This window comes from Rana temporaria, chromosome 4, assembly GCF_905171775.1.
Source record: "Rana temporaria chromosome 4, aRanTem1.1, whole genome shotgun sequence".
Taxonomy (NCBI): domain Eukaryota; kingdom Metazoa; phylum Chordata; class Amphibia; order Anura; family Ranidae; genus Rana; species Rana temporaria.
The window spans coordinates 121,858,081-122,002,259 of NC_053492.1; the positions used below are offsets into that span (position 1 = coordinate 121,858,081).

General features: G+C 43.0%; 1 protein-coding gene across 1 annotated transcript; it reads right to left on the bottom strand.

Annotated features, from left to right (window-relative positions):
- Positions 1-2,116: 2,116 nt before the first annotated feature.
- GPC1 (glypican 1) lies at positions 2,117-120,080 on the bottom strand. The gene is made up of 9 exons (XM_040348993.1): positions 119,183-120,080; positions 36,634-36,792; positions 25,053-25,447; positions 13,801-13,966; positions 12,021-12,151; positions 11,425-11,544; positions 10,556-10,689; positions 9,092-9,267; positions 2,117-5,547 (listed from the first exon to the last, which is right to left on the bottom strand). The coding sequence occupies exons 1-9, from the start codon at positions 119,346-119,348 to the stop codon at positions 5,333-5,335; spliced, it is 1,662 nt and encodes a 553-aa protein (XP_040204927.1). The 5' UTR covers positions 119,349-120,080; the 3' UTR covers positions 2,117-5,332.
- Positions 120,081-144,179: the final 24,099 nt, after the last annotated feature.

Consider the following 144,179-nt stretch of genomic DNA (forward strand, 5'->3'; position numbering starts at 1 on the left):
TGACAAAAATTATTGCAATGGCTGCCATTTTATTCTCTAGGGTGTTAGAAAAAAAAATATATAATGTTTGGGGGTTTTAAGTAATTTTCTAGCAAAAAAAAATGTTTTAGTCTCGTAAACACTGAATCTGAAAAACAAGCCCGGTGGTAAAGAGGTTAAGACGGAAAGATGATCATGTTATCCACACCTCTCATTGTTTACAAGTCATTCCTAAAGTGTGGGCTCTGCAGTATTCATATGAGTGTTGTAACCAGTGAAGTCAAGGGGCCCCAGCAGATATTAAAAACTTTCAAGCTTTGTAAAATGTTTATGATTTTTATTGTCATACCTGTAAACCATTTTGCGCCCCCCTGAAATCTTGCTTAAATATTGTTTTTAGGATGTGAAAACCATTGAGGTGCTCACTCCCAGCAATACAGGGGAAAACAACAAAGGTTTTCATGTTCTAGCAAGATGGCAGGACGTGGGGCTTCCTAACTGGGAGTTTTTTGGCCAGGCTTCAGGAGAGGGTAAGGGTTGATTTACTAAAACTGGAGCACATAGAATCTGGTGCAGCTGTGCATAGTAACCATCCAGCTTTTTGATTTAACCACTTACAATTATACCCATATAACATTTTTATAATTTTTTTGAGACATATTGGTGATATTTAGGCACCACTGGGGTTTTTTATTTTTTGCTAAACAAATGAAAAATACCCCTAATTGCAAATAAGTAATGTTTCTCCTTCGGTGATGTGCGCTGATGAGGCTGGACTGAAAGCCTGCACTTGATAGGCGACTACTGAGAGGTAGCATTGATAGGGCTGCACTGATCATCAGGACACTCTGATGATCAGTGCCCTGATTATCAGTGTAAATGTGCCCTGTCAGAATTGCCGCTTACCGGCTCGCCTCTCCTCGCGCTGCAACAGCATATTTGGAAAAGAATGTCGTAACCAGCAATTGGTTTACATGTGATCAGCTGTGATTGGATACAGCTGATCACATGGTAAAGGGCCGCTGTGATCGGCCCTTTACCCCCTACCCTTGGTGAATCCCTGTTGTGACAGCGGGCCGGGGATCTTCTCCCTGCACCTGTTGCCACAATTTTGAAAAAACACAGCCATGCGTTGCTCCACCCACATTCTTTTACAGAGTTCTGTTAATAGGAGAACTACAACCATTCTCCGCCATTGTGGCTGACAGCTTGCTGTTCTCAGTGAACTATCAGGGCGCTGATGAGCGCTCTTGGTAGTTTGTTGATCCTTCCTGTCATTCAGTAGCTACCTGCCCGTACAAGGTCAGAAGGAGCCTCAGATTGCAGATGCTGTCATGTAATGCTTTGCAGGCTCCTAATGATAAATAAATAAATGCATATTTTTTTACCTGCAAAAAGATGTGCATTTTTTTTTAAAGGTGGACTTATCCTTTAAGTAAACAGGTTGAAGTTAGAAGCTGATTGGTCACTATGCACAGCTGCACCACATTCTCTGGCGTATTCTAGACCCCCCCCCCTTCCATGTATTCGGGAAAGTAAAGTTGTAGGTATACCTTTTTGCTTTTGGGGGTTCAAGATGTTGACTCATTTTGTCAGGCATTATATATACGCATTCACTGTGAAACAATTGTTTTATCCAAGCTGTACAACATGTGCCTATTTGGGGTGCATAGTGGGAAACTGGGATAGGAAAATGATGTGTAAAACTAGTTGACAAATGATATATTATGTTGCAGGTACCATAGTTTATAAGGAATCCTGCATCACCTACTAAAGCACTTATTCTATGTGCCCAAAAATATTTAATTCTTATAACTACATGTCGTACACATTGCGATATTTCTGCAAAATGTCACCTATAGGGATTTCATTGTTCTGCAGAGCATGTCACATTCCACAAGGGCATGCCTTATGAATAATTGTTAATCTGTCACATTAGCAAAAATGTTGCAAGCTGCGCTATTTTAATGACGCACGGCTGGCAGTTTTTTTTTTGGGCCCCCTTTGTTTTGTCTGGCGTCCCACTAGAAGTGTCGGTACAATAGTTGGCCAGCAAATTCCAGTAGAATGTGTCAGAATTTCGGACTGCAAGCTGTATTTCCCAAAGAAAGGTCAATGACAAACGTGAAGACAGGTATACTACCTATTTTGTAAAGCATAAAAATGCCTGTTTATTAAGATTATATTACATTTTTATTTCGATAGTTTGAATCAGTGATATGTTTGGTTAAATTAGAAACAAATCACAAAATCATTTTTATGTCAACAAGCAAATTTACACGTTGGTCCTAGACCAGAGAAATCCCTACATTTCTCCAAATCTGTTAATACAAAATTGTCCAAATTAACCCAGTTTAGCAACAGAAGGCAGCAAATATTGGTAACCCCCATGTCACCAGATAACAAAAAGTGTGCATATCGTTCGCTGCTTATGTCTTGTACCCAGCAAAGTCAATTTTCCAAATGTACTGCAAGCGGAACTATGGGCAAAATTAAGCAGTCACCCCTGTTTTACCACTTGTTAATTCTGTAAATTGTTGTTCCACTTCCTGACATGGGTGACAGGATGGTCTTAGATGGACATTGTAGTTTTCAGTGGACTTAAAAAAACATACAAGACAAAAAAAAAAAAAACTCTAGATAAAACTTTGTAAGCAGTTACAGCAACAGTTGTCATGTAAAATCAAGCACTGTGACATCATCCAAGCCCTTCCCCCTTTGCGTTCATCACAGGGCACATGGCTTCCTCAGGGGGATTCTACTTTTGAAAAAAAAGGTTTAAACCATAAATATAAAAGCTGTTGTAAACATCCCTGCCAGTGTAATATGATTTCACCCAACACTGTAACTGCCTCTGGACAACGTGGCCTGTTACAGAAAGTAGAAAAATATTGAATCTTTTGGCAAGGTCAACAGGCAATTAAACTATGTTTGGGCTCTTTCAGACAGCCACTGCGGGGAACTAAAAAATGGCTGACCGAGCTGCAGCTTTACTGCCCCCCTGCTGCTCACCCAGTACGGCCAGGCAGGGCTGTACACATGCCATGGCGATTTCCTTTGCAGCCGTGGCTTTTTTTAACTTGACTTGCAGCACTTGATAAACTCACCCATTGAGTTCATTGGGGCTGTGCTGTGACCATGTGCAATGCATGCAATTGCAGCATTACAGGGTTAAATCAGGCGGTGAGGAAACCATACAACGCCTCTTCACTACCTGTCAAATGCCCTCTTAAAAGCGACCCACACATGGATCGCTCTTCAGAAGGCCCCATGAATGTGAAAGACCCCAAAAAACTGTTGTGATAATGCTATTGACAAAGTATATGTATTTATTTATTTTTTGCCCATAGTTCTACTTGAACCATAAAATGAATACAGGTTTGTACAGTCACTCTATGAATTTGTTAATATTGTAAGTAAGTAAAGCTGGGTGATTTCTCAGTAGTAGTAGCAAAATAAGTTTACATTGCCTCCCCTGAGTTGCCCTTGTCAATCTCTTGTCAGTCCTGTCTCTAACAATGATACAAACTAACACAGCAAGAGAAGGAGTGGAGTGTTCTGCAGATCATTGGCTGCAGCAGAGGAAGGGGAGGAGTCTGCAGATTATTGGCTGCAGCGGAGGGAGAGAAAAAGTCTGCAGATCATTTACTGTAGCAAAGGGAGGGGATTAGGCTGTACATCATTGGCTACAGCGGAGGGAGGGGAAGAGGTTGTAGATCATTGGCTACAGCGGAGGGAGGGGAGAAGTCTGCAGATCATTGGTTGCAGCAGGAGGAGGGGAGAAGTCTGCAGATCATTGGTTGCAGCAGGAGGAGGGGAGAAGTCTGCAGATCATTGGTTGCAGCAGGAGGAGTGGAGAACTCTGCAGATCATTGGCTGCAATGGAAGAAATAAGTCTGTAGACTGTTGGCTGCAGCAGAGGGAGGGCATGAGTCTGAAGATGATTGGCTGCAGCAGAGCGAGGTGAGAAGCCTACAGATCGTTGGCTTTAGCATAGGAAAGGGAAGGAGTCTGAAGATCATTGGCTGCATTAGGAGGAGAAAAGGAGTCTGCAGATTACTGGCTACAGCAGAGAGAGGGGAGAAGTGTGAAAATCATTGGCTGCAGCGGAAGAAGTCTGCAGATCATTGGCTGCAGCAGAGGGAGAAGAGGAGTCTGAGGATTATTGGCTACAGCGGAGAGAGAAGTGAAGTGTGCAAATCATTGGCTGCAGGATAGAAAAAATCTGAAGATCATTGGCTGCAGTGTAGGAATCTCTATATCATTGGCTGAAGCAGAGGGAGGGGTCTTCAGGTTACTTGCTGCAGTGGAGGGAGTGGAGAAGTCTGCAGATCATTGGCTGCAGTGGAAGGAGGGGATAATTCTGCAGATCACTGGCTGCAGCAGAGGGATGGGAGAATTTTGCAGATCACTGGCTGCAGCAGAGGGATGGGATAATTCTGCAGATCACTGGCTGCAGCAGAGGGATGGGATAATTCTGCAGATCACTGGCTGCAGCAGAGGGATGGGAGAATTCTGCAGATCACTGGCTGCAGCAGAGGGATGGAAGGAGTCTTCAGGTCACTTGGTGCAGTGGAGGGAGGGGATAAGTCTGAAGATGATTGGCTGCAGCGCAGGGAGGGGAGCAGTCAGAAGTTCATTGGCTGAGGCCTATTAAGCACTAGTCAATAGCAAGTGAGAAGCAGAGCAGAGCTCTCTTCCCGGGGAACCAGCTCTCAGTCTGTGTTTACAGTTTTGTGATGCAGATGACTACAATACTGAATAAGTAAGCAAGCGCTCTTTTCCATTTCCTTATGTACAGTCTATTAACCTCTTGTACTAGGACAACTGCTTCAATAGACTAAACAAAATCTGTGGTGACAAGATGCCTCTCCACAAAATCATGCCTGGTGACAGAAATAAAGAGAAACCTTCTTTATATAGAAACATAAAGAAAACTACATACAATGCTTCTCTGAATCTGTCAGTTCTATAGGCAGAGAAATGTGTGTAGTTGCACTAATAAATATTTTACATTTTTCCACATATTTTATTTTTGTAATCTTAGAAAAGAGACACTGTATTAGTGCGGCTTTATGCCACTTATAACAATATTGTGCTATCAATCAAAGAATAAAAAATAAAAAAACAGCCCAATAAGGTTTATCTGTATCTGAAAATAAAATACACACAATTACAAAAAATGTACAGGTATGGAGACATTGTGAGCCTGTAGAAGAACACAGTGTTATAGAGGCCTAATCTCCAGCACTCGCTCCCTTTCCATTGTCATCTACATCCAAACTGAGAAGGTCGAGTTTATTTGGACAGGGTGAAGTAAACATCATTCCCTTTTATATGAAATTCACAGAAGTTACCATCGGGCAGAAAATGCCACAAGCAAAGCCACGGCAAGCAGAAGGCGGCTCCATGAGTGAAGGTAAGCACTGTTTTCTGTCTCTTCTGATGATTTGGAATTGTGAGTGATATGTGTCTGTGTGTGAACTACGGAAGCATCTCCTGATGATGTTTTGACGCAGACGCTGTCAGTGCAGCCGTCTCCACTTCCTGATCCGCTGATGTCATCACCTGTATAAATACAATAGTGATTGTTAGCAGATACAGACATACAATACAACTTGGACCAATACAATTACAGGCAAATGGCTAACTACATGGATGAAATACATCTACAGTATGAGATCGGTTTTACCAGCCAATGGATTTGTAATTCTGGAAAAAAAGGTCCCCATGACAGTGGTGTCATTGGAAGTAAAAGATGCCCCTGTGTTATCACTGGAAGGAAAAAATGCCCCTATGTTAGGCCTCGTTCACCCGACTGTTTTTCTCCACAGAATCCATCAAGAAACTTGGTGGCAGAGCTTTTTTGCAGAGGAAAACGGCTGTGTGTGTTTTTCATCGAGAAAACTGTCGTGGAACTCGATGAGAAAAAAAGAGAACAAGTTCTCTTTTTCCTCGTCGGGAGTCTCAATTTCCTCGTCGTGTTCCTCGTCACGCTGGTTTTCGACGAGAAACACGTTCGTGTGTATGCTTAGAAACCCGCACATGCTCAGAAGGGTAGCGCCAGTGGAATCAAACTTCCCCTTTATAGTGCCGTCAAACGTGTTTTACATCACCGCGTTTGAGAAAGATGAGATTTTGTCTTGACAGTGTTGTCAAGATTCTCGACAAGCCTAACAAGGAACTCGTCGAGGAAAACGATGTTTCATTTACGACGAGTTCCTCGGTCGTGTGTACGAGGCCTCAGTGGTGGCACTAGAAGTAAAAAAAGCTCCAATATCAGTACTGGCACTAGAAGTAAAAAAAGCTCCAATATTGGTGGTGTCACTAGAAGTAAAAAAATGCTCCAATATCAGTGGTGTCACTGGAAGTAAAAAATGCACCAATATTGGTGGTGTCATTGGAAAGAAAAAATGCCCCAGTGTTAGTGGTGTCACTGAAAGGAAAAAATGCCCCAGTGTTAGTGGTGTCACTGGAAGGAAAAAATGCCCCAGTGTTGGTGGTGTCACTGGAAGGAAAAAATGCCCCAGTGTCGGTGGTGTCACTGAAAGGAAAATATGCCCCAGTGTTGGTGGTGTCACTGGAAGGAAAAAATGCCCCAGTGTTGGTGGTGTCCTTTAAAGAAAAAATGCCCCTGTGTCAGTGGAGAAAAACTTCCACGGCATCACTGGTTTCAGTCTGAGGAAGATTGTCATTGGGATGAATGAGGGATGGGGAGGTGGACTCTGAGGGGTGCAACAGAGGTGTGCACAGCCTATTACATTAGGGTGTGCACCCCAAAGCTCAAATACCTTTGCGAGTGTGTGCATGTGTATATACAGTAGTTTTTTATTTTATTTATTTTTAGGAGCCCTGTTAGGGGGCTTTGATGAAATATTAGGGGTCTATACAAGGGTAATCTGTGCTACACAGGGTGATAAGGGTGTGCCTAGGCACACCCTGTGCGTACGCCTATGGGGTGCATAGAACTAAAAGGATCTTGGGGGCTCTGAGGGAGGAAGTGGGGCTGGAAGGGCTCTAAAGGGCTCATTTTGATGTACAGCTATCATTGCTGCCCCGCTAAAAACAAAACAAAAAAAAGATCTGTGACAGATCACTTTTCAGAGGGTATTTGATAGCCAGTAAGTAGGCGATATGTCACCTCCTTCCTGCCTGTTTTACATTGCATGCAGTTGCAGCATGTCATGTGTACAGCTCTGAGCAGCTGCATCTTCTTTTTCAGGTGGAAGGTCAGGGAGCGGCAAAAACACACCTCAACTGCTTGCTTTTGCTGTGAAAGAGTGCCTACACATGCAGTTGGCAGGGCAGTCTCCCAAACACCCTCCAAGCTGCAAAGACAGCTGTAGGCAGGTATACACTTGTGCAGCAAAAATGACAGTCTGCCTGCTGCACATGACCCATGTAAATGGATGGGGCCGAGCTGCAAAAGCATTCAGTGTATACAGCTTTTGTGCAGTTATGTGGATTTTATGGGGTTAAAACAGGCAGTGAGGAGGCGAAATAATGAGGTTGATTTACTAAAGATAAAAAGACACTACACACTTATTGTTTTTTTATTCATCTTGCATCTAATTGAGTGAAACCTCATTTACTAAGCTTTTACCCTTAGTAAATCAACCCAATGTGTCCTCACAACCTGTCAAATGCTCTCTGAAATGCAATCGGATGCAAGTTACTCTTCAGAAAGCTACTGAAAGTGTAAATTAGCCCTGAGGCTCCATTCACACCTCTGCAGATGTGACGAAGCATGTACAATTATGCTCAGCAAGTATAGGGCAGCCCATTCATTTCAATGGGCTGCCCTACACACAAAAAAAAAAAAATGCACAATATAACTTTTTTTTAAAAGTCACATAAAGAATTTATTGTTAAAAATGCACTTTGTTGCCTTGCAATTTAGTGGGCCGAATAAGTGCAAAAGCACAGTGCATGGAAGTGCCATTAAGAATTAATGACATCATTGCACGCCTGCAAAAGGGCTGTGTGTTGCAGGAAGGCAGGTGAGAGAGAGGAGGCCAAGGGGGTCTGAGGAGGAGACAGGTTGTCTGAGGAGGTGGGAGGCCGGGGCTGAGTTGTCCTCCCCCTCTTGTACTCACAGATCACAAATCCCACCTGCTTTGAAGGCCGCTTCTTCTTCCTCTCTCCGGTCATGTGATATTTCACATGACAAGGTGAGGAAGGAAGAAGGGCAGTATGCCCTCAATCCTGAGTAACGCCACTCTGAGACAGAGGTGAGTTCTCAGGCTTTATTGTCGCTCTAATCTGCCCCCTGCAGGCTAGAGAGAGGAGAAACCAAATCCTCTCTCTCGCAGCAATCATCCACTGCTCCTTCTGACAGGAGTGACACTGCAGTCGCTCCTGTCAGTAAGGAGTGAGACAAGCAGCCAGATCATCACAGCGCCCCTTGCTTCCCTTTCCCAGCCCTGGATAAGGTTATCCCTCTGTTCAGTCTGCTCTCTTTTCCTATCAGTATGTTTCACTTAGTGCCAGACCCTGACATTCATTTGTTGGAGACCAAAGCCCCTACTGCTCACCAAAGTTCTGGCAGTCAAAGTAAAATTCTAGTCTGTTCTTTAATATTCTGCATCTTTGAGATGCTGCCACTAAGATGTGTTAAATGTCTGGGTGACAGCATTTTCCTTGCACATGATTGGCTGATAGATCAGCAGAGCTTCACTACATTCACTAAGTTGTGTAAAAATGAGTGCAACTGAACTTGCAAAGTGCACAGTCTAATTTGCTTTTAGTAAATCAACCCCAGTGATTGATTTAAAGACAAAGACTGATACTTGCAAGGACCACAAGGTATCTGAAATTCAGCGCTGTAGTTACTGACAGTTTAGGCCAAGTCAGGTTCACTTACAACCTACAACTAGAAAAAAGAGGGGAAAGGGGAATGGGAGAATGAACCTACAACTACTTTAAATACCTCAAACTAACATTAGCTTCTTAGTGCCAGCACCAGGTACAGACAATTTCAGACACTGAACAGCTAACAGTAACTGATGTGTATGTTTAACCGTCAGTACTGAGAAATCAAAAGCACATTTTAAAATAGAAATACCAACTACCACCTACACATATGGGCTGTCATTTGAGAATTTCTACTTACTTGTGTCCTGAAAGTCCACATCATTTCCATTGTAGGCATTGCGGAGACGATTTGTCATGATTTTCAGCTGCATGATCTGCTGACGGATGGTCATATCAGGCTTGGTAATATCTACATCAATCTCAGGGTTATTTATTTGGTTGGCAAGGCCACTGCCCATCCGTTCTGGCATGTACCTAAAGCAAAACACAACTTATCACTATAAATGTCAGTAATACCGTACAATAATCTTACTAATACAGGCAGCATTTTTGGTCTTTGATCCATTAATTGCTACGTTTTACAGTTTTCTCTTAGCCCCCCTGCAAAGTATCACAAATAACTTGTTGAACTTGCCAGTGAATGCCTCCTCATGCAGCTCCCTGTGATGGAGTAACAACATTGTTGCACTGCTCCTGAATTAAGAGCAATGTTGTCATTCTCATGTGCCTGCTTGCACTACAGTGGGATGAAAAAAAGATTGCAGCGTGGAAGGCTATCAACATTAAGGCTGATGCACAATCCTGTAACCCGTTATTCAGCACCTAGTCACACCTAGTTCTGCCCACTTCTTTTATAGCGCAGCGGTTGCCAACCAGTGGTCCCTGGACCACTGATGGTCCACGAGAAAATTATGGTGGACTCCAGGGGTTCTGCCGCAAATCAACACTGTGGCGCATGCATACCAACCAATTTTGTTTCCAGTGTTGTTCTCAATGCGCGCTGACAGTTATTACTGTCAGCGTGCATTGATACCCGGATGCCTTCTCTGTCGTTTCGGCTCCTGTGAACTCAGAGGGAGTTGCCGGGAGTAGTGCATAGAGGGGGAGGTGAAGAAGGAGGAGACTTCCAATGGCAGTGCTGATTATAGACTGTGGGAGGAAGCACAGGGCTCAAGCACATGGATGGATATGGAGGTGAGATCCAATGATTAGCCTGTGCAAGGCAGCAGTATGGTGCAGGTTGCTTTGGTTGGAGAAGGGGGGCAGGGACCTGGCGCATTATGTGTATAAGGCATGTAAAATTTATGTTTGTGGTCCGAAAGGTTGGTGACCACTGTTTTAGAATGATAGCACTGCATCTGTTGCTAAAACCATTCCACTGTAAGCTGTATCATCTGGGAGGGGAGGCATGTGAGATACAAATTAAGGAGGATTTGGCTCAGTCGGGTTTTGTTGACTTTAGGAGGCTTGTACATCACATAGTACCTGGATTTTGGACCTGTTTAGGTTGTCATAAGGAGCCTTTGGTTGTACGTAACATTTTTAGTTTAGATATAATTAAATAATTGGTGTGTATGTGGGCCACCCATGCCTTTCCAGCCCCACAGCTGGAGCATTAAAACATTTGGTTGAGGTGGAACACTGCAATAATGCTATAAATGTATATTTCTCTAAGTGAATGGACCCTCAGTCAAGTTATTTAGGTTTCATGAACATGTCATGCCAAGACGACGTTTTAGAGCTGCTAGACAGAATGAATTACCTAGCTCGGGCCATTCCATTCCAGCACTTGTCTTCATTGCCTTGACCAGCAATTGTCTTTTCATTGCAGAATAAATTTGGTAATGATATCCAGTAATCCTGAATGTCACTGAGTGTCGCTTTTACATCTAATACCTACAAAAATAAATAGGATTAGATTTATAGGGTAAAGGAGAATAGTATGATACAAAATCATTGATCTATTGACAGTACAGTATATAAATGGAAGAACTCAGACTTAACATGTTCCATGTGGAAAGTGATTTGACTCACAGAAACCATATAGTTTTCAGCTTGCTTTCATCACATTGGTTAAAAAGCATTTCTGATTTTGAAATCCGTAACACAGCCCTCTTTGCATTTATATATAAGTGTAGTAATATAATAACCCGGGACATTAGAAGGTAAATATTCCTACATAATTTGAAGAGTAAATATTGTCTCTTTTGTTCCCACCTTCTTGGAAAAGTAACAATGGGGAGACGATCAGATGCAGGGAGCCTACAGGCAAGACTGGTTATCAGCCCTTTGTAAACTGGTTGCCTTTTCTGAGCAAAGTCTTACAAGTTCAGGTCCTCTTTAAAATGGGCACAAACCCACTAGGATACATTCTACCAAAAGACTTCCAATAAAGCTCTGCTGGAGGAGTGAGCCAGGTGTGAAGACTGCGGCCCAGTCATAAACAGGCCATGGACTTGTACAAGTCCGTAGCCCGGGGGTTGGGGACCCCTACATTAGCCAGATCTGAGGCCCCGGCCATTCCAGCACACAGGCAAATGCCCTATGGCCAGTCCAGGCTTGACCCTGGGTCATTTTAAGACATACGAATGTATTGTGATTATGTCTGGCACTCCTGCCTTCATCACTCACCAGGTTTTCCATGCTGGGCACTGTAGATTTATCTTCCTGGGCAGCCTTTCCCTTTCTCCGTCTCTCCTCTGCTTTGGGAGTCTTGCCACCCTTTTTGGGGTTTCCACAACTTTTAAACAACTGCAGAAATGAAAGAGACTCTTGTTGTTAAGTCAGAGTTTGTAGCAAACTTATTATCCACTAAAACTGTAAAGCAATATACATGTATTAACATGGCTGATAGATTTAATGGTTGTATAATGTGAGAATCAATTCTGCACTATTGAAAAGATTAAAAATATAACAGCTGCCGTCACCAGATAATCTACTAATGAGTAGAATGATCAGCTAGATGGATAGTGGTGTGGTACTGCTGATGATATGATGCTTCAATTTACTTATAGACCACAAGGTGGGCTGCAGTGCTTGTCCCCTGTGTGGGTATACTATTGGACTGACTCTAATGTAACTGCACTCCGTGTTAAACAAATGGAAAGGGTAGGCACATTTGTGTTGCAAGGGTTTCCATTTTCCTGGCCACTAAACTTGCAAATATTCTACTGTATCTCCAGTGATTTTTTTTTTAAATATGATGTCTATACATTGCCTGAAAATACCTTGTTGGTTATTAAATCCTTGTTCTCCTGCATGTAGATTATAGCATCAGAAACCTTTGTATGGATGGTTCCCACAATGTACTCCACTCCAGCAGCTCCATTAAACTTGCCCGCAACTAGCAATAAAGACTCTGAAAACATCAAGAAGAGAAACCAATCATTTTATGGCTTGTATGTATGCAATACTTGTCATATGAACCGAGGCTAATGTTAATGTCATCAGACCTAAATTGTGTTGTCCAAAGCTCTGGTTATGGTTGGAGTTGTGCTTTAACCATCTCAGCTCTCGCCCCTGCACACACTCCCCTATTGACCTGAGCAATTTTGACATTTATACTATGAGCTGTTTTTTGGCAATAACTTTGCCATTATGATAACAAAGTAATACACATATCAGGTTTTAAGAAAAAACAAGACATTTTGGTAATATTGTCTTGCAATTTTTTTTTATGCAATCCATAGATAAAAAGATAAAACAAAAATAAATCTTTTTTGTACTTTAATCAGTGTTACTATAAGTAAAAAGTTTTCATTTTATTCTAAAATTTGTCCTGTTATACTAAAATTATTTCTCTGATACAAAACATTGTAAAGTTTGTAAAACAAATGTAACTATTTTCATTACTGATTAAATAAATGCTTTTTTTAAATTAGTGATACAAAAAACAAATAAAAAACAAAAAACAAATAATGTTTAAAACATCAACAAGAAGAAAATAAACAAAAACAAATCAGCAGGACAAAAAAAGCTAAAAGGAGAAGTAAAAGAAGGTGTTAATTAGGGGACTAAACATTTATGATTCTTTCTTTTTTTTTTTTTTACCAGACATCATATGCAACCGAAGTGGAAGTATAAAGATATAGACAGAAAAGATATTCTCCTGCGCTAGTGCGAAGGGCCTTAGTAGGGTGGTAGTAATTCTTGATAGTGTGAAGTGATCATGCATGGCCTGTTGTCTAGGTCGACTAGGGGTAAGTCCGAAATGCTATATATATAAAAGGAAAAAGAAAAGTGCGTGGCCTAATGCATGAATCATAAAAAAATTGTATATTATAAACAAATTGGGTATAAACAGAGAAATACTATGTATTCATACACATATTTTGTATATTTGTAGGAATATGTAGTATTTCTCTGTATATACCTAATTTGTTTATAATAAACTCTTGGTTAATTATTCATGCCCTTTTTCCTTTATATATAGAAGTGGAAGTATGGCAGAGGGACAGGGCATTTTTTTTACATATGTTGTATGCTAAATGCCCACAACTGCCTAATGTCCTGTGAACATTTTGTTTTGCCGTTAATTATCTAATGTGAGCCTAATTTTTAACATCTTTTTGATAGCTTAACATTCTTTTTCAAAACATTTTCATTACTATAATTCCATATACAGATATGTAGCCACTAGAGGGCACACCGATCTATATGTTTAGCAACATAATTAGCATCCCTGTACTTTATAAGTCTTTCCAAAATTCTGGACACCCTACCACCCAAAATAAAATGGTTGTATTTGCCTTGGAATGTTTTATTAGAGTATTCCTACCATGAGAAGTATATGGTATAAGGTGCTGCCTATATGACCCTACTGAACATACTAATTGCCTGGATGTTTCTGGCTTCAACACTTTTTGAGTCGCATAACTGGAGCAACCAGAAGTCAGAGAAATGTCAGGATTTCTCATTTCTCTTTGGGTCTGAGAGTCAGAAAGCATTGATGCCCAATGGTAAGAGCTTAACTACATTTGTGAATGAAAAATCTTTTCCTCTACTCACCAATCAGATTTCTCCATTCAGAGTCCAAATCTGCCTGATTAGCCAGACATCCCTGCATGACATTCCAGCAGTAGTTATCGCACAGTTTTGTATTAGCATGGCCCCGACACAATGGACAGTACAACAGTTTCATGACTTCGCGTGTGCATTCTCTGCTCATAGGAACCTGTAGGTAGGAGACATTTTAACAAACATTTTGTTTTCAATCCACATGAATTTTGTTGGATTATTATTATTATTAGTATTATTGATTTAAATAGTATCACATCCCCTTGATGCTGTATAGCAGTGATAAGCAATTAGTGGACCTCCATCTGTTACAAAACTACAAAGTCCCATCATGCCTCTGCCTTTGAGTGTCATGCTTGTGGCTGTCAGAGTCTTGCTATGCCTAATGGGACTTGTAGTTCTGCAACAGCTGGAGGTCCGCTAATTGCATATCCCTGCTGTATAGCATAACTGTTAGAAATGAGAAGAAATAATATGGTTTTAATAGTGACACACATGAATAAGTACAGGGCAAAGTTAATTCTTATACCATTGGCTTATGCTCCACCTGCAGGTGATTGGACCCTGCAAAGCTTGACTCAGCCATGCCTAACTTGGAGGACCTTCCTACCAGGGCCATTGTCTGCCAAGGACTGAGCATCCACATTATAAAATTTGGCAAATGTATGTGCCGAAGACCAAGTAACAGCCTTGTAGACCTGGGAAGCCGAGACTTGAAGCTGAAAAGCCCAAAAAGCACCAACACTTCTAGTGAGCCTTCACAGGAAATGGAGGTAGGCAACAATATGTCCTGGTTTAAATGAAATGCTGAGACCACCTTAGGGAGAAAGGAGTTCCGAGGACTCATAACAATCATGTCCTTGTGAAGAACAAGGAACGGTTCCTTATTGGATAAGGCTACAAGCTTAGATGCTCTCCTGTTTGAAGTTATCACCATAACAAAGGCAACCTGGCAGGAAAAAGGGGAAGAAAAAAGTCCCTAATAGGCTTAAATTGTGGCTTCTAAAGGACCAACAAAATGGTCACAAAAATGGAAACAAAAAATCTGACCAAAGAATTGGGATGCTTACAGTCTCTGAAAGAGCACCACCAAGGCAGAAATCTGATCCTGACTTATCCAATCCTGTCTAAAAAACCATGCCATGGAATATTCCTGGGATGAAGCTCCCCCTTCTTGCACCAAGCAAGGTATACTTTTCTTGTGCAACGGTAAACCTTATGGGCTTTCTAGCCACTAGTAGGGTGAGAATCACATTGCCAGAGAGACCCCTATGCCTCAAGACTTGGGCATCAACAGCCAAGTCATCAAAGCCAGAAACCATGAAGCAGAATGGAAAAAGGGACATTGAGAAATAAGAACTGGAAGATCCAGTAGGGGCTGCAGTCTGCTACGAATCTGACTATGTCCCTCCTGAGCCAATTCGGTGCATTGAGGATCACCAATTTGCCTTTTCTATTTCTATTCTCTGAAGCACAAGAGGCAGGAGTTTGAGAGAGGGGGATGCATAAATCAGGTTGAACGGATTCCACTGGGTGACTAGAACATCCTCACAAGCGGCCCAAGGATCTCTGCATACAAACCTGTCCAGTTTTTTGTTGACTCTGGATGCCAGTAGGTTTACATCTGGCATCCCCCACCAGAGACAGACTAAGTGAAAAATCTCTGGGCACAGTGACCACTCTATGAGATCCAGCCAGTGGTGGCTTAGGTCCCCTTGACAATTTTCCTCTCTTGAAATATGCACCACAAAACCACAAACAGGACTGAAAAATGAAATTCTGCGCAAGTCAGAATGAGCTCCTCTTCTCTTAGGCCTCGTACACACGACCGTTTTCCTCGATAGAATCCATCAAGAAACTTGGTGGCAGAGCTTTTTTGCCGAGGAAAACGGTCGTGTGTATGTTTTTCATCGAGAAAACTGTCGAGGAACTCGACGAGAAAAAAAGAGAACAAGTTCTCTTTTTTCCTCGACGGGAGTCTCAATTTCCTCGCCGTGTTCCTCGTCGGGCTGTTTTTTGACGAGAAACACGTTCGTGTGTATGCTTAAAAACCCGCGCATGCTCAGAATAAAGTATGAGACGGGAGTGCACCTTCGGTAAAATAGGATTTTTTGTACTCACCGTAAAATCCTTTTCTCTGAAGTCCATGGACGGACACAGCTCCTTAAATCTTGACAAGTGGGTTATGTTCCCTGTTTACAGGAGAGGACTAGGCAGAAACATGTTAAATAGTTAAATACATGTTACATTAACAGAGTTGAACAGCCCCGCCCAGGGGGCGGTCCCTCCAGACATAACCCTCCTCACTGCAGCTTGCAGCCTCAGTTCGTAACAAGCAGTACAAACCTAAAAAGGAGGGGTGGGAGCTGTGTCCGTCCATGGACTTCAGAGAAAAGGATTTTACGGTGAGTACAAAAAATCCTATTTTCTCTTATCGTCCATGGACGGACACAGCTCCTTAAATCTTGACAAGTGGGACGTCCCCAAGCAGTGTCAAAAAACGAGGGGTGGGAAATATATCAGTAAAAACAATTTTAACTTCACCCCAAAACAAGCAGAGCTCCTCAACGGAGGAGGTGCAACTTTAAACAGCCGCCGGCAAAAACTAGCGGCTGAAAAAAACATCATAAGATGCACTCACAGCAACCATGTAAATTCTGGAAAAAGCGTGAACGGACGAGCAAATCGCCGCCTCGCACACCTGTGAGACCGACGCATGATGTCGGGAAAAAAAAAAAAAAAAAACCCAGGAAGCACCAATTGCCCTGGTCGAAAGTGCCGTGACCGGAAAAGGGGGGCCCGCCCTTAGGAGCATAGGCCTGTATGACGGCCTGCCCGATCCACCGAGAAATGGTGGTCGACGAGACCGCCAGGCCCTTTTGTGGACCAGACACCGACACAAAAGAGAGTCAGAAGCTCCGAAATGGAGCCGTAGTAGGCTGGTATACCCGCAAAGCGCGTACCACGCCTAAAGTATGAAAGGCCGAAACCTCCTTCGGAAGAAGGGAAGGTCGCGGGCGCACCATCACCTAATCCTTATGGGGGATCAAGCATGGCGGCTTGCAAGACAAGACCGCCAACTCAGAAACCCCTCTAACAGAGGTAAAGGCCACTAAAGGGGCCACCTTCTGAGATAGTGTCAAGAGAAAATCTCTCTGATGTTTCCAAAAGGAAGGTTCCTGAAGAACCGAGAGCACCAGAGTCAAAACTCATGGGGGAAGAGATGGGCCAAGAGGGGAAAGTATATGACAAACCCCTTGCACACAAAAAAAAAAGTAAAGTAAAATAAAATAAAATTTCTCCTCAGGGCGCTGGGCCCAAAGGGAGCCATACGTCCTTCTCCTTTGCTAGGCAGAACGAAACTGAGGCTGCAAGCTGCAGTGAGGAGGGTTATGTCTGGAGGGACCGCCCCCTGGGCGGGGCTGTTCAACTCTGTTAATGTAACATGTATTTAACTATTTAACATGTTTCTGCCTAGTCCTCTCCTGTAAACAGGGAACATAACCCACTTGTCAAGATTTAAGGAGCTGTGTCCGTCCATGGACGATAAGAGAAAAGTAGCGTTTGTAATGGAGATAGCACATTAGTCGCGCTGTAACAGACTGAAAAGTGCAAATCGTCTCTTACCAAACTTTTACTTAACACGCAGTAACATGAGATTAGCAAAAGCAGCCCCAAGGGTTGTGCCAGTGGAATTGAACTTCCCCTGCCGTTGTATGTGTTGTACGTCACCGCGTTTGAGAACGAGGAGATTTGGACTTGACAGTGTGTATGCAAAGAAAGCTTGTCAAGTTTCTCCACAAGCCTGACAAGGAACTCGTCGAGTCAAACGATGTTTCATTTACGACGAGTTCCTCGGTGGTGTGTACGAGGCCTAAGACCTGCCTGACTCCAGTTTTCGCCTTAAAGAGTTGTGTATGCTACTGGCATTGTCAGATTGGAATGGCAATCTCCAGAGGTGGGGGGTTCAGTGCTGAAGGGTAAGCAAAATTGCCCTGAGCTCCAGCTGACAGCTCCCTGCAGTTCCCACACATAGTAAGAATAATTGTTGCTGGGCCCAAGTTCTTTAAAGCCTCCAGGGTAAAAACCAGCACTAGGAACCCCAGACAGGGGCAACATACTTTCAATGTTGCAGAGTGTAATGGGCCAATCTTCACCTCTGCAGGTCCGACATGCCCTGCTGTGTCTTCAGGGACTGGGCCTATATAGCACCCAAATGTGTTTCCTAAACGTATACTTTGTGGGTGGATTTTTGACTTGGAGAGCGACAAATTAAAAGCAGAAATGAGACAGAAGCACAGAAGACAGAAGTCTTGAAGGCCAAAGTTTGATTAGAAAGTGAGGAAATGTCTCAAAATGAGTGCAACTAGGACTGGAGGGCCAGGGTTTAAAAGAGCTTTGTAGGTTAAAGTTATCAACTTGAAATATTGATAACAAAGGGACAGGCTAGAGAGTGAAAGAGTAAGAGGAAAGGTGGGGGAGATCAGAGCATTATATCCCCCTATTTAGCTTCCATCACTAACATACATTTACCAATTAAAAGAAATTAAATTTTTAAGCCTGCAGGTGGCTGCAAAAAGCTGTTTTTTTAATGGACAAAAAGCGGATTACTATCGACTTGGCCTAACCTAATACAAGCCAGAAGTGCCATATTAGATTAGACTGCCTTGCAGTGCAGAAGATGCTGCATTTTGTCAAGAAGCCTTGTTAACTCCTCAGAGTGGTTCTCGTTATCTGTCACACTGTCAGAACATCATAACACACAGGGCTCAAATAACATATAATTTGGTGACGAACTGACAAATATCCTGGAACTGATCCACAGCCAGGGCTGGTGATGCCATTCCAATGGTGTCATTACTGGGAATATGAGCAATATACCAGGCTTTAATATTCTGATTAGATTGTATTTATAACCTTCATTTTACAACATCAACATAATGAAACTATTATGTGCCTTAACCAGTATCCAAACAGTGGCCAGCACTCTATGTATATTCACTGTGTCTGATCACTCACTAAAATAATCAGTATGACTTATAAATGAATTATTCATTTAACATGTATTCCCACCCAGATAAAAGAAACTATAAAGTCATTACCCTCAAGGCATAACTATGCAAAGTTCCCTTTCCAGCTGTGTTCCCTGAGCTAGATATTCCTCATATCTCCTAATAAACCCCACTGATTCAATGTCATTACTAATAATGAAGCGAAGTAAATTATGTCTAAGATGAGTACCACTGTTAATAATTACAGATTTACTATTTTTATTTTTTGTATACAAATATGATAGACAGACAGATAGATAGATAGATAGATAGATAGATAGATAGATAGATAGAATCATTATCAAAGTGCAAAAAGCAACATGGATATTCTAAACATTCTGTTCAACCAAAACAGATGTAGATTTTTTTTGTAGATGATTGTGAATTCAAACACATCTCCAGCCAGTCATAATTCTAGGGGAGTCCAGCACTAAAATCTCCCTGCCAGAGTACCCGGCTCAGCCCCTCCTAGTCTAATGTTGAATTCTGTACCTGTATGATTCTCATTGTCCCTGCTGCATCTCTGTATTATAAATGGTAAATAAAGCAAGGAAAATATGATCCTATAGTAACGATTGCAGCAAGTATAGGGACCGAAGAATCTTTCCACTGAACCCTTTCCATGAGTCCTCAAGAGGTAAAGGAAGACTGTATGCAATTCAACCCCTCTAGTTTTGGCTAGACCAACCCGTTACTGCTTCCAGACCAAAATCACCCCTTTCCCAACCACACCTACACAGTGGATCCCCATAGATGTCTATGAGGCTATCAGGAGATGGCCACATAGACATTTATGGGGATCTACTGTGCAGACACAGGCTGGAGAGAAGAAGGATTTTGGCTGGATGAGCTAAAGATTCTTGCATGCCACGGTTGTGTGATCCAGCTAAGTATACCTCTGGAATGGGTGACTTTAATGCTGCATACACACGGTCGGAATTTCCGACAACAAATGTTCGATGTGAGCTTGTTGTCGGAAAATCCGATCGTGTGTAGGCTCCATCGGACATTTGCTGTCGGAAATGTTTGACAGCTGGTTCTCAAATTTTCCGACAACAAAACTTGTTGTGGGAAATTCCAAGCGTGTGTACACGCACAAAATTCCATGCATGTTCGGAATCAAGCAGCAGTGTTGTATGTCACCGCGTTCTTGACGTTCGCAATTTCCAACATTAATGTGACCGTGTGTATGCAAGACAAGTTTGAGCCAACATCTATTGGAAAAAATCAACGGTTTTGTTGTAGGAATGTCCGATCGTCTGTACGTGGCATCAGTCAGTGAGGAGGTAGAAATGGTGACTATACTTTCAAAGACGGTGAATATATCCTAAACAGTGCAAGTTTAAAAGATATTCCTTGTACCTACAAGGAAGCCTTATTATAGGCTTACCTGTAGGTACAAGTGTCCAAGCACTACCACTTTAAAGGCAGTATCTCTACAAAGTACGTATTACTAGGTATTTAGTTAATCCTGTATGATGGTTTACATCCACCTCAGTCCTACAGAAAATCTCACACTAGATATAAACTCACAAATAAACAACAGAGTAATTTTAAATGTAAACCTATTACACACTTCAGAAATTAACTAAGAAAATGCCTAAAACATGTTACCTTTAAATGAAAAACATGCATGCCAACAGTAGCTCCAAAGACAAAGGCAGCATTATAGCCCTATACATCCCTGGATCTGACCATTCTGAGGGTTATTTTATTTCCTTAAAGACCACATTTACACTTGTGGTTGAGTTTGCGAAGGCAGAAGATGGGGGAATACATATGCCATGGATACATGGTGCAGCTGTGCATATAACCAATCAGCTTCCAACTTCAGCTTGCTCAATTAAGCTTTCAACAAAACTAGGAAGCTGATTGGTTACTATGCACAGCTACACCATATTCTGTGTGCTCCAAATTATAGAAATACTCCCCCAATGCTTTCCAAAAATTATCCAGGCTGTTCAACTGAATTGGGACACCCTGCAACAGCCCACACCTCTTCACCGCCTCTCAAATACCCTCGGAAAATCACTCTTCGGAAGGAACTGCATATGTAAATGAACAATGGCAGTTATGCCACTTACACACGATCGGATTTTCTGTTGGAAAAACCTTGGATGGTTTTTCCTACGGAATTCCGCTCAAGCTTGGCTTGCATACACATGGTCAACCAAAAGTTCTCTGAACTTTCGACCGTCAAGAACGCGGTGACGTACAACACTACGATGAGCCGATAAAATTAAGTTCAATGCTTCCGAGCATACGTCTAATTGTTTCCGAGCATGCGTCGGAAAACTTGAGAACCTGCTCTCAATCTTTTGTTGGCAGAAATTCTGACAGCAAAAGTCCGATGGAGCCTACACACGGTCTGAATTTCCGTTCAAAAGCTCACATCGGAATTTTGCTGTCGGAATTTCTGATCGTGTGTACGGGGCATTAGAGTGTTTAAACAAATCATTACAATAATCAATTTGAATTCATATGTTTGAAACTTTACCCCAAAAGGAAAAATATTGACAATGCTGCTGTCCAAAGGTGATTCTGTGCTCCCCTATAGAGACCCTAAGACATGAAGTGTGTTACTGGCCAGATTAGTCGGTGAGAATAAAGAGGAAAAAGCCTAAAAAAAATGATGGATTGGTAAACGGCAATATGTATTTTTTTTGTGTGTTTTGAGTTTAATACCACTTTAAGATTTGTAAGAGATTTTAACATCTATGTTAGCTGCACAGTTGTAGCCCTTTTTCTTGGCAAAAGTAAAGATAATGTTCTATATACTTTTCCACTGTTTATATTAAAATATCAGGACTTTAGCGCTCCACCCCTGAACTGACTAGACACTGTTATTTAATTTGGCCAATCTATAACATAGGGGCTGCCAGAAGAAACCACAAAAATGCACCAGGCATTGGACACAAGTGTACCTGATGCTGAAAATTCTTCAGGCAGAGGTACAGTGCATCCGAAATGTATTCACATCACTTCACTTTTTTCACATTTTGTTATGTTACAGCCTTATTCCAAAATGGATTAAATTTATTATTTTCCTCAAAATTTTGCAAACAATACCCCCTAATGACAACATGAAAGAAGTTGGTTTGAAAAATGTACATAAGTATTCACAGCCTTTGGCCCCTTTCACACGAGGCGGATCAGTAATGATCCACCCAATAAACTCATCGCTCAGTTGATCCCCGTTGAGTCGGCGGATGACCACACACTGTGCAGGGACCGCCCTGTCTTTTCGCCGCTCTCCCCTATGGGGGGGATCAGATGAACATGGACCGTGTGTCCGTGTTCATCCGATCCGAACCGCAGACGGAAGGAAAAATAGGGTTTTCTCCCATCTGCATAATCAGATCATTGCGGAGGCGGACAAGATCGGGTGTCAGCGGATGTTCATCCACTGACATCCGCGATCTCATAGGGACCAATGTATGTCCCTTTTTCATCCGCAAACGGACGTGTGAAAGGGGTCTTTACCATGACACTCAAAATTGTGCTCAGGTGCATCCTGTTTCTACTGATCATCCTTGAGATGTTTCTAAAACATTATTGGAGTCCACCTGTTGTAAATTCAGTTGATTGGACATGATTTGGAAAGGCACACACCTGTCTATATAAGTTCCCGCAGTAAATAGTGCTTATCAGAGCACAAACCAAGCCATGAAGTCCAAGGAATTGTCTGTAGATCTCCGAGACAGGATTGTATGGAGGCACAGATCTGAGGAAGGGTACAGAAACATTTCTGTAGCATTGAATGTCCCAGTGAGCACAGTGGCCTCCATCATCCATAAATGGAAGAAGACTGGAACCACCAGGACTCTTCATAGATGGGTTGCCCGGCCAAACTGAGCGATTGGCGGAGAAGGACCTTAGTCATGGAGGTGGCCAAGAACATGATGATCATTCTGACAGAGCTCCAGCCTTTCTCTGTGGAGAGAGGAGAACCTTCCAGAACAGTCATCTCTGCAGCACTCCACCAATCAGGCCTGTGTGGTAGAGTGGCCAGACGGAAGCCACTCCTCAGTAAAAGGCACATGGCAGCCCACCTGGAGTTTGCCAAAAGGCACCCAAAGGACTCTCAAGACCATGAGAAACAAAATTATCTGGTTTGATGAAAAAAGATTGAGATCTTTGGTCTAAATCGCAAGCGTCATGTCTACTAGGCACCGCTCATCACTTGGTAAAAAACATCCCTACAGTGAAGCATGGTGGTGACAGCTTCATGCTGTAGGGATGTTTTTCAGCTACAGTAACTGGGAGACTAGTCAGGATCGAGGGAAAGATCAATGCAGCAGTGTACAGAGACATCCTTGATGAAAACCTGCTCCAGAGCACTCTGGACCTCAAAATGGGGCAAAGGTTCATCTTCCAACAGGACAACGACCCTAAGCGCATAGCCAAGATAAAAGGAGTGGCTACGGTACAACTCTGTGATTGTTCTTGAGTGGCCCAGCCACAGCCCAGATTTGAACCTGATTGACCATCTCTGGAGAGATCTGAAAATGGCTGTGCACTGACGCTCCCCATCCAACCTGATGGAGCTTGAGAGGTCCTGCAAAGAAGAAAGAGATAAACTGTCCAAAAATAGGTGTGCCAAACTTGTCGCATCATACTCAACAATACTTGAGGCTGTAATTGGTGCCAAAGGTGCTTCCACAAAGTATGGAGCAAAGGCTGTGAATACTTATGTACATGTGACCTTTTTTTTATAAATTTGCAAAGATTTTCAAACAAACTTCTTTCACGTTGTCATTATGGGGTAGTGTTTGTAGAATTTTGAGGAAAATAATGAATTTAATTCATTTTGGAATAAGGCTATAACATAACAAAATGTGGAAAAAGTGCTGTGAATACTTTCCGGATGAACTGTATATCATTAATACAGAGAACAGCGGTCTGTGCAGCTGAAGCTGATAAACTGCATTTTTTTGGCGTTTTGGCTTTTTTTTTTTAAAGCCCATAACCTGAACTCTATGGGCCAGATTCACGTACAATCGCGGCGGCGTAACATATCGTAGATACGTTACACCGCCGCAAGTTTTCATCGCAAGTGCCTGATTCACCAAGCACTTGCGTGAAAACTGACGCCGGCGGCCTCCGGCGTAAGCCCGCGAAATTCAAAGGGGCGTGTGCCATTTAAATTAGGCGCGCCGGACCTACTGCGCATGCTCCCTTTTGAATATCCCGCCGTGCTTTGCGCGAAGTGACGTCATTTCTTCGAACGGCGGCGTGCGTAGCATACTTCTGTATTCCCGGACGTCTTACGCAAGAAGGAAACATTTTTAAATTTCGACGCAGGAACGACGGCCATACTTTATACAGCACATACGTGTGGTGCTGTGTAAAGTTAGGGCACCTAAAACGACGACTAACTTTGCGACGGGAAACTAGACTAGCAGCGACGTAGCGAACGCGAAAAACCGTTGTGGATCGCCATAACTACTAATTTGCATACCCGACGCTGGTTTACGACGCGAACTCCCCCCAGCGGCGGCTGCGGTATTGCATCCTAAGATCCGACAGTGTAAAACAATTACACCTGTCGGATCTAAGGGATATCTATGCCTAACTGATTCTATGAATCAGTCGCATAGATACTCAGAGATACGACGGAGTATCTGAGATACTCCGTCGTATCTCGGCTGTGAATCTGACCCTATGTTAGCCTATGTGCCCATGCACACCTGGGCGTTTTTTAGTGTTAATGAGCTTTGGAGTTTATTGGCTTTTTTCTGAACGCCCGAAATTTGCGTTCAAAGTGCCGTTTTTCGGCGGGAAAAATGCTAAACGCAAAACGCCGAAAAACGCTCAAAAACTGCCAACAAAATGCTTAAAAACGCTGGCACCAGTGTTTTTTTATCCATTGAAAAAAAGAAAAAAAAAGTAAAAAAAAAAAAGAAAAAAAAGAAAAAAGCTACACTCAAAAACGCTGACTAAAGCTATTGCAAAAACGCTAAAAAACGTTGAAAGGCTCCCTGCAAAGCTACTGGCATTTTTTTATAGCTTTTATCAGCTTCAGTGTGCATGGAGCCTAAAAGACTTCTTTTAAAGGCAGCTTTTGTTTTTATTACAGTAGCTGTTAACTGGGAAACTTAAAAACATTTTTGATTGTATGAACTGGATGTTCAATTGGTTTGTGAATCAACATAAGATGTTCTAGGATTTCAAGAGATTGTGGTTACATACCTGGGTGACTTTCTTGACTATGTCTGCAGCAGCTGCTAGTCCTTGGACAAATGAACGGGCAGCAATAAATGCCCTGGTGGCTTTTAGCTTCATTTCCCTTGGAATGTCCCCAAATGGCTTAAGCTGGTCATACTGCTTAGCTAAACAGTCCAAATACTCGTAGGAAAAAGTGACCTGGGGGTTCTGTGCCTTGAAGACACGCTCCAGCAGGTGGCTCCAGAACTCTGTCAATGCCTCCTCTAAGTTAACTCCAGAGCCGCGGTAATACTGACGCAGCTCTGAATACAAGTCTTTGAAAATCTTCCCATCGTTCTGGCTGTACAGCTCCCCATAACGGCTAGGGAAAGTCTCCAGGAGCGTCTGCTCCGACTTATTCAACAGGTCCTGGAAGTATCCTGAAATGAGACAAAAGGGGTTTTACTATATATTATAAGAAATTACCTAAATTGTTTATGAGATTACAATATTGTCCAGTTAAAACTTACTATTCTGGGGCCTGCTGAAGAAAATAGCCATTCATTGCTTACAGCAATAACCCACCAAGATATGGTTTCCCTTCAATTATAACACTTAGGTCTCCAACATATAGATATTACAATTGGGTGCTTATAGCCAGATTCAGAGAGAGTTACGCCGGCGTATCAGTAGATACGCCGTCGTAACTCTGAATCTACGCCGTCGTAAATTTAAGCGTATTCTGGAAACCAGATACGCTTAAATTAGGCTAAGGGGGTGCATATTTACGCTGGCCGCTAGGTGGCGCTTCCGTTGTTTTCTGCGTTGAATAGGCAAATGAGCAAAATATGCCGATTCACGAACGTACGTACGTACGCCCGTCGCAATTATTTACGCCGTTTACGGAAGACATACGCCGGCGTAAAGATAAAGCTGGTCTCTAGGTGGCGCAGCCCATGCAAAGTATGGACGTCGGAACAAGCGTATCTTTTTACGTTGTTTACGTAAGTCGTACGCGAATAGGGCTGTGCGTAAGTTACGTTCACGTAGTAGGCAGTGTTCGACGTATCTTAAGCATTCTATCCGACGGATGCGCACTGGGATACGTCCACGGACGGCGCATGCGCCGTTCGTTCAAAGCGTCATTTACGTGGGGTCATGGTTTATTTACATAAAACACGCCCACCTCAACACAATTTGAATTAGGCGGGCTTACGCCGGCCCATTTACGCTACGCCGCCGTAACTTAGGACGCAAGTGCTTTGTGAATACAGCACTTGCCTCTCTAACTTACGGCGGCATAGCGTATATGAGATACGCTACGCCTGCCTAACGTTAGGCAGGTCTTACTGAATCTGGCTATTAGTATACAACCCTGGCACCTACTGAGGGCTGTCTGATGCCTAGGCAATGGACAAGTGCTTGATTGGTGTAGTAGCATGCCAAGGAGGTAGCATCTGTCCTATCCAATAGGTTCCCCTGACTACCCCCTGTAGCAGGAAGACAGAAACATGGGCCATTGGAAGCACTTTAAAATTGCTCTGCTTTTGTGTAATAGTGTATGCAATTCCTTAAAGGGGTTGTAAAGGTACAACTTTTTTTCCCTAAATATCTTCCTTTACCTTTGTGCAGTCCTCCTTCACTTATCTCATCCTTCGATTTTGCTTTTAAATGTCCTTATTTCTTCTGAGAAATCCTCACTTCCTGTTCTTCTGTCTGTAACTCCACACAGTAATGCGAGGCTTTCTCCCTGGTGTGGAGTGTCGTGCTCGCCCCCTCCCTTGGACTACAGGACTACAGGAGAGTCTCCTACAGTCCAAGGGAGGGGGTGAGCACGACACTCCACACCAGGGAGAAAGCCTCGCATTACTGTGTGGAGTTACAGACAGAAGAACAGGAAGTGAGGATTTCTCAGAAGAAATAAGGACATTTAAAAGCAAAATTGAAAGATGAGGTAAGTGAAGGAGGACAGCACTAAGATAAAGGAAGCTATTTAGGAAAAAACAATTGTACCTTTACAACCCATTTAAGATATTCAGAAAGAGGAATTATCACGGACAGATTTCTCAGATCCAACAGAAAAACACCCTTTAACCAGTTCCCGACCCCCGCATGTACATATACGTCCACAATATGGCACGTACAGGCACATGGGCGTACACGTACGTCCTCGCCTATTAGCGGGTGGGGGGTCCGATCGGGACCCCCCCGCTACATGCGGAGGTCGGGTCCGTTTGGGGAGCGATCCAGGACCACGGCGCGGCTATTTGTTTATAGCCGCTCCGTCGCGATCGCTCCCCGGAGCTGAAGAACAGGGAGAGCCGTATGTAAACACGGCTTCCCCGTCCTTCACTATGGCGGCGCATCGATCGCGTCATTCCCTTTATAGGGAAGACACGATCGATGACGTCATTCCTACAGCCACACCCCCCTACAGTTGTAAACACATACTAGGTGCACCCTAACTCCTACAGCGCCACCTGTGGTTAACTCCCAAACTGCAACTGTCATTTTCACAATAAAGAATGCAATTTAAATGCATTTTTTGCTGTGAAAATGACAATGGTCCCAAAAATGTGTCAAAATTGTCCGAAGTGTCCGCCATAATGTCGCAGTCATGAAAAAAATTGCTGATCGCCGCCATTAGTAGTAAAAAAAAAAAAATTAATAAAAATGCAATAAAACTATCCCCTATTTTGTAAACACTATAAATTTTGCGCAAACCAATCGATAAACGCTTATTGCGATTTTTTTTACTAAAAATAGGTAGAAGAATACGTATCGGCCTAAACTGAGGAAAAAAAATGTTTTTATATATGTTTTTGGGGGATATTTATTACAGCAAAAAGTAAAAAATATTGCATTTTTTTCAAAATTGTCGCTCTATTTTTGTTTATAGCGCAAAAACTAAAAACCGCAGATGTGATCAAATACCACCAAAAGAAAGCTCTATTTGTGGGAGGAAAAAGGACGCCAATTTTGTTTGGGAGTCACGTCGCACGACCGCGCAATTGTCTGTTAAAGCGACGCAGTCCCGAACTGTAAAAACACCTTGGGTCTTTAGGCTGCATATTGGTCCGGGGCTTAACTGGTTAATATATATCACTACATTCTATTTTACAAGTACTAGCCATGAGCTAGGAATTAATGATGTGTATACAGTTACTTTGGCCTTACTAAGTACAATTTATAAAATCAACCATTGTTATTATAGTCTGAAAAATCTTAAATGACCTCTAAGGCTTCTTTCACACTATGGATTGTATGTCCGTTTTATAATATCCGTTTTACACCTATTAACGGACGTTTATTAACGGATTTAATAACGGATACATACGGATAAATATTTTACCATTCTTCCTTTATTGAAAACGGATAATGTTTATCCGTATATATCCGTATACATCCGTTATATCATTCCTTTCTAACGTCCGTTAATAAAAAACATTTCACCCTTTCTTGAAGTCCAGCTCCAGAAGTCGTATGGATATTCAGGGGAACCCCGCCGTCAATTTAAAACAAAAATGACGTGCGGTTCCCGGTAAATATCCATAACCAGACCCTTCAGGTCTGGTATGGATATTCAGGGGAACCCCGCCGTCAATTTAAAACAAAAATGACGTGCGGTTCCCCCTAAATATCCATAACCAGACCCATTATCCGAGCACGTTGACCTGGCCGGCCGCAGAAAAGAGGGGGGGACAGAGTGCGGCCCCCCTCTCTCCTGAACCGCACCAGGCCACATGCCCTCAACATGGGGAGGATGTCCCCATGTTGATGGGGACAAGGGTCTCATCCCCACAACCCTTGCCCGGTGGTTGTGGGGGTATGCGGGCGGGAGGTTTATCAGAATCTGGAAGACCCCTTTAACAAAGGGGTCCCGCAGATCCTGACCCCCCCCCTGTGTGAAATGGTAATGGGGTACACTGTACCTCTACCATTTCACAAAGGAAGTAAAAAGTATTGTAAAAAAAACACACTGACACAAAAGAATAAAGTCCTTTATTAAAAAAAAAAAAAAATACTCCAGCGCTGAAAAATCCACTCGTTCCCGGCTTCCTGCGTTGTCCTGATCCTGCGACGGGTGCGGGTGATCTCCCGCGATGAGAAGATCCAGCGTCGGGTGATCTCCGCTCCGGCGATGTGAAGATCCATCCATCCGGCGCAGCAGCATCCCGGACCTCCTCTCACCGCTGGGCACAGCCCAGCGAATGAGCGGCTGAAGCTGTGACATTTCTTATATAGAGGAGGCAGAGCCACCCGTCACGTGACCCTGCCCCCTCTGACGTACCTCTGCTACGTCACTGGGGAAGACCAAGAAGAGGAAAGTCCTTTCCTCTTCTTGGTCTTCTTGGGGAACCGCACGTCATTTTTGTTTTAAATTGACGGCGGGGTTCCCCTGAATATCCATACCAGACCTGAAGGGTCTGGTTATGGATATTTACCGGGAACCGCACGTCATTTTTGTTTTAAATTGACAGCGGGGTTCCCCTGAATATCCATGCTCAGTAAAATTAACGTCCGTTAACATAACGGACATTTACGGAGACATTTACTAACGTCCATGTGCCATAGACTTCAATGTTAAAATATAACGGACGTTAATATATCCGTTACTTGCAACGGACAAAAAATTGACAAAAAATAGTGCAAGACCCGTCACATATTCCGTTATAACTAACGTCCGTATGTTATAACGGACTATTACGGATCTTTACGGAACATAAAAAAATCCCATAGACTTTAATGATATTTTATAAAGGACGTATAACTTCCTTTTTTAACATTATCTGACGGATTTTAAAACGGATTATTAAAACGGATTTATTTTGTAGTGTGAAAAGGGCCTAACAAGATTTACTGTACCTTTCATTAGAAATGTAAAGTAATAACTATACTACAGTAAACTACATGCGATGATTGAGAGCCAGTAAGGAGCCCTGGTGGTAGTCTGCATTGGGTTTGGGCAAACAGGTCATCCTAGGCCAGTGGTTCTCAACCCTCCAAATGCCGTGACCCCTTGATCAAATTTTCCAAGTTGTGGGGACCCCTAACAGTAAAAAAATTTGTAGCGTGGGCTGTCAGCACCCAAGGCAAAACAGGTAATTTGTGCCCCTAACCCTTACATTTGTGAAGTATTAAAACCCCTTATGGTAAATTTTAGTATGTACCATTCTTTGTTCTTCTTTCTTTCCCTTTTGTCTCTCTATCCTAATTTCTTCTCCCCCCCACCCCCTCACTATGTCTCCGACTTTGTGGTGTCTCGTAGCAGTGACACCTCTACCGAAATCAGGAGATAGGGTCTCCCTCCAGCCCCTCCCACTTCATATTTCTCACCAGTCAGCTGACCACTAATCTCTGCCCCCCCAGCCATGTCATGAACTGAATGGGCGGCTGCAAAGAGGCTCAGTGGGCGGCCCGTGGGCTCCAGGGACTGCCCTACTGGGTGGCTGCAAAATAGGTGCAGGCTTCAGGAACAGCCCAGGATTTGGTGACCCCTGGCAAATCATCATTTGACCCCCGAGGGGGTCCCGACCCCCAGGTTGAGAACCACTGTCCTAGGCCCTAACCACCAGTGTCCCACTGATCTTATCCAAACTACTTGGAACTGGATCCTACCCGCCACAGATTTCTCCAGCATGTCCATTCTCTAAATCCTTGATTTTTTCACTAAGCAGGGGCAACTTGTTTAGAGTTGCAGAGATCCTTCTTTAAGAATTTGGACACCAGATGAAAACAGCCATCTTTGCTGTTATACTGGAAGAAGCTGTGTTTCAGCACCAGAGTCCGCTTCTTCTGACTATCCTACATGGAAGAACTTGAAGGATTGCAGAGTGAGACAATGTGCAATGCTACATTGACATCGCCTAACGTCCACACTACTAGAAATTATTTTACGACAACATTAACAGAATTAGGCCACTTTCAGACAGACGGCAGTTTTGCTGCAATTAAAAGCATGTACATTTTCAGTGAAATTCAAGGCTCTGGGCACTGCGATTAGCTGCATATGTACATTGCGATTACGCGCGGTTACATGCGGCCGCGTTTAGCTGCGGTAGTCATTTCCATAGCAACCCTTTTTATTTTTTTTATTATGATGTGCTTCCTGTTCTTTTTTTTTTTTCTCATGCTGCTATCCGCAGTTGACCCAAAAGACTGCAATTACCTGCGGTTAAGTGCATATAGCTGCGCTAAATCGCACCTGGACGCATTCAATTCTATTTTTTCTATTCGCACCAAACCGCATGCAACAAAATCGCAGCTAAACGTTGTGTATGAATGGGGCTATAGGAAAGCATTGTGTGCTTTTAGCTGCGGTACAAAACCTGCAGCTAAAAGCACCATTCTATCCATCTGTGTGAAAGGCCCCTTACTTGCCCAACCATAATAAATTATTTACATAGTTCCAAAAGCTTGTGCAGCACTTTAAAAAACAGGGGAGACAGTACAAACACAATACAGTTCAATACAGGAGGGTTAAAGAGGTTGTAAACCTCCCTCTGCAAATTGTACCTATAGGTAAGCCTATAATAAGGCTTGCCTATAAGTACTGTAACCAACTCCTAAACATGTGCTGTTCAGGAGATATTTACTGTTTACTGCGCCAATGATGTCATCGGCGCATGTGCTCTTAAGGAATGGCCGACCAGTGGCTCCCGGGCGCATTTGCGAGAGTGACGTCACGCGACCCTGGCTAGTCACGGGCCGGAGTCCGTGGCCCTGTAATGAAGGACGAAGATCGATGCAGCCTGCAGTCGGGGCAGCACAGGCTTCGTTTGCAGGTAAGTGCCACATAATGTGCTAGAATGCGATGCATACTAGCACATTATGCCTTTACTTTGCAGGGAAGAAGAAAGGAAGGAAAACCCACCAGGGTTTACTTCCTAAAGAGGAAGTAAACCCTGGTGGGTTTTCCTTCCTTTCTTCTTCCCTGCAAAGTAAAGGCATAATGTGAGGGTCCTGTTTCTGAGAGCTTACAATTAAAGGAAATCAATTACTATTAGTTACAATCCAATAATAGCTCAATATATGCACCCACTAAAACTATACTGCACTTTTCCTTTAAATTTTTGTATGTTGAAAACGTTTATATTTTTATGGTAATGTTTTTACTGCATATGAGGAAACTCTATAATATATATACCGCAACGGGTAATGGGAATGAGAACTGGAGAATTTTGTATTTAAAACTTCAAGGATTTCCCATTGTGTACCTCCCTATCTAGTTTGGACCTGTTTAAGCAGCTGCCACCTTTTTTTATAATGAAATGTTCAATGTTAGCTGCATGCCCAATATTCACATAGGAAGGCGGTGTCAGCTAACTAAAAGAAGTATATATTATATATATATAGTAAAATGCCACTGTCAGATTTTTGTTTTTTTTATTTAATAATCTGGGTACAGTGAATGTTGATTTCGGTTTAATTATATTATCAGAAGAACTATAATGTTTTATAGCTTTGCTTGTAAAAGAGTTCAGCCTAGTGGAATAGTCTTATCATATGAAAGCAAAGATTAAAAGTGGGTAAGTGGTTAGCCCTTCCGCCTAGCAGCATTAGGGTTGTTGGTTCAAATCCCAACCACAGTACTACTTGCCTGAAATTTGCTCTGGGTACTCCAATTTCCTCCCACACTCCAAAGACATGCTAGTAATTGAATTGGCTCCTGTCTAAAGTAGCCCTAGTATGTGTATGTAAGAATGTGAGTTTGGGGTTGTAAGCTCCTTGAGGGCAGGGACTGATGTGAATGTCTATTATATACACTGTATGTGTAAAGTGTTGCATAATGTGATATATAAAGTACCTGAAATAAATTTCAGTGCAATTTCAAGTGCACTTTGCACTTGTAGTTTGCACTTGTAGTGCAAAGTGGATTTGCCTTTTGTAAATAACCCGCAATGTCTGTTCCTAATTCAAAGCCACAATGGCTGGCACATGCATGGGTGAAAATGCTGGAAAACTGGTTGCAGGTAAATGGGCCACTTGCCAATGTAAGCACTGGCCATATAGAGACCTGTGAAGGGATATCATTGTCTGCAGTCTATATAATATATTCACAAGTTTAGGAGAGAAAGAAAGCGAGGAAAAGTTTTTTGGTGCATTTAAAACATCCAATTTTTTTATTTTATTTATTCATGATCAGCATGGCGCAACCCTCTGCTGCTACTAATTCTGTGGGTAAATTGTAAATGTATCAATGTGCAATCATTTAGGGCTAGTTTACATCTCACGATTTGAGATTGTGGGCACCATCGTTGTGATACTCCCTGCTAGTAAGGCCTTTTACACACGACCGGGTTTCTCGGCAAAAACCAGCAGGAAAACTGCTTCTTGCCGAGATTACCGTTCGTGTGTACGAGGCATTCAGGTTTCTCGTCTGGAAATCTGGCCAGAATCTCGACGAGAAAAAAAGAGAACCTGCTCTCTTTTTTCTCGTCGAGATTCTTGTCAGCCTGTTTTCCGACTAGAAACCCGAGAGTGTGTATACTTACCCGTCGGCGTGGAAACCCGTGCATGCTCGAAATGACTTTGACGCATGCGCGGTAGCTTCCACGGCATAGGTAGGGTGAAGCAAGATGGCGGCAACGGCATCGAATGTGACGAGCGCATGCTCGTCATACGCAATGACGTCACCACGTTCTTTCCTTTCAAGAGAACCGCGGTTCTTTTGAAATGAAAGTCAGTACACTCCGGTGGCAGGAGTTTCTTGCCAAGAATCTCGACACGGAAAACGACAGGTTTTTCCTGACGAGATACTCGGACATGTGTACGAGGCCTAAGCCATGAAAAATGCCCTGAAATAAAATGTCACCTATTTAACCTACAAGCAATATGAAGAATAGGGGGCTTATTGTTATAATGATTCAGTTAGATGAACATTAGTCAACCAGTAACCATGGTGGGTTACGACAGACAAAAGATGACATAGAATTAACTGGACATAGTGAAGCAAGAAGCGGACACATTGTTGAAAGCATTTTTATATTTAGCTAAATACGCTTTCTCTCCACTGATTACTAGTGAGCGTGGAGTATTTGTCATGTACCCATATGTATGTAGGACCTTCATCTGATCTCTGCTATTTTGCACACCACTGGTGTCCAGTTACCATAAGTTATTAATCATTTAAAGCACAAGAACAATCCCATGAGCATGTGAATTATTACTGTGGATCTATTCCTCAATATACATTATTTATTTTATTGTGCCAGCTGGTGAACATAATATTATATACATACAAAAAAATAATTGGGAGGTGTGGGACTTTATAGGTGCACTTGATACAAATCCATATAACACGAATTATATGAAAAAAAACAACAACATTTATTCAATCACATAGAAAAAGATAAAAAAACATTTCATACAATACATCTGCATCCATTTACAAGAAAAGGACACAACTTTAAATGTTATATTGCTGTTTCCACGCTCTTAAATCAACATGTTTTGCCGTGAGGCTTCTTCAGGGAAAAGCGTGGGATCACAATTACTAAATAAACGAACAAACATATAAAAAAAATAAACATAATTGCAATACACATATACAAACCCTATGCATATCCTAGATGAACACAATACATAAATGCATCCCCCCTAAGCCTAGCAAGGGTCCCCAAAATGTTGGTTCCTACCTCAAAGAGATGAGGAATTGAAGCCAATATATGGCAAAGACATGAAAGAGGAGTCAATTCTGATGGCCTTGTACGTTTAACCAACTTTGTGTTGATTGTCCACATATGTCGGATCTCCTGCAGGGAAGGGTATAGTCTCATAAGATGTATACAGAAAATAGAAAGATAAAATCTATAATTCAATGGAACACCACATACTCATCCAGGCATGCATGCACCTTCACATTTAATTAATGAACATATGTTTGTCATTTTTAACTGTTGCTTACTTTTATAGGATTTCTATATGGGAAGCTGGGAGCCTAGAGTTACACCAGATGGCGCCAAAAATCGAGCTGATTAACAGCCAACTCTAAAAATTCAATAAGAACAGTAAGAATCTCTAAGCTAAACACACCAATCCAAGTTTATATAAATAAATCAATATTGGCAGCAAAGCTAAAGCTATACCTGCATTTCAAAAGTTTGTCAGCGATCTAAGGGTCTATATACTTCAAAAGAAGGGGAATGCCCATCTGATGGTACCGGGCCCAACTAGACCTGTAATTACAGAATATCAAACATACAAGGAATCAGATCTTAGTTGATGGTGATATAGTTGCCCAAATAGTGTCCAGCTGCAAAACAAACCTGCTCGCCGTCTGTAGTGAGGTAAGGCTCCCAGGGACACCACCAAAATGGTCTCTGCCAAGTGAGTCCCTATATAACCTTCCCCATTGCGTCAGATGCAAACGACATGGACGCAAATAGGAGGGGCCATGCATGCACGGCAGCACCGAGGCTGCGACTATGGCTGTTGATTTTTGTTGGTGTCCCTGGGAGCCTTACCTCACTACAGACAGTGAGCAGGTTTGTTTTGCAGATGGACACTATTTGGGCATTCACAAGCAGATATATCACCATCAACTAAGATCTGATTCCTTGTATGTTTGATATTCTGTAACTACAGGTCTAGTTGGGCCCGGTACCATCGGATGGGTATTCCCCTTCTTTTGAAGTATATAGACCCTTAGATCGCTGACAATCTTTTGAAATGCAGGTATAGTTTTAGCTTTGCTGCCAATAGTGATTTATTTATATAAACTTGGATTGGTGTGTTTAGCTTAGAGATTCTTACTGTTCTTATTACATTTTTAGAGTTGGCTGTTGATCAGCTAGATTTTTGGCGCCATCTGGTATAACTCTAGGTACCCAGCTTCCCATATAGAAATTCTATAAAAGTAAGCAACAGTTAAAAATTACAAACATATGTTCATTAATTAAATGTGAAGGTGCATGCCTGGATGAGCATGTTGTGTTCCATTGAATTATAGGTTTTATCTTTCTATTTTCTGTATACATCTTATGAGACTATACCCTTCCGTGCGGGAGATCTGGCATATATGGACGATCAACACAATGTTGGCTGGAGGTACAGGGCCATCAGAATTGACTCCTCTTTCATGACTTTGCCATATATTGGCTTCAATTCCTTATCTCTTTGAGGTAGAAATCCAACATTTTGGGGACCCTTCCCAGGCTTAGGGGGGATGCATGTATGTATTTTGTTCATCTAGGATATGCATAGGGTTTGTATATATGTATTTAAATTATGTTTATGATATTTTTTTTATGTTTGTTTATTTATTTAGTAGTTGTGATCCCACACCTTTTCCTGAAGAAGCCTCACAGGGAAACATGTTGAATTAAAAGTGTGGAAACATCAATATAACATTGAAAGTCGTGTCTTTCACTCATAAATGGATGCGGATGTATTGTATGAAATGTTTTATTTTTTTCTATGTGATTGAATAAAAATATATATATTTTTATATAATCCGTGTTATATGGATTTGTATCAAGTCCCACACTTCCCAATTTTTTTTTTTGTATCTATATTTAGGGGATGTTGGTGCCATATGTTGAATACTAGTTAATCTTGGATTTGACCACGTACTTTATAATATTATATACATGTATACATTCTAATAGAAGGTGAAATCTCTTACTATCAAAGTTCTTGTTCTGTAAGATGAGCAGGCTTTGCACTGACAGGCTGGAGTCTCGCAGTGAGTTGTCAAACTCTAATTTGCTGATATTGGCAAAGTTTTCCTCCATCTCCGAGGTGCAGCAGGTGTAGCCTTGTGGACAGATCCTCAGATGCTCACCTGCAAGACATGACATGAACATGACAACATGTCTACCAGAGCATGATAAATCTATCCATTAGCAGAGAAGCCCTAAAGCACAGCGCAGTTTCCACATACCGCACCCATCTACAAAGGCCTATACTGTCATTCTCCCCATTAAACTTGAAATTTATTAGTAGATGTTCTAATAGATTTGTCAGAATGTTCTACTTTACTTGAGCCTATGGACAACTGCACACACATTTTTTTTTTTTGATCGTACATTGATTCCTGTAATGTCATCATCACACATATGTAAACTATTGCAATTAGCCAGCATGTAGTTCAATACATTATATTGCCAACAATTATTTGAAGACCCCTCCAAAGTATTAAGTTTGGGTACACAAACTCAAGTATATTAAAGCAGAACTCAACTCCGTCCAGCCCCACCCATGTTTTTTTTTTCTTCTTACCTGTAGTGCTGCATTCTTTTCAAAACACATGCTCACCCACACAGTGAATACATCGCTGTCTCGCTTCGTTACACCATCTTGGCCATCTTCAGATGGGTGGCTCTTTCCGGTTGCAAGCCGCAAGTTTTGATGATGTGCCTGCCTTTCAGCAGCTCTGTGTGCCAATCCTGTAGCCTCCTGGGAGCGGTGATGTAAGTACCCCAAGAGGCGGCAGAATTGAGTACACTTCATTCTGTCCTAGGCTTAAAGGGTGGAGGGGGCAGGGCCAAAATTAAAAGAAAAACAGAATAGAAACTTGTTTTCTAACATTTCCAGCCATTCTGCTTGGGAAGTGAGGGAGTGTAAAATGTAACTTGCTCCTTTTTGAGCGTTAGGTTCTGCTTTAAGGTTGAATGAGTTTGGTGTGGAAAAAACTTGAGTGAACTTCTAACTCACTTGAATGAATTTAAAGTTATTAATACAAGCCAGTTCTTCTTGTCCAATATTAGTACCTGGCCCCCCAAATTTCAACTTATTTGGCTGAAATTTGCACAGAAACGTTAAAATCTTGTGAAAAGCTTTCCCTGGCGGAAGGAGGTTATTATAGCTGCAAATGAGGGGCAACCGTACATGGGATCTTCAACAAGTACCGTAATACAGATGTGATGGTCAGGTGTCCACAAACCTTTGGCCATATAACGTATATACCATTTAAAGAACAGCATTATTGATTCTCGTGTGACTATTGAACAGAGTCACAAAACCATGCAGCCATATGTGTATGACTTTATAGTATGATGTACCCACACATGTTTAAAAGTTTGATTAACTCAATGCACATTCAATGGGCTCTACATACACATTCCTTAGCATGTTTGAAAAAGCCAAAGTGGTACTAAATATTCAATTATTTTATTATGAATCTAATTAATTGAGGAAAACATCCAAGCCAGGAGCACACACACACAAAGGTAGCTTCATGGGACCCTGAAAGGGGATGGAGTCACCTTAGGTCCCCATTCACATAAATGTGAATTTCTTTGCAGATTTGATTCAATCCGAAAGGCATATACAGTATACTTGTCCGAGCATGCGGCCCAGCAGGCCAGAAAAGGGAGGAGGGTTAAGTGAGCACCCCCCCTCCGAACCATACCAGGCCGGGGGGAGGGGGGGTGTATGCATTTCTGGCCTGCCAGGCTGCATGCTCAGATAAGAGTTTGGTATGGAATTTGGGGGTACCCACACAGTTGTTTTTTATTATTTTGGCATGGGGTTCCCCTCAAAGTCCATACTGGACCTAAGGCTCCGGTATGGATTTTGGCGTGGGGTTCCCCTAAAATGCATCCATTATTTTTTTATGCCAACATTTTTTTTTGTTTACATGCAGCTGTCAGTGGGGTATCCTGCTGACAGCTGATGAGTAATCAATCGTTAAGTACCTGACACCCCCTGCTCCCTAACAACTAGGTATTCACTGGTTGTTATTGCGATTTTCAGGGGATTGGGCACCGCTGTGATTTCTTAAAATTCATATTTAAATTGCACCTGTCAAACACAAATCGCACTGTGAATTCACACCGCATTGCATCAAAAAACAGAAGGAATTCACACCACATCAGTATGAACCTAGCCTAAAGCAGAAATTTTTATCAGATGGAATGCAAAGCAGCTATGGATTTTGCAAGAAAATCATGCACAGCAAGCTTGGTAAGTGCTGAGCTCCTACTTGGCAGCACTATTGGATTTTTTTAATTTCAGGGTTTAGCAACACTTGTAATGCTTCTTTCACATTTATACAGAAATCTGCAGTAAATGACCCAAGTTCACCTAAGGTTTGTGAGTAGATACACCTTAATTGAAAGTTAAAACTGCCATCCACGTGTTCGTTTTGTTTAACTGGAAAAACTAGTAGGATGTTGGCAGCAACATAATTGATATACAGTCACAAAACAGTAATAATCTTAACCGGGTCCTAGCATTGCAATTACTTTGTCCGTGTGCCAAACTGGGTTACACATCAATCCTATTCTAATCCTAGTTTGCTTTTGAAAAGTCTGTAAAATCCTGGCAATAAATTGAATTTACAAAGTTTACGTTGAAATCAACTTTTACAAAAAACCCGCCAGGCAGTCTCTGGAGCCAGCAATTTGTGCTGTAGGGAGAAGAGGAGCTCAAGACTGTTGGCCCTGGACCCGAGCCAGAGAAAGAAATGAAGACTGGTTCTCTTTACAGCCTGAAAAAGTAATATAGATGGTACAAGTCTTTCATTGATATATTTGACATAATAATTGTGTGCTTCTCTACACGATTTCCAGTTTTATATTTGAAGTCTGGACTGGTATTTTTCACTAAAGGTGTGTCTGAGAGTATGCTCAACTTGTCAGTTTATATACAGTGCAAGTTCCGTGTCCTATATGTCAAGGATTTAGTTCCACTGAGGTTACTAAAACTCTGATGACAAACATCATAGGATTTTACATACAGTAATTGTGAAAAAAGGGCAACTATTGTAAAATATATTCCAAACTATTGTGTTTGCAGGTTTGATTTCACTTTACTAGAACTGTTAAAGGCTATAGTTTTTTTACATCATCACAGCTATTTGCACAGTTTTATTGAATAAGCCAATATGGAGATAACTCTTAGCACTCGGAGGGTTACATTTTTTTTTTAAGGGATATATGATCACAAATAAAGCTTTCTTTTGGTGGTATTTGATCACCTCTGTGTCTTTATTTTTTTGCGCTATAAACAAAAAAAAAGCAACAATTTTGAAAAAAACACCTTATTTTTTACTTTCTGCTATAAAACATATCCAATTATTATTATTATTTTTTTTAATCTAATTTCTTCATCAATTTTAGTCCAATATGTATTCCGCTACATATTTTTTGTAAAAAATCAAAATAAGCGTATATTATAATTTTTTTTCTTTTAAATACACCTTCTTATGTAATTTCTTAATAAACAAACAGACGAAACACAACACAACAAGACATCGTACATATTGGACCTATATATTAATGCAATTTCAAGATCCAATCACTCTGCATAGCAACTATCAATTCTAAATAAAGATGCCAAAATAAAAATAAAAAAGATACAATGATTATCAGAAGGATATTTTATCTAGGCTTAAATCTAAACCATCCCATTTGTCTACTTAGGTATCAATCCACGCCCAGTGTCGTACTTACTCGGACAACCCCTATTCTTAAGCCTCGTACACACGACCGAGGAACTCGACGGGCGAAACACATTGTTTTCCTCGTTGAGTTCCTTGTTAGGCTGTCGAGGAACTCGACAAGGCAAGTTTCTCCATTCCCGTCGAGGAAAAATAAGACATGCTCTCTTTTTGGCTTGACGGGATCCTCGACAGTTTCCTTGTCAAAAAAATGTACACAAAACCGGTTTCCTCTGCAAAAAAAAAAATCCCAGCAAGTTTCTTGCTGGTTTTTGCCGAGAAACTTGGTCGTGTGTACGAGGCCATATAGGTGTCTCTATACAATGGAAGATTATTATTTATCAATTGTTTCCAGTATAGAAGCGTGGGAGAGCATTGGTTTCTTCCAATGCAGAGCAATGGCTTTTTCTTGCATAAAATAATATTGTGTTAGCAAACACTCACTCAGACACTGTAGGAAGAATAGTCTCTACCAGACCCAATAAACAAACAGACATTGAGACAGATAGAGGAGCAGAAGTAATACAATTCAATAGATCACTACATCCACCCAAAATATAACTACATGTGGGCAAGTCCAGAAAATGTGTGCAAAATCCCCCTGTGCTGCTCCACACAGCCAACACTCAGATGAGCACACAGGATTTATGTTTTTAAGTCTGTGTGGTGTGATATATTCTCTTTGTACCAATTTATTGGATCATGCGATCTCTCAAGGAAACCAAAGATCGCAAAGAGAAATCCCACACACCTCTGCAATCCTCCATATCCAGATCTGGTATATCTCGCATCCAACTAGCTCTAAGACCCTAATGGCAAAATGGAGATTAAGATAAGATGGGAATACAGTCTCGAAGTGGGCCTTTCCACACACTCAGACCTAAGTACTGTATTGATTCTAAAGTGGATTGTATACTGTAATCATTAAACTATCCTGTGGAAACTGGGCATGAAAAGTATGAAAAACCTGGAAATATCTAAATAAATAGGAACTAGGTAAATAACATATTGAGGTGAGTGTAGAGAAAGTAGATAGTTTCCGATCAGTGATCACTTGAGAAAGTAATTTAATATTATATTAAGTCCATGCAATAGGCTCTGGTAGTTTAAAAAAATGAGGAAGAGTAGAATTAAACCATAGAGGGGCACTTGGAGAGATTGCGCCCTTGGGATAATGCTCTCTTCTAAGACCAGCCTCCCAAGCTCGAATAGTATTGAGCATTGAAGAAGTCAACTGGTAGGGTGTCCTGCAGCCCCTAAATAAAACTACATTAAGAGCTTCTATAAAGCCTACTACTGCTGCCTCCAGAGGGGTAGAAGAATTATATAAGTCTGGGATCAGCCACCATGTGGCTGTGACCAACTGAGTAGCTACAAAGTACTTATATAAATCTGGAAAAGCTAAGCCTCTCTGTTGGCAAGGGTGCATCAGGGTGTTTAATTTATACCTAGAGTTCTCCATAGGTATAAAATGTTCAGTAGAAAATGTATTTTTTATTTATTACAAGTACTTACGGTATTTAACGTTGTGAATTTACATAGTAATTTACATATTTATTGTATATTCAAATGAAAAGATTCACCAGCTTGAGCCAGGAAACCTTTACAAAAGTCAGTAGAGAATGTGCAAGGAATGTCACATTCTACCCACTATAAACGATAGGGTGGTTTTACACCAAAACTTTAAAACACGGCACATAACTACAATCTGAATTGGTAAAAGCAATCACCAGATGGCTTCAGAATCCATATCAACTTGGACAGAAAACCTTACAGGTAAACACAACTCATAAGTTGAGAAGAATTGCATTATTTGTTCTATTGGCAATAAGATTGCCATCACCTGTCATCTGGAACAAGGATTCCCTGGCAGGTAAGTGTTAACATGCTGGTTATTAGAAGAACACATACTCGCTCTCTGTTTAATTAAATCCACCCACTGAGATGTGTTGATTTTAATTTCCCTTTAGACAGTTTTTCATCACCAGACACTGTGTTTTTCTCCGACATTACAATATTTCTTTGTCCATTAATAGAATCAGAATCACTGCAGCCTCTAAAAATTTATCAAGGACAATTATCTTTGAGACAGTTCATTGTGCTCTTTGATCTAACAGAATATCATGTCTTCCGTCAGCTGCTGTACGGTAACTCAGCACATTATTATTACACTGGAAGTTTATTAAATCCTAATGAAATGTGAGGTCAGAGTTTCAAGGAAACTGGTTTCTTGAAGTGCAGAACCTTGCTCTAGACAAGAGCTGGATGACCCACTTGTTTGACATTTACGTACCTACGATTAAATCTGAAAGCCTCTTTGATTCTTGCCCTAGCTTTACAGATATGTATGCGTATCACTGTCTCTGGAAGTTCGCATTCCTTTTTATCTATGATGATCACAGTTTCTGTTGGAAGGAATAGCTCAAAGTTTCGAAATTACGACTCATGGGCCATAGGGGCATAGCATAAGAGGGGCAGAATCAAAGCACAAAATTGACAATTTGGCTTTTGGCTTCATTTGGCTTTATTTGTATCCTGTCTGCTTAACAACAGATAAATCAAACAGCCAAATTGAAGGTGGAGAGAGATGAGGTTTGTAGGGATGACTCACAAGACTCTTTAAGTGAAGTAAACCATCCCTTTGTACTATACAGATTTTTTGTGATTTACTGTGAGACTGTACAGTTTATGGTTCGTTTTGTTTATGACATATGCAATTAGTTCTGATAATGCAGTCAAGGCTTTTGCTACCATCCAATAAGAATTTCTATGTGTCAGCAAAAAATCCCCCCCCCCCAAAAAAACATTGAGCACTAATCTGCATGCTTACCCATATGTATAAATTCCCCCGAATGAAAGCCCCCCTTCCAGCACAAATCTTTGCCCCCCCCCATCATCCAAATCCCCCCAACTCAAATGCCCCCCTCCAAAAGTCAGTCAAATCCTCTACCCCTCAAAAATCTCCTCTGTGTACACATCGTATCCCAACCCCACCCCCTAAATTTCCCCTCCTATCACTAATCCCCCCCCCCCCAAAAACAAAAATTTCCCTTCCCAGTGCACAATTCCTCTCCCCTTCCCTATATCTTGTATGACAAACCCCCCTAAATCACCACTTCTAGAAATTCATACCCACTGCTGTCCCCCAAATTGCCCCTCCCAACACAAATGGTCCCCCCCTAAATCTCCTAAGGCCTAAACCCCCTCTCTCCCCACCTCACATTAAACCACAGTGCTCAGGGTGGGCGCCCTTCCTGCCCACCCCTTTTCCCGGCCCTGCAAGGAGATATCTGTAAATCTTTGATTGCCCTATATTGTCAAACGGGAAAGACATTTCCTGGATCAAATGTTTCTTAGTTTCCACTATGTTTTTAGAGGTTCAGAAAGATGATTAAACTGCCCCTTGATAAACAGTCAATCAGGAAGGTAAGGCCTCATGCACACAGGATGTTTTGGAAACTCTCCTAAACGCCTTTCATACTGACAGTAGCGTTTGGCAGGAAAAGCGCTTGATGTTTGTAAAAGTGTGTAAAGCGTTAAGGCGCGTTTATAGGCGTCACGTGTTTGGGCTTAAATTAATTTCATTGGACAGAATAATAATTTATTCTGGCCATTGAAATAACAACGCTCAAGTGCTAAACGCGCCTAGCATTAACACGCGATATTACGCATTAACAGACGTTTACAAGCATTCAAAAAAATTTTTCCTGCCTCCAAAAGCCCATACCACTTAACGCTGCTAAAAGTCTATATGTGCATGGGCAACATGCAGGGGAGTTTAAAGGCAGAAAAAAAATGCCTGACGCCCCTGGAAGAAGCTACAAAACGGACAGTGTGCAAGAGGCCTTAAGATCAACCCATCCACCCACCTATCTAACCCAACCAAAAAGATGATCAAATTTTTTTTTTATCCCATCAGAATCCTGGGTAAAAAAAATCCTAGTTAGGATGTGAAAATCGTTCGATGCTCACTTCCAGCATTGCCAACAGAAAACCAACAGTTTTCACATCCTAGAAAAAGACAGGACATGAGGGTTGCTAAGTAGAAGTTTTTTTGGGCCAGGCTTCTGACCAAAATGGCCTACAGGAAACACAATAAAATGAATGATCATTTTACTAAGCTGCAAAGATTTTTAATAACTACTTGGGGCCTGTTGACTGCATAGAGCATTTTTTGGAAAAAATTTGCTTAATCTTTGAGCCAGTTCATAATAAATAATTTGCTTTAAAGCAATGCCAGAATAATGTTAAAAGGAAGGTGCTATCTGTCAGAGAATAACTCAACTGATCCAAAAAGCTACAGCATATCTATCAGATGTGAAGCAACCGAACCTCAAAGATATTAAAGGGGAACTAAACCCTCCTATATTTTTCAGTCAAGAAAGCTGCCATCTTGGCTTCTGTTTGTTCTTCGTTCTTACTGAGGAGGAACAGGAAGTAAGAAATTGAGACAAAGAAAACAAAGAAAAAAAACAATTTGAAAGGGAAATCGAAGGAAAAGGTAAGTGAACCAACAATGCACTAGCTTAAACAAACCTATTTAGAAAATAAAAAACAAACCTTTACAACCCCTTTAATACAAACTTTGAAGAAGCTACTTAAAGATACTCTTGATGAGCAACTTTACCTGTAATAACAAGCAACTTTGGTGCTATTAAGTATCCCATGTGACCTGTTCTTAGAGTTTTAACCTAAATTACACAAGCAATCATTAATGCGCTGCAAATTAAGATGTTTGAGGAGCATTGTAGTCTATCATCTCATATCAGCTCCATTGTACCTGCAATTAGTCTCATTACTGCTTATAAATGATAAATGCTTTCAAAGTATGACTACAAAATCTATTTTAGAATGCAAATCTACTTATCATTTGTAGCATCAACATAAAACTCCCCAGTGAGGTGATGGGAAAACGAGGTTAAAGCGTGTCCTCAAAGCCCATGCAATCTATCAAATACTTTCCCCTTGGGAAAAGTTTCATGAATATTAATAAGGAGTAAATGCGTTGTTCTATATACAGGATTGATCAAACCAGCAGTCTGGGTCTTTTATATACAACATGTTTTCAGTAAAGTACAATCTGCAAGGCATTATCAGGATCCTTTTAGATATGCATGGTCATGGACCATACACATCTAAATGGATGCTAGATTTACTTTAACTGTTATTCTGACTTTATCAGAAACAGAATGTGATTTTAAGGTACTGAACTCTACAGAGAAAGGAGCAGGTGAAAGATGATCATTTTAAACGTACCAGATCTTCATTGCATCTGAGCACCACACACCAAAAACACTCAACCTCCCCTCTTATATTTGGAATATATTTTTTGGGGGGAGAGGGGGGAGCAGGTACCCGATTCAGGCACTTGTCCCCACTTCCACTCCAACCACCTAGGTCAGTGATGGCGAACCTTGGCACTCCAGATTTTGGAACTACATTTTCCATGATGCTCATGCACTCTGCAGTGTAGTGTAGCATCATTGAAAATGTAGTTCCAAAACATCTGGAGTGCCAAGGTTTGCCATCACTGGTCTAGGTGATCGGAGTCGTTTCTCCCCCCCCCCCACACCTCTACCCGCAGCCCCTTGGGGCATATCAAAGTTCCTATGAGACTGCGGGACCATTCACAGGATGCACAGTGGGCAGCTGGTTGTGAAGCCGCAAAACGTCACAGCCGGCTGCCAACAGTTAACATGCAGGAGCCAGGTTGGATGAGCACATGCTGGATCCTGGCACAGGTAAATGCGTGTTTTTAAAATTTGTTTACAGGATGAAGATCAAATCTTGCCAAAAACCTTCTAGGATTTGAACCCCTTTTGGGTTTTAAATGCTCTTTTTGTTTGACTGAGGTTTTATTTGTCTGGGTTTTAGCCCTCATTGAGCATGTTTGAAATCGTACAAGGTCAGCTTAACGTGCACAATTTCAAACCCGGATTTCAGTGCGAGTTCAGGGGCGATTTGAAAGACATCTGTGCGGGTTCATGCACAGATGTCGATTGAAATCCCCCCTAAAGTCGCTAAAAGTAGTGCAGGAAGTACTTTTGGGAATCGGCGTGCCACCGCAAAGTCAGCATCACACCGATTTGGGCGGTGCCATTGCCGGCAATAGGTTCCGATTTGGCTAAGCCCACTTTCACAGTAGTTTCCCGACACCTGACTATGCTTAATATGCCGAGTCCCATTGTTTGTAATTGTGGCTGTTCTCATTTCAAAGTTCAGCCAATTGTATACCTTGTGCTCTAACATCCATTAGGCACCATATACACCTATGCAGGGGCAACAGTGTTTTTTGCGTGATTGCATTTAGGTGACCAGTCCTGTTTTTTATTTATATATATATATATATATATATATATATATATATATATATATATATATATATATATACACACACACACACATATACATACATACATACATACATACATACATACATACACACACACACACACGCACACATCATAAGCAACTATTGTTTTCAACTACTACTGGCTTTTTATTGCTGTAAATGATTGTAGTTGTGGCAAAAAAAGATATTCTTAGCTTAGAGAATCTTGTGTCTGTAAATCTTTTCTTCTAGAAGTTGTTTTCAAGCAAGCGGATCATTGAATTTTTAATATAGATTTTCCCACCATAAACAGAAAATCCATAACTCCAGAGGAACAGAGAGCAATTTAAAGTGATTATCAAAGAGTAGTTTGTATCAAGTAAGGCCAAGGAATTTTTGCCCTAAGCCTGTTAGAACTGTGCAAGAGTAGGAGATCCCACATCATTCATTCAAGAAATGCACCTCCTCCTGTACACACATTGCAGCTGCAATAGAATTAAAGGGCATCCAAACTCAAAAGAACAAACATTTTACATTCTGCAGATTACCAGTACCGCAAGTGGTGGCTGTATTCGTTTTCATTTTTTTTTGGGAGGGGCTTTTTCCTTTATTTTCACCCAGTGATTCTGCCAGTAACACATAGATAGGTGGGGTCTTATAGTCATCACAACAACGTAACTTATAAGAGTGCAGCAAAGGCAGCGAGCACAAGGAGTTAGGGCCAGATTCACGTAGAGCGGACGCAATTTTACGTAACCGGTTTACGTTGCACCGCCGCAATTTTTCCAATTTAGTGCCCGATCCACAAAGCACTTACCTGGAAATTTGCGGCGGTGTATCGTAAACAGGTCCGGCGCAAGGCGGCCCAATTCAAAAGGGGCAGGTACCATTTAAATTAGGCGCGCTCCCGCGCCGGACGTACTGCGCATGCTCCCGTCGCAAATTTCCCGACGTGCTTTGCGCGAAATTACGACGAGCCGACGTTTTGTGAATTGCGACGTGAAAAAAGAGTTACGCCGGGAAAATTAAAAAATTAAAAAATAATTCAAAAGCGACGCGGGAAAGACAGGCATACTTTAACATGGTGGAGTACTTTTACACCATGTTAAAGGTGCACTATCTTTGCGACGGAAATCTAACACTCGCGACGACGTAACGACGGGAAAAAGCTTTGTGGATCGCCGTAACTCCTAATTTGCATACCCGACGCTGGTTTACGACGCAAACTCCCCCCAGCGGCGGCCGCGGTACTGCATCCTAAGATCCGACAGTGTAAGTCCATTACACCTGTCGGATCTTCTGCCTATCTATGCGTAACTGATTCTATGAATCAGTCGCATAGTTAGAAAACAGAGATACGACGGCGTATCAGGAGATACGCCGTCGTATCTCTTTTTTGAATCTGGCCCTTAGTTACTGACAAAATTCCTGGCAAGATCAACGAGTATTCTTTGCACTTATCAAATAGATATCACAAAACACTTTCAATAGTATATTTAACAGACCAAAACCAATAAGGAGAGTCATCGGTTTCTATTATCGTCGGATTCTATGTTTTAAGTGCAATCTATTCTAATATCATAGGGTGCAATGAGGTACGAAGTAAAGGTACAGTATATACCAGGGATCTCTTAAGGTTTGGTTTGTAAACCTTACAGTACCATTTTCCATGCTCTATAAATGTTAAAGATTTATGGCCATGTCAATATTTTTAGGCAAGATAATGTAGAGCAGGGGCATCAAACTCAATTTCATTGCAGACTGCATCAGCAGTATGGTTGCCCTCATCTGGGGTGTACAGAGTGCAGAGTTCAATAGTATATGCTAAATATATAGTGCAGAGTTTAGGGGTACGCTACACACAGAATGCAGGGTTTAGGGGTGCGCTATGTACAGAATTCAGGGTTCAGGAGTGCGTTACATGGTTTAGGGTTGAGCCATGCACAGTGTACACTATGCTACCACAACTCCAACCCCCTTCCCCAAAGCTTCCTCAAATCTCTACGCTCTCCTACCTGGCTTGACTCTAGTACCTCCCTGTGTAGGCAACTTTGCCTCGTCTTGGAGGGAGATCGTTCTCTGTCTCTTTGGAGAGCTGTCCCCGCTGTGCGCCGCCATGAGTGCATGCAAAGATCTTTATCCGGAAGGTACTGAGAGCAAAGTTGTTCCTTGTAAACAGAGAAGGCTTCTCTGTTTACAAGTAACAGCGGGGAGCGGGAGGGCCAGAGCCGGAAGTGGTGGAATAGAATTCTCCCATATTTTGGCTAAAAAACTGGGCGTACGGGCCACATGACAAGGCCCGTGGGCCTTGTGTTTGACATATGTGATGTAGAGAATACAGAACCTGAATAACAAAAACTGAATGTAATAGACGGATGACAGTCGAGTTCCCACTAATAATCATGTGATCGCCATTTTAGCTCTGACATAGCGATCATACATAGGATGAGACTCCACTGATACAAATGAAAGCAATCAGGCTTTACATGAACATTGCCAACTTCAGGCTTTGATAGCCCCCTAATGCCAGTGTCATTTATTAGTGCAGATAGTGTTGCACTATTTAAAGTAAAATAAGACCAATTCTTAATCATAGTAAATTAGAACTATGGTCTCCCATTTAAAAAAAAATAAAAAAGATATGCTGCAACACTAGTTGAATGATGCTGCAGTGCCCTTGAATTCACAGCACAGTTGCCACTCTCATGTCGGCTGTGCCCGCTTGCCCTATAATGATATGAAAAAAGGTTGCATGGGGCGTGGCCATCAGCATCAACACTGCTGATTTACAAGCCTGTGGCTGGCCAATCAGTACCTGGCCACACCTAGTCCTTCCATCTGCTCTCATTATTGACAGCACAGCCTCTGTTGCTTAAATCCTTCCACCGTTATCTCCAGTGTCTGGGAGGCAGGGAGGTGAGACATAAATAAAGGAAGAGTTGACTCATTCATGGAAGGTAAAGGAAGCTGTTTACTTTAAAAGTCTTGTGCATCAAATAGTAACTGAACTTGTTACATGTCTAGATTGTCCCATAGGAGCCTTTAGTTGTACTTTAAAGAAAGATACTTTTTAAATTAAAATAGTAATGTGACATTTATCTGTACTATGTACTGTATGTTTTGTGTAACTCATACTGGTTCCGGAAAATACTTGCTAGAGTTATTATTAGGGTTGTCCCGATACCGCTTTTTTAGAACTGAGTACAAGTACCGATACTTTTTTTAATGTCATGTGACAGTGACGCATTGATGGCTGGCACTTAGAGATGGCACTGACTGATGGGCACTAAAAGGTGGCACTGACTGATGGCTGGCAGTGGCACTGATGGCTGGGCACTGATAGGTGGCACACACTGATGCCTGGCACTAATGGCTGGCACTGACTGATGAGCACTGATAAGTGGCACTGATTAAGCATTGGTGAGCAGTGCACTGATAGATGGCATGCACTGATGGCTGGCACTGACTCATGGCTGGCAGTGGCACTGATGGATGGGCACTGACTGATGACCACTGATTGAGGGGCACTGACACAGATGTCTGGGCACTGACGGATGGACACTGATGTCTGGACACTGATGGCTGGGCACTGACAGATGGCACTGATGGCTGGGCACTTAGAGATGGTACTGATGGCTGGGCACTGACAGATGGCACTGACAGATGGCACTGATGGATGGGTACTGACGGCTGAGCACTGACAGCTGGGCACTGACAGATGGCACTGACAGCTGGGCACTGACAGATGGCTGGGCACTGATATCTGGCACTTAATTACATGAGAGGAAAAAGAAAACTAAAATATTTTACTATACTGCCTACGGCGCCCATCTTGGTACATCCTGCACTCGGCTGCATAAAAGCAGGAGCGGACATCTTGTTACACCCAGGTCAAACTATATGGGCTGGGTGTAACAAGATGTCTGCTGCTGTCTTAATGTGGCCGGGTTCAGGGTGTACCAATATGGGCGTTGTGATGTTCAAGGCAACACATAGCGTCATTGGACACTGATAGCGTGTTGCGCCCTCCACCCCTGCCAGCTTACTTGCACCAGGACTCTGCTCGGATCTTTGCTCTGACCACGATTCCGCCCGCAGCTCCGCCCGCGACTCCGCCCGCTGACTCCACCCGCTGACTTCCTGTTTACACGATGCCTCGCTTCCTCTCATCCCAGGTATCGGTGAAGCATTGGGAGCATTTGTGCGAGTACAAGTACTCACGCAAATGCTTGGTATCGGTCCCGATACCGATACTAGTATCGTTATTGGGACAACCCTAGTTATTATATATGCCTGGTGCCTTGTGATGCAATCTGTTATTTTTCTTTCTATGGTTTGTACTTGTTTATATAAAAAAAAAAAACTTTCATAAATAAAATCTCATTTAAAAAAATTAGCAATGTGATTGAATAATACTGACATGTGTCCTATCAATTCATGTCAAATATGAATTTTCATGAGTGGTCCACTTTAAACGGGTTAAGTGTTTTCAGGGTGATAAATGATGTTTCAAATGTGATTTTAAATTATGAAGGAGAGACTGTGCAGTCCTGAGGGGTGCGTTTTTATTTTTTTTAAGAGACAGAGCCTAAAATGAGTAGTCTTTTATAACAGTTGTATAATACATTATTAAAACCCATAAATGGGCCTTAAAAGCTAAGGAAAGTAAAATGAATTTAGATAAGCCCACATTATGTTATCTAATGTGTTCAGTTAAAAAAAAGATGTAGGGTCCCTTACCCAGGTGGCAGAAAACACCCAAATTATTTCAAACTCAGTCTCATTGACATGGTCTAAGCATAATATTTTAAATATTTCACTAGAAAAAACAAGAGGTAGAATATCTAAAGATGACAAAATATGGACAATGTAGATTCTACGAGGACATGGTCTAAATGTAATACTTCTAATATCTAACTAGAATGAACATGAGGAAGAACCTCTGAAGATGACAAAAGATGGACAAGGTAGATTCTACAAGGCCATGATGTAAGTGAAACATTTCTATTAATCTCACTAGAATGAACAATAGGTAAAACATCTGAAGATGGCAAAAAATGGACAATGTGGATTCTATGAGGACATGGACGAAGTGTAATATTTATAATATGCAATTGGAATGAACATGAGGAAGAACATCTAAAGATGACAAAAGATGCACAAGGTGGATTCTACAATATGAATTTTGTTTTTAATGCATGGAAAAAAAAGAAAAGATTTTTCAGTGAGGTGAGGTCCAACCAACAATATAGGAAGGCCATATGATTGTAGAAAGATGTCAGAGAATAACTTTCAATCTATACTTAAAATGTAAAACTTTACTAACAGGGATTCATTAGCAAAGTTAAATTTATCAAAACAATTATTAATAAATGTACCTTGTACCTTTATAAATGATGCTCAGGAGTTTGAGAGGCATGATCTGACCACTCCTTTTTCTAATCATTACATTGGGGACAAGGTCTAGGAAATGGCCAAATGGTTCTACTTAGAGGCTGTGTGATGGATACTATAAGGGATCTGGGCAAAATAGCAGTTGTAAAATGCCTATGATGAGTTCTATATTACTCATAATTGACTGGCATTATGTCAAAGAAAAGGCTGCCCAAGCCTAGGTCCATTTTAACCAGCCTTCAAGATTAGCAAACATGATTGACCTCATCTCATGATGTCTCTTGGGCCTGTTAGCCTCTTAAATAAGACCACTCTAGTCACATGGGTCTTCCTGTCAGAACAAGAGAAGAGGACAGGTGAGCCAAACACAAAATACGTTTTGGCACCAAGCAATCATATAAGGTTTTTCAGCCAACCCAATCACTTTGTTCCTCAAGAACACTTGTTTGACGCTGTTGTACAATGCCCAATGCAACTAAAAAGGTTGTCTAAATTCTAATGGCACTTTTTGAGAGTTCTACATAGTCAAACACAGTTTTACCCTGTCTTGAATCTAAACAGCCACTTAAATCCCATTTTTTTTTAAGTGAGACCTATGCTTACATATATTAACCAGCATTGAGGAAAAATCTTTAAGTCTTTGAACTTGGGGGAAAAATAGTGAGTAGCCTTTGACATAGACAACTGCATCCATTCCCTGATCTTCTAGTCCAGTGGTCATCAACCCTGTCCTCAGGGCCCCCTAACAGGCCAGGTTTTATGTATTACCTTGGGGAGATGCAGACTAGAATACTGCTATCACTGAGTTAGGCCTCGTACACACGACCAAGTTTCTTGGCAAAAACCAGCAAGAAACTTGCTGGGAGATATTTTTTTTGCAGAGGAAACCGGTCGTGTGTACATTTTCGTCAAGGAAACTGTCGAGAAACTCGACGAGCCAAAAAGAGAGCAAGTTCTCTATTTCCTCGACAGGAATGGAGAAACTTGCCTTGTCGAGTTCCTCGGCAGCCTAACAAGGAACTCGACGAGGAAAACAATGTGTTTCGCCTGTCGAGTTCCTCGGTCGTGTGTACGAGGCTTCATCTTGCAAACCTGGCCTGTTAGTGGGCCCTGAGGACAGGGTTGATGACCACTGTTCTAGTCTACATGGAAGAGCTGACTCTTTAACCTGGCTTTCTAGGATAACTAGCGCCCTTTTTTTACCTTGGCACAAGATCTACACGTTCATATATAATTCATTTTGCACATAATACACAAAACGCAATACTATGTGACAGTTACCTGGCTGGGCATGTTTCCAAAGGTGCTGCACAAACTGTTAATAAGGCAGAATCCCTAAGGGGCAGCGAACAGAGCAGAGACAATTGTTTAGAGTCTATCAACATAAACAGAAAACAGAAGCGCTTTTAATAGCTCATCAATCAATTAAGAACACCCTGGTATCTGTAATTAACTGAGCCAAGTGCAATCACAGAAACAGATCCATTACAAGTGAATATTTATACACCAGGATAAAATGTCTCTCTACACAATGCAAGAGCAATAAAACACTGCATTGTTATATCCACTTATAACTAACATTACTAACCATGCATGAATATTAAAGCCCAATTTCTGTTTTTAGTTTTAGAGCGTGAAAGGAAGCTGAATTTTTGGCACATAACCATTCGTTTAAATATATTAATCAACAGTTACAAAGGAAATAAATCCACTTTGTGGGCACTTTGGCCCAGATTCTCACAGGGCTTACGACGGCGCAACGCAATGTACGCCGTCGTAAGTCCTAATCTGGGCCGTCGTATCTATGCGACTGATTCTTAGAATCAGTTACGCATAGATATCCATTAGATCCGACAAGCGTAAGGCTCTTACGCCGTCGGATCTTAAATGCATTTGTTTTTTTTGCCGCTAGGCGTCGCCTCCGTCGTTTTCCCCGTCGAGTATGCAAGTTAGCAAAATACGCAAATTCCCGAACGTACGCGTGGTCGACGCAGTGAAGTTACGACGTTTATGTTAGATTTGCGACGCGTAAAGTTGCCCCTGCTATATGAGGGGAAACCAATGTTAAGTATGGCCGTCGTTCCCGCGTCGAAATGTAAAAATTTACGTCGTTTGCGTAAGTCGTCTGTGAATGGGTCTGGACGCCACGTTCACGTCGAAACCAATGACGTCCTTGCGACGTCATTTAGCGCAATGCACGTCGGGAAATTTTAGGGACGGCGCATGCGCATTACGTTTGGCGCGGGAACGTGCCTAATTTAAATGCTCCATGCCCCCTACCCGGCTCATTTGAATTAGGCAGGCTTGTGCCGGGGGATTTACGCTACGCCGCCGCAACTTTACAGGCAAGTTCTTTGTGAATAAAGCACTTGCCTGTAAAACTTGTGGCGGCGTAACGTAAATGACATACATTACGCCGCCGCAGTTTTATGCCCATCTACGAGAATCTGGGCCTAAATGTCTATGCAAACCTAGATATTAGCTACCTATTAGTAGCAGGGACATCGCTACTGTGGGTGGGACCCAAAGCTCCACTCATTAGAGGCTACAAGAAGAAAATTAATAGGGGGCGGGTACAAGACCAGTCACCCTGCAAAAGCAGACAGTGCTGCAGTGGTCAGTATTAAATATAGGAACATCCAACATAAAAGCAAAGTCCAGGGGCTGTTTCAGACTAGATTGCTGCACATGAAAATAATCATGAAGGTCATCAGATTTAAAATGTCACTAAACCCACATCATAAAAACTATCAATAAATGGTGTATTGCATGCTGTTCATTCTCACTCAGCATTCTGTAAAAAAAAACGATTGATCCTGTTGCTCTCCATCTCCACCTTCTGTTCAAGTCCCCAATTCAGCTAGGGATTTCGAAGCTGTGGTGGCAACTCTGCACATGCAAAGATGATATGTACGTTTCTGCCCAATGACCTCATCCTGTTATGCAATATGATGTCATTGTAACACTTCACTGTTTCACTAGGGTTGCCTCATCATCTACAGTACCTCAGGTCCCAGGAAATGGCTGCTGGCTACCAAGTTATAGTTATGCATACAGCTCCTGCTAGGGAAAAGATACAGTAAACCTTGGTTTGAGAGTAACTTGGTTTGTGAGCGTTTTGCAAGACAAGCTACATTTTTAAATACATTTTGACTTGATATACAAGCAATGTCTTGATATGAGAGTATTGTCATGTCACAACTGAGTATAAAATAGAAGAGAGGTGTCTCTAATTGTAGCAATATGGTTACATTTAATGAAGGTACAACATTTAGAAACTCATATTGTTGATTAAAAGAGGCACATCTAAGTATGCAGGCATTCGGGGTAAAGCTGTCCACATAGAAGACCATTCTCCACACCGCCATTGATGTCATCCCTTCCACGAGCGGTTCATACCCTTTTTTAAATCGCTCTACTTCCCGTTTATGATTGCAGACAGACATCGGTGAGAGTCGGCAGTGAAGAGGATGGACAGCTTTACCTCGGATGCCTGTATACTTAGATGTGCCTCTTTTAATCATCAACCATGTGAGTTTCTAAATGTTGTACCTTCATTAAATGCAGGGCCGATCCGCCCTATAGGCTCACTATGCAAGCCGCTTAGGGCCCCGCAAAGCTGCGAAGGGCCACCCAAATTACTAGAGGCCTGGTGAGAAGTCATTTTCGCCCCCTCACCCCGCTTCTTAACTCGCTGGCTGCATGGGAGAAGAGGTAAGAAGTCAGTACCCCCTGCTTCTCAATTTAATCTAAGATGTAATTTCCGACAGCAGAACACCCCCTCCCCCCGCTTCTCAACTTTCTTTAATGTGACATGTCACTGTCGTCAGCGCCCCCCCCCCCCCCGCTTCTCATTTTTAATGTGCCATGTCATTTTGCTTAGGGCCCCAGGGAGGTCAGGATCGGCACTGATTAAATGTAACCATATTGCTACACTTAGCAGTGCCCCTGTTCTCTTTTTTGTAGCTCCTGCTGGATTTTGCTTCTAATCCCCTTGTGGAGGCTTCCATTTGTGGATGGACATTTTATGGTTACATAACTTATTACATTGCTATAATCTTTTTATATGGACTATAAACTGAAAGACATATGAATAAATGGTTGTGGAACGAATCATTTGAGTTTCCATTATTTCTTATGGGAAAATTTGCTTTGATATACAAGTGCTTTGGATTACAAGCATGCTTCCGGAACAAATTATGCTCGCAATCCAAGGTTTTACTGTAATGCACAAATGTCAGTAATTTTATCAATACAGGAGAGCGATGATTTTTTGAAATATAATCAGATGGTGGTTAGACTTTGATGATTTATTTCCATAATAAAAAAAGCGTTTTTGCTGTCAGTCACACATACTGACAGCAATATGTTAACAAATGACTTCAGTTCTCCTCTCTCGTTCACCCATCCTACTTTAACAATTGCCTATTTATCATGTTCTAATTTTAGCTTTTCACACACATACATGAGATGTTTGCTGAAAACTTGGGATCATCCATATTGAACAGAATTTCATGTGCAAGTGTGGGTACCTGGAGAATACACGGAGCTAGATCTTCTGCATCATATTTTATAGCCATTTCACTGATGCAAACCAAAATATGATTTTAGTCACCAATCTCCATGATCAATATCATACAGTACCCAAAATCTACTCATAGTTATAAAATTCTCCATGATGCCACAATTATTGCTCCAGGCAAACATGCAATATCGCAGAGCGCCCAAGTGTGAACCGGCACTCCGTTCTGCCATAAAACAACCCACACACGTATACAGAGTGTTTACCATTGAACAAAAAGGCTCTCCGACATCTGCCAAGTATAGATTACCTCTCACTTAATATAAAATATGGGGTTGATTTACTAAAACCGGAGAGCGCAAAATCTGGTGCAGCTCTGCATGGTAGCCAATCGGCTTCTAACTTCAACTTGTTCAATAAAGCTTTAATGAAAAAAGCTGGAAGCTGATTGGTTTCTATACAGAGCTTCACCAGATTTTGCACTTTCCAGTTTTAGTAAATCAAACCATATATGTCTTCATCTAAATGAGGGTGATGTGGTTTGTGGTCCTAATCCGTATCACAATTTGCCCATATACAGCTATATATTAGCCATAGCGAATCTAAAAAAAAAATCTAAATAATCCCTCCTCCACCATCACCTTCTCATGGTCAGGTAATTCAGACTGCCCTTATGATTTCTACATACACATAATTCACACATCATGATAGGAAAATTATAACTTTGCCTTAAAGGACAAAATACCTTTTTAGTGAAGTTATCCTTAAAAAGTTCCTCCCAGCCCCACACATGGCAGCCACCTACTTAAATACTTACCTTTAACCCTGTTTCCGAGTTCTACACTCTCCCACTCTTCACCCACACTACTGCTCAGATCAATTATTTCTGATTTGTATTTATGGCGGTTCCCCAGCCATTTGGAGCAGTAGCCAAAAGAATAAATAGGCCAAGCTGTCCACATGTGCAGTAGAAGCTAGACATGGCCAGGATTTCTTTGAACGCTATTGGGTGCTGTGCAGGCCAGAAGTGTGAAGAATTCAGGAGTGGGGCCGAAAGTCAATATTTACGGGACCACTCATTGGTGGACATGAAACATTTAAAGGCCAAATTCACATACAGGGAGATTGTCCTTTAATGAATGCATGGCATTTATGTTTTAAGCTAGGCAGTGGCGTATATTATAGCTAGAAAATAAATTTTCTGCTTTTCTGATAACTCCAATGAACCTTTAAAGTGGTTGTAAACCCATACAGACCACTTTAACCTACAGGTAAGCCTAGATTAAGGCCTCGTACACACGACCGAGGAACTCAACGTAAATTAAACATTGTTTTCCTCGATTAGTTCCTTATCAGGCTTGTGGAGAAACTTGACAAGCTTGCTTTGCGTACACACTGTCAAGACCAAATCTCCTTGTTCTCAAACGCAGTGACGTACAACACGTACGACGGCAGGGGAAGTTCGATTCCACTGGCACAACCCTTGGGGCTGCTTTTGCTAATCTCATGTTACTGTGTGTTAAGTAAAAGTTTGGTAAGAGACAATTTGCACTTTTCAGTCTGTTACAGCGTGACAAATGTGCCATCTCCATTACAAACACTACTTTTACTGAAGGTGCGCTCCCGTCTCATACTTTATTCTGAGCATGCGCGGGTTTCTTAGCATACACACGAACGTGTTTCTTGTCGAAAACCAACACGACGAGGAAATTGAGACTTCCGTCGAGGAAAAAGAGAACTTGTTCTCTTTTTTTCTCGTTGAGTTCCTCGACAGTTTCCTCGATGAAAAACATACACACGACCGTTTTCCTCGGCAAAAAAGCTCTGACACCAAGTTTGTTGATGGATTCTGTCGAGGAAAACGGTCGTGTGTACGAAGCCTAAAGCTTACCTGTAGGCCAACAAATATCTCCTAAACCTACACGGTTTAGGAGATATTTGCTGAAAAGACTGCACGGATGTAGACAATGGCGCAGGCGCACTGAGCATCATCACGGCTCCAGAGCCGCAATAACTGGAAGTAACTCGGGTATCAATGGCGGCGGCGGAGGTGAGGAACGAGAGTTGCTTCGGGGGCTTCGATCTCAGGTAAGTAATTCATAATGTACTAGCTCATTATGCCTTTCTCTTGCAGTTTTTTTTTTAAAGATGTGCTTCAGAGGGTTTACTTCCTCTTTAAGGCAATCATAGAAAATCTATTGTTTTCAGTAAAACGTGCTCATACCAATATATTGTGTTATGCAAGTTCGAAAAAGTCCTACATACTGCATTTTGAGTGTGCTGACCTCCAGTATAACATTCAAGTTAGATTAAATAAAACAACACAAAGAACACATCAACATGACAAATACTAATGCCAATTTTGTGAATAATATCAGTAATGATGGTGTGTTGGTGCAGTAACCCATTAGAATTTATCTTATTGCAGCCATCAATTAAGGGCTCTTTCACACGTCCGTTCAGTTTTTCAGATCAGTTTTTTTTTCCATCAGTTGATCCGTTTTTCCATCAGTTTTTCGTCAGTTTTTCATCAGTTTTTCATCAGTTTTTGCATCAGTTTTTGCATCAGTTTTTCCATCCGTTTTTTCATCCGTTTTTTTTTTTTTTTTTTGGGCTTTTTACATAGAAAAACGGATGTTAGCGGAACGGATGATAAACGGATCATCCGTTAACGTCCGTTTTTCGTCCGTTCCGTTTTTTAGACGGAAGAAAAATAGGGTTTTCTTCCGTCCAAAAAAACGGAACTGAACGCAGACGGATGCTAACGGACGTTAGCGGATGCTCATCCGCTAACGGACGCTAGCCCATAGGGAAGCATTGCGGTCCGTTAACGGACGTCCAAAAAACGGACGAACGGAACGGACGTGTGAAAGAGCCCTAAGTGGCCAGATAAGTATGGTTTATTACAATGTATACATTATTACTGTTCTTTGCACTGCTGAGTTCAGATCTGCCACTCAGCAATGGTGCTCTTGCCCCTTTTCCAGAAGCTGCAGTCTGTCAACATCTGGAGAGCAACCGGCTAATTAAATTTGTCTTGGAAAAAGCAGCAAGACCTCTACACAAGGACAATCCTATGACTGGGCTTCCTGCCATGCTTGGTATAGTATCCGTTCCTAGGAGTGTGCATGACACGTATGAAATCCCTAAATTGGACTGTGTTTATTGCTCATTTGGAGAAGGAGTAACAAATTGGATCAGCCATAAGTGAGACAGATTGACATGGGAACAGGGTGGTGCAGGCCAAGTGTACCACTTTCTCCAATAATGTTTTATTTTATACTCTAATTAATGAAACAGTTGTTAACCATGGAGGAATGCAAAGAAAAACAGTTTTTTTTACTGACTCACCCTGAAATGCTGTTCCTGGCAAAACACACCAGGCTGTATAACTACTTCTGCACGTGTCATGGGAAGAGATCTGTCTGCATATCTGTCTGTCTCACAACTGTCAGTGCCGTTTTAAAGTAAGGACACCTAGATACTGGAGCACTGCACCTAAACTGCTTACTCACCAATATGTCAACAAGGTCTACAAGGACTCCTGGGTAAATGCTGATGAGTCCCACTAGGCCAAAATGATAGCATCTTTTCACTGACTTTTTCCTTTTGTTTCCATGCTTCACACATCCTAAAATGCTAATTTTTCACATAAAAATGCACATAAAACCTCAAAACATAACCCCTGGAGGAGTGTTGATGTCGGTGACAAATGAAAGTACCTGTCAGGCCTCGTAATCACGGCAGTCAGATTTTTTTTTTGCCGAGTCGTGTGTACATTTTTCGATGAGGAAACTGTCGAGGATCCCGTCGAGCCAAAAAGAGCATGTCTTCTTTTTCCTCGACGGGAATGGAGAAACTTGCCTTGTCAAGTTCCTTGACAGCCTAACAAGGAACACGACGAGGAAAACGATGTGTTTCGCCCATCGAGTTCCTCGGTCACTGAGCACTGAGGCCAGAGTGTCCATGCTCCATACTCCATAATCAGTGCATGTTCAGCCCTTGAGATGCACAGCGTCCCTGGTTGCTTTGATGCCGTCAGGTGCACAGCATGATTGGCTGCTACGATGCTGTCAGCTGCGCATCCTACAATGCCATCAACCAATAATGCAGCCATCCCTGGCCCACATTCAACTTCTGGTTGGGAGACTATTGTCATATTTGAGTAATGACGTCAGTCAGCATTCCCAGCCTCTTTGTTTACATTCAGCTGGTGGCCAGGGAATCCCACAGCTGGCAGGTGAATTTGACTTGTTGCTAGGATGCTGTCGGAGGGCTGAGTGAACCTGCACAGAGAAAGGAGGCTGCTGGCCAGGGCCGACTTTAGCGCAGAGCAAATAGGGCAGCTGCCCAGGGCCCAGTCACTGTTGGGGGGCCCAAAGCAGCTGCCGATTGGGGCCACGCTGCTGCCCGCTGGAGTTCTGCCACTTGTTAGCTGCAAACTAGTCACTACTGTCAGTTGTAGATACAGAGAAGCGCTGCTTCTGTATTCACAAGTGACAGCGCTCCTCTGTTTGTCGGCGGCCGCTCCGATCCCTCTCCGCTCTATATGAGAGCAGAGGAGTGAGAGCGAGGAGGGGGACGGGCAATGTACACAGTCAGAAGCTCCTCGTGAAGCAGCCAGCAGCCTACACGGACGGACGTCCTTTAAGTTTAGTTGATCTCCTGTAGCTAGCTGCACTCTGACTGTGAGGTTTTCTAGATGCTAGGAGAGGATTTGAGGAGGGAGAAAATCTCTACACTGGAGTGGCTGGGATGGGGGGTGAGCTCTGAACTGGAATCTAGGGGGAGAGCTTTGTACTTAGGGGGATGGAGAACTTGGATGTACACAGCCCTCAGCCCTGCACTCCATGCAAAGTTTACCCCTCAACCCAGCATCCCAAACAAAGTTTACCCCTCAACCCAGCATTCCATACGTAGTGCATCCCTCAACCCTGCATTTCATATGTAGCGCACCTATCAACCCTGCACTCTGTACGTAGCTCAACCAAGCACTCTATATGTACCTCACTCCTCAACCATGCAGTCTGTACATAACGCACTCTTCAACCCTGTACTCTTTGTAGTGCACTCCAGAACCCTGCAGTCTGTATATGGTGCACTCCTGAAATCCTGGTTTATAACAATGCCTCATTGTTAGTGCAGTTTAGCCACACTCATAATTTGATGCAGAGGTAATGATGTGCAGTATTCCCTAGAAACCAATCAGTGAACAGTAATAATCTGCTATAATCTCTAACAACCAGTCAGTGAGCAATAATGATGTGCAGTAACCACTAGCAACCAATCAGTTAGCAGTAACCTATAGCAGTCAATCAGTGAACGGTAATGATGATCAGTAACTTCTAGCAACCAATTAGTGAGCGGTAAGGATTTCCAGTAACCTCTAGCAGCCAATCAACAAGCAGAAATAATGTGTTTTAGCTTCTAGCAACCAGTCAGTGAGTGGCAATGATATGCTGCAAGCTCTGGCAACCAATCGCAATTGCTGCCTGATCTGCTGCAGTAAACCGTAGAGTCTAGCTGCTATTTAATGTACATCTCAGAATTGGGGGGAGGCCTAAGAAAAGGTTTGCCCGAGGCCCAATCAATATTAAAGACGGCCCTGCTGCTGGCATTTTAACAACCCATGCATGAGCCATGAGTGGAAAACTGACACATTCATGACAGCTTCCGATAAAATACATGCCCCAATAATTACCTCCAGTTTACTAATCTGCGACTGATGGTAATGTTTGTCGCAGCCATAGCAACACATTCTTAAAGTAGTGCAATTAGGAACCACCTGAATTTGTCGTAGAAACGTATTGAAACAGTTATAAATAACAATAAATATTCAGCGCAGGTAAAGCTAGAACAAGAATGATTGCCAGCTGAACCCTAGAATGATTATCCAAAAAAGCCTTGAAGATACTATATAACAAATACAGTGCAGAGCAACATGTAAATCAACAGTAAAAAAGTAGATAAAAAGTCCAAGAGAGCACAGTCCCAACATGAAAGAAAGAAAGTCGTCCTTTGTGTAAACAGTGCCTAAAGTCAGACGATACAGTGATAAGGGTGAATGAAGCCCGTCCACCACAGACAATCCTGGCCTCTCACCTCAGACACTCGACCTGAATAGGTCATACAGCATGTATCCCACACCTTTGGGCATCGACTTCAAAGCAATCCAGCAACGATGTAGATCAATCACATTAAGGCATATATGTGTTAACAGAAAAAGAGATCTAGTGCTCTCTGTATCAACCCTTTATTGCGATAAAAGTAATAAAACCTCACTTACAAGTAAAGCACTATAGCCAAGTGCAGGTACAATGGCATTGAACAAAGTTTCCAACCAAAGAGATGGCCACGGGTGATGTCATACATGACTCCTCCCCCATACGCATTACATCCCATGGGTTGGACTTCATCAGTGGGTTCGAAACAGTTGCAAGGCGACATTATTATTTCTCTCATTCTATGCACTGATACTTAATATGTGTTGTGCTATCATCATTTATGTACGTATGCACAACTCACCCTTGCATGTGCATGCATGTGGGGACAGGAGGCTTTTAAAATATCTTAAATGTTTTTATTTATTGTATTAAATGTTCATTTTTACTTTTTCTGGTTTTCTTTATTGCATTTACAAGGGGGCTGACAAATTCCCTATTTGATAGAAGAAATGGGTAGGTTACTATTATTGGCTTTCAGAAATTGCTAGTTTCTTATCATGCTGATCAAGTGTCTTCACTCTATGCAGATCAAAAGTTCTGACTTCACTTGCTGCATGCTTGTTCTAGGTCAGTGCTTTTATTAAATATTAAAGCCAGTGACAACTAATATTTTAAACCAACAATGCCAGCTTGCATATATCAGTGAGCAGAGTTTTGACAAAAATAGATAATACCCAGAAGTCTTTTCTCTTTTTTTTTTGTAGCAGCTCATTTTCATTTATTTTGCAAGGAGCAAAAAAAACGGACAGTAATATGAACAGATAGTAACAAATGAATGCAACAATAAAAAAAAGAAACCCCAAAAAACGGGATATGTCTGTGTCTGTAAGTCTGTCAGTTTCCTCCTCTTAATTTAAACAACTTTTTTTCTGGTACAATAAAATGGTGACATTTATTAACCACTCCTCAATTAAGATATTTTCATTTTCCTTCAGCACAAAGCAAAATGGAACTTGGAACAGAGTTTTGTCATATAAATCTGGAACATCAAGTAATTAAAGTATTTTTTTTCACCCTGGTGAAGTATCAGCCAAATTAGATCATTGCAGTTTTAAAGAGGACACAAAACATGACATTACTTCAGTTCAATATGGCAGCTCCATGACACAAAACAGGAAATTAGGACATCTATGGAGACAGTGGTCTACGCTATAAGATGTCTTACGGGTATAAATTCATGAGTCATTTTATACATGTGACTGTAATGAAAGGTTAACTTTAATGCAACTAGGATGCTAGTGCTTATGCAATGGAAGATTCTTAAAAATTACCTCTCTAGCAGATAAGGCCTTAGTTCTTCTCTCAAGAAGAACTGCAACCTCTAGCAGAAGCTTCACATCCAACTTTTCTAGGAGTGTCACATGCCTGGTTCCTTCTTTCTATTGGCCTCTATGTCACTAGAAGACACAGTTGTGACATAGGACCCAGTGGATGGAACCATAGCTTGTGGTACATTAGTAGCTTTAGGTGCTAAGCCATTGCCTGTCCTACCATACATAATGTATTAGGGCAGCAAACAAAAGACATTAAAGAGCGTAGAGAAGGCATCAAAGTGTGCTATAAAACATGAAGGTAAATATTACTTCAGGCTTCGGTCAAGGTTCTTCTAGGTATAAGGGAAGAAAAAATCTGGACAGGCCCCCACCTTTCTTACTCGCACCTTCCTGTTGGCATAAAGGGAAAATAATCTCAAACTGATTCCTATTTTGCATGCATGATCCAACTCAACAGCTGGCCCAAAGGATCCAATCACATGCTCAGATTATAATATTATACATTAGAGGGGGATTATACCACTGATTGTGAGTGCTCTGTTCCCGAGTTCTGATGCCCATTTTGCCACAACCACTTTCAATAAACTATGCCCACTTTCTGTCATTCACTTTTACATTGATTTCTATAAAGTCTGAAAATACCCCAGCCCTAATAAAAACACTGGTGTCATTTAGGAAAGTGTTAAAATCCTACCATGTATTCCCTAATGCCATTAAAGTGGATGTAAACACGAAAAAAAAAATCGGCATTATGGAGCCAGAGCAGGATTCATCATGACCCCTGTATGAGGCACAGGGCAGAAGACTATTAACAGTCCCAGGATCTCCAATCTACACTGCAACTTCACTTGAGACACCATTGGTATATGAGTGCTTGGAGGCGGACGGAAGCACACAGGAAGGGTGAGAGCTTTATGTGACTTTGGGTACATGATATACAAAAGACATTTCCCATAGTACTGGGAGAACATCTATATCTGGTGGCTGAAAGCACTGCTGGAACATCTCACTGTCCCGCTCCTTTGAGTGTTCTCCGGTGCCTCAACACTGACAGAGAACTGTTATCCAGGTGTCCATGCTTCAATCAATTGTTGAGCATATGCTGATGTCAGGGGGACCTTGGAATGGGAAACAGTATCTGCCTTATAAAGGACACTAGCTTCTCCGTTACCGCAGCCATCCAAGGGCTTTGATAGACCATACAAGGAACAGTAGCCTAATCAGCACATTGATTGAACTGTGACTACCCTGGCTAGGTATCCAATATTAAATGGGACAGTTTTAAAGTTATTACTGATGGGTCCTTAGGAGGCTGATGTACTGTAGTGGCCTCTATCCGATGACACCGGAAGTGTGCCAAAGACCAAAGTCCTACTCTACTCAATCCTATACACACCACAATTGATGATATCACCTTCCAATATGGTTCTTTTTTTGATCGTTCCATGGGACCAATAGGGACATTGTCTCTCACAATAGCAGATGAGACTTCTATCTCAGTACAGTGATTATACAGCATCTTGGGATTTACCCTTGGGAAGTTAATGGACTGATGTCCTGGGGCCTTGCTGTGATTCACAGTATGTGTGGAAGTGCCTTAAGTGCCTTCTGAGAGAGCTGTGTGTTTGGAGTGTGGCCCGTGTGTACGCTTGGACTGGAGCTCAACTGAGTGCACTCGAAATTGGGTTAACATGCACGCACTTTGACCACACAGTCTCTAAAAAGAGAGGCGAAGGACTAACGGGGCTGGTTGAGCGGGCTAGATCCTCTCACTCACCTTATAGGGAGTCCCTCTGCCCCGTTGGGCTTCAAAGCAGAGCAGGTAGGGCGGGCTATGTGGGAGGACCCCCTCACACACCCGCCATTGCCACCCGGGGCATGGAGAAAGGTGGCAGATTGCCTCTGGGGGAGGCCTGCCTACTCCCAACTCCTGCAATCCGGCTCCTCTCTCGAGTTCACGCACAAAATACACTTTAAAAAAAAAACTGAGTGCATAGGTTTTAGATGGTGTCTCTATTTTAACTGCGGTGGTCTGGAGGTTGGCCAACCAAGCACTGGCTACTATATTATTAGAAGATTTTTTGCATATTCAATAAAGATTTTTTCAATTTTCCTATTTACTCCTGTTAGTTATTTCATACTCCCTTGTGGGGGGCACTTTGTTTTTGTATAAAAAATATTTCAGCCTTTACAATCACTTTAAGTATTTTCCTGCTAAAAGCTGCGATTATTGTGATTTCTAGCTGTTTTCACTGGCATTCAGTGTGAACTTGCATGTTGACCTCCTTTTGCCACTAATCTCTTCCTCTTAAGTATATTTCACTCATCTAATTCACTGAATAAGCCAACACATTTCCCTTTCTAGTAGGCTTGATGGCAGCGTGTCCAGTGGAAAGGAAAAGTATAAATGTTAAGCAATTACCTGGAAAATACAGTATTGGAGATTCTCTTTGTGATGATTCTCATGGGATCTAGGACACTATGTAATTTTCAGTCTCTTCACAGGAGTCGGCCGCAATTGTATTGGATAATATTAGGTCAGAGGTGCCTGACAAACCTCTCGGTATGAGCCACAAGGTAATTTCTTCACCAGAGTTGATAGGGTATTTATTTATGACTCACTGCACTTAAAGATCTATCTCACAATGGAGAATATCTCGAGAAAATGAATTTCAGATAATTGAGTTTTGACAGAAGAAAGAACTATGTACAGATACTCAAAGCAAACACCTAAGGCTAACAGCTAAATACACAGTTGGATTACACATATATGAACGGTTTAACTTCTGAAGGATTTGTAATGCTGTTCAGTCACAATTCTGCCATGCTGAAGGCCAGGCAGATGACCACTCTGAAGCAGCTTTAGGGCCAGTATCACATACTGGGCTTCTGTTCACATCAGAACTTATTTACTCCCAATACAAGTCAATGTAAAAGAAAAAGCAGCGTGAAGAAGGTTGAATATAAGTCTCAAGTAGAAACTGCAGGTTCAAATGCACCTGCAAAAATTATTAATCTCAGTAGCATTTCAAATTGATATCGAAAGAACACCGCAATTTCTGCCCAAACCCCATCAATTCTGACCGTTACAGACTGTCCGTTACCTTTCCTCCTCCAACCTTCTCAATACTGACAATAAATGTTAAAGCACCTCCAGGTCCACCAGGAATTCTGGAACTTATTTTGGAACCCCTGCCAGGCCTTCCGTAACTGCTCACAGAATCACTTGCCAAGACTTCCAATGGCATTTGCAGAATCTTTGCCAGTACTTCCGATGGCTCTCAAAGAATCCTTGCCAGGACTTCCAGAGCTCCCTGAAATGACACTGGACATGTTCTATGACCAAGAGGCGATTAAGTTCGCATGTGCTGCAGTGGCGGTTTGTCCATAGAGGGCGCTGGAGCGCCGCCCCCTCTGGCTCTCACCGTCACTGAGTGAAATAACATAGATTCATGCATTGCACGAATCTATGTTATTTTCGCCGCTGCCGCTGTTATTCAGATGGTCGGCGCTCAATGTCCGGCCATCTGAATAACGCCAGCTGGTTGGCTTTAGGGAAATGTCTATCAAAGCCAACGGCTCTGATAGGCTTTCCCAATACAGCCCTCGGGTCCCGGAAGCTTATTCTCGGAGCGCACAGACTGTACGCCCCTTGAATAAGATGACAGGCGTCTCAGCCAATCACGTTGGTCGGTTCTGGCTACCTGTAACCTGATTGGCTGAGACGCCTGTCAGTCATCGAGGGTGGGAGAAGACATCGTGGGACGTGGATGCCTGACTCCAGTAAAGGTAAGTGCTGGGCGGGGGGGGGGGGGGAGAACACAATTTACAGGGCACAGTGGGGACAATTGGCACAGCGGCGACCATTAAAGGGCACAGTGGCTGCGTTTAATGGCATGGCACAGTGGTGACAATGGATGGCACGGCACAGTGGTGACAATGGATGGCACAGTGGTGACAATGGATGGCACAGTGGCTGCGTTTAATGGCATGACAATGGATGGCACAGTGGCTGCGTTTAATGGCATGGCACAGTGGTGACAATGGATGGCACAGTGGTGACAATGGATGGCACAGTGGCTGCGTTTAATGGCATGGCACAGTGGTGACAATGGATGGCACAGTGGCTGGGTTTAATGGCATGGCACAGTGGTGACAATGGATGGCACAGTGGTGACAATGGATGGCACAGTGGCTGCGTTTAATGGCATGACAATGGATGGCACAGTGGCTGCGTTTAATGGCATGGCACAGTGGTGACAATGGATGGCACAGTGGTGACAATGGATGGCACAGTGGCTGCGTTTAATGGCATGGCACAGTGGTGACAATGTATGGCACAGTGGCTGCGTTTAATGGCATGGCACAGTGGTGACAATGGATGGCACAGTGGTGACAATGGATGGCACAGTGGCTGTGTTTAATGGCATGGCACAGTGGTGACAATGTATGGCACAGTGGCTGCGTTTAATGGCATGGCACAGTGGTGACAATAGATGGCACAGTGGTGACAATGGATGGCACAGTGGCTGCGTTTAATGGCATGACAATGGATGGCACAGTGGCTGCGTTTAATGGCATGGCACAGTGGTGACAATGGATGGCACAGTGGTGACAATGGATGGCACAGTGGCTGCGTTTAATGGCATGGCACAGTGGTGACAATGTATGGCACAGTGGCTGCGTTTAATGGCATGGCACAGTGGTGACAATGGATGGCACAGTGGTGACAATGGATGGCACAGTGGCTGTGTTTAATGGCATGGCACAGTGGTGACAATGTATGGCACAGTGGCTGCGTTTAATGGCATGGCACAGTGGTGACAATGGATGGCACAGTGACTGCGTTTAATGGCATGGCACAGTGGTGACAATGTATGGCACAGTAGCTGTGTTTAATGGCATGGCACAGTGGTGACAATGTATGGCACAGTGGTGACAATGGATGGCACAGTGGTGACAATGGATGGCACAGTGGCTGCGTTTAATGGCATGGCACAGTGGTGACAATGTATGGCACAGTGGCTGCGTTTAATGGCATGGCACAGTGGTGACAATGGCATGGCACAGTGACTGCGTTTAATGGCATGGCACAGTGGTGCGAATTGATGGCACAGTGGCTGCATTTGATGGCATGTAACAGTGGCTGCGTTTGGGCACAGTGAGACTGCAATTTTTTTTTCCTTTGCGCCCCCCCAAAAATTTTGAGCACCAGCCGCCACTGATGTGCTGCGCTATATAAGTTTTCATTCATTCATTCATTCATTCATTCAAGAGGGTTATTTAACATGTTTGTAATGTCACTGCAGATATGCAGCCATTAATAGTGTAAGTGTTTGTTAGCAATTAAAAGACAAAATACAATTTCTGACAATGCAGCTGTGCGGTCACGTGATCCCCTTGTGCTGGCCAGCCTCGATCTATGGAGAGAAGCAGGAGGGGCCGAGATTCCCCTCTGCTGGCTGGCGTCAAAGAGGAATCTCCGTCCCTTCTGCTTCTCTCCATAGATCGAGGCCCCCAGCACAGGGGGATCATGCTGCGGTGTCAGAAACTGTATTTCGCCTTTTCATTTCTAACAAAACACTTACACTATTGTTAATGGCTGCATATCGGCATGGGATATACCAATATGTGCTGCATTATGCAGCTGAATAGAGGTGGGAGGGGCAGAGAGGAAACACTCTCATACTGACAGGAAGTGAGGGGTGAGAGACTGTCAGAGGAGAGAGGAGAGCTGTGGTCAGCGCTCACGTGACTGCTAGCCGCTCTCCTCTCCCAGTCTAACTACAGCAGGAGGGGCTAAGAATCCCCCGCTGACATCAGCCAGGAGGAGGTGAGAGAGGCGGGCGGTCACGTGAGTGCCGAGCAGCGTTCTGAATTAATGTATACAGTGGCATATTGTTTGCAAAAACACATACACTGAGCACATCATTTAATATAAGACAGTGGATTGTAGCAATATTACACAGTTATTTTAGCAGAAGGAGGGGAGGATTGAGGAGCAGATCAGAGCTGACAGGCAGGGAGGGAGAGAAAGAGTGAGTAGAAACAGCGGATGACAGAGGCACGTAAACTGAACACGGTGTCAGAGGCTCAGCAGCCATGATAGACGTGGTCAGTTTACAGAGGACAAGGCAGCACCAGGCAGGGCCAGCCAGGTATTTTAGGTGATAGAAGGGGCCAAATTACACAGCACAAGCACTGTGCTGGTATTCATGCTTTAAAGGAACAGGATAAATGTTTTTTTTTTTTAGGGTTACAACCACTTTAAGCATTTTGCTGCTTAAAGCTGTGATTACTAAAAACCACCAAAAGAAAGCTCTATGTGATATAAAAAAAACATATTTTGGATACAATGTTATATGACAAAGTAAACGTTAGTCAAACTATAATAGCACTGAAAACTGTTCTGGTATAGAAGGGGTACTGTATGTAGAGGTTGGTACTCAAGTGGTTAAGAAAACTGTATACAGTTAGGTGTGATGCCAAACACACTGAAAATAGACTGCGGATTTACATACCTTCTCATATATAGTATACATGAAAAGTATGTGGCTTCCCTTTAAATTCAATGTAATGCTAAGAACAAAGAGCACTTCAAAGCAACTTTTGATGCACTGCTAAGCGCAGATATTGTCACTTCATCGGGCAATAACAAATGCTTGTACATGTATAGAATCCTGATACTGCTCCAGTGTTGTGAGAAGCGGAAGGGTTAAGCCGTGTATGGGAAAGATTGATGTGAATGTAAAGGGAACTGCTATCCATACTGACAGCTTTGAGAAATCTGGGTAATGCTCTTTTATTTCCAGCTATTTGTGTTAGAACGAGCAGCAACGTGTTTTGCACAGATGGAATGTCCTCCCCGCTCCTCTCAGATCCACGTCAGGGAAAAGAGAAAGCTTCCCATCCAGCACACAAAGAAATGCCACATTTAATTGTACACGGCTTACTTACCAGGACCGATGGATCCTACAACAACACAACACAATACCAATTGGAAATTTACACACAAGTCAGAGATACGAAGTGTATTTCAGAGCAAAGCGACAAGAAAAAAAAATGAAATAAAAAGAACTCAAGATCTCCAGTACTGAGACATTAAAGCTATATTTTTTACATGGGCCAGCTTGGCTCGCTGTAAGTGTTCATAGCTGACCTTCGAGGGCAGCTGGGAATGGTGTGCATCACTGACAGTGGCACCAACCACCCCAAGGTATCCAGATACCCTCAAGGTGGGCAGAGAGGTACAGTGTCTGCCCTTTCCACAAAGATATATCTGCGCTCCCAATGGCCAGGCCTGGGCACTGCTGATGTTGGGGTTAAGCCTAAAGGGTAACTCCACTTTCGTGGGAAAAAAATTGCAGATATTTTTTTTATCAACGTATACAATTGCGATACAAGTCATAATGTAATCGAATTTTAATAAAAAATTATCTTTCCTTTTCAATCTGCAGCTCTGCAATTTTCTGTAAAATGCAATGCAATATGGCTACTTGGAGGTGTTCTGTACACAGAATATATACAGAACGTCCCCAAGAAACATAATTTCCCTGCTTTTGTGATTGGCTCACTGATTTTCCCAGAAGTCTACACTAAGATACAAGTCAGATTTCAGGCATACCTTTTTGGTGAGATATTTCCAATAGGAAATCATGTCTAAAGGGATGCAGACCCTGCAATTTTCCTTATTAGAGTCCTGCAGGTTCAGCAGCTGGTTAATAATTATGAAACCACTCCCATTAGATTCACTTGGACACATGGACACAGACAAACACACAGGGATTTCTTCAGAATAACAAAAAGGTAGGAATCTGCAACAACGGTTGTTAAAATTCTTGCAATGTAAATAGATCACCCATGGGGGATTTTTTTCCTCAACAAAAGTAGAGTTGCTCTTTAACTTCTAAAAGTAGACATTTCCTTAGGAATTGCAGGAGGAGCCATAAAAAAACTGACTGTAAAAAGAGAGGTACGATGGTGCATCTTCTGGTGCTTTCCATCCTTCAAACATGTTAGCTTAGTACATATTGCCACACTACAGCTTCTAGGTGCATAATTTCATACACATACCGTGGTAATTGGGCCTGTTTATTGAATTCAACCTTTAAAACATCTTTACTTCTTAAAAATCCCTGTTGATATAAGGGAAAGCCAATAATCCTTCTACTGTTTGGTCCAATTTGTATTTTCAGGAAAAATTCCTTCCTGATCCCGAACAGCGGTCAGTTAAATCCATGTGTCAACATGCTCCATACAGAATATAGGATTGGACCAACAGGGACATAAGCATAATCCTAACAAGAGATTCTATTTTGTTCTTCTGTTATCACAGCACCAGATAAATCATTCACACGTAAACCCAGCACAGAAACGTACTTTATGCTCCTCTTTATGGAGCTGATACAACTCTTGCTTTTGGCTAGGTTCACACCTATGCAGGTTGCAATTGATGCATTTTCCCAGTGCGTTTTGCAGCATGGTTTGCATTTTTATACCTGTTTTTTTTATTGCATTTTTGGCATGTGCTAATGTTGCTAGGAGGCGTCTGTTGTCATGCAGGAAAATGCACCAAAAATTAGTTTTTAATGCAATTCTATTGAAATCTATAGAGCCAGAAAAATGCACCGTGCTGCGTGTACAACAAAGTCCCTGCACCTTTCCACAAAATGCACCAGTGGAAACGGAACAGATCTGAACGTAAGCCATAGGAACCAATGTTAAATGGGCTGCCGTGCGTTTCTGAAAATCTGCAAAACGCACTGCAAATTGCATAGGTGTCATCCTAGCATATATCTGAGCATCTCAAAATCCTTTTATTGATGTCCTGGTCTTTATAAAAAATCAACAGGTAAACATTATTTCTGAATCTGAATACTGCACTACTTGAACTGTTCTTTGTTAAAGCGGAACTAAACCCTCCTATCCCTTACAGCCAAGGAAGCTGACATCTTAGCCTGTGTGATGTGCAGTTGCCGTGCCGTGTTGTGCTGTACATGTGATCAGTTATTGCACCTGCCATTTAATGGCTGAACAGTTCAGCTGAGAACCCATATAAACACAATGCCAACTGTGACAGTTATCATTCACTGCATGCCTTCAATGTGAGTGTTTTGCCAAACCATTAACTTGCTTTAAAATGCTTTAAGAGGAATTTTCATTTTATCAGTTTTAACCACTTGACCACTGGGCACGTAAACCCCCTTAATAACCAGACCAATTTTCAGCTTTCGGTGCTCTCACAATTTGAATGACAATTACTCAGTCATACAACACTGTACCCAAATGAAATTTTCATCCTTTTTTTCACACAAATAGAGCTTTCTTTTGGTGGTATTTAATCACCGTTGGGTTTTTTATTATTTGCGCTATAAAAGAAAAAAGACTGAAAATTCTGTAAAAAAAAATAATTTTTCTTTGTTTCTGTTATAAAATGTGGCAAATTTAGTATTTTTTCTTCATTCTTTTGCATAAATATGAAAGATGAAGTTACGCCGAGTAAATAGATACCCAACATGTCACCCTTCAAAATTGCACACGCTCGTGGAATGGCGCCAAACTTCGCTACTTAAAAATCCCCATAGACGACGTTGCAGGGTATTGCGGAGTATTGTGGGGTATTGCGGAGTATTGTGGGGTATTGCGGAGTATTGTGGGGTATTATGGAGTATTGTGGGGTATTGCAGGGTATTGCGGAGTATTGCAGGGTATTGCGGAGTATTGCGGGGTATTGCGGGGTATTGCGGAGTATTGCGGGGTATTGTGGGGTATTGCGGGGTATTGCAGAGTATTGTGGGGTATTGCGGGGCATTGCGGAGTATTGCGGGGCATTGCGGAGTATTGCGGGGCATTGCGGAGTATTGCGGGGCATTGCGGAGTATTGCAGGCATTGCAGAGTATTTTGGGGTATTGCACAGTGTGGGGGTATTGCACAGTGTGGGGGCATTGCAGAGTGTGGGGGCATTGCAGAGTGTGGGGGCATTGCAGAGTATGGCTGGTACTGCAGAGTATTGCACAGGGAGGGATCGATGGCTGGATCTGTGACTACATGTGTCACAGATCCAGCCCGCAGCAGCAGCAGCAGCTGCTGCTGCTTCCGCTCTCTCCCCTCTCCTCTCTCACACTGTACCGTTCGGTACAGAGAGGAGAGGGAGGAACCGGCGTCATCACATGACGCCGGTTTGTTTACTAGTGATCGCTCCGTCATTGGACGGAGCGATCACGTGGTAAATCGCCGCTATCAGCGGCGATTTACCGTGATCCGTGATCAGCCGGGTCCGGAGGACCCGGCGGTCACGGAGACTCCCGTGTGCGCGCCCCACAGGGCGCGCGGGAGCGCGACTCTGGGAGGACGTACATTGACGCCCTCCCAGAGTTAAGCAACCGCCTTGTAGACGTATTTCGTCTATAGGGCGGTTGCTAACTGGTTAAAATGTATCTACTTGCTTGTTAGCTGTCATTATACCAACTTGAAGGAAGCCTTTCCTGACAACTCTCAGGCTATTGAGGACCAGGAAATTCAATTAAACATATGTCCTGCTGGTGAAAGCTGGTACTGCAGACCAGGCACAAATGTATAAGGCTGGGTTCACACCTATGCGAATTGGATGCGTTTTTATCCACATCCAATTCACACATCTCCGCAGTGGCAAATTGCATAGGAACCCTGTGCGTCTTTTGGTCCGTTTTCAGGTCTGAATTTATCCAAAAATTCACACCTGAAATCGGTGAATGGAGAAGCACCAGACTCCTGCTGTGAGCCGGAGCATGCTGCAGTGTGAACCGAGCGTAATGCTTCCTTATTAGTAACACTTAACTTAAAGAATGTTACCCCAAAATGTCATACTTCTTCTGATATGTGTATGTTGTACTTGTGTAAAAAGTAACCTGTTCTCTTTGTATTGCTTTCTTTATGTGAAATATATGGTGATCCTGCCAGCCCCCCCCCCTCCCCATTTCAAACTGACCAAGCTAGGCATACAAACACATCCATTCCAGTGTGGTCAGTTTTCTGGCTGTGCTGGGAGAACAGCATGCCCCTTCTCCAATGATCATACTTGTGCTGACATGCCCCCCCCCCCCATACAACTATTCACTGGGAAGATCAGTGAACTGCTGTTTCTCCACCCACCCCTCTCCAAGCCTATTGATCACTTATAAAAAAAGGCATATATATATTTATTTTTTATTTAACTGAATGGGTTGTTAGAATGTAAGGGTTCACATATACTTTTAATGGTCCGGCATCAGATCACTGGCAAGAGCAGTACACATTTGAGATGTTGTATGACTATTATCTTTTAAATGGGCTGCAAGTTGGGAAAAAGCCCATCATGCCCTAATACTTCGGTTCAATCCAATATAAAATGAAATGTCATTATAAACTTCTATTAATATTTATTTTGGCTGTTGTAACAGTTTCTCACATTTCTTGGCAACTCCCAAGGTTCTTTTTTTTTTTACTTACTGCAGTGGGTTCACTCAAGCTTTCCCCTATATTTTTCATAATGGCATTTAAATAGCCTCTCCCCTCTTAAAAAAAAGAAAAAGAAAAAACACCCATAGACGCCAAGTGTATGACTCGGTCCCACCCCCCGGCAGCCACGTCATTGGATGTAATTGACAGCAGCGGGAACCAATGGCTGTGCTGCTATCAATCTATCCAATCAATGGCCAGACACAGTGGAGTGGCGCACAGCAAGTAAATGGGCTCAGGTAAGTAAACGGGGGGGGGGGGGGGCTGGGGGACCCATGACAGCGAGGTGGTTTTTCACCTTAATGCAGGGCTCGACAAATCCCGGTCGGCAGGTCGACTAGAAATAGGGTCCAGGCGACTTGGCTTGGAAGGGGGGCATCTGGTGGAGCTGGCGCCACCTGGTGGTGGCCGTTGGTATTACAAGTTAAGCATTACAAGTTAAACAGCAATTCTAATGTTATTTTTCACTATTTTCACAGCCATCTTCTTCCCTCTTCTTCCCTCTAATTAGAACCCCCAAACATTATATATATTTTTTATCCTAACACCCTAGAGAATAAAATGGCGATCGTTGCAATACTTTCTGTCACGCCGTATTTGCGCAGCGGTCTTACAAGCGCACTTTTTTTGTGAAAAAATTACACTTTTTTTTATTAAAAAATAAGACAACAGTAAAGTTATCCCCATTTTTTTTTATATTATGAAAGATAATGTTACGCCGAGTAAATTCATACCCAACATGTCACGCTTCAAATGCCGACAAACTTTTACCCTTTAAAATCTTCATAGGCGACGTTTAAAAAAAATCTACAGGTTGCATGTTTTGAGTTACAGAGGAGGTCTAGGGCTAGAATTATTGCTCTCGCTCTACCAATCGCGGCAATACCTCACATGTGTGGTTTGAACACCGTTTACATATGCGGGCGCTGCTCACGTATGTGTTCGCTTCTGCGCACAAGCTCGTCGGGACGGGGCGCGTTTTCTGGCTCCTAACTTTTTGAGCTGGCTCCTAGATTCCAAGCAAATTTGTCAACCCCTGCCTTAATGCATAGGATGCATTAAGGTGAAAAGACGCAAACCTTTACAACCCCTTTAAATTTATGATTTACTGCTGGGGTTCTGGGCTTCAGAAAAATGGAAGAAAAAGGAGTGATGCTGGAGGCAATTTACATCACACACTAATTTTTGTAGTATAATTATTCATGTGGAATGTATGTTTCTTGCTAAAGAATATAATTTTTTTTACAAAAAAAATAAATAAATATTAAAAGCCAGCAGCTACAAATACTGCAGCTGCTGACTTTTAATAAATGGACACTTACCTGTCCAGGGTGCCCGCCATGTCAGCAGCCGAAGCCGAGCAATCGCTCGTTTCTGGGCTGCCCCCGCCGCCATCCTCAGTGAGGGTTTTAGGAAGGGAAGCATTGCGGCTTCACTGCCCCATTCCCTACTGGAGTCTATTCCCAGAAGTGGATGCAAATACCTGTATTATACAGGAATCTGCACCCCCCTCCACCCTGAAAGGTGCCAAATGTGACACAAGAGAGCAAAGATCAGAATCGTGAACAGCAGAACAAATATCAACTCTTTCTTAACAGGCAGCCATTTAAAAAAAAAAATAATGTATTCTACCGACAGAGTCACTTTAAATACTTCCATACATTATCTCATTCTTATCTGAACAGCAGTGATTTGCCCGGGCATAAGAGGGCTGTTGAAATGATCAAATACATTGTAATGTAAAGATCTTATAGAATTTTTAAGTGCCATGTTGAAGACTTTGAACCTGAAGGTTTCTCGGCAGCTTGACACCGGATGACAGGCCACTAAATGTAAAGAGCTCCCGGTCAGGGAATTCCTTGCTGTGCACTCCTTGGTGTGCCAGCTTTCTGCTCTCTTGTCCCTCATAGTTCTGGATCGAACACTTAGTCTTCCATTTCATTACACAGAGCACCGTGGAATTCTAGAACCACTAATAATTAGCTGCTCCTGAGATCCATAAATATGACCCATAACTCAGCCCTCGGCTCTTCTATTATATCACAAATTGCATTTCAAATTGATTTCCATGACCTCATCCAGCAGTCTGCAGCTCCCTGCCATGCAGACACCATTAGCTCACACTGGAAGACTTCAAAAGCCATTCTGCTAGCTTTTCATCGCTTCATTCTTTAAGGAAAACCTCCCAGCTGGTTCTCAAAATACAGAATAATTGTCATAAAACTGTTTGAAATCGCAGTGAAAGGAAGGCAGCTCCGTAGCCTGCAGGCAAGTTACACATGAACCACCAGTGACATGAAAGTGTCAAGACTAGCTAGAGAAACACACCCAGGTAAATGTGAGAGGAGATGAACAATATGTCCACTCAGTCATCTAACCCAGGTGAATGTGAGAGGAGATGTACAATATGTCCACTCCTCAGTCATCTAACCCTGGTGTATGTGAGAGGAGGTGTACAATATGTCCACTCCTCGGTCATCTAACCCAGGTGTATGTGAGAGGAGGTGTACAAGATATCCACTCCTCAGTCATCTAACCCAGGTGTATGTGAGAGGATGTGTACAATATGTCCTCTAACCCATGTGTATGTGAGAGGAGGTGTACAATATGTCTTCTCCTCAGTCATCTAACCCATGTGTATGTGAGAGGAGATATACAATATGTCCACTCCTCAGTCATCTAACCCATGTGTATGTGAGAGGAGATATACAATATGTCCACTCCTCGGTCATCTAACCCAGGTGTATGTGAGAGGAGGTGTACAACATGTCCACTCCTCAGTCATCTAACCCAGGTGTATGTGAGAGGAGATGTACAATATGTCCACTCCTCAGTCATCTAACCCAGGTGTATGTGAGAGGAGGTGTACAATATGTCCATTCCTCGGTCATCTAATCCAGGTGTATGTGAGAGGAGGTGTACAATATGTCCATTCCTCGGTCATCTAATCCAGGTGTATGTGAGAGGAGGTGTACAATATGTCCACTCCTTGGTCATCTAACCCAGGTGTATGTGAGAGGAGATGTACAATATGTCCACTCCTCAGTCATCTAACCCAGGTGTATGTGAGAGGAGGTGTACAATATGTCCATTCCTCGGTCATCTAACCCAGGTGTATGTGAGAGGAGGTGTACAATATGTCCACTCCTCAGTCATCTAACCCAGGTGTATGTGAGAGGAGGTGTACAATATGTCCTCTCCTCAGTCATCTAACCCAGCTGACTGCGGACAGATTGCGGACAGATTGTGCATGGCCACTAAATAAAGAGGCTTCAGTGTAATACAAGACTTCCCAAGCTGGTAATATACTTGGCAAAATATTGGGGGTGGTTATGCTAGCAACAACTATTCAGAGGTTACCCTTTATTTTCCAACCTGCTTGACATAGGTTCTTATTCAGAGTTATGAGAAGGAGTTCACACAACTTCACTCACAGCTTATATCTAGATTTATATCACAATGGTCAAGGGTTCTTGCTGGACTGCAAGTGCTGGCATCCTGCTCATACTACTTGAAGACTAGTCATAGGGCTCATACACACGGCCGTGTAGTGTAAATTCAAACGTATTTCCCCACCAGGGAGGTGCCTACAGAAGTCAATGGTTGTACGTGGCTATACGCATGTGTACTTGTGTGTGCATACGGGGTACAAATTAGCAAGCAGACACCTATTGGGGGGGGGGGGCACTGGTCAAGGGGGAGGAGCCAGGAGCGGCGGCTGGGGACCCGAGAAGAGGATCGGGGTTGCTCTGTGCAATATTATTACATAGAGCAGGTAAGTATGACATGTTTGTTATTTAAAAAAAATAAAAAAGGAACACAATAAAAAATAAAAAAGGAACCTACATCAATTTAACTGCTTTACCAAAGTCCAGCTATAAAGTGACCCTTTCTTCTTTAAAGATTATTGATTCATTGATCCTCCCCCCTTTCAAGATTTTTTTTTCGTGTAGGCTAGGTGAGAGCAAATGTCTCCACCTTTTCGCTGCCTACCAGGATACCGACAGCACGCACGTCTTAGTTATCAGTGCTGTACTACTGTAATCCGCTGAAGGCAGCTGCATGCCTGGTCTGGTGCCGCCATCTTTTCTGTTTACATTGTTAAGGGCTGTTTTCCTCTTTCGGGTTCTTGGAGCCCCCGAGGACAAAAGCAAAGAAGATGGTGAAAAAAAGACCAGGTGTATGACGCTATTTGGCGGAATGCTGGATTCACTGGATGTGTATGCGTTTTGAGAATAACCCATGGAACCAGGGGAAAGGGGGGGGGGGGTGAAGTTCCTCATTAAGCTGCAATTTTATAGTTATTGTCTCAGCATCCATCTCGCTGCTGCTGTTTTGCACTGCCTTGCTGGGAGACAGAATTAATATATCTCTCCCATTGTGCATTTAGCCCTCAATAAAGAACTAGAGCTAGTTCATAAACAGCACATAAACCTTATAACAGCAAAGGGCTTAGCAAAGACCGGCCACCCGACAGTGTGCTGACATGCTGCATAAACCACAAATGATTTCTATCTTTAGTGCAGCATTATGCTAAATATCTCGGATGTGCCATACATTGACTCTCGGCTTTGAGTGACTGGGTACATATGCTACACAATGCACACAAAAAAAAGGTATGTTGCCTTTAAATTTGAGAGTTATTGTACTGAAGAGCAGATGTCCCTAAGGGGAAATATTGCATTCAGTGACAACAATAAATAATGCAAAGCATGGATCAGGTTGCCTCTATTGCATAAAATAAAGAACTGCAGATTACAGATGTGTGTATTTGTACGTGGACGTGTTTTATGTCGCACACACTTTTCTAATTAAATAAACATGACCTATTTTGGAAGGCACTTATTCCTTTGGTAGGTAGTATTTTTATCCACCTCTTCTGTGGTACAGTGATGCATTGTTTGTTCCAAGTTACATCACGCTTACAAAGCCATGCTGCACACCTGAACATCTCATCATCAACGCACAAAGTAGCTCAAGGTGATTACATGTTATCTATACATGTGTTGGGCAATGCCTGTCGACATTCCCTAGATAAAATCTAGGTGTCTGTCCAAACACATGTCTCAGAGGTATGCATATTATTGAGAGGAAGATCTGATAGCACAACGTTACATTGAGTTATGACTTGCTGATTATTGTCTCAGTCCTCCTAAGAAGTCCTCCTAAGAAGTCGCCATTTCTAAAAAAGAAAAAAAACTAGGATGCTTTCTCCTGCCATAGTGCCCCCGATTGTACACTTAAAGTGGAATTCGCATTCTACGCATGAAGGTAAAAACCTTCTGTTTGCAGCATCCACCCCAGCCCCCCAATACTTACCTGAGCCCCATCTCGATCCAGCGATGTGAACGACAGCAGCAACTCTCCTGGGTCCCTCCATCCTCATTGGAAATCACAGCCAGTGAGGAGGGAGCAGGGGGCGGGTCTTATGGACACACAGAAGTGGCTCAGGAGCAAGCACCCACGCATGAGTGTCCCCATAGCAAGCAGCTTGCTATGGGGGCACTCAGCAAGGGGAAAAGCCAGGAGTTCCAGATAGGGACACAAGAAGAGGGGGATTGGGGCTGCTCTGTGCACAACCACTGCACAGAGCAGGCAAGTATAACATGCTTGTTATATAAAAAAAATACAATTAAAAAAACACTTAACACCTTAATATCACTTTACACCTGCTCCCACCCCCCTTTTAACTCATATTCTAACCACTCTGTGAAAGGACAATGCTTACACACACCTTTTCTGAGGGAGCTCTGGTACGAACACATGATTCCTCCAGCGGCTGGCTTCAGGGGAGAGGAGAGAACGCTGACAATGGCTGAAATGCCGGGGAGGTGATATTACCTACAGGCTAACTATGGGTCATCCATCATTGGCTATCTCTCCTCTCCCCTGAAGCCACTGCTGGGAGACGATCAGGTGACCAGACCAGGGCTCTTTCAGAATAGGTAAGTATAAGCTTTTTCCTTTTACAGGGTAGTTAGTATTTTTGTTAGAAGGGGGTGGGAGTAGGTCTAAGCATGGTTAGTAATAGCCTGGAATTTCTCTTTAACCGTAAATGCTTTTTATATTGTTTAGAAAGCATTAGGCACCTGTGATGAACTGGTGGCAGGGCAAGGGGTGTTGTATATGTGTTACCTAAATTTCTCACCTACACTGGGATTTGTGCTGTTATGGAGAAAACACATTTTGTGTTTTCTTAGAACTTAAGAGGTTCTGGCTGGGTCCTGGAGCACAGAGACTTGGTAGAGCTTTGGATGGGTTAATGCCTCGATCCCTAGGTCTTACTTAGTAGCCAGATCTGATTAGTAGTCTCAGCTGTGCACAGACCATTTTATATCTGAGCGATGCTTAAAGAGGCTAATTTTCTCACTTTCACTACTGTAGGAGCCTGCTCATGGGTGAAAAGGCCGACTGCTGACAGGACATTAAAAAGGTACATATACTGTATGTTTCTTTGGGAACCCATTAGGAAGCACCTTGTTAAAAGAGAAGTATGGGCTTGTGAAAAGGAAAACTGAGATCAAAGACCGCTGACCGATCAGTTCTTAGTCTCCAGTGGGCAGAGAGCCTGTGACTGCCAGTCACTAGCACTCTGCTCTGCTTCACCAGTGCTTACCGGAACACTTGGCTGTGGAGGGAGCAGGAGCAGCAGGCTCAGGCACTTAGCGGCTTACCGAGAGGCTGAGCCAGATGCCGGTCCAGGCATGTGGGTGGATCCTGACTGTAAAGTGTGAATCTTTGCCGAGCAGACCATCAGCTGAAAACGAGTCACAGAAATGTAGAACGACCTTCATTCCTGTGATCCCCAGGAGAAGTATAGCCAAAATAGCTTTGGCTATACTTCTTTAAAGCGGAGTTCCAGTCATTTGTTTGTTTATTAAAAGTCAGCAGCTACAAAAACTGTAGAGGCTGACATTTTAATAAACACACATTCATCTGTCCCACAATCCAGTGGTGCACTCACCGCAGCCGTGTTCTACCCGTAACTCTACTATGTGCACCCGGCTGTGACAGCTTGCAGCTTCACAGCCGGGTGCCCACTGCACATGCCTAAGGTGACTGGAACAGGAGAGGGGGCAGGTACTGGTCAAAATCCGGTACCTTCTCCCCCCTCCTCCCCAAAATCTCAGTTTCACACATAGGAGTCGGGGAGGAGGCCTTAAAGCAGAAGTTCCACTTTTGGGTGGAATTCCGCTTTAAGCTAACCATAGAATGAGCAAATTTCAGTCAGTTCCTAATAAAGCAGCCTAAATTCTCCACCTGTCAGCATTCAATTGAACAACCAATGGAGTCAAGCAGAAATAGTTACCTGAACAGTGCCTGTATCCAATCAGATGCTGCAGCAAGAGATTTGCCAATCCACACTGTTTAGTATGGTAGGATGAAACTTAATCTTTTACGCTTAATAGAAAAAATCTAACTGTGTATGGTTAACTTCAGTCAGAAACAACATTTTAGATGGTGGCCCAGACTAGCAGTGTTTTATTTGTTTTATGCTATGGACCTGCTGTAAAAAGCACTCCTGCATTGACCTGTTAAGCCTCGTACACACGTGGGGAAAACCGAGAACCTGCTCTGCAACTTTTTCCCCCTACACACGACCGGGTTTCCCAAAAGGAAAACTGCCATGAGAGCTTTGGTCGGGAATCCTGGCCGTGTGTATGCTCCATCGCAGTGTTTCCCAACGGGAAAAAAGAGAGCTGGTTCTCTTCTTTTTTCCGGCAGTTTTCCTGTCGGTAAACTGTGATGGAGCATACACATGGACGGTTTTCCCGGCCAAAAGCTCTCATGGCAGTTTCCAGACGGTCGCGTGCATGAGGCTTCATTGTTTGCTGGCTTGCTAAATACAAGTGGAGGACAAACCTGTTTGGACTGTTCCTGGGTGTCCATGGCACATGAATGATTTACCATTACCCCTACTAGTTGAGCCTCTCCACCTTACACAACATAAACCTAATGTTACACTTTACAGACACGGTTGACAATTAAAGACTATGTATATTTTTAAATCCTAAACACCACATTAGGCTGGACATTTGAACAAGGATTTTGCGGTTTTACAGAATGTATAAGTCGCTCACATAATATAAAGTAAATTATTCTTCCTGTCACAGTGCATCAGTCTGGGTTGACTGATAGTTTAAACTCCCATTTCAACAGACTGAGGGCCACACCTAAGACCTTCAGCACTGTGTGCCCAGGAATCTGACTGATTTTTGGCACATCTGCACAGCAAGATTTGACTTGTTCACCACAACATGAGCAGCAATTATAATGTCAAAGAAATGCTACAATGGCTGTGAAGAAAAAAAATTAGAAATACACAGATCAGTTTGTTCAATGGGGCAGTGCAAAGGGCATTAATCATTTATAGAGTGCACAAATCCACAATAATCACAAATGTACTCCTGATCTGACTACGGTGAATTGAAAAACATATTAGATGGTATAGCCACAAAGGAATGTTAGCATAAATTTGATAATGCCATCAAAGATTTGCCGAATGTCGTTCGAAAGTACAGTTTGTTTGCTTTAAGCATTCCCTTGAATTTTCTTGTCACCAAGATCGAAAACGAACATCAATTTTACCCTATTAAGCATTAGAACATTGAATGAATGTTCCGAAAATGAACATTTATTTTACAACCACACTTTCCTTTGGGTATGCTGTCTGAATAAGTGAGGTTCTTCTGGCCATTTCATATTTCTAGCCAGAGGAGCTTCGGCAGCCATTGCTTATAAAGTTTAATGAACAATATGAGCAATGGCCCTCAACTACGATTGTGCTTGGCTCTTTTCTAGTGTAAAGTATGTTCCTATAGAGCCCTATATGCAGTAGGTTAGGGCACTGGTCTGGAGAGCTATTTAAGAGACTACCCATACCCTCCTGCAAGGCTGTCAATACAGACATAGAGCCTGTCTATGTTGTTAACATTTTCGGATATAATTCTCTCTTCAATACCATGCCGTTGGCTTTGCATGTGTTTATTTATATAGAATAAATCTCAAGTACAACAACCACTTATCTATCTAGTGCCTTACAAGTTTGTTGTTTGACTTATCTATAGGTTGACTATTAACTTCAGTGAAGTTCCTCATACAGTCATTTTAGTGGTAAAAAAATTAGACCTTAAGGTGACACAAAGAACAAATGGATCAAATGGGGCTTCTATAATTTCACTAGTTCTAGTAAACAACTATGGTTCATGAATTTTAATTCCTAAAATAGTTTTTTGTTACAGTGCTAGTGTAATGATTAACAAAGATGTGAGAATATGTGGCAAAAGCTGGCCATACACGGGGGGTCAGTTTTTTTTCCGTTCAACCAGCAGGTTGAACAGAAAAAATTGACCCGAATCTCCCATCCACACATTTGATGTGGATGTGGGAATCCTCCTTGCTGTGTCATTGTATTCTGAAAGCAGGATTCCCCTGCTGTCAGTATACACAGATCAGCGCTGCAATCTATTGCCTGCAGTGCCGATTGAGCAATCACAAGTGAAAAGACAGACAGGGCGGTTAAGCATAAGTCTTTCAGTAGATTGACTTTTGTTCAACCACAGTGGCCACATATGGATCTAAATTTGTCCGGTCCCTGCCGAACCGGCTGAATTTCGATCCATGTATGGTCAGTTTAAAGCTTGGTTTTAGATCTGTGCATGTCAGAAGCACTTGCAAAATCGGCCTCGCACCACATAGAAGCATGCCTCTCTTTAGTAGACGTGTGAGTGTTCCATGAATTCTTAATAGTAACCCATGCATCAGCAGCACCATGCAGTTTGGTGCAAAACTATTTTTCAAATGGGTCAGGGACATCTTTCCCCGCATTTCTCGCAGTTATGGCAGCCCAGTGAAATGAATGGGCCGCCCTACACACAGCACACATAGATCCAGCCTAAATGTCTTGGAACACTTACCTGCTTCTAGTTCTTAAAGTGTAAGTAAACCCTTTAATTTGATAGTTACAAAAACAGTTAACATTCCCGGCATGCCGGAAATGCTAGCTGTCACATTTGTTTGTGCTCTCAACCAAACTGCCAAACCATCCAATGGCTGGTTTCATAACAGGTCACATGTACAGCATCATGGCAGTTGCAGATTAAACAGAGGTCAAGATGGCCGCTTCCTTGGCTGAAAACGATAGAAGGGTTTACTTCCACTTTAAGTACCAAAATCCATTTTTTCCCTGCATCCAGTCATATCACCACAACCAGAGCTGGGGCTTTGAGAAATTGGATTTTTGGCAGGGGTTGGTCCTTCACCTCCACTACTTAAAAAGCAGTTCTTCGCTAGCAGAGACCATATCATCAATGCCTCCCTCAGCAACGCTTATATGACCATGATCTTTTTTTGCATGCTGTCAGCATGGACTCTTACAGAATATGGTTTTCTATAGTGCTGCCATCATGTCTTCTATATCAGAGACTGTCACAAGCACGAAGGTGCAGAGCTTGTCGGTTTTAATAATATATTATTGAAGCACTGTATTAAGCCTAAATCCATGTTTGGATCCATTACTGACATGAGCAGTACAGCTGACACTAGGTCTGTTTATTACAGAAATCCTATAAATAAGGGAGAATCCTTACCCTGACTTGCAGCATAGCTTTGGCTGGGCATCATTAGAAATAATATTGTGTACCTAAGCTTATTTGCTGCCCATTGTCAGTGCTGCCTCAGGAGAACGGAACTACGAGGAGACATCTTATTGTGGATTACACATATCATATGCAGACTCTTCCTGCCTCTGACATTTAGTCCCAGTGTTCTCTGGTTTAGGCATTTCATAGACTAACTGGTCTATTCACCCCTAAGCAGAATATAAGATTAATTACACGGATTCACTGGAAAACAAAGGGGTCTGTCAGCCATTGTGTCGACAAGCAAGCACACAATGCAGGGTGGAAACTCAAAAGGATGTATAGAAGGAGGTATTGGCAACAGAAAAAGAAGAGCAGCCAATGGCAGAAAAGACTGCCCCTTTAAGAATTGATTAGAAAAGACATCACATTTCTTATTCCCATTGAAGAGAAAAGGTTGTCAGGGAATATTCCATACTGACTATACTGAAAATGGTTCTTGCTTCTGTTGTACACAATCTGATGACAGCATTTTCCATCTAGCATTGATCCTGTATATATTCTATCATTTTAATTGTCATCAATGTAATCAAGGTAATCAAAAACATAATATATTTAAAACACACATTAAAAACGTGTGTGTTATAAATATATTTCCCTACCAAAAAGAAATCAGATGACACATCTACTGACACCATTGTTGTTAATGGAGTCCTCTGTCCTATGATCCAGTTCCCACACTTGTTTAGTTAAAGTGGAAGGCAAGTCAAAACCCAACTATGCCTGAATCTACTCCCACCCCCATTTTAAAGGAGTTGTAAAGGAAAATGTTTTTTCACCTTAATGCAATCTATGCATTAAGGTGAAAAAACATCTGATACTGCCGCATAGCCCCCCCCCCCCCGAGCCCCCCTTATACTTACCTGCCCCCTCGAAAGTCCCGCGCGCGGTCCCGGGATCCTCTTCGCCGCTCAGCCTGGCCGCTGATTGGATTAAGAGCAGCGCAGCCATTGGCTGGCGCTGCTGTCAATCACATCCAGTGACACCGAGGGGCGGGACCAAGTGATACAGTGAGTGGCTATGGCCGTTTGCTGTATCACGCAATTACTGACCACCATGCGAGCTCTCGCATGACTGTGGTGAGTAATTGCGGGGAGGACTAGAGACAGCCGCCGAGGGACCCCAGAAAACATGGATCGGGGCCACTCTGTGCAAAACGAACTGCACAGTGGAGGTAAGTATGACATATTTGTTATTTTAAAAAAAAAGCGGCCAACAGATGACCTACAGTAAGCCTATGGGTGGCATCATCTCATAGGCTCTGCAGCCATTATCAGCGGTCTCTCCTCTACACTAAAGCCCACGCTCGAAAGATTGTGTGACAGACTGAGGCAATTTCAGAATAGGTAAGTATAGGCATCTTTCCTTTTACATGGTAGATATAATAGGCTTAGAATGGGTATGCGAAAAGTGATATTTAAAGGCAGTTTTAAAAAAAAAATAATAATATGTTATACTTACTTGCTCTGTGCAGTGGTTTTGCACAGAGCAGTCTCAAACCTCCCCTACTCTGTCCCCCGCTGGTGCTCCGGGCCCCTCCCTCCTGCCCCTGTAGCAAGCAGTTTGCTATGGGGGCACCCAAGCAGGCTCTCTCCTGTCCATTCACACATAAAGCGCGGCTCGGCCCCATCCCCACTCTCTCTTAATTGGCTCACTGGCTGTGATTGACAGTTGTGGGAGCCAATTGCTCCCGTTGCTGTCTCAGCAAATGAAGAGGGAGAAGTCCGGGAGATCCAAGGCTCTAATGCAGAGCGCTAGAGGAAGCTCGGGCTCAGGTAAGTATAAGGGGGGGCTGATACACATAGAAGGTTTTTTCCCTTATGTAAATACTGCATGAAGGTAAAAAGCCTTGAGTATTTACAACCATTTGAGGATTAATTCGATTTCTCCATTCAATAATACCTACAGTGGTTACATACTATCTAACCACAACAGTTTCTATAGGAGCACAGGGGCTTGACTGCAGTATTCTTCCATGAGCCCACCGTTCAGGTTGGACACTCTAATCCAGGGTTTCTCAATTAGTGTTCCTCTCGAGGTTGCTAGGGGTCCAAACGCAATGAGCAATTTCTACGTCGCAGATAAGTTTCCACTCTGTAAGAGGGTAATTCTTCCCTATGATAACAAGTGAAAGAAGCCTTCTTCCCACTGACCATCACACTAATGTGATAAAGTAATTTTTAGCCGTGTTCCCTAAACCTGGAAAGGAATTTCAAGGGTGTTTTGAAAAGGTTGAGAAAAGCTGCTCAATTCACTGAGGGATAATGCCCATGGTACTGAAATGTACTAAATACTGGATCTTGCTTGCAGGAAGACCCAGCATTTGGTAGTGCAAACATTTTCCATCTCAGCTCTACGTGCGTATGTTGAGACGCATTCAAAGTTATTTATTCAGAAAGTCTAAAGGCCCGAGTTGTTCTGCTCCTGGACAGTCAATGCCTTGTAGCTCTTTAAACATGTTTACATCTGAATGAGTCACTTTCTAGAGGTGGTGGCGCAGGCGCAGATTGAACTCAGCTTTCAGTCATCCTGTGCCACCACTGACTGGTGAATGACTCAATCAGGGCCAGGGAGATGTAAACAAAGAGCGCAATTTCAATTTTCGCATTGCGCATGAAACATTCACACAAACATTTATGTGCACTCCATGCAAAATAAGTTTATTGGACTGTAGACGAAAAATTTCTACTTCAGCTTTACAAAGCTCAACGCTACAGGGGGAATACTGAGTATGAATATGGTCCTATAGCCTACCATACTGCTTGGTTCAGCCAATGGCAGAGAGCGCTGATCGGAGGAGATTCGCTGCACTAACTTTGCATAGTTAGTAAAATGGCTCCGACCGGAGCTGACATATTTTTTTTTCGTTCAACCCGCTGCGTTAAAACGAAAAAAAAAAAAAATCATAGTGTGTACCAGGATTTAGAGTTATGCCGCGTACACACGATCGTTTTTCGGCATGTAGAAAAAAAACAATGTTTTTCCAACTTCATCATTAAAACGACGTTGCCCACACACTATCGTTTTTAAAAAATGCTCTAGCAAAGCGCGGTGACGTACAACACGTACGACGGCACTATAAAGGGGAAGTTCCATGCGGATGACGCCACCCTTGGGGCTGCTTTAGCTGATTCCGTGTTAGTAAAAGACGATTCGCGCTTTTCTGTCCGTGATGAATGTGCTTACTCCATTATGAACGGTAGTTTTACCAGAACGAGCGCTCCCGTCTCATAACTTACTTCTGAGCATGCGCGGGTTTTTAACGTTGTTTTAGCCCACACACGATAATTTTTTTAGAACCCGAAAAACGACGTTAAAAAATGCAGCATGTTAGAATTATTTCTTGGCATTTTTCAGAACCCGAAAAATGATGTGAAGCCCACACACGATCATTTTAAATTACATTTTTTAAAAACGTTTTTTTAATGCCGAAAAATGATCGTGTGTACGCGGCATAAGTCATTGAAGTGCTCACAATAAAAATGTAGGGCAGAGCTTCTTCATCACATAATAATCATAGATAAGGTTATTCACTGAAGAGGCAAAAAAGAAAGATCATCACTGATTAATTAATTTAATGAAATTATCACCTTCTGTAGATATTTCTACAGAAGAAGGTTTATGAAGCTTTGGGCTGGTGTCGGCAGGCTTCTAAGCCTATGGCAATGACATCAGTTTTAGACGCTTTAGAATTTAGAATTCACTGACAGGGTCATGTGACCTCCTTCTGACCTGCATTCAACCCACTTCAAGTGGCTTATGCATTCCCAAAGACCTCCATTGAAAAATGTAGAGAATCCCACCCCCTCGAGACATATGCCCTTAGCTAGTTACTCAATATCTATGAAGCCCACCATCTAATATTTTGCAACTTTTTTTAAATACCTTCAAATTTTAAATGACAAAGTCAAGATAATCTGACTAGTTATCAAAATTACTAAAACTACATTTATTGTAAAGATAGTGACAGAAATAGAGGATCTTTCTAGAGACAAAAGCCTCTAAAGAAAAATACCCACAACTTGAACCTGTCCTTGTAAATTTGGGATAGTTGGCACCTATATTATGCTAGAAGGTGTTTTTTACTTGCCCCAGCTGCCATTTGCTTATAGCAGTGTTTGCATTGAGCAGTGGGGGAGTTTATTCGCGTTGTGGTTAGACTGAACCAGGAACACGTAACATCTGTGCTCAACGAGTATGACTATACAGTAACCCGTGTCTAGTTTTAGTCCTGTTATCACACAGCAAAGTTAAATCATGACAGTTTATGGCATCAATAATACCTGCTTTATACCTATGCATTTTTTAGTGCATTTTTCGTTTTGCAGAAACACACTACAGTCCATTTAACAACTTTAGCCACGGACCATATTGATGGTCAATGACCGGGCCACTTTTTGCGATTCGGCACTGCGTCGTTTTAACTGACAATTGCGCGGTTGTGCGACTTGGCTCCCAAACAAAATTGGCCTCCTTTTTTTCCCACAAATAGAGCTTTCTTTTGGTGGTATTTGATCACCTCTGTGGTTTTTATTTTTTGCGTATAAACAAAAATAGAGTGACAATTTGGAAAAAAATTAATATTATTTACTTTTTGCTGTAATAAATATCCCCAAAAATATATAAAAAAAATATTTTTTTCCTCAGTTTAGGCCGATACGTATTCTTCTACATATTTTTCGTAAAAAAACGCAATAAGCGTTTATTGATTGGTTTGCGCAAAAGTTATTTTTTTTTTTACTAGTAATGGCGGCGATCAGCGAATTTTTTCAGTACTGCGACATTTGGCGGACACTTCGGACACTTTTGACACATTTTTGGGACCATTGGCATTTTTATAGCGATCAGTGCTATAAAAATGCATTGATTACTATAAAAATGCAACTGGCAGGGAAGGGGTTAACACTAGGGGGCGAGGAAGGGGTTGAGTATGTTCCCTGGGTGTGTTCTAACTGAAGGGAGGGGTGTACTGACTGGGGGAAATGACTGATCGCTGTTCATACATTGTATGAACAGAAGATCAGGCATTTCTCCCCTCACAGGACCGGGAGCTGTGTGTTTACACACACAGCTCCCGGTTCTCGCTCTGTAACGAGCGATCGCGGGTGCCCGGCGGCGTTCACGCCCGCCAGGCACGCGCGTCGGGATCAGGGACGAGCGGGGGGCGCGCGTGCGTGCCTCCGGCGGCGCGCGCCCCTATTGGCAGCTGGGAGAGATGACGTATAGCTACGTGATCTCGCCCAGCAGAGCTGACCTGCAGCCGTATAACTGCGGTGGCTGGTCGGCAAGCAGTTAACATGGTTTCCCATGGGTCATGTTCACATCTATGCATTTTATGGAAAGGCCCAGGGACTTATTTTCTGGTTTTTGATTCCATAGACTTCAAAGGATCAAATACGTGTATTGAAAAACACAAAATGCACCTGGGATATGCAAACTGCAACCTGCATAGGTGTGAATCAGGCCCTAGTGTTGACACTTAGATCACAGATCTATGTACAGATGACAAAAATGACTTCATCCATCCCCAAGGGTTACCTATCATGTGGAGGCCATGTATGTCACCTAATCTTTGCCATTGCCTTCCCCAATTGCTTCCACACTTTCTTTTCATGTTTTTAGCACTAATGACTTGTTGTCACTTGCTGTAATGGGTGCAGTGAGGCATCAATGGGCACAGTGAGGCTGAAAATGGGCATTGTTGACCCTCTTTTACGCTTACAGTAGCTGCTGCATTCTCACCCTAGACTTATACTCGAGTCAATACGTTTTCCCATTTTTTTGTGGTAAAATTAGGTGCCTCGGCTTACATTCGGGTCGGCTTATACGGTATATATATATATATATATATATATATATATATATGTAGTGCCCCCTTCTTTTCAGTATGGGCACTACGCTAAAGTTAGTGGGGAATGGGCTGCTGTCATTCCTGAACTGTCCTGTAGGTCAGCCTGCGCTCCAGGGGTTCTGGCAGAGCCACTTTTCCCCAAAAGCCAATTAGAGGAGTTTTTCCTCGCAGGGCATGCTGGGGAAGAGTATATCTGTGGCAGACGCCATTTTGTGTTGTTCTTCACGGGTTCCAGGCTCCAGGTGCGGCACCCACCTTCAGGGTATGCGCATCCAACAGACCCCGGCGATGGCCTACCAGGCCGGGGTCACACGCTACGCGGAGCTCCATGTTCCCGAAAAGGGGCCCCAGTGACTTACTGGGTCCTCAGCTCTACTGAGGAGATCCCAGGCTGTGTGCCGTTCGATGGGGGGTCGGCTTGAGGAGAACCCGGAGGCAGGTTGTCCAACAGGGCTTGAACGAACCATCGGGGATCTGGTGACCGGGACATTGACAGGTACACTTCAACTGTCACCGGGTGACCCTTACCCAATCTACTGGGAGGATTCGCTCAATCCGTTCGGTTCACTCAAAGTACTAGGCCTGTGGCAGAGGCCCTAGAGCCAGGTCTGTGGCAGAGGCCTGTTCCTCCCAGCAATCTAAAGTGACACTTTGGCTGCCAGGCTTGTGGCAGAAGTCTGTCCGGGGGCACTTCACCCACTCTGGCTAGAGTGGCGACGAACTGTAACTATTACTACTGTGCTGTTGAGAGCAGGATTAATCTCAACAGCATTAACTTTTTTGGTTTGAGTTGTTTTGAGTTATTTTGAAAAATGTTTATAACAGTGGTTCTAAAGGCTGATGTTTTTCTTACCTTAATACATTCTATGCAATAGGGATAGAAAACTTTCTGTGTGTAGATTTATTTTTATTTTTTATAAAGACCTCTCAAGTCCAAGCTTTAGTTGAAATATTCTTTTGAAACAGGGTGGGCTTTCCATAAATGAGAGTATGACCTCCTCTTACCTTAGCACTGGGGTAATAGTAGAGGCATTCCATTCTTTGTAGACAAGCGTACATTCCAAGGTATGGCTAGAGGCATACAGGTAAATCTATGCTGATGGTACATGCCCTTGCTGCTCTGTTTAATGACCTACAACATACCTATGGATCGTAGTCATAGGAGGTCAACTAGGTGAGCATCCAGATGCCCAGTTCAACCTACCTTCGATGCCTGCCACATCATCCAAGGAGCAGACTATATTGGTTGATGGACATCAGGCAGAATAGTTTTTGAATACCAGACAAAAACTTTAGTATGTGTCAACACATTTAACAGATAAAGTGTAAATCATTTGTAACTGCCAGCCTAGATTTTTAGGATTAGTGCCAAATTGGATGTTATTGATATATGACATAATGTTTGTTCTGGCACAAGACCTTAATTTACCCAACAAATAAAAGCTATGATTATAACATCAGATAAGACATGAAAATCAACTGGATCATATCACTGCATGGCCAGGAGCTGGTTGGGCATTTGCTGTTTGAGTGGAGAACATTCAATTGGGCAAGTTATAAATCCATCTCCAATCACTATTCTTCACCCAATGCCAAGCCGGAACCAGCTACCAACGTTCTATGCTCTGCTCCCTCATTCCATAGGAGTTTATTGTAAGCTCAGCAGAGCTGTTTGTAGAAAGCTCTGCATGCACAATCCAACCTCCCTCTAATGTTCTTATGGCTGCCTTCATGCTTTAAAGTAGAATTCCAGTCTCAACTTAACTAGTCTTAAAAATGTCCCCTCATAGCATATACTGTATGCCGACTAACCTGTGTAAAAAAGTTCTACAGTATATACTTACTTATTCTCAGCGCATTCCAGTCCGGCAGCTGCAGGGGAGAAAAGAGAGCACTCAACAATGGCTGGAAGCGGTGAAGTCCCCCATAGGCTCCCATGTCTGAGCCACTGTCTGGTCTCTTTCCTCTCCCATGCAGCTGCTGGCTGCCACAGGGGAGACAGATCATGTGACCAGACTGGAGTGATAGGCAAGTATATAGATCTTTTTTACACAGGTTAGTTATCATAGGTATTAGGAGAGGGGCGGAGATATTTTCAAGACTACATAGATTTCAACTGAAATTCTATTTTAAAGCTAGAGTTAGGCTGATGCAAGGATCCAACTAGTAGATAGTTTGAGGTTTAAAGAGACCCTGTTACCAGGCTAACAGCAGGCACAGCTAATTACGGGGGCACTCTTTACGTCTAGACTAGAGGAAAAGAGATTTCATCTCCAAATACAGAAAGATTTCTTCACAGTAATGGCGCGTACACACGATCATCTTTCGGGTTTTAAAAAATGAAGTTTTTCCGGCTCTAGAAAAAACTAAGTTTTTTTCAACTTGATCATTAAAACGGCCTTGCCTACACAAGATCGTGAAAAAAAATTCTCTAGCAAAGCGCGGTGACGTACAACACGTACAACGGCACTATAAAGGGGAAGTTCCATGCGTATGGCGCCACCCTTGGGGCTGCTTTAGCGGATTTACTGTTAGTAAAAGACAATTTGCGCTTTTCTGTCTGTTACAGCGCGATGAATGTGCTTACTCCATTACGAATGCTAGTTTGACCAGAACGAGCGCTCCCGTCTCATAACTTGCTTCTGAGCATGCGCGGATTTTTCACGTCGTTAAAGCTCACACACATGTTCGAATTTTTTTCTGCCCATTTTTTAGAACCCGAAAAATGCTCTGAAGCCCACACACAATTGTTTTTAATGACATAAAAAAAGTCAGTTTTTAGAACCCGAATAATGATCGTGTGTGTGGAATAGACACCCTCCAGAGGTGGTTCTGGCCAGCTCAGTAGATTGCTTTAAGCAAGGTCTGGTTACTTTCCTAAATGTACATAATATAACTGGGTACTAAGATTTATAGGTAAAGTTGATCCAGGGAAAATCTGATTGTCTCTCGGGGGGATCAGGAAGGAATTTTTCCCCTTGCTGTAGCAAATTGGATCATGCTCTGCGGGAGTTTTTTCCCTTCCTCTGGATCAACTGTGGGTATAGAATTGGGTATATGCGTTTGTACGATATTTTTTTTTATGGTTGAACTAGATGGACTTTTTGGTCTATTTTTTCAACCTGACCAACTATGTAACTACCGTATTTATCGGCGTATACCGCGCACTTTTTTGCCCTGAAAATCAGGGCAAAATCGTGGGTGCGCGATATACGCCGATACCCGCGCTGTGTTTGAACCACTCCCGCCGACAAATACCGAGTGCAGTACACTCGGGTATAGTCGGGCAGGCTCGGCTCCGCTCGCGGTCACGTCCTGTAAGTCCTTTACACTAGAGGAGCCGAGCCTGCCCGACTATACCCGAGTGTACTGCGCTCGGTATATGTCGGCGGAGTGGTTAAAACACAGCGCGGGAAGCGGGTATCGGCTGAAAAACACAGCGGGGAGGACACCACGATGGCCGCAGAAGGACGCCGGACCGGACAAGGCCGCCAATGGACGCGATGGACGCCGGGCAAGACACAGACGAGGGGCATCCAAACTGTAAGTATTTATTTTTTTTCCAGGAATTTTCCTTTTAGGTTGGGGGTGCGCGCTATAAGCCGGGGCGCGTTATAGCAAGATAAATACGGTATGTGTCCAGGGCGATCATCTGTGAGAAATCGCTCCATCTGCGATTATGCGTTAGTTGCAAATATATGAGAACCACAAAAATTCCCTTTTATTGTTATTATTTCACAATTTATTGGTGGCTAATCATGACTTCCTTAAAATTTGTACTGAAACAAAAATAAAAATTCAGCACAACAAACACTGTAACTCCAGATGATAAAGGGAAACTTCACCTGGCCTTCAAAAAGTTAAAGTCATCAGCTACTAGTAATGTAGCTTCTGACTTTTATAAAACACACGGCTTTCTGCGCTGTTTTCCTCACATCTTCAGCTTCGCAGCTCTTTTCTTTTCCTATGCTGTCATCTTTGATTTGGGAGCAAGCGGTCACATCCTAACCACTAGGCTAGCATGGAACAGTCTTCCCATACATCATTAAGCCCGCGTTCCCATCGGTGCAATTTGACATGTCAAATCGCATGCCAGATCACAGCCTATTGCCGGAAAAAGGACTGTCCCAATCAATGCGACGCCGACTTTGCTGCGCAGGACCTATTTCCAAAAGTAGTTCCTGCACTACTTTTTGCAACTTTGGGTGCGATTTGAATAGACATCTGTGCATGAAACCGCACTGATGTCTTCTAAATCGCCCCTGAACGATTCAGCTGAATTCGCATGATTTCAAACACGCTTTCAGTGTGAAGGAGGGCTAAAACATTGAAACTAAAATCATGGAAGGAGACCCTTTTACATTCCAGTGCAGACCAAAGAAAGTGTCCTGGTGCTTTTTGGTGCGAATGCGATGCGATTTTTAGCCAAGCAGTTTGTATGGCTGAATTTGCATAGCACAGACATCGCATGTGATGTGCACAGCAATCTGGTGCGAATCACATGCAATGTCTGTGATCGCAGCAGTTTGAACTTAGCCTAAGACACTTGATAGGTACACACAAGTAGAATTTCGATTGAAAATGATTGATTTCACAACATTCATTCAATTTTCTAATGGATCAAATCAATTCAAAGGAGCAGGCTGGAAACTTTCTCGAATTAATAAAATTATAACTATAAATGTGGTTTTCGTTCAGAAAAATCGTACATACTGTAATGGAACCCTTTTAATAGGGTCTTGGATTCCATTCTAATAACATGTCTGTATGAAATCTCAAGGCCTTTCAAAGAAAATGGGTTGACTCATTGAAGGCAAGAAAGAATGTTTTGACGAACGATTTCTTTATGAACGTTCTAACGAGATTCTACTCATGTGTACCCAGCTTTAGACCCCTAAGGAATTCTGCAAAAAAATATTACATTTCTGTCCTTTACAATGAAAACAAGTCATCAATAGGATGCTCATAAAGAAAATGTAAACCCTCTAGGGGCTCAGTCACACTGGTTGTATGCTGAAACAATCCGTTTTAGGTGTCTATGCTGGTTGTGGTGGAAGGGGGAGGGGCTTGCATTTTTACAATGCACTGTTTACCTTTTTTTAATCAATTTTAGACTTTATTAAATGTAATGTGAGTTAAAACAGCCACTTTAAAGCAAGCCATAGATGATGCAATCTTCTTTCCTGCAAATTGCTTGTTTCCCCATCAACACAGTCAGTGTCGATAAGGGAATCCCTCCTGAAGCGCTACTCTCTTCTGCTGGCAGAACACAATGATTACTGCTGCTAGCTATAGCCGCGGGCGGTAATCTCATGCAAGAGATTCCACAGGCTGGTTTTACTGAAGTCAATTGATGGGTCAACTGCAGCTCAACTAGCCTATTCGAATCTCGGCCAGTCCCTGCTGAGATTCGATCCATCCCTGCTGAACCGACTGAGATTTGAACCATCCCTGCTGAAACAACTGAGATTCGATCCACCCATGCTGAACCGACTGAGATTCGATTCAGCCATGCTGAAACAACTGAGATTCGATCCATCCCTGCTGAACTGACTGAGATTCGATCCATCCCTGCTGAACTGACTGAGATTCGATCCATCCCTGCTGAACTGACTGAGATTCGATCCATCCCTGCTGAACTGACTGAGATTCGATCCATCCCTGCTGAACTGACTGAGATTCGATCCATCCCTGCTGAACTAACCGAGATTCGATCCATCCCTGCTGAACTGACTAAGATTCGATGCATTCCTGCTGAACCGACTGAGATTCGATTCAGCCCTGCTGAACTAACCGAGATTAGATCCATCCCTGCTGAACTGACTGAGATTTGATTTATCTATGGCCGGCTTTAGTCTCTTTTATAAGCCCTTGTGACAATGTAAGAGCATAACTGGGAGACAGGAACAGAACATTGTCACCTTATAATAAGAAGCACCTGAACAAGGACCTTTACAGCAGATAGCGATGTATTATTTTAATAAAAGCTACCCAGTAGAGCTGCACGATTAATTGTTAAGAATCGAAATCGCATTCGTTTTCCCTTCCCGATCTTAAAAACAGCATGTCACGATCTTTCTAAAGGCGGCCATACACGGTTTGAATTTCGAAATAATTTTCTTTAGAAAATCGTATCAAAGAATTTTCGTACGAATTTCGCACCGTTAGTGGGCTGCAGCAACAGCCGATTTTCGTGCGGTAAACAAATTTGAGGAATCCGACATGTTGGAATTTTTTTGAAAAACGAACGATTTTCTGCTCAATCATGGGAGAATCGTGCGAGAAATATAATAGAAAAAAAAACGCGCATGTGCAAGAAAAGAATATTCCCGGAGAGAAACAAATATTCCCGGCAACATGAAGGTTTGGTCGGCCGAATTTCAAAAATCAATGGTGGCATCGGATCACAAAAAAAAAAAAACTTTCTGATTTTGAAGATAAATTTTGTTCGAAATTCGACGGTGTATGGCTTGCTTAAAGCGGTGGTTCACCCTCCATAACAACTTTTTAGCATAAAATGAGGCATAGTAGCGCGAGCTACAGTATGCCTGTCTTTATTTTTTTATCCCCCGTACTCACTGTGCAATCGTAGAGACAAGATTACGACTCCCCGCGGGGAATGGGCGTTCCTATGGAGAGGGAAGGTGATTGACGGCCGGCTCTGGCACGTCACGCTCCCCGAAGACAGCCAGAACAGGTCTCGGCTCTTCACTGCGCTATACGGCGCCTGCGCACAGACTATGCGCAGGCGCCGTGAAACGCCAAGTCCTATTTCGGCTATTTCCGGAGAAGCGTGACGTGCCAGAGCCGGCCGTCAATCACCTTCTCTCTCCATAGGAATGCCCATTCCCCGCTGGGAGTCGTAATCTTGTCTCTACGATTGCACAGTGAGTACGGGGATAAAAAAATAAAGACAGGCATACTGTAGCTCGCGCTACTATGCCGAATTTTATGCTAGAGGAAAAAAAAAAAATTTTTTTTATTAATGGGGTGAACCCCCGCTTTAACAAGTGCAGAGAGTTTGCACAGCTGGGGGGAAAAAAAATCCAGGCAGCCTGCCAATTTTTATAACAAAGTGGCTAATAAATGAAACAAAGTATCTCTTCATTCTTCTATCAAAGGAAAGAACTTTAGGTGAATGAAGTTTAACCATTTTAAGACCAACCCTTTTCTGACATTTGTGGCTTACAAGTAAAAAACATTATTTTCTGCTAGGAAATTACCTGGAACACCCCAATATGATAGATATTTTTTAGCAGAGACCCCAGAGAATAAAATGGTGGTTGTTGCAATATTTTATGTCACACCGTATTTGCGCAGCGGTTTTTTAAATGCATTTCTTTAAAAAAAAATACACTTTAATGAATTAAATAAAAACTTAACAGTGAGGCCCCGTACACATGGCCGAGGAACTTTACGTGCCAAACACATCGAGTTCCTCGGCCAGTTCAGCCCTGAAGCCGCCGAGGAGCTCGGCGGGCCGAGAGCTCCCATAGAACAACGAGGAAATAGAGAACATGTTCTCTATTTCCTCGTCGAGCTCCTCGTCGGCTTCCTCGGCGAAATTGTACACCAGGCCGGGTTTCTCGGCAGAATTCAGCCAGAAACTCGGTCGGAAGCTGAATTCTGCCGAGGAAACTGGTCGTGTGTACGGGGCTTAAGGCCTCGTACACACGTCCGAGGAACTCGACGGGCAAAACTCATCATTTTGCTCGTCGAGTTCTGTGTGAAGCCGCCGAGGATCTCGGCGAGCCAACTTTCCTCATTGAACAACGAGGAAATAGAGAACATGTTCTCTATTTGGCTCGACGAGGAACTCGTCGGCTTCCTCGGCCGAAAGTGTACACACGCCGGGTTTCTCGGCAGAATTCAGCTCCGATCGAGTTTCTGGCTGAATTCTGCCGAGAAACTCGGTCGTGTGTACGGGGCCTGACGTTAACCCAATTTTTTTGTATGAGGTGAAAGATTATAGTACACAGCGAGAATCGTGATTCGAATTTTAGCCAGAATCGTGCAGCTCGGTCATTAAAAATGATTTTTTAAATGATATTACCATATGCTATAGTAATGCTTATATTAGATTTTAGTGATTGGGTTTACATAGGTGGTAAACAATAAATTCTGAAGCACATTACAGGGAACAGAAGCAGCCCTTGCTATTCTCTCCATCATCAGTTTTATTATAAAGCTTCCAGTTATGTGCTTATTATAGAAACACCTATTTTAAGCCATCCAAGCCCTCTGTTAGCCGCACTGCCTATACAGCAGATTTGCGTGTTTGCAGAAAGACAGAACAGCAACTCTTATTGTACCTCTAATAGAACGATGATTATGAGGCCGTGCCACAAAACAACAGACAGGAGCTTCTAAATAATGTTGGACCATGGGTACAGTACACAACACACAAGATACATCAGTGATATACTAATATATTATATATAATAAAAATGTACACATGTATGATGGTAGCTGTTTCTATTACCATGTATCATCTATACACTTTTGCTACAATACAACAAAATGATCTGCGCACACAGACTGATGTCCTTTCTGTATGTGTTGCAATGCAAGGCACTGTTTACTTTTTTTAATTTTTTTGAAATGACATTAGGTGCCATTTTCTTAATTTCAATGCACTGCAGTCCTGCTGTGGTGTGTAAAGGGTTCTCATGTATCTCTCCGGTCCATCATAGTGTGAATGGGGCACATAGAAAACAATTGTTCTCTATCTGCCCTTTTAGAAGCTTACATCAGGTGCAGAAAAACGCATGTTTTTCCATCCTGGTTGATCTATGGCAGCAGATCTGTCTCCCTGTTTCTTTAAGAGCCCATTCACACCTAGGCGTTTTGTCGCCTGTACTGTGACGCCCGCTTCCGCCCCGACACGCCAGAGGGATGATTTAACATTGCTCTCTATGGAGATGGTTCACATCTCCACGCCGAACGCCTGCCGCCTGAAAAAATTCCCGGACCTTTTTTTCAGGCGGCTTTCGGCATAGGAGATGGGAACCATCTCCATAGGGGGACAATCTAGGGGCTCATCTAGGCGGACAATCGCGGCGTTTTGTCGCCGCAAATCGCGGTACAAAACGCCGCTATTTGTCGCCGCAATTCGCGGGACAAAACGCCACGATTTTGTCCGCCTAGATGTGAATGCAGCCTAGAATGGATGCATTTTTTTGCGACTTCAGGAAAAATATTTAATTCTTCATTGCTCCAATATACCTTATGTGTAATGTTTTATATTTATATGTTGTATGACAAACTCTCATTATGTTTTTTGCTCTTTACTAACTTATAGACAATCAATTATTGAATCCCACCCCCTGAAGAAGAGGTTTAGCCACTTCAGCCCCAGAAGAATTTACCCCCTTCCTGACCAGAGCACTTTTGAAATACGGCACTGGGTGCGACGTGGCACCCAAACAAGATTGTCGTCCTTTTTTTCCCCACAAATGGAGCTTTCTTTTGGTGGTATTTGATCACCTCTGCGGTTTTTATTTTTTGTTATATAATCAAAAAAAAAGAGCAACAATTTTGAGAAAAAAGCAATATTTTTTTACTTTTTGCTATAATAAATATCCCCAAAAACAAATATATATATAAAAAAATATCAGTTTAGGCCGATATGTATTCTTCTACATATTTTTGGTAAAAACATTGCTTAGTTTGTGCATATATTGATTGGTTTGCCCAAAAGTTATAGCGTCTTCAAAATAGGGGATAGTTTTATGGCATTTTTATTGTAATATTTTTTTTTATTAGTAATGGAGGCGATCAGCAATTTTTATCGTGACTGCGACATTATGGTGGACACATTGGACACTTTTGACACTATTTTGGGGCCATTGTCATTTATACAGCGATCAGTGCTATAACAATTAATTGATTAGTGTGTAAATTACACTGGCAGGGAAGGGGTTAAACACTAGGGGGCGATCAAGGGGTTAAGTGTGTCCTAGGGAGTGATTCTAACTGTGGGGGGGATGGGCTACAAGTGACACAACAGTGATCACTGCTCTCGATGACAAGAAGCAGTAGATCACTGTCCTGTCACTAGGCAGAACAGGGAAATGCCTTGTTTACATCTCCCTGTTCTGCAGCTCCGTGACACGATCGCGGGACACCGGCACACATAAGAGTCCATGGTCATGAATCACGCAGCGCGCCCGCACGGCTGCAAATTCAAAGCAACGTACAAGCATCGCGTCGGGCATCTTTCTGACCCAGTTCACTACTGGCCAGACCCAAGTGGTTGTTTGAACATGTTGCATGTTTCCTGTTTTTGTATTTGTCTAAACCAGGGGTCTCCAAACTTTCTAAGCAAAGGGCCAGTTTACTGTCCTTCAGAATTTACGAGGGCCGGACAGTGGTCAGTAGGAGTCGAAAAGGTCCCGACATCAGTGGGAAAAATGAATGCCCTATCGCTTCAGTGTGAGTAATTGTGCCCCGTCATTGGGTCCCATTGTTGGTGTCATTGAGAAAAACTGTGCCCCGTTGTTGGTGTCATTGTGAGGAATTGTCCCCCATCCTTGGTGTCATTGTGAGGAATTGTCCCCCATCCTTGGTGTCATTGTGAGGAATTTGTCCCATCCTTGGTGTCATTGGGCCCCTTTGTTGGTGTCCGTAGGAGAAACTATGTCCCATTATTGGTATCAGTGGATGAAATAGTGCCCCAAGGGCCAGATAAAAGCAAGCAAAGGGCCACATCTGGCCCCCGGGCCGCAGTTTGGAGACCACTGGTCTAAACGTATATATGCATCCCATTGTGATTTTTTTCACGAAGTCGTTTATCTATTTTAACTTTTCGAATAAAATAAAATATATATTTTATATAATAATTTTTTTGTCAGGAAGTTTCTGCCTTTCAAATTCCCACAGAGGAATCAGCTCTATTTTGTTTTCAAGTTTAGGGATGTGGGCAGCATAGATTTATGGTACTACTACTTTTCATACAGAGTGGATGAGCCCTTAGGCTGAATTCACACCTATGCATTTTTTGGACTTGTTCCATTTTGCTCATTTGTACTACAGAACGTGTTTCATAGGAAACCATGTTAAATGGACTGTAGTGCAAAATGCAAAAAGCACTAAAAATGCATAGGTGTGAATCAGGTCTCAAAGTGGGCCTAGTATCAGCTATGATTCTTCATGCTAAGAAATGTGAAAGTTATACACCCACATTACTTATACACCCACATTACTTACCGTATTTATCGGCGTATACCGCGCACTTTTTTGCCCTGAAAATCAGGGCAAAATCGTGGGTGCGCGGTATACGCCGATACCCGTTTTCCCGCGCCGAGTTTTCAATACTGCGCCGACATATACCGAGCGCAGTACACTCGGGTATAGTCGGGCAGTCTCGGCTCCTTCCGCGCTCACGTCCTGAACATACACAACGTCAGCACGAGAGTTGCCAAGCATTGCCGACAATACACGAGTGTACTGCGCTCTGTATATGTCGGCGCAGTATTCAAACTCGGCGCGGGAAACGAGCGGGGAGGACGCGAGGACGCCGCAGAAGGACGCCGGACCCGACGAAGAGGACACCCGAAGCCGCAGAAGGACGCCGGACCCGACGAAGAGGACACCCGAAGCCGCCGGACCCGACGAGGCCGTCGCGCAAGACACCAAAACTGTAAGTACAAAAAAAACTTTTTCCACAGGTTTGAGGGCAACTTTAGGGGTGCGCGGTATACGCGGGAGCGCGTTACACCGCGATAAATACGGTATTATCTTTCACAGAGATCACATTACTCCCCCTGATGAGATCTTCATCTGCTGTCTTTTCCAGTGGGATAGAACCATCGTTGTCCAGCCATTAAAGCGGAGGTTCACCCTAAAAAACATCTATGTACCATCCCGTCCAGCATACTAGCGTCAGCTACAGTATGCCTTTTTTTTTTTTTTTTGCGCTGTATTTACCGTTTAATCCTTCACTTTCTTTTCAGACTCCCGCGGGGAGTAGGCGTTCCTATGAAGAGAGGAACATGATTGACGTCTGGCTATGGCGCGTCACGTGTTCCGAAAATAGCCGGACTAGGTCTCGGCTCTTCACCGCGCTATACGGCGCCTGCGCACGGACTAGGAGCTGACTGCGCAGGCGCCGTACACAGCCAAGTCCTATTTCGGCTATTTTCTGTCTGAGAAGAAAGTGAAGGATTAAACGGTAAATACAGCACAAAAACAAAAAAACAAAAAGGCATACTGTAGCTGACGCTAGCATGCTGGACGGGATGGTATATAATTCTTTTAGGGTGAACCTCCGCTTTAACCAGGCTCAGCATCTACCCTGGAATTCTGCATTGTGGGCATATGTCGCCGAATGTATACAGCCCTACATGAGAGTGCCATTTGTTACAGGTTTCAGCCCTTGCGTATTTCAGCATGTCATCGATTTTGATAGGCTGCTGGCAGCAGGGCTGGACATTATACCTGTGCCCTCCCGGGTGCCCAAATACACCAGGATTCAACACACGTGACTGTCAAACCACCAGTGTTACATAAGGCCTGGAGGAAGGAAGACTGAGGAAATGCTGATGACATCATTTCAGCCTAGGCAGATACTTGGCTGCTTTTTAGCTATGAAAAGTACAACATTTCTAAATGTATATTATTTGTATATTGTGACATGCTGAGGATCGATATAAGCAAACTGGCAAAGTAACTTAAAAGGATGTTGTTTTCCAGTAAAAGATGGATTTATATAGAAACTGCAAGCCAAGCACTTGGTGTAGCCTTATTGATCTCAGTTTGACAGGCGGAATTTACAAAGCATCGCAACCATGGCATGTGTACAGGTCGGCAGCAAAACTGTGGCTCAACTGCCTGTTTTTAACAACCCCCCCCCAGACAGTTGGTGAGCATGAACAGCCAACATTTGTTGTCGTTAATTCAGCTAACAATTGTCTGATGGAGCATACACACGGTCGGATAATCTGACACAACACGTCCATCAGACAATTATTGGCATAAAATTGGATCGTGTGTACGGGCCTTAACAATACACAATTGTCAGCCAACAAACACGAACGTAGTGACGTATTAGGAATTTCAGCTTTTGAGCGCCACCCTTTGGGCCCCTTCTGCTAATTTTGTGTTTGGTGAGCATTGATTCCGAGCATGCGTGTTTGTACTTTCCACTTTTGTGTGACAGACTTGTGTACTGACGATACGAAAATCAGACAACAGACCACTGACCGTCAAAAATTTACTAGCCTGTCGACAAACATTTTGTTGGCCGAAAGTTGGACAACGACTGTCAGAAGGAGCGTACTAATGCCCCATACACACTATTAGATTTTCTGTAGATTTTTGTCTTCAGATTTACCAAAACCATATAATATGAGGTCAAACCTTATGAGTTTCAATTTGTATGCAATCAGGCAGACCCTTGCACTACATGGTTTTGATAAATCTGAAGACAAAAATCTGCAGAAAATCTAATAGTGTGTATTGGGCTTAAAGCGGGGTTCCGGCCACGATTTATTTATTTTTGGCCAATTAAATCGCATTATATTAAAGATCACATTAATGATAATAAAACATCCCCAATTGATCGCTAAAGAAATAAAAAACTTGCCTCGTTTGCAGCATTGAAAGATGTGGCCGTTGCCATCCTAGTTGAGGGCATCTGAAGCCCAGTACATTTTTTTTTACTTCTCTCGGTGGAGAGGTGCATGCTGGGTAACCTCTCGATCTCCCGCGTGCGCATTAGAGCTCCGCTCATAGCGGCGGTTGTTTGTGCAGTTGTCATAACAACGGGCGGCGGCGGAGGAACGTCCCGCCCCATTGTTATGACAACGTAGATAACACAGATGTGCGTGCTCTCTCTTGTGCTGCTTGTTTAATAAGTAGTAAGGGCTTTGTGCCCTTTTTCAACATGGAGCGGTACGTGTTTCGCGTCATTTCCAGTTTTTGGGCACAGAAGAGCGCACAGTCTCCTGGGAAATTATGACACTAATTTCCCAGGAGTCTGTGCGGCTTAGTGAGCAGAGCAGAAGGACCGCGGTCCAGGAAGAAGGCAGATTAGAAATTCTGCCTAGCAACAAGCTAATACAGGGAAGTAAAAATGTTTTTTTTTTGCATAACATTATTAAACGGATTAAAAGGAACATATTAACGAAAAGTGTGATTTTTAGGGTGGAGCTCCGCTTTAATGGTCAGATTTTAGGACAACAGACAATCCCCTGCCAACAATCATATCGTATGTACAAGGCTTTAGACACAACACACATAGGTAGATCCAAGTACAATGCCGCAACTTTGCGGCGGCGTAGCTTAAGGAATTTAAGCTACGCCGCCGTAAGTTAGCGAGGCAAGTACATGATTCACAATGTACTTGCCTGCTAACTTACGGCGGCGTAGCCTAAATCGGCGGGCGTAAGGGCGCCCAATTCAAATGTCTTTGAGGGGGGCGTGTTTTATGTTAATGAGGCTTGACCTCACGTTTTTTAAATTTTTAAGTACTGCGCATGCGCCGGGCGCCTACATTTCCCAGTGTGCATTGCGGCTAAGTACGCCGCACGGGCCTATTGATTTTGACGTGGACGTAAATAACGTAAATCCCGATTCACGGATGACTTACGGAAACAACGTAAAAAAATCGAATTTCGACGCGGGAACGGCGGCCATACTTCACATTACTATTCCAACAGGGCCTAGCTCTAACTTTACGCGGCCTATCTCTTACGTAAATGGCGTAAAAGTACTGCGTCGGCCGGGCGTACGTTCGTGAATCGGCGTATCTACTAATTTGCATAATCTACGCCGACCGCAATTGAAGCGCCACCTAGCGGCCATCCGAAATATTACAATCTAAGATAGGACGGCGCAAGCCGTCGTATCTTAGATATGTTTAACTGTATCTCTGTTTGAGCATACGCTTAAACATAAGTCGGCGTAGATTCTGAGTTAGGTCGGCTTATCTACTGATAAGCCGGCCTAACTTTTTTAAACTCTTTCTGAATCTACCTAACAGACTGCACTTCATTTTGGAAAACTTTTTGTTGATGAGCAGCTGCAGCCACTACTCAGTGTATTCTGACAGCAGGGGGACCTGCTGTCAAATAGTGCCACAACATGAGGGATTCCTCTATCCACCTCACTCATGTGGATAGAGAAAACATTATTTTTTATCGTTTAGCCCACTGACTAAGCAAAAAAAAAAAAGACTAACCATCTATGGCCAGCTTTAGCCATGTAATCAAAAGTCACCTATGTAGCTCTACCTTCATCTGGCCATTGACACCCTCCTGTCCGTGTGAACTTTGACTCGTCATTCTCCATTGTCCAACCATCCAGCTCTTCTTCTCCAGGCACAGAACAGATGAGGCAGTCACACATTCCTCTCCCCTCTCTCACTCCTCTTATAACCTCGGGGGGAAACCTCATAGCATTGATGACTTCCTTGATTACAGATTTATCTTGTTTCAACTGTTCTCCCCCCTAAAGCTATTTTTCTTCATTAATCCATGCACACAATTAAATCCCCCAGTACCTCTTATGTGTGATGCTATTGCATGCCATCTATTTGCAATGGTTCTTTCATCCAGGATGACACTGCAAAGGGTTTTTGCCTTATTGAACTCAGTTACTATTTCATTTGATACATACAGTAATTGCAGCGTTCATCAGTTCTTAATACAGATAGCTTTGCTTATGCTGACAATCCAAAGGATTCAATAGGAACATACGACATAAGGTTATCATTTCTCTTTCAAGCAAATTATCAACAATTATTCATGCTGGGCCATTGTATTCTGATAGCAGCATCCAGTGCTGTCGGAATACACTGATCAGTGGCTGCAGCTGTTGAGAAGCCCAAAAAATGTTGACATGTTCCTTCATTATGGGAGGATTAAAACATTGACCTATGTTCAGTTGGGACGGTCACACTCTGGGGGTTATTTACTAAAACCGGAGTGTGTAAAATCTGGTGCAGCTCTGCATAGAAACCAATCAGATTTGACTTTTTTTTTTGTCAAAGCTTAACCCCCCTAACGGTAAACCCGAGCGTGACTCGGGGTTGGTTTTCAATGCTAAAATCGGTATCCCCGAGTCACGCTCGGGGTGGACGTGCAGCGGCGCGGCTTACCTTTTGCTGGATCCACGGGCAAGTTACTCACCTTGTCCCTGGATCCAGCGATGCCATCCCGTTGTGTGAGCGAGCGGGACCTCCTCGCTCGATTCACAGTCCCCGTGTGCCGCCGATCTCCGTTCCCTGCGACGTTACGACGCACGGGGACGGAGAACGGCGCCAAATTCAAAAAAGTAAACAAACAGTTTACATACAGTATACTGTAATCTTATATATTACAGTACTGTATGTAAAAAATACACACCCCCCTTGTCCCTAGTGGTCTGCCCAGTGTCCTGCATGTACTTTTATAAAAATAAAAAATGTCATTTCTGCCTAAAAACTGTAGATTGTCCAAAAGTGTCCCTTTATGTCAAAAATGGTTTTAGATCAGCTAGAAAACAGCGATAATAAATTATAATCACTTGCAGAAATGTGCGATAGCGATTTGTGGGGAAATTCGTCATAAAAAAAAAAAAATAATGACAGCGACAATTCTGCAACTGAGCAAATTTCAGTGATTTTGAGTTGATTACATTATTGAATAATTTTTATTATAATTATATTATTATTTGTTATAATTATTTATAATTATTTATTATATTATAATTTATAATTTTGTTTTAAAAAAAAATCATACCCGGGATGCCTACAAGACTCTTGTTTGGTCAGATTTAAGTGAGTTATTTCTAAAAATTACAGGCCTACAGTATAAAAAAACAAATTTCCTTGCAAAATAATTGTACCGCTTTAGGTATGTAATTCCAGACAGAATCATACCGCCAGGGAGGTTAAAGGGGTTGTAAAGTCAGAAGGTTTTCTTATCTTAATGCAAGATAAAAAGCCTTCTGTGTTAAGCAGCCCCCCAATACTTACCTGAGCTCCCTCCTATGCAGAAATATCCATGAGTCCCTCGGCCACCCAGGACTCTCCCTCCTGTTTGGCTAAGACACATTGGCAGCGCCATTAACTCACGCTGCTGTCAATAAAATTCAGTTAGCCAATCAGGAGAGAGAGGGGCGGGGCCGAACTGAAGCTCCATGTCTGAATGGACACAGGGAGCTGCAGCATGGTTCAGGTGCCCCAATAGCAAGCTGCTTGCTGTGGGGGCACTCAACAGGAGTAAGGGGCCAGGATCAGTGAAGAGGGACCAGAGAAGAGGAGGATTGCAAATCCACTGCACAGAGCAGGCAAGTATAACATGATTTTTTATTTTTATTTTTAAAGACTTTACAATCACTTTAATTGAACAAGTGGAAGTTAAGCAGGCCATACATGGGTCAAATTCAGAAAGAATTTTCTTACGAAAATCATAACTAAGAATTTTCTTTCAAATTTTGTCCCATTAGTGGCCTGCAGCAATGGCTGATGTTCATGTGGCCATCCAATTTGAGTGATCAGGCATGTTGGAAATTTTTGGAAAAACAAACTAATTTCTAATCAGTGATGGGAGAATCGTGCAAGAAATATAAAAGAAAAATAAATGTGCATGAGCTGTGTCCTGGAAGAAAAGAAAATTCCCTGCCACGAAAATTATTTTCTGTAGCAACAAGAAGATGAAATTGAAGGCTTAGTTGGTCGAATTTCGAAATCAAAGGTGACACCATCGGATCAAAAAAGCACAAAATTTCACAAATGTATGGCCGGCTTTAGAAGCCGATTGGCTACCACGCACAGCTGAACCAGAATTTGCAATCTGCAGCTTTAGTAAATCAACCCCACTGATCAAAATTCTAACAAAATCCTTACAAATTCTAATCATTGTATGGCCAGCTTAGAGGCAATGTTTTTTTTTTTTTTTTTAATACAGTAAAGGAGGGTTAGAACCCCTGCTAAGGATTTTTTTCTTTTTGCCCTTCATGTCCCATTGGGGAGATTTCCCTTCACTTCCTGTCTCATAGCCAAAACAGGAAGTGAGAGGAAATCACTCCAAAGTGAGGGAATCCCAGATGTCACCAGGACTAGCGTCCCCATTGGAAGATTTCCCCTCTCTTACTGTTCTGGGTACAACACAAAATTTTCTTTTACTAGTAACTGTAAACATGAGAAATAAAAAGGATCAATACCCCCAATAGGGACACCGACTGTAATTATCCGACAGATGTTTTAATTCCTCTATAATCTATCCGAAACAAAAAAATTGCCTTTAGTGAATGAATGAATGAAAACTTATATAGCGCAACACATGCGAACTTAATCGCCTCTGGGCGCTTGTTGTTAGTCATACTTTAATTGCCTTTATTCCTTCCACCACGGGTGGAAGGGAAAAAGAGTGCTTGATTCTCCACCAACACAGTCACTGTTGATGGGGATATCTCTCCCACAGCACTATTGTGTTCTGTTGGCGGGGGAGCCACCCCTGCCGGCAGAACACAATGATCACTGCAGGCTGCTATAGCTGCCTGCAGTGATTACATGTAAAAAAAAATCCAACAAGCTGGTTATACTGATGTCGATTGATGGATAGACTTCAATACAACCAGCCTGCCCATAGATGGATTAAAATCATATAAAATCAGCTGCTATAATCATATGACTAGGTCCATCTTGTAATAAGAGGAAATCATGTCATCAGGAAATTACATTTATTGGGGAGCTCAGTGCATACCCACCGGATAGAATGCCCCCCGAATACCAGCATCTGACTTTTTCAGAGCTGCAAATGCTTCTTTTTTGTTAAAGGGCACCTGTCATGAGAGAAATGCCCCCTCACACTGACATGCTTTTGATGCATTTCCATTGACTTACAATGGAAGACGCCTATTTTGTGGACTTTTTAAGGCACAGCGCACCTGCAGTGTGAACAGTTACATAGAATTTACACTCTGTTCACATGAAATGCGGCTGCTTCAGCACAACTTCAAAGCTGCCAGTCAGTGCGATTTCATGTGTGGCTTGCCTACATCTGTGCGAATTCAAGCACAGATGTCTATGCAAGTCGCACATGGAATTTGCCAAAAATAGTGCAGGAGCCTTTTTCAACTGGTGCAAGTTGGAGTTGCACCAATTTGAACGGTTCCATAGGCACAAATAGGGTGCGACTTATGCGATTTTAAACTGTCAAAGTCACACCGGTGTGAATGGAGGCCTAAAGTGGTGAGCACTGGTACAAGTAGGGAGAGGAGGGGAGGAGGACAGAGGACACAGACATAGGGAGAGCTGCAGAGAGCAAGCCTGACAGAATCACACAAACTCAGTGCTCAGCAGCCATGATTATTGTGGTCAGTTTGCAGAGGGGAAGGTATAGTCAGGCAGGATCAGACAGATTTTTTAGGGTATACAGGGGGCCAAATGACACAGCACAAACATGTTTCTGGGTTTTGGGTTAACAAACGCTTTAATGGGGAATAGGTTTCATGTGCTTTTGTCACCCTGGAAAAGCATGGCAAAAGCACACCAGTGTGAAAGTGGTCAAAGGCTGTCATTGCTGACTGCTGTCTGCTGGTTGCCTGCCTGTCATGCTGATCTTATTATTTCAATGCCTTGGGCTTGTTCACACCTTTCTGCACTTATAAATCGCAGCAAGGGACACAGAAATCCATTGTTTTCTATGGACCTTGTATACACTATAACAAAGCATTTTTCCACACCGCACCAGCGCTCTATCTGTCTGCTGAGCTGCCTACATAGAAATGAAAACGGTCATTTCATAAAAACGTTAATTTCATAAAAGACAAACATTGCTTTGTGTTGTGAACGCACAAGACCCCCCCCCCCCCCCACTGCCCATAGAGAGCGAACACCAGCCACCAGGGCTGGGACAAGGGGTGGGCAAAAGGGAAAGTTGCCCTGGGCACAGTGAAGAAAAGGGGCAAAAAAATGGATGCAGGGTAGTACCCCCATTTTACAGCATGTATGAATAGTGGGGGATGGAGGCCCAATTCCGGATCCTTGCCCTGGGCGCTGGCAGTCACTATTTTCCTGAGCAGGCTTAAACCAGGAGGGAGCGGCCAAATTTCAACCTAGTGATCAACCTCTGTAAACTTCTGTTTGATTAGTGCCGTTAGCTATAGCCGGCAGTGCTGATTAGTGTAATCTGAGGACAGGGAAGCCTCCCTACTGTCAGAAGAAAACAAAAGTCCATGGGAGGGACTCCCCCATTCACCTTGAATGTGTGGATGAGGTGGGGGAATCGATTCATTTTCTTTTGTTCGACCTGCTGGTTGAAAAAAATAAAATGAATCATGTATGGCTTGCTGTAGCAGCTCAAGGTGCCATAGTGCTAATCAGTGTATTCTGATGGCGGGAAGTCTCCCCATAGTCAGAATACAACTGCTTAGTGTGAGGATTTTCCTATCTACCTCTAACGTGTGGATAGCAGAATCGAGTCATTTGTTTTAAAACATGCAAAAAAAATGCAAGGAGACGTTCATGTTTTTTTCCCAATAAATAGTTTTTGATTGGCTAAAAATCATAAAAAAAAGCCTCAGACATCTACAAAAACATGCAAACGCCTGTGCAAACGTTCCAAACTGCTCAGTGCTAATGTGAGTGCAGCCTTATAGCTGGTGGTTGTAGTTCAGTCTTTGCTCAGGATAAGCAATGAAGAGCAAATCAGCATGTCGCACTTTCCTAATCGTCAACCATGATTTTATGTCTAGGGGTTCTCATCCACTATTGACATTTGCAAGGACACAGTTAATGGCTCCTATTTGATTTGCTCTGCTGAGTCTCAGCCCCTTTATATTTTCTACTGTTATGTCTAATGAGCTCGGGACCTCAGAGCCTGGCCAGCCAGCAATCATTAGTGACTATCAGAACAATGGAGCTACAACAGAAATGACAACGCTATAGATACATAGAGATTAAAGTATATCTAAAAACCTTTTTTTTTTTTTTTTTAGATAGAGACTGAAAGGGTTAAAATGTGTCAGAACCTGAGGAGCGGCAGTGTTGCCTTGCAGGTAGGTGGAGGGGAGGTAAAAACGCAGTAAAAGTTCTAACCCCCTAACTGCTCTACCCAAATCTAAAAAATAAGAGTGTTGCCATACACTTAGACCCCATTCACACCTAGGCGTTTTTACGCCTGTAGCGCTACGCCTCTGCCGCCAGAGGGCTGGAAATACATGTCCCTCTATGGAGATGGTTCACATCTCCACGCCGAACGCCGGACGCCTGTCGCCTGCGGCGTGAAAAAAGGTCCCGGACCTTTTTTTCAGGCGTCTTCGAGCGTTCGGCTAGGAGATGGCAATCATCTCCATAGAGGGGGTCATCTTGGGACACATCTAGGCGGACAATACCCGCGTTTTGTCGCCGCAAATCGCGGTACAAAACGCCGCTATTTTTACCGCGATTTGCGGCGACAAAACGCCGCGATTTCGTCCGTCTAGATGTGGCCCTCCAGCTGTTGTAAAACTACAAGTCCCATCATGCCTCTGCCTGTGGGAGTCATGCTGGTAACTGTCATTCTTGCAATGCCTCATTGGACTTGTAGTTTTGCAACAGCTGGAGGGCCACCAGTTTGAGACGCCTGATCTACTATATTCATATACTGTATCAATCTATTGTATATATCCCTCTCTCTATCTATTGTATCTACTTACTCTATCTATCTATCTATCTATCTATCTATCTATCTATCTATCTATCTATCTATCTACTGTATCAATCTGCTGTATCAATCTATCTATGTATCTATTCATTGTATCTACCTAATGTCTCTATCTACTGTATCTATAAAAAAATTTTTTATCAATCTACTATATCTATCAACCTATCAGTTTACTGTATCAATCTACTGTATTTATATATCAATTTACTCTATCAATCTACTCTATCTACTGTATCTACCTACTGTATCTACCTACCATATCAATCTATTCTCTCTGTATATACTGTCTATATCTATCTATTCTATTACTGTATCAATATACTCTATCTATACTGTATCTATTGTATCTACCGACTGTATCTATTTACTATATCAATCTACTGTATCTATTTTTTGTATCTACCTACTGTATCTGTCTATTAATTTACTATATCAATCTACTGTATCTATCTACTGTCTCTATCTATCTATCTATCTATTGTATCTACCGACTGTATCTATTTACTATATCAATCTACTCTATCTACTGTATCTACCTACTGTATCTATTTACTATATCAATCCACTGTATCTATCTACTGTCTCTATCTATTGTATCTACCGACTGTATCTATTTACTATATCAATCTACTTCATCATTTTTTTGTATCTACCTACTGTATCTATCTATGAATTTACTATATTAATCAACTGTCTCTATCTATCTATTGTATCTACTGACTGTATCTATTTACTATATCAATCTACTGTATCTACTGTATCAATCTACTGTATCTATTGTATCTACCTACTGTATCTATTTACTATATCAATCCACTGTATCTATCTACTGTCTCTATGTATTGTGTATTACTGTATCTATCTACTCTATCAATTTACTGTATCAATCTACTGTATCTACCTACTGTATATATTTACTACATTAATGTACTTATCAACTTTTTCAATCAACTGTATCTGTCTATCAATCTACTGTATCTAGATACTGTCTCTATAAAATTACTGTATCAATTTACCGTATCTATCTATCTATTGTATCTACCTATTGTATCTATCTATCTATCTATTGTATCTACCTATTGTATCTATCTATCTATTGTATCTACCTATTGTATCTATCTATCTATCTATCTATCTATCTATCTATCTATCTATCTATCTATCTATCTACCTACCTATCTTCACCTATCTCTCTAATATTTATTTGTACTCTTTATTTTACTGTATGTTGGACCTCGAATTGCTTTTGTGTCCCCAGCATTAAACCTTTACAAGCATTGCCATAAATCAGTGTAGTTATACGTGCCATATAACAGTGACTTTGGAGCTGAAGCAGTCATTAGGCAGTGTTTACAAACACAAATAAAGGAGGAAGAATGAACCATAATAAACACATTACTGGCTAAGCAATAATGATTCCTAACTTTTGCTTTATTCATGAAGATCTCGTTTGCTCTAGGTTTAACTGTTCCACTATCTATTTCTTCAACCATTACAATTCAGTATTGTTTAAGAGGAGCAGCTGTTTTTTCATTTTAATTATTGTTATTTTATATTGATTTGGCGCGGAATTTCACCCTTTTAACTGTTCCAATGTCTGAGCTATAAAGTCCCATGAAAACATACAATGAGAGGTATAACATATGCTGGGCATAAAAATGTGGCCACTTTTCAAAAGTCCAAATTCAGGAAATACGTTGCACGCGCATGCGCATGCAGGGGTAAACGCCAATGCAAAGCAGAAGCATCAGCATTTACTAGAGTATGACCACGTACCGCTATTCACGTGTACGGCAGGCAGGCTTCATGTGACACCTGTGGCTCGGCAGGCATGGGAAAATATCTGGAACTGTACACCCAGCATACTTGTAGCCAGTCATTGTTGGTGTGCATGAGGCCTAAGGGACTCTGGGCATTGGTGGAGTATTTCAGTGTCTTACCTGTTTTCCTCCAGTCATCAAAAACAATTTACCATATATAATCACATGACTGCAGCAATGCTTTCTGATGTGTCACCGGCCTAAGAAGCCAGACTAAAGCAACTATATGGTGGCATGTCCCAACAGGTCTCGGCTCAGAAGACACTGGCTGGCAAACACCTGGCTCATCAAGCTGTCACTACCAGTGTGTGGCTGAAATCTTAATATGAGGCAATTACACTTGACAATAGGACTGAACTGGTACTGGAAAATTGGCTGCCATGCCAGGGTAGATATACATGACGGTGACACCTTATTAAAGTGTGGTAATCACTCTAATTCTAGCTGTTAATAAACAAGGATTTATTTATTTTATTTGTAAACGGCAAGGTCCTAAGCCTCGCTGCATGTGTGAGGAGCTGCGTTTGCGTGGGCATGGCAGCCCATTCATTTAAATGGGCTACCGTGCTTGCATTTCCCTCAGAAAAAGGTGCATGCGCCTTTTTTTTAAAAGCGCGACCACTCATTTTGACCATGTGTTTTCCCTGTGGTTCCTGCACCCGAAAATGCGCTGTGTTTTTACATGCATGGAGGTGCGATTCAGAATGAATGGCAGCCCCGTGCATTTTCTTGCAGCAGTACATTTTCACTGGGGGTGCTGTTGTGGGAATCGCTGCAATTCCCACAGCCACCTGCATAGATGTGAACCGAGCATCAACATTTTTACCACCCTATAGAACATGGGTTAGTCGGGACATAGTGTAAGTATTAATTAATTACAGGTATCTATCTATACAGCGCTGGTACTTTACATATTATACATTCACATCAGTCCCTGCCCTCAAGCAACTTACAACCTAAGGTCCCTATCTCACATGCATATACACACATACTAGAGTCAAATTAGAAAGGAGCCAACTAACCTATCAGCATTTATATGGAGTGTGGGAGGAAACCGGAGTACCTTGAGGAAATTCATGCAAGCACTGTTAAGACATGCAAACTCGATGTCCTCTAAGGGATTTGAACTGAAGACCCTAGTGCTGCAAGGCATAAGTGCTAACCACTAGCTTAATACTATACTATAGCTGTATAGCTAGTATACTATCTAGAACAGTAGCAGTATATTTATGATTTTTGCATTAAAATGATGTGTATTTACAATTACTTGCACCCCGTTCTATGAAAAAGCCACGATCCATACTATTGTACAACTATCATAGGCTTGTTTTAGCAGAGGTAAGCTGAGAGATCACATTAGATGGACATATGAACATTTGTAAAATTCTTATTCTTTAGAATTAACAGATGGTTTTCTGTTATATTCATTACAAAGAACTATTCCGTGAGGAACGAATGATAATCATAAATACACTAAAGGAAAAACACATTTAATTTGTGTTATCGGGTAACTACTCAAAGTAGGACCAGCAGAGCTCAGAGTTCAGCTCTTATAGAAGGTAGACAGTTCTAGCCTAATTAAGACATCCTGAAATTAGGAGACTTCAAACATTAATTCTCCAGCTCTGGATGCCATGATTTTAAACAAAATGTCTTAATTAGAACAGTGCAAAAAAACAGTGGCCTGCATTCAGCCACTGACAACAAAACAGAAAACAGCTTTCAGCATGTTAGAAGGGGTACACTAATTAAAAGCTCATTCCTGGTTGGTGGTTGTGGGTTATTGCCGGTTTTCTAAAATATCCTAAGTCTACTGATCGGACTGACAGTACTGATGCTGTCTAGTTCTGCATTTCTCTTATTATCATGGAGGAACCTTAACTTAACTTTCAGGTTTCAGGGAACCCCTGCTAATAATTACTAAATCCACATAACAGTGGCGGCCAATGGAAGAATGCTTCCTACACTGGTGGTCAATGAGAAGGATACCCCACTTATATCTACAAAGGTTAGTGGAAGAATGCTTCCTACGTTAGTGGTCAATGAGAAGAATATTCTACTTACAGGTATCTACAAAGGTCAGTAGAAGAATGCTTCCTACATTAGTGGTCAATGAGAAGAACACCCCAATTACAGGTATCTACAAAGGTCAGTGGAAGAATGCTTCCTACACTAGTGGTCAATGAGAAGAACACCCCAACAACAGCTATCTACAAAGGTAAGTAGAAGAATGCTTCCAACACTAGTGGTCAATGAGAAGAACACCCCAGTTACAGGTATCTACAAAGGTCAGTAGAAGAATGCTTCCTACGTTAGTGGTCAATGAGAAGAACACTCCAGTTACAGGTATCTACAGTAGAAGAATGCTTCCTACGTTAGTGGTCAATGAGAAAAATATTCTACTTACAGGTATCTACAAAGGTCAGTAGAAGAATGCTTCCTACATTAGTGGTCAATGAGAAGAACACCCCAACAACAGCTATCTACAAAGGTCAGTAGAAGAATGCTTCCTACGTTAGTGGTCAATGAGAAGAACACCCCAATTACAGGTATCTACAAAGGTCAGTGGAAGAAGTTAGTGGTCAATGAGAAGAATGCCCCACTTTCAGGTAACTACAAAGATCAGTGGAAGAATGCTTCCTACGTTAGTGGTCAATGAGAAGAACACCCCAATTACAGGTATCTACAAAGGTCAGTGGAAGAATACTTCCTACGTTGGTGGTCAATAAGAAGATTGCCCCACTTTCAGGTAACTACAAAGATCAGTGGAAGAATGCTTCCTACGTTAGTGGTCAATGAGAAGAACACCCCAATTACAGGTATCTACAAAGGTCAGTAGAAGAATGCTTCCTACGTTAGTGGTCAATGAGAAGAACGCCCCACTTTCATTTAACTACAAAGATCAGTGGAAGAATGCTTCCTACGTTGTTGGTCAATGAGAAGAACACCCCACTTTCAGGTAACTACAAAGATCAGTGGAAGAATGCTTCCTACGTTAGTGGTCAATGAGAAGAATGCCCCACTTTCAGGTAACTACAAAGGTCAGTGGTGATTGCTCCCTGCTCAAGGAACCGCTAGCAACGTTTGGGTTCAAATGATAAGGGCTGGTCAAGGAAATAAAAGCTTGTTACAGCAATGTGAACCTATAAGAACAGTTTCAGAACTACAACAAAAAAGATCTTGACCTGCCTGGCTTACTTACTAGCAGAATTCAAACATAATCCTGTGACATTTTATGTAGTGACTGATACAATGGCAAGAATTGAAGGTTTGGCAAAATGGAGATCATTTTGTGGTCTCCAATTGCCCCAGGCATTAGAAGATCAAGGCCTTCAAAGTACTGAGGATGTATATGTACCAACATGCTGGCTGTTACACCATGCTTGGACCTTTGGTTCCTCAACAGCTGGAGGCCACATACCGCTCTTCAGAACCTTCCTCTACAAAGCATTGACATGTTACTCGAGTTCTACAGCTTTTGTTTGGCGAGGCTGAAGATTGTGCTGATCATTGCAATTTAGTTCCAAGCATGTGAATAACATTTCACGAGAAATAGAATATCTCTTTCATGTCCACCTTTCGTCATTGCCTGTGTTGAAGAATCAGAGTATAAGAGTAGCACTCACCTGAGATCTCTGACTGGGGTACCCCATTGAGGTTAAAGCCCTTGGCACTGTACACCTGTCTCACCGATTCACAGCTCTTGGCTTTGCTCCCTGTATCTCCTGCTGCCCAATGTACCAAGAAGACCAGTCCAAGAGGCCACCATGAGTATCCACACATCCTCTCCATGTCCTCTGCGGATGGGCTACGTGTACCAGCCAAGAAATGTCACTGGAAGAGTTGGGAAGCTGGAGTTCAGAGGCAAAGGAAGCAAGCATGCACAGCCCAGCTGGCAATGCCAGGAAGCCCTCAGATCTGCTCCTACAGGACTTGTATATGGAGAGCACACTGACAGCAGCTAGCAAATGTTGTGGGTGCTAGGTGCTGATATCAGGGGCACACAGGGGCCCCAGGATCCATAGAAGACACAATGGGTGAACATGGGCATGTCCAGGATGTGGCACAGAGTGGGCACAGTTGAAGGCCAGGAATGCAGAGTGCTGGGACACTGCAATGGAATGAAGCTGGAGCCAGGCAGGGGGGACACTTGTGATGAAGGGGTGTAGTCCTTGAATTAGCACTGGATTCCAGCAATCACATCCAATGACCTATTTCTCTATAGAGGTGGCAGCGCTCATTGCAATCACTTGGGCTCCTTTGTGCAATGTACCATGTCTACATGATTCTCCCTGCCTGCCTTCTGCTCCGGGGGGTCAGTGTGCGGTGTCCTCCTCCATTCTGCCGCTGTGTATGATGGGGAGGGGGTCCCTCTAATCCGGGACAAGGTGATGCCCCTTCTCCCCCGGTCTAGGAGGAGGAGGAGGAGAGGGATGCGGCGGCTGCTGCTGCTGCTGTGCGCTCGCTGACTGATGCTGCCTGCTGTCCCCGCACCTCCCGTGTAGAATGAAGCTTCAACTCCAGCCGCACACTGCACATTGACAGCCGCCAGCCAATCACAGCCCCCGGCACAGCCCCGCTCTAATAGAATACAATTAGCATCCGGATTGGGTGTCAGGGTCAGCCAGGCAAGAGGTGGAGATCTATCTGCTGGGTGTGTATGAGAGAGAGACGAGAGAGAGACAGGGCATTGATGTCTACTACACAACTATCTCCATCGACATTGACAGATATATGCACACCATGCTGGATGCCCCTTATACAGTATATATACTGACAGATATATACACACCATGCTGGATCCCCCTTATACAGTATATATACTGACAGATATATACACACCATGCTGGATCCCCCTTATACATTATATATACTGACAGATATATACACACCATGCTGGATCCCCCTTATACATTATATACACACACCATGCTGGATGCCCCTTATACATTATATATACTGACAGATATATACACACCATGCTGGATCCCCCTTATACAGTATATATACTGACAGATATATACACACCATGCTGGATCCCCCTTATACAGTATATATACTGACAGATATATACACACCATGCTGGATCCCCCTTATACATTATATATACTGACAGATATATACACACCATGCTGGATCCCCCTTATACATTATATACACACACCATGCTGGATGCCCCTTATACATTATATATACTGACAGATATATACACACCATGCTGGATCCCCCTTATACAGTATATATACTGACAGATATATACACACCATGCTGGATCCCCCTTATACATTATATATACTGACAGATATATACACACCATGCTGGATCCCCCTTATACATTATATACACACACCATGCTGGATGCCCCTTATACAGTATATATACTGACAGATATATACACACCATGCTGGATCCCCCTTATACATTATATATACTGACAGATATATACACACCATGCTGGATCCCCCTTATACATTATATACACACACCATGCTGGATGCCCCTTATACATTATATATACTGACAGATATATACACACCATGCTGGATCCCCCTTATACAGTATATATACTGACAGATATATACACACCATGCTGGATCCCCCTTATACATTATATATACTGACAGATATATACACACCATGCTGGATCCCCCTTATACATTATATACACACACCATGCTGGATGCCCCTTATACATTATATATACTGACAGATATATACACACCATGCTGGATCCCCCTTATACAGTATATATACTGACAGATATATACACACAATGCTGGATCCCCCTTATACAGTTTATACTGTATACTCTGACATGCTACACTAGATCTACTTTGTATACACACACCATGCTGGATCCCATTTATACAGTATATACACTGACAGGCTACACTAGATCTACTTCACATATACAGACCATGCTAGATCCCTTTTGTACAGTATATATACTGACAGGCTACACTAGATCTACTTTATATATACATACACACCATGCTGGATCCCCCTTATACAGTATATACACTGCAAGACACAAATTACACTATATCCGGTTCATATATATTTATACTAGAAGACACATATTATAATACATCTCCTTCATATGTACTCTGAAAGATTCAGATTGCACTAGATGGACAACACTAGTCCACAGTCCATATTCCCATCACACACATTCCTTGAATGAGCTCTTTAAGGTACTTGGTGCAGGACGAACGGAGGGGTCCTGTGTAGCTCCAAAACATTGCACTGACTACACTAGATCTCCCCATCTCCACATTGGAGGACACAGATTACACTAGGTCCCCCTTATCTCCATATTGGAAGACGTAAATTACACTAGATCTCCCCCATCTCCACATTGGAGGACACAGATTACACTAGGTCTCCCTTATCTCCATATTGGAAGACGTAAATTACACTAAATCCCCCCATCTCCACATTGGAGGACACAGATTACACTAGGTCCCCCTTATCTCCATATTGGAAGATGTAAATTACACTAGATCTCCCCATCTCCACATTGGAAGACACAGATTATACTAGGTCTCCCTTATCTCCACATTGGAGGACACAGATTACACTAGGTCCCCCTTATCTCCATATTGGAAGACGTAAATTACACTAAATCCCCCCATCTCCACATTGGAGGACACAGATTACACTAGGTCCCCCTTATCTCCATATTGGAAGATGTAAATTACACTAGATCTCCCCATCTCCACATTGGAAGACACAGATTATACTAGGTCTCCCTTATCTCCATATTGGAAGACGTAAATTACACTAGATCTCCCCATCTCCACATTGGAAGACCAGATTACACTAGGTCTCCCTTATCTCCATATTGGAAGACGTAAATTACACTAGATCTCCACATTGGAAGACACAGATTATACTAGGTCTTCTCCATCTACACAATGGAGGATACAGATTATACTAGATCTCCTCCATCTCCACAAATTACACAAGATCTTCCCATCTCCACATTGGAAGACATAAATTAAACTAGATCTCCTCCATCCCCACATTGGAAGACACAGATTACACTAGATCTGCCCACTCAAAGACACAGATGGACTACACTAGCCCCCTAATAATAATAGTTTAAGAATAAAAAAATATTTATTGAATAATACAAACAATAACACTAAAAATAATAATAATCCTAATAATAATGGTTTAAGAAAAATAACTCTTTATTGAATAATAACAACAGTAATAATAACAATGGTTTAAAGGGTAAGGAATCATTTAACTATTATGTCTCTATACCATGTAAACAGTCATTTTAGCACAATTTTTTTTTCCTTTAGTGATCCTTTAATAATAATAATAATAATAATAATTCTTTATTTATTTTGACTACTTGAGGCATGCCAATATTAAATTGAGAGCTTTTTGCCATATATGTGCACAGGTTAAAGTAGTGTGAGTTTATACTAGGATTATTCTACAAAAACATGTATTTCCTATTGCAGCAACAAGCACAAAGTGCTACTACAGAAACCCAAAGAACAAAATAGTTTACACAATATCATTACCATTATTATTATCATTTTTCAGCTGTAAAAACGCTCTAACTTTGAAAACAGCTGAAAAAATCTTAAAGAACACCAAAAACGGTACCTATTCTGTATTTATTAACGTTTTTAAGCCATATGTTTTTGTGGGAGTATAATTTTTTATTTTTTTAAAAAAGCTAAAAAACGCTACAGCTAAAAGACGCTGAAAAACAAATTCTACAGCTACAGATTTCTACAGCTAATGCCGCGTACACACGGTCGGAATTTCCGACATGAGAAGTTCAATGTGAACTTTTTGGTCGGAAATTCCGACTGTGTAGGCTCCATCGGACTTTTTCTGTCGGAATATCCGACAACAAAAATTTGAGAGCTGGTTCTCAATTTTTCAGACGGGAAAAATTCTTGTCGGAAATTCCGATTATCTGTATGCAATTCCGATGCACAAAAAACACGCATGCTCGGAATCAAGTCGACGCATGCTCGGAAGCATTGAACTTCATTTTTCTCGGCTCGTCGTAGTGTTGTACGTCACTGTGTTCTTGACGGTCGGAATTTTGTGTGACCGCGTGTATGCAACACACATTTGAGCCAACATTCCGTCGGAAAAAAATCCACTGTTTTCTTGTCGGAATTTCTGATCGTGTGTACGGGGCATAACGCTGCTTGCTTTTTTTTAACGTCCAGTGTTCATGAGGCCTATAACTCACCACATACTGTGGGCTAGATTCAGATAGGTTAGCGGATCTTTAGAAGTGATTCTTTTGGTTCAAATAAATCACCCAGATTTTATGCTATGTGGAGCTCTGTTTTTGTTTTTTATACCCACCGCTGAGCCTGGTATGGTTCTAGTTCCAGTGGAGGAATCACTACTGATTTAAAGCCTCATGGTTGAGCGATATGCTGATAGTGGTCCGGCAGGACCCTGATTTCTGGTAAGCAGCCGCATGATTGGTGGTGGATTCACGTCTGGTGTCTAATAACATCATCTCTGCAGTTCACACGGGTGTTTTTCCTGCCATTGGAATACCTTTGGACCTATCACTTTACCTTGTTTTTATGGACTTTATGGACTTTATTTATCACTTCAGTGGTTTGTTTCACTAGTTTTGCTGTGGGTTCTCCGCGGTGTTGTGATGCTTATGGTAGCAGCAACCTTTTAGCATTTACCACCGGGAGTCCCATACACCTTTCCACGCAGGGTTAGGTGGTTTTCGGCCTCCTGACTCTGTGTGATTAACACAATTGTTTGTATATTAGAGTGTTATCATAGGTTTATATAGCACATGCACTTGGGCAGAGGCCTAATTGATTTGTTTGATATATTTACACTATTTGGTTTAGCGCAATTATCCTTTTTTCTTTTTACACATTTTTGTTTATACACAATTTAATTGCTGCTTATTAATCCGACTTTTTGACTTCACCTTAGCGCAGTTGTTTCCAAATTTTCTTTACTATATGATTTACGTTACGCCGCCGCTATTTTTCAAAGGCAAGTGCTTTATTCAGAAAGCACTTGCCTCTAAAGTTGCGGCGGCGTATCGTAAATCCCCCGGCGGAATTCAAATTCCGCGGCTAGGGGGCATGTACTATTCAAATCAGGCGCGTCCCCCGGGGGAACGACGGCCATACTTAACATAGGATACGCCGCACTTACCCCTGCTATAGCAGGGGTAACTTTCTGCCGGAAAAGCCGAACGCAAACGACGTAAAAAAAAACGCCGGGCGGTTGTTCGTTTCTGAATCAGCGTAAATGCTCATTAGCATATTCGACGCGTAAAAGATATGGAAGCGCCACCTAGCGGCCGGCCTGGAATTGCAGCCTAAGATCCGACGGTGTAAGTCACTTACACCTGTCGGATCTTAGGCATATCTATGCGTAACCTGATTCTATGAATCAGGCGCATAGATACGATGGCTGGTATGTTTTAATCTGATTGTACAATCCCCTTTAAATTTACCAAGAAGTATGTAATAAATAGGTCTGCCTGATTAGATACAGATTAATTGGATAGTTTAGGAGGGTCCTATATTTCATAGATTTGGTAAATCTAAAGTGGATTGTTCAAAGATTAAATGATCAGCTTGTAAAGTGTATAGTGACCTTAAACTAGCCCATAGTTTAGTAATTTTTCTTTCGTTCAACCTGTCCTGTAGGTTGAATGAAAAAAACTGACTCGATTTGTCCATCCACACATTTGATGTGAATGGGGGAAGTCTCCCAGGTGAGCTATTGCATTCTGATCGACTGATCAGTAGATCGACCTACAGTGCCTTGAAAAAGTATTCATACCCTTTGAAATTTTCCACATTTTGTCATTTTACAATCAAAAACGTAAATGTATTTTATTGGGATTTTTATGTGATAGACCAACACAACGTGGCACATAATTGTGAAGTGGAAGGAAAATGATAAATGGTTTTCATCTTTTTTTTCCCTAACTAAAATCTAGTGGTACCAATTGCCTTCAGAAGTCACCTAATTAGTCACCAAATTAGTCCACCTGTGTGTAATTTAATATCAGTATAAATACAGCTGTTCTGTGAAGCCCCCAGAGGTTTGTTAGAGAACCTTAGGGTCCTTTCACACTAGCGGACCGTTCGTCCGTTCATTACAAGTTCGTTAACGGACTTGTAATGAATCCCTATGGGATCGCGTCCGTTAGCGGATGGAGCATCCGCTAACGTCCGCGTCCGTCGGGATCCGCTTTTGCGAACGGAAGAAACCCTATTTTTCTTCTGTTCGGCGGAACGGATCGGATGCAGACGGTCAGACGGTCCGTCTGCATCCGATCCCCCATAGGGGAGAGCGGAGCAGAGACAGGGCGGTCCCTGCACAGTGTGGGATGACGGAGGATCCCCGCTGAGCTTAGTGACCCTTAGTGAACAAACAGCATCGTGAAGGCCAAGGAACACACCAGGCAGGTCAGGGGTAAAGTTGTGGAGAAGTTTAAAGCAGGGTTAGGTTATAAAAAAATACCCCAAGCTTTGAACTTTTGGAGCACTGTTCAATCCATCATCTGAAAATTGAAAGACTATGGCACAACTGCAAACCTACCAAGACATGGCCGTCCACCTAAACTGACAGGCTGGGCAAGGAGAGTATTAATCAGAGAAGCAGCCAAGAGGCCCATGGTAACTCTGGAGGAGCTGCAGAGATCCACAGCTTAGGCCTCTTTCACACGGGACAGATCCATGATGATACACCCCGTGAATCTCCGCTTGCTCAGTGGGAAACGCTCCACTGATCCCCGCTGAGCTGCCGGATAACAGGGGGGTCCCCGCACACTGTGCAGGGACCGCCCTGTCAGATCTCCGCTCTCCCCTATGGGGGGATCGGATGAACACGGACCGTCTGTCCGTGTTCACCTGATCCGATCCGCCAGACGGATGGAAAAATAGGGTTTTCCTCCGTCTGCAGAATTGAAGGATTGCGGACACTGATGAGATCAGGAGTCAGCGGATGTTCATCCGCTGACACCCGCAATCTCATAGGGATCAATGTATGTCCCTTTTTCATCCATACACGGATGGATGAAAAAGCGGATATACAGTCCGCCCGTGTGAAAGAGCTCTTAGGTGGGGGAATCTGTCCACAGTACAACTAATAGTTGTTCACTCCACAAATCTGGCCTTTATGGAAGAGGTGCAAGAAGAAAGCCATTGTTAAAAGAAAGTCATTTTTTTTTAGCGCATCAAGGCCTTCGGGTAATGACTGCGCTCCCTTTTGCAGTTTGCGAGAAGCCATGTGGGAGACACAGCAAACATGTGGAAGAAGATGTAGGTCAGGTCAGATGAGACCAACATTTAATGTTTTGGCCTAAAAGCAAAACGCTGTGTGTGGCGGAAAATTAACACTGCGCGTCACCGTGACAACACCATCCCCACTGTGAAACATGGTGGTTGCAGCATCATGTTGTGGGGATGCTTTTCTTTAGCAGGGACAGGGAAGCTGGTCAGCGTTGATGGGAAGAGGAATGGAGCCAAATACAGTGCAATCTTGGAACAAAAACTGTTATCGGACATTCCGACAACAAAACCGTGGATTTTTTTTACGACGGATGGTTCGCTCAAACTTGTCTTACATACACACGGTCACACAAATGTTGTTGGAAATTCCGAACGTCAAGAACGCGGTCACGTACAACACTATGATGAGCCGAGAAAAATTAAGTTGATTGATTCCGAGCATGCGTCGGAATTGCATACAGACGATCAGAATTTCCGACAAGAACTTTTGTTGTCGAAAAAATTGAGAACCAGCTTTCAAATATTTGTTGTCGGAAATTCCGACAGCAAATGTCCGATGAAGCCTACACACGGTTGGAATATCGACCGTATGTGTACGCGGCATTAGAGTGTGCAAAAGACTTGAGATTGGGGCAGAGATTCACCTTCCAGTAGGACAACGACCCTAAACATACAACCAGAGCTACAATGGAATGGTTTAGATCAAAGCATATTCATGTGTTAAAATGGCCCAGGCCAGCTTAAAATGATTGTAAACCCTTACATATACCCAATGAAGTGAACAGTCTCAGATTATACACAGAGATGAAACAAATCTTCCTACATAAGCTTTACTTGTTTATCTCCAGTCTTCTCTTCCCAACATGAGCCCCCAATGTCGGAGCGTCTGTCGCACCAGTGTGAACCCAGCCTTAGGGGTTGACTTACTAAAACTGGAGAGTGCAATATCTGGTGCAGTTGTACATGGTAGCCAATTATTTTCTCACTTCAGCTTCTTCAATTAAGACAAATTTGTAAAAAAAAAAAAAATGGAAGCTGGTTTCTATGCACAGATGTACCAGATTTTGCACTCTCCAGTTTTAGTAAATCTACTGTAGCTGCTGACTTTTAAGATTAGGACACTTACCTGTCCTGGAATCCAGCAATGTCGGCACCCCAGCCGATGGACCCGGGTGCTGCCGCCGCCATTGCTCGTGTGTGAAGCCCGCTGTGCTTTTTGAATGGCCCAAAGGCAGGATAAGGAGGAGGGGGGATGAACTTCTGAGGGATTTCTCAGAAGTATGGACAGGTACCTGTCAAAAACAAGTATCTGCCCCCCCCCCCTGGAAAGTGCCAAATGTGGCAACGGGGGGGGGGGGGGGGGGGGGGGGCCAGATAAGCAGAGCTTACACTTTTGGAACTCCGCTTTAACCTCCCTGGCGGTATGATTCTGTCTGAAAAAACATGCTGAAAGCGGTACAATTATTTGCAAGGAAATTTGGTGTTTTATACTGTAGGCCTGTAATTTTTAGGAATAACTCACTTAAATCTGACCAAACAAGAGTCTAATAGGCATCTCGGGTATGACATTTTTTTAAAAACAAAATTTTAAATTATAATATAATAAATAATTATAAATAATTATAGCAAGTAATAATATAATTAAAATACAAATTATTCAATAATGTAATCAAATCAAAATCACTGAAATTTGCTCAGTTGCAGAATTGTTGCTGTCATTATTTTTTTTTTTTTATGACGAATTTCCCCGCAAATCGCTATCGCACAATTCTGCAAATGATTATAATTTATTATCGCTGTTTTCTAGCTGATCTAAAACCATTTTTGACATAAAAAGACACTTTTGGTTGCTATGGACAATCTACAGTTTTCAGGCAGAAAAAAAGGTTTTTATTATATAAAATGACATGTAGGACACTGGGCAGACCACTAGGGACAAGGGGGGTGTGTTTTTTTTTACATACAGTACTGTAATCTATAAGATTACAGTATACTGTATGTAATGTGTTTGTTTACTTTTTTGAATTTGGCGCCGATCTCCGCTCCCGTGCGTCGTAACGTCGCAGGGAACGGAGATCGGCGGCACAGGAGGACGCTGTGTGAATCGAGCGAGGTCCCGCTCGCTCGCACAGCGTGGTGACATCGCTGGATCCAGGAGAAGGTAAGCCAGCGCACGCTGCAGGCTCTGCATGTCTACCCCGAGCGTGACTCGGGGATACCGATCGCAGCAGAAAAAATCCACCCCGAGTCACGCTCGGGGTTACCGCCAGGGAGGTTAAAGTAAAACCTTTAACAGGAGGTATAGTGCTTTCTATTGCTGATCCTTTCTACATAAAATACCATTGAAAGATAGGTAAACATGAGTGCCTGATATCCAATGAATAGCAAGTTGGAAGGTGAATTTGTGATCGTTTTTATTAAAAGTAGAGTCATGTGCTCAAGTCAATGGGGGTTATTTACGAAAGGCAAATCCACTTTGCACTACAAGTGCAAACTACAAGTGCAAAGTGCACTTGAAATTGCACTGAAAGTGCACTTGGAAGTGCAGTCGCTGTAGATCCGAGGGGGACATGCAAGGAAAATAAAAAACAGCATTTTAGCTTGCACATGATTGGATAATAAAATCAGCAGAGCTTCACCTCATTTCAGATCTTCCCTTCAGATTTTCAGTGCAATTTTATGTGGATTTACCTTTCGTAAATAACCCCCAATGTGTTTTGGGGGAACAGAAACCCCGTACTTCCTCAGGGCTATAAAAGAAAAATACAGAAACATATACAATATATAGAAGGATGTAAATATGTAAAAATGGAGGTTGAAAACATAAATAATTGACATAATTGTATATTAGAACATCGTATACAAAGGTGAAGCATATGAAATACATGTATATACGTTTACATCCTTCTATTTATATGTTTCTGTATACATATTTTTCTCTGATAGACCTGAGAGCGGGAGGGGGGGGGGGGGGAGACTCTGTTCCCCGTAAACACGCTGGCTTGATTACTTTTCACTACTTTAAATAAAAACGATTACAAATTCACCTTCCAGCTTGATTGAATATCGGGTGCTCCTTTTTACCTACCTTTACAAGTGCATGTGGAAACGACTTTGAGGTAGCACTCAGAGGTAGCAGCCCAAGGCCCCAAAAAGGGATTATGCTACCTTTCTGTCAAGTTGGGCAGGAATCATCAGGAGAGAACTCTTTCAACTCACCCCACCATTACCCACCCATAGTCCCCCAACTGAGTAAGTCAGTCCAGTGCAATTTTCAACCCTAAAAAAACATAAAACACTAGGTCATTGGTCTTTAATGCTGATCCTTAAGACCCCTTTCACACTGAGGCAGTTTTCAGGCATTTTAGTGCTAGAAATGGCACCTGTAAAGCGCCTGAAAACTGCCTCCCATTCATTGGAAAGGGTGCTTTCACACCCAGGTGTTTTTTTTGCCAGTCTTTGGATCTCTGGCGCTGGTATGTGTAGTGTGGGAAGCAAGCTGTGACTCCTTGAGGCCTCATAGCCAGCTTTCCACGTTCTGTGATTTGTTAATGGTCCCACAACCTCTTGGACATGTCCCAATAGGTTGCGGGCAGGGAGGCAGAGTGGGCAACTTCCAGTGGAATTGCCTAGGTGATTCCAGTAGAAGTGGGAGCGGGTACCTGCCAAAATTAGATACTCGCCCCCAGGGCTTTTTTTCAGGGGGAACTTGGTGGAACTCAGTTCCACCACCTCTGGCTCAGACCCTTGAGCGGCCCTGCTCACCACAATCACTTGTAAACACAGAAGTCCGGTTTCTGTGTTTACAAGTGACAGCTCTGCACTCTGTGTGTAATGCAATCCTGGTATTTAATGCCCCTTTAAGACCCTCCTACTGTTTGTGAAATTTGACTGACCACACCCACTATTTGATGTGATTTGGAGAGTGTGTGTGTGGGTGGAGGGGTTTTGGGGGGTCGTGGTTGAGTTCCAGCACCTATTGTTTAAGAAAAAAAAGCCCTGCTTGCCCCCCCCAAAAAAGCCTTGAATATTATTAGAGGGGGGGGGGTTATTCTTTGAAGTGTAACTTTAAAGCGGTTCTCCACCCTAAAGTGGAGTCCCGCTGATCGTAACCCTCCCCCCTCCGGTGTCACATTTGACACCTTTCAGGGGGGAGGGGGGTGCAGATACCTGTCTAAAGACAGGTATTTGCACCCACTTCCGGCCCGGCATTCACGGGCAAAAGACGGGCATTCCGTCACATCCCATCACCCCCCCCCCCCGTTGTGTGCTGGGAACACTCGGCTCCCAGCACACAGCGGGAGCCAATCGGCGGGCGCGGCGCGACTCACGCATGCGCCGTAGGGAACCGGGCAGTGAAGCCACAGCGCTTCACTTCCTGGTTCCCTCAGCGTGGATGGCGGGGGGAGCAGCAGAGAGACGAGCGATCGCTCGTCCTCTGCTGCGATCGGCGCTGGACTCCAGGACAGGTAAGTGTCCTAATATTAAAAGTCAGCAGCTGCAGTATTTGTAGCTGCTGGCTTTTAATATTTTTTTCCCACGGCACATCCGCTTTAAGTTGAAGTTCTGCTTTAAAAGTGAACACAGGTTTAACTTACTTACATTCACTTTGCATTGTGAACATACAGTACACTTGCAAGGCCAGTTGAAATCAACCTCAATGTCTAAAAATTGTGAGGCTAGGGAAAGCCAGGAAACTAGCATTTTCACAAGGAGGTCATCAATGGCAGCCTCCATAGTTCCCTCTGTACAGGTTTCCATGAAGTAGATTCTCTGACCCACTCAGTGTTGTCTTTCATTTATGAAAAGCAAGGCCTAAGACAATCAGCCCTGAGGTAAGGTACAGCAGTTTCACAGTCCTGAGTGATCGGAGTGCCCATAGTACTGTGTGGAATTGTGTATGTGTGAAGCCTCGTACACACGACCGAGTTTCTCGGCAAGAAACTTGCTGGGAGATATTTTTTTGCCGAGGAAACCGGTCGTGTGTACATTATCGTCGAGGAAACTGTCGAGAAACTCGACGAGCCAAAAAGAGAGCAAGTTCTCTATTTCCTTGACGGGAATGGAGAAAATTGGCTTGTCGAGTTTCCACGGCTTCACAAGGAACTCGACGAGCAAAACGATGTGTTTCGCTCGTCGAGTTTCTCGGTCGTGTGTACGAGGCCTAATTTTGTGTTGATTTTTTCTTCTTTCATATACTTATACATTCGGTAACACCATTGTTACTCTTATGCAGCCATTGTTTCTTTGTTGAGTTATGAAGCCGTGCTAATGGGAGTATAAAGATTTATGTGCGAATTAGCGTTATTATTCTAGCGCAACAACTTTATTATTTGCTGAACAATGGAATGGATGATAGACATTTTTGAGCAAACCATTGTTTATAACCACATAAAAGCGTTTTATATTTATTCATAATGTGTAAAGGCTTATATAATCATTTTTTTCTGTGGATTTTAGATGATTATTTGTTGATTCATAGGGGAATTTATTAAATGTTACTAATAGAATATAGAAACCTTAAAGGCAAAGTTCACCTATACCAAAAGACTGCCTATGCAGATAAAAGGACTTATGCCAGTATGAGAGAGTGAGAGCGATAACACCAAATTTAACACATCTGCTCCTTGTAACATTAACGAGTCACATGACACTGGGAGGGAAAATGGCTAATTGGGCCCAATTAGAATTTTTTTTACTTAGGGGTGTACTCACTTTTGTTGCCAGTGGTTTAGACATTAATGGCTGTGTGTTGAGTTATTTTGAGGGGACAGCAAATTTACACTGTTATACAATCTGTACACTAACAACTTTACATTGTAGCAAAGTGTAATTTCTTTAGTGCTGTCACATGAAAAGATATAATAAAATATTTACACAAATGTGAGGGGGTGTACTCACTTTTGTGAGATACTGTATATTGTGATAGTGCTGTATTTGTACCAACTCATTAGTGGGTCATTTATTGACTAGCTACGGCTGCTTGATATGGTGTACCATAGTGTGGGTCTGCATGTAAAAATACATACATGTTGGGCCCCCTTCACACGATCGGACCGTTCAGGTCCGCAGGTCAGTTTTGACTGCGGACGTGAAAAGCCGCTCCATGCAGTCCTATGGAGTCAGATGTCAGCGGAGACATGTCCGCTGACATCCGACCCGATCCATCAAAATCAGACGGATAGCGATACGTCACCATCCGTCCATGGCGAATCGGATTGGGTGAGATCTGATGAAAACGGACATGCTGTTTGTTTTCATCAGATCTCCCCATAGGAGACAGCGGCGTTGCACAAGCCCCTCCTGCTCAGTGAGCAAAGAGGGACCTGTCATCCGCTTGCTCAGCGGAGATCAGTGGAAAAATCTACCGATGAGCCGGCGGGAGCTGGCTGACTGTACGGAGTCCGCCTGTGTGGAAGAGGGCTTAGCCTGCTTGCTTACACAGGTTGCACAAGTAAAGTAATCAAGAACACCTCACTTAGACCCCTTTCACACTGGGGCGGGAGGCGCGGTGGTGGTATAGCGCCGCTAAAAATAGCGACGCTATACCGTCGGATTTGCCGCAGGATTCGGCCGATATCGGTGCGGTATTAACCCCCGCTAGCGAGCGATAAAGGGTTAATACCGCCCGCAATGCGCCTCTGCAGAGGAGCATTGTGGGCGGTATTGCCGCGGTTTCCCATTGTTTTAAATGGGAAGGAGCGGTATACACGCCGCTCCTCTCACCGCTCCAAAGATGCTGCTGGCTGGAGATTTTTTTCTCTCCCGCCAGCGCATCGCCTCAGTGTGAAAGCCCTCGGGCTTTCACATTGAGTATGCAGTGTAGGAGTTTTTCAGGCGGTATAGCAGCGCTATTTTTAGCGCTGTACCGCCTGAAAAACTCCTCAGTGTGAAAGGGGTCTAATTGATCTGCACAGCGTAGGTTTTTACTTGACCATAAGGCAGTGATCATTTTTTGTCCAACCTGATTCCCCTATCCACACACTCAATGATGAGAGAATCACTCCCACTGAGCTACTATATTCTGACAGAGGGAAGATTTACCCGCCATCAGAACATACTTTTGGCGTGACTGTGTGCAAATTTTCCAACACGCTGGTCGTACATAGGTTGATCGGTAGAAAGATTTCTGTGCAACCAACCTGCTCATTCATGGATTGATATCCATCCGATTCCTGCTGAAGCAGCTGACTTTTGATCCATGTATGGCTGGCTTTACACCTCATCTCATACAACCGTTATAGAAATACACAATACAATTCTGCAAAATCAACATCTCACAGATCATTGCTAACAAATGCCAACTACAACTCTTCCCTCACACAAATGTCATCTTCAAGCAGCCAAGGGCTATAAATGTGAAGATATAAATATATATGAATGGCCAGGACGATGCAGACATTTCCACAAGACCTGAAGCCTCGTACACACGGCCGAGGAACTCGACGTGCCAAACACATCGAGTTCCTCGGCCAGTTCAGCACTGAAGCCGCCGAGGAGCTCGGCGGGACGAGAGCTCCCATAGAACAACGAGGAAATAGAGAACATGTTCTCTATTTCCTCGTCGAGCTCCTCGTCGGCTTCCTCGGCCGAAACTGTACACACGACCAGTTTCCTCGGCAGAATTCAGCCAGAAACTCGGTCGGAAGCTGAATTCTGCCGAGGAAACTGGTCGTGTGTACGGGGCCTTAGGCTCCAGTTTGCCCTTTGACCTGTCCACTAGGAACACGACCTTCCAATTTCTCCAGCGACCTTTGCTCTCTGACCTGTCCTGAATGTTGAGGGTACATTGTACACATTGTTGCACATACACTGAAGCTGTTCTACTTTATTATTAGGTAGGGAATGCGAATTGTACATTAACCACTTCCTTACTGGGCACTTAAACCCCCTTCCTGACCAGAGGACTTTTTGCGATTCGGCACTGCGTCGCTTTAACTGACAATTGCGCGGTCGTGCAACGTGGCTCCCAAACAAAATTAACGTCCTTTTTTCCCCACAAATAGAGCTTTCTTTTGGTGGTAATTGATCACCTCTGCGTTTTTTATTTTTTGCGCTATAAACAAAAATAGAGCGACAATTTTGAAAAAAAAAAAAAAATGTTTTACTTGTTGCTATAATAAATGGCTCAATTTTTTTTTACATTTTTTTTTTTATCCTCAGTCTAGGCCGATACGTATTCTACATATTTTTAGTAAAAAAAAAAAAATAGCAATAAGCGACTGGTTTGCGCAAAAGTTATAGCGCCTACAAAATAAGGGACAGAATTATTATTTTTTTATTATTTATTTTTTTACTAGTAATGGCGGCGATCTGCGATTTTTATTGCGACTGCGACATTATGGCGGACACATCGGACACTTTTGACACATTTTTGGCGCCATTCACATTTATACTGCAATCAGTGCTATAAATATGCACTAATTACTGTATAAATTTGACTGGCAGGGAAGGGGTTAAGGAAGGGGTTAAATGTATTCCCTAATTAGTGTTCTAACTGTGGGGGAAGGGGGGTGACCGATCTGTGTCCCTATGTACAAGAGACACAGATCCGTCTCCTCTCTCCCCTGACAGCACCGCTGTCTGCGAGAGCCGGGAATGAGAGATGATCTCATATGTAAACATATGAGATCATCTCTCATTGGCCGCACAGATCGCCTAGGAAACGGCCGCTCCGATTGGCCGTTCACGGCGATCTGTGTCCAAGGGACACGGCCAGCACAGCAATTCCCCGCTGCGCGCTCGGGAGCGCGCGCGGGGAACGAGCAAAGGGGCGGCCGTAAAAAGACGGCCTGTTAGAGATTGGGAGCCGCGCTGCGGCCGTACAAAGTCGTACGGCCGTCAGCTAGTGGTTAATGATGGTAGTATATTTACTATATTTTGCAATAGTGTCTACCATTGAAGTGATCCTATGCCAATTCATATTAGTATTATATTTTGAAGGGTTAAAGCAGTGATGGCGAACCTTGGCACCCCAGATGTTTTGGAACTACATTTCCCATGATGCTCTTGCACTCTGCAGTGTAGTTGAGCATAATGGGAAATATAGTTCCAAAACATCTGGGGTGCCAAAGTTGGCCATCACTGGGTTAAAGTGTATGTAACAATACATTTCTTTTATTTGCTACCTTTTGGTCTGTTAAATATACCAATGAAAGCACCTTGTATATTAGTTTGAAAACTGAAAAAAATTGCTGCCCATCCCGCCAGAAACCTTGTGAGCTGATAACTTCCTGTATTCTTTGTCTCTGCACTGTTATCATTTAGCATTGTTCCCTGCTATCCCCATGGACTACAAACCCCTCCCCCTGTTATGGAGAAGAGAGGAAGATTTTATGTAGTCCCAACATAATGGGGTTGATTTACGAAATATGGAGCATGCAAAATCGGGTGCAGCTCTGTATAGAAACCAATCAGTTTTCAGATTTCGTTGTCAAAGCTTAATTAAACAAGCTGAAGTTAGAAGCTGATTGGCTACCGTGCACAGCTGCACTCGATTCTGAGTGCTCCAGCTTTAGTTAATCTCCCCCAGTGTGATGTATTCCTGCACACTCTGGGCCATATTCTCAAAGAATTACGCCGGCGTATCAGCAGATACGCTGACGTAAGTCAGATTCTAAGGCCGTCCTATGTTTAAGTGTATTCTCAAACTGAGATACACTTAAACATGCCTAAGATACGACGGCCAGCGCCGTTGTATCTTAGGCTGCAATATCTACGCTGACTGCTAGGTGGCGTTTCCTTTGCGGTCAGCGTAGAATATGCAAATGACTAGTCACGCCGATTCTCTAACGTACGCTTGCCCGTCGTAGTGATTTTACGTCGTTTCCGTAAGTGATACGCGGCGTAAAGATAAACATGCCCCCTAGGTGGCGTACTCAATGTTAAGTATGGCTGTCGTCCCCGCGTCGAAATTTGAAAAATTAACGTCGTTTGCGTAAGTCGTCTGTGAATGGCACTGGACGCCATTTACGTTACCGTCAAAACAAATGACGTCCGTGAGACATCATTTAGCGCAATGCATTTCGGGTAATTTACCTGACGGAGCATGCGCATTACGATCGGCGCGGGAGCGCGCCTAATTTAAATGATCCACGCCCCCTACCAGGATCATTTGAATTAGGAGTGCTTGCGCGGGTGGACTTTACGCTACGCCGCCTCAAGTTTACAGGTAAGTGGTTTGGGAATCAGGCACTTGCCAGTTAAACTTGTGGCGGAGTAACGTAAAGGACATACGTTACGTCGCCGGAGATCTATAAGAATATGGCCCTCTATAACCTCTTCCTGACTACGCTATAGTGTGCATTAGCAGGGATCTGTGATCGAGGTAAAGAGCCAATCACAGCGACTTTTTACCATGTGATCAGCTGTGTTCAGTCACAGCTGATCACAGTGTAAACAAGATTTGCCAGTTATCGGCAGTCCTCCTCTCACACTGACAGCACATGAGGAGAGGAGAGCTGGTAAGTGGCAATCAACACAGGGGACATCAGTGTCCTGATTATCAGTGCAGTCCCAACAGTGGCCATCAGTGCTGCCAACCAGTGCCGCTTATTAGTGTCGCCTATCAGTGCCCATCATTGCCGTCTATCAGTGTTTATCAGTGTCCATCAGTGCCCGCATATCAGTGCAGCCTCATTGGTGCCACCTCATCAGTGCCCATCAGTGCAGTCTATCAGTGCCCATTGGTGCAGCCTATCAGTGGCATTTCTTGCAGCCTATCAGTACCCATCAGTGCAGCCTATCAGTGGGCACCCCTGCAGCCTATCAGTGCCCATCAGTGCAGCCTATCAGTGCAGCCTCACCAGCGCACATCAGTGAAGGAGAAAAAATACTTATTTACAAAATCTTATAACATAAACTAAGACTTTTTTTCCTTTTCAAAATGTTCTGTAATTTTTCCTTTGTTTAGCAAAAGATTAAAACATCAGTGGTGATTAAATAACACCAAAAGAAAGCTCTATTTGTCTCAAAAGAAATTAAAACATGTTGTTTGGGTACAGTGTTGCATGACCGCGCAATTGTCATTCAAAGGGTGACCATAGAGTTTGTTCTTGGATAGAAAACTGGCTATGGGGGTGTGTCCAAAGGGTTATGATAAATAACGTATACTCAGAATGGAGCTGGAGAGGGTCCAGAGAAGGGCAACTAAATTAAAGCGGATCTCCACTCTAAAGTGGAGTCCCGCTGATCGGAACCCTCCCCCCCTCCGGTGTCACATTTGACACCTTTCAGGGGGGAGGGGGGTGCAGATACCTGTCTACAGACAGGTATCTGCACCCACTTCCGGCCCTACGATACGGGCAAAGGACGGGTTTTTTCCTTCCTTCCCGTCCGTCCCCCCGTTGTATGCTGGGAACACTCGGCTCCCAGCACACAGCGGGAGCCAATCGGCGGGCGCAGCGCGACTCGCGCATGCGCCGTAGGGAACCGGGCAGTGAAGCCGGAGCGCTTCACTTCCTGGTTCCCTCACCGAGGATGGAGGGGGGAGCAGCAGGGTGACGAGCGATCGGCTCGTCATCTGCTGCGATCACCGCTGGACTCCAGGACAGGTAAGTGTCCTTATATTAAAAGTCAGCAGCTGCAGTATTTGTAGCTGCTGGCTTTTAATATATTTTTCCCGTGGCACATCCGCTTTAATAAGGGGACTGGAGGACCTTAATTATGAGGAACAACTACAAGCACTAAATTTGTTCTCCCTGGAGAGGAGACGCTTGAGAGGAGATTGGATAGCGATATACAAATATCTGAACAGTGATCCCAGCGTAATGGCCATACACACGATTTAAAAATCGTACGAAAAACAACACTTTTGACGCGATCGTACGATAATCAGATCCTTAGTACAGAATTCTGCTCAGACCCTATACTGTATCTTCTCTAAGACCCCTTTCACAATGGGGCGGTTTGCAGGCGCTATTGCGCTAAAAATAGCACCTGCAAACTGACCTGAAACAGCGGCTGCTGTTTCTCCAGTGTGAAAGTCCAGAGGGCTTTCACACTAGGGTGACCACGTGTCCCGCATTTTGCAGGTCTGTCCCGGGCACCTTTATTCCAGGACAATACAGTGTCCTGGAATGAAACTGACACAGCTTCCCCCCCGGGCCAATCTGATGCCCCAAAAAATGGCCGCCACATCACTGCTTTACTCACTGACAGTACTTGCCCTGGCCGGGAATGCCTAGAGGAGCACAATCCCGCCCCATGCTTGTGATTGGAGAAATCATAAATCCTGCCTCTTGTGTCTAATCACTGTGCTGTGATTCGTTACGGCACAAGCTGATTTTTGGGAAGGGGAGATGTCCCTGAATGGTAGTTTGGAAATGTGGTCACCCTATTTCACACTGGAGCGGTGCGCTAGCAGGACCGCTCCAAAAGTCCTGCTAGTCTCATTTTTGGAGCAGTGAAGGAGCGGTGTGTTTACTGCTCCTCCATCGCTTCTTCCCATTGAAAGCAATGGGAAACCGCGACTTTAGCGCCGGCAATGCGCCTCTGCAGAGGTGCATTGCGGGCGGTATTAATCCTTTTTCGGCCGATAGTGGGGTGGTAAAACCGCACCGCTAGTATCCGAATACCACCGCAATTCAGACGGTAAAGTGCCGCTAAAAATAGTGGCGCCACCGCACCTCCTGCCCCAGTGTGAAAGGGGCCTAACTCCAGTCCCCTTTTGTAAGCCCTGTTCTTTTGATACACCATGCATGCACCCCTGTATGACCTGCAGGGGGCGGCAACCTAAGCTAAAAAGTGAAAGTGTTTCCTGTTCGGTTACCCCCAGCTCAGCAGGTCAACAATTTGCACCTGGCTGAACAGAAACACAAAGATCAAAAAAACTTCCGAATCTTCTTGTAAGCACCTGCTAATATACTTCCCACTATAGATTTACCTATAAACCACACATTTTGCTTCAAAATATCAAGTGTGTATAAATCCCAGAGACAAACCCAAGACTGATTACAGTACGAGAAAGAAATGCAAATTTGCAGCTGCTGATTCTGAAGTAAACAGTATGACACACATTATCACAGGTGTCTGAACTTTTGTGATAATACCACAAAGTTTCATAATCTGAATTCAAAGTGCATTTCTATTTCAGCAGCCAGATTGGGATGTCATCTACCATATTTTTCACTCCATTAGGCCCCTCTGCCTGTCATTTTTTTCAGCAGACCTGAATGGTCGCTCCATACAGGTCGTCCGATCCGCTAAAATCAGATACGTCGCCATCCGTCCATGGCGGATAGGATCGGATGAGATCTGATGAAAACGGACATGCTGTCTGCTTTCGTCCGATCTCTCCATAGGAGACAGCGGAGCTCTTCAAGCCCCTCCCTGCTCAGTGAGCAGAGAGGGACCTGTCATCTGCCGGCTCAGCGGAGATCAATAGTGAGATCTCCCGCTGAACTGGCGGACCGCTGCAAGCGGATCCGCACAGTGTGGAAGGGGCCTAAGACACACTCCCCCAAAAATGGGGTGAAATGTCTGTGCGCATCCCTGTGCGCATGCTCCAAATTACGCCGCAAAGACTCATTGGTTTCGACGTGAACGTAACTTACGTCCAGCCCCGTTCACGGACGACTTACGCAAACGACGTAAAACGTGAAAAATTCGACGCGGTCCCGACATCCATACTTAACATTGGCTGTGCCATCTTTTTGGTGGTTTATCTTTACGCCTGAAAACGCCTTACGTAAACGGCGTATCTTTACTGCGACGGCCGGGCATACGTTCGTGAATAGGCGTATCTCGCTGATTTACATATTCTAGGCGTAAATCAGCGTACACGCCCCTAGCGGCCAGCGTAAATAGGCAGCTAAAGAAAATAAGAAAATGTGGGACTTTTTGATGAGGCCAACTAGATGTACCTCCATCCCCGGTAACTTTGAGAGAGGGACCTCTCTCTAAATAGGCAGCTAAGATACGACGGCGTAGGAGGTCGTATCTTAATGTTACGACGGTGCAGATTCGGAGTTACGACGGCGTATCTACTGATACGCCATCGTAACTGTACCTGAATCCGGCTAAGGGTGTTTTCTAGAGGTGCCATTACTGAGTATGCCATGTCCCAGCTGAAAAAGCCATAGTTACTTCAATTCTCCATCTTACACCCAGAGGGCTGCTGGAGATGAATAAATACACTGTAGTAGTCTGCACTACATGCAGTCTGTACTTTTCTCTTCTGACTGCTGCTCCAGTGGCTTCCCCTCTGCACACTGGGCACCTCCTCCATTCAGAGAATGCCATGTTTTTTTTCCAACAAATACAAAAAAAATTCTAATTGGACAAGGTGGAGATCATGACATCATCTGCCCCTCTTCTTTACCTCATTCAGTCTAAGAAGGCCTTCTATATATTGAAACAAAATGTTCTTGGCGGAGGGGACTTGTAAGTGACCCTTTGTGTTCAGTATATAGAAGGAAAGTTGCTTGAGCAGCACCCAGAAGAGACCAGCGCTGACTGTATGCAGCACCCAGAAGAGACCAGCGCTGACTGTATGCAGCACCCAGAAGAGACCAGCGATAACTGTATGCAGCACCCAAAAAAGACCAGCGCTGACTGTATGCTGCACCCAGAAGAGACCATTGCTGACTGTATGCAGCACCCAGAAGAGACCATTGCTGACTGTATGCAGCACCCAGAAGAGACGAGCGCTGACTGTATGCAGCACCCAGAAGAGACGAGCGCTGACTGTATGCAGCACCCAGAAGAGACCAGCGCTGACTGTATGCAGCACCCAGAAGAGACCAGCTTTGACTGTATGCAGCACCCAGAAGAGACCAGCGCTGACTGTATGCAGCACCCAGAAGAGACCAGCGCTGACTGTATGCTGCACCCAGAAGAGACCAGCGCTGACCGTTTGACCCAGAAGAGACCATTGCTGACTGTACGCAGCACCCAGAAGAGACCAGCGCTAACTGTATGCAGCACCCAGAAGAGACCATCGCTGACTGTATGCAGCACCCAGAAGAGACCATTGCTGACTGTATGCAGCACCCAGAAGAGACCATTGCTGTCTGTATGCAGCACCCAAAAGAGACCATCGCTGACTGTATGCAGCACCCAGAAGAGACCATCGCTGACTGTATGCAGCACCCAGAATAGACCATTGCTGACTGTATGCAGCACCCAGAAGAGACCATCGCTGACTGTATGCAGCACCCAGAAGAGACCAGCGCTGACTGTATGCAGCACCCAGAAGAGACCATTGCTGACTGTATGCAGCACCCAGAAGAGACCAGCGCTGACTGTATTCTGCACCCAGAGGAGATCATTGCTGACTGTATGCAGCATCCAGAAGAGACCATTGCTGTCTGTATGCAGCACCCAGAAGAGACCATTGCTGTCTGTATGCAGCACCCAGAAGAGACCAGCGCTGTCTGTATGCAGCACCCAGAAGAGACCATTGCTGACTGTATGCAGCACCCAGAAGAGACCAGCGCTAACTGTATGCAGCACCCAGAAGAGACCAGCGCTAACTGTATGCAGCACCCAGAAGAGACCAGCGCTAACTGTATGCAGCACCCAAAAGAGACCAGCGCTGACTGTATGCAGCACCCAAAAGAGACCAGCGCTGACTGTATTCTGCACCCAGAGGAGATCATTGCTGACTGTATGCTGCACCCAGAAGAGACCATTGCTGACTGTATGCAGCATCCAGAGGAGATCATTGCTGACTGTATGCAGCACAGGCTGTTACAGTGGATTTCTGCATCCCCAGCAGCTCTCCGGATGTGAGAAGACTTAGAACCAAGATGGACCTATGTAAGTTTAAAAAAAAAAAAATCCTGGAGTTCAGCTTTTACAAATGTACTAGTTGTCTGGTGTTGCTCTTTAATGCTTTGAATAGTCACACATTCACTAACTGATTGGGATTACAGTCTAATTTTAGTACTTAGGATATAGGCTAGCAAAGTCATTTGCCGAAGGTCACAAGAAGCTGACACAGGAAATTGATGAGGGTCTCTGGATGATTTTTCTAGGTCAGTGGATGCTTATATTGTTGATGGTACTGTTTTGCATATTGATGTTTAAAATGGAGCTGCACTGCATCTGAGCAGAGCACCACCAACCAAAAATGCGATTTACTTAATTTTTAATATTCAAATCAAACTCACCCATCCATCTACACTCAATCACTACTTTATTAGATACACCTTGTTAGTACCGGGTTGAACCCCCTTTTTGCCTTCAGAACTGCCTTAATTTTTTGTGGCATAGATTCAACAAGGTGTTGGAAACTTTCCTCAGAGATTTTGGTCCATGATAGCATAACGCAGTTGCTGCAGATTTGTCGGTTGCACATCCATAATGCAAATCTTTCTTTCCACCACATCCCAAAGGTGGATTGAGATCTGGTGACTGTGGAGGCCATTGGAGTACATTGACCTCATTGTCATGTTCAAGTATCCAGTGGTGAGGTGATTTGAGCTTTGTGACATTATCCTGCTGGAAGGAGCCATCAGAAGATGGGTACACTGTAGTCATAAAGGATGGACATGGTCAGCAACAATACTCAGGTAGGCCGTGGCATTTATACAATTCTCAATTGGTACTAAGGGGCCCAAAGTGTGCCAAGAAAATATTTTCTACACTATAACACCACCAGCAGCCTGAACTGTTGATACAAGGCAGGATGGATCCATGCTTACTGTTGTTTACACCAAACTCTGACCCTATCATCTGAATTTGAAATTGAAACTCATCAGAGCAGGCAATATTTTTCCAATCTTATATTGTCCAATTTTGGTAAGCCTGTACGCATTGTAGTCTCAGGTTCCTGTTTTTAGCTGACAGAAGTGGCACCCGGTATTGTCTTCTGCTGCTGTAGCCCTTCTGCTTCAAGCTTCCATGTTTTATGTGTTCAGAGACAGTATTCTGCATACCTTGGTTGTAACAAGTGTTTTTTTGAGTTACTGTTTACTGCCCAAAATCCGCCGGACAAAAAAAGAGAACCAATTTCCCTGAGGACTTTTGCCCTGAGGTTTTTGGCAGTTTTCCTATGGGAAAAATAGCGATGGAGCATGCACACGGCTGGGATTCCCGGCCAAAGCTCCATCACAGTTTTCCTGTCGGAAATCCCGTACGTGTGTGAGGCATAAGAGGCCTGTCTCCACCATCAGTGCGAGACAGGCATTAAACTGACCCAGTAATTCAACTTGAGGGCTTAGCCCATAAAGTAATACCAATAGCTGGCAAGGTAAAACTGCCAAGGAAGCTGTGACAAAACACACTGGCGGGTGGGTTGGCAACTCTTGTGATGTTAACTACTTGGTAACCGCCCTATAGCCGAAATACGGCTACAAGGCGGTTACCTAACTCTAGGAGGGCGTCAATATACGTCCTCCCAGAGAGT

Bases quoted from the DNA above. Each gene is read 5' to 3' on its own strand.
- GPC1 (XM_040348993.1), bottom strand. From the start codon at position 119,348: ATGGAGAGGATGTGTGGATACTCATGGTGGCCTCTTGGACTGGTCTTC. The intron at 36,793-119,182 runs GTGAGTGCTACT...CATGTCTTGCAG, and splicing joins ACCCCAGTCAGAGATCTCAG to GTGAGCATCTGAGGATCTGT. The intron at 11,545-12,020 runs GTATTTTCAGGC...TCATTTCTGCAG, and splicing joins AGGATTTAATAACCAACAAG to TTGTTTAAAAGTTGTGGAAA.